The sequence below is a fragment of the Rhamphochromis sp. 'chilingali' genome, assembly GCF_963969265.1.
Source record: "Rhamphochromis sp. 'chilingali' genome assembly, chromosome: 4".
Lineage (NCBI taxonomy): Eukaryota > Metazoa > Chordata > Actinopteri > Cichliformes > Cichlidae > Rhamphochromis > Rhamphochromis sp. 'chilingali'.
This window is the reverse complement of record NC_137948.1, coordinates 35,943,397-36,087,575: the sequence shown is the minus strand read 5'-3', so window position 1 is coordinate 36,087,575 and position 144,179 is coordinate 35,943,397. Positions and strand designations below refer to the sequence as shown.

General features: G+C 37.7%; 1 protein-coding gene, 1 long non-coding RNA gene and 2 pseudogenes across 4 annotated transcripts; 1 reads left to right on the top strand and 3 right to left on the bottom strand.

The window, feature by feature from the left end:
• Window positions 1–44,510: 44,510 nt before the first annotated feature.
• LOC308394966 lies at window positions 44,511–48,101 on the bottom strand. The gene is made up of 2 exons (XR_013971326.1): window positions 47,168–48,101; window positions 44,511–47,113 (listed from the first exon to the last, which is right to left on the bottom strand). It is a non-coding gene; the product is annotated as an uncharacterized lncRNA (long non-coding RNA).
• Window positions 48,102–67,757: 19,656 nt separating this feature from the next.
• LOC308396140 (kallikrein-8-like) lies at window positions 67,758–73,304 on the bottom strand (annotated as a pseudogene). Its single transcript has 6 exons — window positions 73,256–73,304; window positions 71,905–72,073; window positions 71,567–71,744; window positions 68,437–68,489; window positions 68,013–68,170; window positions 67,758–67,913 (listed from the first exon to the last, which is right to left on the bottom strand). The product of its transcript is annotated as a kallikrein-8-like (transcript).
• Window positions 73,305–75,192: 1,888 nt separating this feature from the next.
• On the top strand, window positions 75,193–79,667 carry LOC308395635 (ras-related C3 botulinum toxin substrate 2-like; annotated as a pseudogene). The gene is made up of 6 exons: window positions 75,193–75,830; window positions 76,879–76,996; window positions 77,138–77,200; window positions 77,599–77,758; window positions 78,065–78,198; window positions 79,405–79,667. The product of its transcript is annotated as a ras-related C3 botulinum toxin substrate 2-like (transcript).
• A 23,213-nt stretch (window positions 79,668–102,880) lies between these two features.
• On the bottom strand, window positions 102,881–106,022 carry LOC308395034 (lysosomal alpha-mannosidase-like; the record flags this gene model as incomplete). The annotated part of the gene is made up of 5 exons (XM_080879687.1): window positions 102,881–103,089; window positions 103,195–103,327; window positions 103,764–103,957; window positions 104,034–104,207; window positions 105,944–106,022. 5 exons carry the CDS (start codon window positions 106,020–106,022, stop codon window positions 102,881–102,883), a joined length of 789 nt encoding a protein of 262 aa, XP_080735813.1.
• Window positions 106,023–144,179: the final 38,157 nt, after the last annotated feature.

Here is a 144,179-nt window from a genome sequence, read left to right as displayed (position 1 = left end):
GTTTTTATGTCTTATAATGTTTATATTTGTACTTATGTGTTGCATTGCTGGTAAGTAACTTTCTTGCACTGAGGTCTGTTTATTGCAAATATCTTTGACCTGTTTTTATGTCTTATAATGTTTATATTTGTACGTATGTCTTGTATTGCTGGTAAGTAACTTTCTTGCACTGAGGTCTGTTTGTTGCAAATATCTTTGACCTGTTTTTATGTCTTATAATGTTTATATTTGTACGTATGTCTTGTATTGCTGTTAAGTATCTTTCTTGCACTGAGGTCTGTTTGTTGCAAATATCTTTGACTTGCTTTTATGTCTTATAATGTTTATGTGTGTATTTATGTCTTCAATTGCTGTTAAGTATCTTTCTTGCACTGAGGTCTGTTTGTTGCAAATATCTTTGACTTGCTTTTATGTCTTATAATGTTTATGTGTGTATTTATGTCTGGTATTGCTGGTAAGTAACTTTCTTGCACTGAGGTCTGTTTGTTGCAAATATCTTTGACTTGTTTTTATGTCTTGTAATGTTTATGTGTGTATTTATATCTTGTATTGCTGGTAAGTAACTTTCTTGCACTGAGGTCTGTTTGTTGCAAATATCTTTGACTTGTTTTTATGTCTTGTAATGTTTATGTGTGTATTTATATCTTGTATTGCTGGTAAGTAACTTTCTTGCACTGAGGTCTGTTTGTTGCAAATATCTTTGACTTGTTTTTATGTCTTGTAATGTTTATGTGTGTATTTATATCTTGTATTGCTGGTAAGTAACTTTCTTGCACTTAGGTCTGTTTGTTGCAAATATCTTTGACTTGCTTTTATGTTTTATAATGTTTATGTGTGTATGTATGTCTTCAATTGCTGTTAAGTAACTTTCTTGCACTGAGGTCTGTTTGTTGCAAATATCTTTGACCTGTTTTTATGTCTTATAATGTTTATATTTGTACTTATGTCTTGGATTGCTGGTAAGTAACTTTCTTGCACTGAGGTCTGTTTATTGCAAATATCTTTGACCTGTTTTTATGTCTTATAATGTTTATATTTGTACTTATGTCTTCAATTGCTGTTAAGTAACTTTCTTGCACTGAGGTCTGTTTGTTGCAAATATCTTTGACCTGTTTTTATGTCTTATAATGTTTATGTGTGTATTTATGTCTTGTATTGCTGGTAAGTAACTTTCTTGCACTGAGGTCTGTTTATTGCAAATATCTTTGCCTCTTTTTTATGTCTTATATTGTTTATGTCTGTATGTATGTCTTGTATTGCTGGTAAGTAACTTTCTTGCACTGAGGTCTGTTTATTGCAAATATCTTTGACCTGTTTTTATGTCTTATAATGTTTATATTTGTACTTATGTCTTCAATTGCTGGTAAGTAACTTTCTTGCACTTAGGTCTGTTTATTGCAAATATCTTTGACCTGTTTTTATGTCTTATAATGTTTATGTCTGTATGTATGTCTTCAATTGCTGTTAAGTATCTTTTTTGCACTGAGGTCTGTTTATTGCAAATATCTTTGACCTGTTTTTATGTCTTATAATGTTTATATTTGTACTTATGTCTTCAATTGCTGGTAAGTAACTTTCTTGCACTTAGGTCTGTTTATTGCAAATATCTTTGACTTGTTTTTATGTCTTATAATGTTTATGTCTGTATGTATGTCTTCAATTGCTGTTAAGTAACTTTCTTGCACTGAGGTCTGTTTGTTGCAAATATCTTTGACCTGTTTTTATGTCTTATAATGTTTATGTGTGTATTTATGTCTTCAATTGCTGTTAAGTATCTTTCTTGCACTGAGGTCTGTTTGTTGCAAATATCTTTGACTTGCTTTTATGTCTTATAATGTTTATGTGTGTATTTATGTCTGGTATTGCTGGTAAGTAACTTTCTTGCACTGAGGTCTGTTTGTTGCAAATATCTTTGACCTGTTTTTATGTCTTGTAATGTTTATGTGTGTATTTATGTCTTGTAATGATTATGTGTGTATTTATGTCTTGTATTGCTGGTAAGTAACTTTCTTGCACTGAGGTCTGTTTGTTGCAAATATCTTTGACTTGTTTTTATGTCTTATAATGTTTATGTCTGTATGTATGTTTTCAATTGCTGTTAAGTAACTTTCTTGCACTGAGGTCTGTTTGTTGCAAATATCTTTGACCTGTTTTTATGTCTTATAATGTTTATATTTGTACTTATGTGTTGCATTGCTGGTAAGTAACTTTCTTGCACTTAGGTCTGTTTATTGCAAATATCTTTGACGTGTTTTTATGTCTTATAATGTTTATGTCTGTATGTATGTCTTGTATTGCTGGTAAGTAACTTTCTTGCACTTAGGTCTGTTTATTGCAAATATCTTTGCCTCTTTTTTATGTCTTATAATGTTTATGTCTGTATGTATGTCTTCAATTGCTGTTAAGTATCTTTCTTGCACTGAGGTCTGTTTGTTGCAAATATCTTTGACTTGTTTTTATGTCTTATAATGTTTATGTCTGTATGTATGTCTTGTATTGCTGGTAAGTAACTTTCTTGCACTGAGGTCTGTTTATTGCAAATATCTTTGACCTGTTTTTATGTTTTATAATGTTTATGTGTGTATTTATGTCTTATAATGTTTATATTTGTACTTATGTGTTGCATTGCTGGTAAGTAACTTTCTTGCACTGAGGTCTGTTAGTTGCAAATATCTTTGCCTCTTTTTATGTCTTATATTGTTTATGTCTGTATGTATGTCTTCAATTGCTGTTAAGTAACTTTCTTGCACTTAGGTCTGTTTATTGCAAATATCTTTGACTTGTTTTTATGTCTTATAATGTTTATATTTGTACTTATGTCTTCAATTGCTGGTAAGTAACTTTCTTGCACTGAGGTCTGTTTATTGCAAATATCTTTGACTTGTTTTTATGTCTTATAATGTTTATATTTGTACGTATGTCTTGTATTGCTGGTAAGTAACTTTCTTGCACTGAGGTCTGTTTATTGCAAATATCTTTGCCTCTTTTTTATGTCTTATATTGTTTATGTCTTGTATTGCTGGTAAGTAACTTTCTTGCACTGAGGTCTGTTTATTGCAAATATCTTTGACCTGTTTTTATGTCTTATAATGTTTATATTTGTACGTATGTCTTGTATTGCTGGTAAGTAACTTTCTTGCACTGAGGTCTGTTTATTGCAAATATCTTTGACTTGTTTTTATGTCTTATAATGTTTATGTGTGTATTTATGTCTTCAATTGCTGTTAAGTATCTTTCTTGCACTGAGGTCTGTTTGTTGCAAATATCTTTGACCTGTTTTTATGTCTTGTAATGTTTATGTGTGTATTTATGTCTTCAATTGCTGTTAAGTATCTTTCTTGCACTGAGGTCTGTTTGTTGCAAATATCTTTGACCTGTTTTTATGTCTTGTAATGTTTATGTGTGTATTTATATCTTGTATTGCTGGTAAGTAACTTTCTTGCACTGAGGTCTGTTTGTTGCAAATATCTTTGACTTGCTTTTATGTCTTATAATGTTTATGTGTGTATTTATGTCTGGTATTGCTGGTAAGTATCTTTCTTGCACTGAGGTCTGTTTGTTGCAAATATCTTTGACTTGCTTTTATGTCTTATAATGTTTATGTGTGTATTTATGTCTGGTATTGCTGGTAAGTAACTTTCTTGCACAGAGGTCTGTTTGTTGCAAATATCTTTGACCTGTTTTTATGTCTTATAATGTTTATGTCTGTATGTATGTCTTCAATTGCTGTTAAGTAACTTTCTTGCACTGAGGTCTGTTTGTTGCAAATATCTTTGACTTGTTTTTATGTCTTATAATGTTTATGTCTGTATTTATGTCTTCAATTGCTGTTAAGTATCTTTTTTGCACTGAGGTCTGTTTATTGCAAATATCTTTGACTTGCTTTTATGTTTTATAATGTTTACGTGTGTATGTATGTCTTCAATTGCTGTTAAGTATCTTTTTTGCACTGAGGTCTGTTTACTGCAAATATCTTTGACTTGCTTTTATGTTTTATAATGTTTATGTGTGTATATATCTTTGACCTGTTTTTATGTCTTATAATGTTTATATTTGTACTTATGTGTTGCATTGCTGGTAAGTAACTTTCTTGCACTGAGGTCTGTTTATTGCAAATATCTTTGACCTGTTTTTATGTCTTATAATGTTTATATTTGTACGTATGTCTTGTATTGCTGTTAAGTATCTTTCTTGCACTGAGGTCTGTTTGTTGCAAATATCTTTGACCTGTTTTTATGTCTTATAATGTTTATATTTGTACGTATGTCTTGTATTGCTGTTAAGTATCTTTCTTGCACTGAGGTCTCTTTGTTGCAAATATCTTTGACTTGCTTTTATGTCTTATAATGTTTATGTGTGTATTTATGTCTTCAATTGCTGTTAAGTATCTTTCTTGCACTGAGGTCTGTTTGTTGCAAATATCTTTGACTTGCTTTTATGTCTTATAATGTTTATGTGTGTATTTATGTCTGGTATTGCTGGTAAGTAACTTTCTTGCACTGAGGTCTGTTTGTTGCAAATATCTTTGACTTGTTTTTATGTCTTGTAATGTTTATGTGTGTATTTATATCTTGTATTGCTGGTAAGTAACTTTCTTGCACTGAGGTCTGTTTGTTGCAAATATCTTTGACTTGCTTTTATGTTTTATAATGTTTATGTGTGTATGTATGTCTTCAATTGCTGTTAAGTAACTTTCTTGCACTGAGGTCTGTTTGTTGCAAATATCTTTGACCTGTTTTTATGTCTTATAATGTTTATATTTGTACTTATGTCTTGGATTGCTGGTAAGTAACTTTCTTGCACTGAGGTCTGTTTGTTGCAAATATCTTTGACTTGTTTTTATGTCTTATAATGTTTATGTGTGTATGTATGTCTTCAATTGCTGTTAAGTAACTTTCTTGCACTGAGGTCTGTTTGTTGCAAATATCTTTGACTTGTTTTTATGTCTTGTAATGTTTATGTGTGTATTTATATCTTGTATTGCTGGTAAGTAACTTTCTTGCACTGAGGTCTGTTTGTTGCAAATATCTTTGACTTGCTTTTATGTTTTATAATGTTTATGTGTGTATGTATGTCTTCAATTGCTGTTAAGTAACTTTCTTGCACTGAGGTCTGTTTGTTGCAAATATCTTTGACCTGTTTTTATGTCTTATAATGTTTATATTTGTACTTATGTCTTGGATTGCTGGTAAGTAACTTTCTTGCACTGAGGTCTGTTTGTTGCAAATATCTTTGACCTGTTTTTATGTCTTATAATGTTTATATTTGTACTTATGTCTTGGATTGCTGGTAAGTAACTTTCTTGCACTGAGGTCTGTTTATTGCAAATATCTTTGACCTGTTTTTATGTCTTATAATGTTTATATTTGTACTTATGTCTTCAATTGCTGGTAAGTAACTTTCTTGCACTTAGGTCTGTTTATTGCAAATATCTTTGACTTGTTTTTATGTCTTATAATGTTTATGTGTGTATTTATGTCTTATAATGTTTATATTTGTACTTATGTGTTGCATTGCTGGTAAGTAACTTTCTTGCACTGAGGTCTGTTTGTTGCAAATATCTTTGCCTCTTTTTTATGTCTTATATTGTTTATGTCTGTATGTATGTCTTCAATTGCTGTTAAGTAACTTTCTTGCACTGAGGTCTGTTTATTGCAAATATCTTTGACTTGTTTTTATGTCTTATAATGTTTATATTTGTACGTATGTCTTGTATTGCTGGTAAGTAACTTTCTTTCACTGAGGTCTGTTTATTGCAAATATCTTTGCCTCTTTTTTATGTCTTATATTGTTTATGTCTTGTATTGCTGGTAAGTAACTTTCTTGCACTGAGGTCTGTTTATTGCAAATATCTTTGACCTGTTTTTATGTCTTATAATGTTTATATTTGTACGTATGTCTTGTATTGCTGGTAAGTAACTTTCTTGCACTGAGGTCTGTTTATTGCAAATATCTTTGCCTCTTTTTTATGTCTTATATTGTTTATGTCTTGTATTGCTGGTAAGTAACTTTCTTGCACTGAGGTCTGTTTATTGCAAATATCTTTGACTTGTTTTTATGTCTTATAATGTTTATGTGTGTATTTATATCTTGTATTGCTGGTAAGTAACTTTCTTGCACTGAGGTCTGTTTGTTGCAAATATCTTTGACTTGTTTTTATGTCTTGTAATGTTTATGTGTGTATTTATATCTTGTATTGCTGGTAAGTAACTTTCTTGCACTGAGGTCTGTTTGTTGCAAATATCTTTGACTTGTTTTTATGTCTTATAATGTTTATGTGTGTATTTATGTCTGGTATTGCTGGTAAGTAACTTTCTTGCACTGAGGTCTGTTTGTTGCAAATATCTTTGACTTGCTTTTATGTCTTATAATGTTTATGTGTGTATTTATGTCTGGTATTGCTGGTAAGTATCTTTCTTGCACTGAGGTCTGTTTGTTGCAAATATCTTTGACTTGCTTTTATGTCTTATAATGTTTATGTGTGTATTTATGTCTGGTATTGCTGGTAAGTAACTTTCTTGCACAGAGGTCTGTTTATTGCAAATATCTTTGACTTGTTTTTATGTCTTATATTGTTTATGTCTGTATGTATGTCTTCAATTGCTGTTAAGTAACTTTCTTGCACTGAGGTCTGTTTATTGCAAATATCTTTGACTTGTTTTTATGTCTTATAATGTTTATGTCTGTATGTATGTCTTCAATTGCTGTTAAGTAACTTTCTTGCACTTAGGTCTGTTTATTGCAAATATCTTTGACTTGTTTTTATGTCTTATAATGTTTATGTCTGTATGTATGTCTTCAATTGCTGTTAAGTAACTTTCTTGCACTTAGGTCTGTTTATTGCAAATATCTTTGACTTGTTTTTATGTCTTATAATGTTTATGTCTGTATGTATGTCTTCAATTGCTGTTAAGTAACTTTCTTGCACTTAGGTCTGTTTGTTGCAAATATCTTTGACCTGTTTTTATGTCTTATAATGTTTATATTTGTACTTATGTCTTGTATTGCTGGTAAGTAACTTTCTTGCACTGAGGTCTGTTTATTGCAAATATCTTTGACCTGTTTTTATGTCTTATAATGTTTATATTTGTACTTATGTCTTCAATTGCTGTTAAGTATCTTTCTTGCACTGAGGTCTGTTTGTTGCAAATATCTTTGACTTGCTTTTATGTCTTATAATGTTTATGTGTGTATTTATGTCTTGTATTGCTGGTAAGTAACTTTCTTGCACTGAGGTCTGTTTGTTGCAAATATCTTTGACTTGCTTTTATATCTTATAATGTTTATGTCTGTATTTATGTCTTCAATTGCTGTTAAGTATCTTTTTTGCACTGAGGTCTGTTTATTGCAAATATCTTTGACTTGCTTTTATGTTTTATAATGTTTATGTGTGTATATATCTTTGACCTGTTTTTATGTCTTATAATGTTTATATTTGTACTTATGTGTTGCATTGCTGGTAAGTAACTTTCTTGCACTGAGGTCTGTTTATTGCAAATATCTTTGACCTGTTTTTATGTCTTATAATGTTTATATTTGTACTTATGTGTTGCATTGCTGGTAAGTAACTTTCTTGCACTGAGGTCTGTTTGTTGCAAATATCTTTGACCTGTTTTTATGTCTTATAATGTTTATATTTGTACTTATGTGTTGCATTGCTGGTAAGTAACTTTCTTGCACTGAGGTCTGTTTGTTGCAAATATCTTTGACTTGTTTTTATGTCTTATAATGTTTATGTCTGTATGTATGTCTTCAATTGCTGTTAAGTAACTTTCTTGCACTGAGGTCTGTTTATTGCAAATATCTTTGACCTGTTTTTATGTCTTATAATGTTTATATTTGTACTTATGTGTTGCATTGCTGGTAAGTAACTTTCTTGCACTGAGGTCTGTTTATTGCAAATATCTTTGACCTGTTTTTATGTCTTATAATGTTTATATTTGTACGTATGTCTTGTATTGCTGGTAAGTAACTTTCTTGCACTGAGGTCTGTTTGTTGCAAATATCTTTGACCTGTTTTTATGTCTTATAATGTTTATATTTGTACGTATGTCTTGTATTGCTGTTAAGTATCTTTCTTGCACTGAGGTCTGTTTGTTGCAAATATCTTTGACTTGCTTTTATGTCTTATAATGTTTATGTGTGTATTTATGTCTTCAATTGCTGTTAAGTATCTTTCTTGCACTGAGGTCTGTTTGTTGCAAATATCTTTGACTTGCTTTTATGTCTTATAATGTTTATGTGTGTATTTATGTCTGGTATTGCTGGTAAGTAACTTTCTTGCACTGAGGTCTGTTTGTTGCAAATATCTTTGACTTGTTTTTATGTCTTGTAATGTTTATGTGTGTATTTATATCTTGTATTGCTGGTAAGTAACTTTCTTGCACTGAGGTCTGTTTGTTGCAAATATCTTTGACTTGCTTTTATGTCTTATAATGTTTATGTGTGTATTTATGTCTTGTATTGCTGGTAAGTAACTTTCTTGCACTTAGGTCTGTTTGTTGCAAATATCTTTGACTTGCTTTTATGTTTTATAATGTTTATGTGTGTATGTATGTCTTCAATTGCTGTTAAGTAACTTTCTTGCACTGAGGTCTGTTTGTTGCAAATATCTTTGACCTGTTTTTATGTCTTATAATGTTTATATTTGTACTTATGTCTTGGATTGCTGGTAAGTAACTTTCTTGCACTGAGGTCTGTTTATTGCAAATATCTTTGACCTGTTTTTATGTCTTATAATGTTTATGTCTGTATGTATGTCTTCAATTGCTGTTAAGTATCTTTTTTGCACTGAGGTCTGTTTATTGCAAATATCTTTGACCTGTTTTTATGTCTTATAATGTTTATATTTGTACTTATGTCTTCAATTGCTGGTAAGTAACTTTCTTGCACTTAGGTCTGTTTATTGCAAATATCTTTGACTTGTTTTTATGTCTTATAATGTTTATGTCTGTATGTATGTCTTCAATTGCTGTTAAGTAACTTTCTTGCACTGAGGTCTATTTGTTGCAAATATCTTTGACCTGTTTTTATGTCTTATAATGTTTATGTGTGTATTTATGTCTTCAATTGCTGTTAAGTATCTTTCTTGCACTGAGGTCTGTTTGTTGCAAATATCTTTGACTTGCTTTTATGTCTTATAATGTTTATGTGTGTATTTATGTCTGGTATTGCTGGTAAGTAACTTTCTTGCACTGAGGTCTGTTTGTTGCAAATATCTTTGACCTGTTTTTATGTCTTGTAATGTTTATGTGTGTATTTATGTCTTGTAATGATTATGTGTGTATTTATGTCTTGTATTGCTGGTAAGTAACTTTCTTGCACTGAGGTCTGTTTGTTGCAAATATCTTTGACTTGTTTTTATGTCTTATAATGTTTATGTCTGTATGTATGTTTTCAATTGCTGTTAAGTAACTTTCTTGCACTGAGGTCTGTTTGTTGCAAATATCTTTGACCTGTTTTTATGTCTTATAATGTTTATATTTGTACTTATGTGTTGCATTGCTGGTAAGTAACTTTCTTGCACTTAGGTCTGTTTATTGCAAATATCTTTGACGTGTTTTTATGTCTTATAATGTTTATGTCTGTATGTATGTCTTGTATTGCTGGTAAGTAACTTTCTTGCACTTAGGTCTGTTTATTGCAAATATCTTTGCCTCTTTTTTATGTCTTATAATGTTTATGTCTGTATGTATGTCTTCAATTGCTGTTAAGTATCTTTCTTGCACTGAGGTCTGTTTGTTGCAAATATCTTTGACTTGTTTTTATGTCTTATAATGTTTATGTCTGTATGTATGTCTTGTATTGCTGGTAAGTAACTTTCTTGCACTGAGGTCTGTTTATTGCAAATATCTTTGACCTGTTTTTATGTTTTATAATGTTTATGTGTGTATTTATGTCTTATAATGTTTATATTTGTACTTATGTGTTGCATTGCTGGTAAGTAACTTTCTTGCACTGAGGTCTGTTTGTTGCAAATATCTTTGCCTCTTTTTATGTCTTATATTGTTTATGTCTGTATGTATGTCTTCAATTGCTGTTAAGTAACTTTCTTGCACTTAGGTCTGTTTATTGCAAATATCTTTGACTTGTTTTTATGTCTTATAATGTTTATATTTGTACTTATGTCTTCAATTGCTGGTAAGTAACTTTCTTGCACTGAGGTCTGTTTATTGCAAATATCTTTGACTTGTTTTTATGTCTTATAATGTTTATATTTGTACGTATGTCTTGTATTGCTGGTAAGTAACTTTCTTGCACTGAGGTCTGTTTATTGCAAATATCTTTGCCTCTTTTTTATGTCTTATATTGTTTATGTCTTGTATTGCTGGTAAGTAACTTTCTTGCACTGAGGTCTGTTTATTGCAAATATCTTTGACCTGTTTTTATGTCTTATAATGTTTATATTTGTACGTATGTCTTGTATTGCTGGTAAGTAACTTTCTTGCACTGAGGTCTGTTTATTGCAAATATCTTTGACTTGTTTTTATGTCTTATAATGTTTATGTGTGTATTTATGTCTTCAATTGCTGTTAAGTATCTTTCTTGCACTGAGGTCTGTTTGTTGCAAATATCTTTGACCTGTTTTTATGTCTTGTAATGTTTATGTGTGTATTTATATCTTGTATTGCTGGTAAGTAACTTTCTTGCACTGAGGTCTGTTTGTTGCAAATATCTTTGACCTGTTTTTATGTCTTATAATGTTTATGTGTGTATTTATGTCTTCAATTGCTGTTAAGTATCTTTCTTGCACTGAGGTCTGTTTGTTGCAAATATCTTTGACCTGTTTTTATGTCTTGTAATGTTTATGTGTGTATTTATATCTTGTATTGCTGGTAAGTAACTTTCTTGCACTGAGGTCTGTTTGTTGCAAATATCTTTGACTTGCTTTTATGTCTTATAATGTTTATGTGTGTATTTATGTCTGGTATTGCTGGTAAGTATCTTTCTTGCACTGAGGTCTGTTTGTTGCAAATATCTTTGACTTGCTTTTATGTCTTATAATGTTTATGTGTGTATTTATGTCTGGTATTGCTGGTAAGTAACTTTCTTGCACAGAGGTCTGTTTGTTGCAAATATCTTTGACCTGTTTTTATGTCTTATAATGTTTATGTCTGTATGTATGTCTTCAATTGCTGTTAAGTAACTTTCTTGCACTGAGGTCTGTTTGTTGCAAATATCTTTGACTTGTTTTTATGTCTTATAATGTTTATGTCTGTATTTATGTCTTCAATTGCTGTTAAGTATCTTTTTTGCACTGAGGTCTGTTTATTGCAAATATCTTTGACTTGCTTTTATGTTTTATAATGTTTATGTGTGTATATATCTTTGACCTGTTTTTATGTCTTATAATGTTTATATTTGTACTTATGTGTTGCATTGCTGGTAAGTAACTTTCTTGCACTGAGGTCTGTTTATTGCAAATATCTTTGACCTGTTTTTATGTCTTATAATGTTTATATTTGTACGTATGTCTTGTATTGCTGTTAAGTATCTTTCTTGCACTGAGGTCTGTTTGTTGCAAATATCTTTGACCTGTTTTTATGTCTTATAATGTTTATATTTGTACGTATGTCTTGTATTGCTGTTAAGTATCTTTCTTGCACTGAGGTCTGTTTGTTGCAAATATCTTTGACTTGCTTTTATGTCTTATAATGTTTATGTGTGTATTTATGTCTTCAATTGCTGTTAAGTATCTTTCTTGCACTGAGGTCTGTTTGTTGCAAATATCTTTGACTTGCTTTTATGTCTTATAATGTTTATGTGTGTATTTATGTCTGGTATTGCTGGTAAGTAACTTTCTTGCACTGAGGTCTGTTTGTTGCAAATATCTTTGACTTGTTTTTATGTCTTGTAATGTTTATGTGTGTATTTATATCTTGTATTGCTGGTAAGTAACTTTCTTGCACTGAGGTCTGTTTGTTGCAAATATCTTTGACTTGCTTTTATGTTTTATAATGTTTATGTGTGTATGTATGTCTTCAATTGCTGTTAAGTAACTTTCTTGCACTGAGGTCTGTTTGTTGCAAATATCTTTGACCTGTTTTTATGTCTTATAATGTTTATATTTGTACTTATGTCTTGGATTGCTGGTAAGTAACTTTCTTGCACTGAGGTCTGTTTGTTGCAAATATCTTTGACTTGTTTTTATGTCTTATAATGTTTATGTGTGTATGTATGTCTTCAATTGCTGTTAAGTAACTTTCTTGCACTGAGGTCTGTTTGTTGCAAATATCTTTGACCTGTTTTTATGTCTTATAATGTTTATATTTGTACTTATGTCTTGGATTGCTGGTAAGTAACTTTCTTGCACTGAGGTCTGTTTGTTGCAAATATCTTTGACTTGTTTTTATGTCTTGTAATGTTTATGTGTGTATTTATATCTTGTATTGCTGGTAAGTAACTTTCTTGCACTGAGGTCTGTTTGTTGCAAATATCTTTGACTTGCTTTTATGTTTTATAATGTTTATGTGTGTATGTATGTCTTCAATTGCTGTTAAGTAACTTTCTTGCACTGAGGTCTGTTTGTTGCAAATATCTTTGACCTGTTTTTATGTCTTATAATGTTTATATTTGTACTTATGTCTTGGATTGCTGGTAAGTAACTTTCTTGCACTGAGGTCTGTTTGTTGCAAATATCTTTGACCTGTTTTTATGTCTTATAATGTTTATATTTGTACTTATGTCTTGGATTGCTGGTAAGTAACTTTCTTGCACTGAGGTCTGTTTATTGCAAATATCTTTGACCTGTTTTTATGTCTTATAATGTTTATATTTGTACTTATGTCTTCAATTGCTGGTAAGTAACTTTCTTGCACTTAGGTCTGTTTATTGCAAATATCTTTGACTTGTTTTTATGTCTTATAATGTTTATGTGTGTATTTATGTCTTCAATTGCTGTTAAGTAACTTTCTTGCACTGAGGTCTGTTTGTTGCAAATATCTTTGACCTGTTTTTATGTCTTATAATGTTTATATTTGTACTTATGTCTTGGATTGCTGGTAAGTAACTTTCTTGCACTGAGGTCTGTTTATTGCAAATATCTTTGTCCTGTTTTTATGTCTTATAATGTTTATATTTGTACTTATGTCTTCAATTGCTGGTAAGTAACTTTCTTGCACTTAGGTCTGTTTATTGCAAATATCTTTGACTTGTTTTTATGTCTTATAATGTTTATGTGTGTATTTATGTCTTATAATGTTTATATTTGTACTTATGTGTTGCATTGCTGGTAAGTAACTTTCTTGCACTGAGGTCTGTTTGTTGCAAATATCTTTGCCTCTTTTTTATGTCTTATATTGTTTATGTCTGTATGTATGTCTTCAATTGCTGTTAAGTAACTTTCTTGCACTGAGGTCTGTTTATTGCAAATATCTTTGACTTGTTTTTATGTCTTATAATGTTTATATTTGTACGTATGTCTTGTATTGCTGGTAAGTAACTTTCTTTCACTGAGGTCTGTTTATTGCAAATATCTTTGCCTCTTTTTTATGTCTTATATTGTTTATGTCTTGTATTGCTGGTAAGTAACTTTCTTGCACTGAGGTCTGTTTATTGCAAATATCTTTGACCTGTTTTTATGTCTTATAATGTTTATATTTGTACGTATGTCTTGTATTGCTGGTAAGTAACTTTCTTGCACTGAGGTCTGTTTATTGCAAATATCTTTGCCTCTTTTTTATGTCTTATATTGTTTATGTCTTGTATTGCTGGTAAGTAACTTTCTTGCACTGAGGTCTGTTTATTGCAAATATCTTTGACTTGTTTTTATGTCTTATAATGTTTATGTGTGTATTTATATCTTGTATTGCTGGTAAGTAACTTTCTTGCACTGAGGTCTGTTTGTTGCAAATATCTTTGACTTGTTTTTATGTCTTGTAATGTTTATGTGTGTATTTATATCTTGTATTGCTGGTAAGTAACTTTCTTGCACTGAGGTCTGTTTGTTGCAAATATCTTTGACTTGTTTTTATGTCTTATAATGTTTATGTGTGTATTTATGTCTGGTATTGCTGGTAAGTAACTTTCTTGCACTGAGGTCTGTTTGTTGCAAATATCTTTGACTTGCTTTTATGTCTTATAATGTTTATGTGTGTATTTATGTCTGGTATTGCTGGTAAGTATCTTTCTTGCACTGAGGTCTGTTTGTTGCAAATATCTTTGACTTGCTTTTATGTCTTATAATGTTTATGTGTGTATTTATGTCTGGTATTGCTGGTAAGTAACTTTCTTGCACAGAGGTCTGTTTGTTGCAAATATCTTTGACTTGTTTTTATGTCTTATAATGTTTATGTCTGTATGTATGTCTTCAATTGCTGTTAAGTAACTTTCTTGCACTGAGGTCTGTTTGTTACAAATATCTTTGACCTGTTTTTATGTCTTATAATGTTTATATTTGTACGTATGTCTTGTATTGCTGGTAAGTAACTTTCTTGCACTGAGGTCTGTTTATTGCAAATATCTTTGACTTGTTTTTATGTCTTATATTGTTTATGTCTGTATGTATGTCTTCAATTGCTGTTAAGTAACTTTCTTGCACTGAGGTCTGTTTATTGCAAATATCTTTGACTTGTTTTTATGTCTTATAATGTTTATGTCTGTATGTATGTCTTCAATTGCTGTTAAGTAACTTTCTTGCACTTAGGTCTGTTTATTGCAAATATCTTTGACTTGTTTTTATGTCTTATAATGTTTATGTCTGTATGTATGTCTTCAATTGCTGTTAAGTAACTTTCTTGCACTTAGGTCTGTTTATTGCAAATATCTTTGACTTGTTTTTATGTCTTATAATGTTTATGTCTGTATGTATGTCTTCAATTGCTGTTAAGTAACTTTCTTGCACTTAGGTCTGTTTGTTGCAAATATCTTTGACCTGTTTTTATGTCTTATAATGTTTATATTTGTACTTATGTCTTGTATTGCTGGTAAGTAACTTTCTTGCACTTAGGTCTGTTTGTTGCAAATATCTTTGACCTGTTTTTATGTCTTATAATGTTTATATTTGTACTTATGTCTTCAATTGCTGTTAAGTATCTTTCTTGCACTGAGGTCTGTTTGTTGCAAATATCTTTGACTTGCTTTTATGTCTTATAATGTTTATGTGTGTATTTATGTCTTGTATTGCTGGTAAGTAACTTTCTTGCACTGAGGTCTGTTTGTTGCAAATATCTTTGACTTGCTTTTATATCTTATAATGTTTATGTCTGTATTTATGTCTTCAATTGCTGTTAAGTATCTTTTTTGCACTGAGGTCTGTTTATTGCAAATATCTTTGACTTGCTTTTATGTTTTATAATGTTTATGTGTGTATATATCTTTGACCTGTTTTTATGTCTTATAATGTTTATATTTGTACTTATGTGTTGCATTGCTGGTAAGTAACTTTCTTGCACTGAGGTCTGTTTATTGCAAATATCTTTGACCTGTTTTTATGTCTTATAATGTTTATATTTGTACTTATGTGTTGCATTGCTGGTAAGTAACTTTCTTGCACTGAGGTCTGTTTGTTGCAAATATCTTTGACCTGTTTTTATGTCTTATAATGTTTATATTTGTACTTATGTGTTGCATTGCTGGTAAGTAACTTTCTTGCACTGAGGTCTGTTTGTTGCAAATATCTTTGACTTGCTTTTATGTTTTATAATGTTTATGTGTGTATGTATGTCTTCAATTGCTGTTAAGTAACTTTCTTGCACTGAGGTCTGTTTGTTGCAAATATCTTTGACTTGTTTTTATGTCTTATAATGTTTATGTCTGTATGTATGTCTTCAATTGCTGTTAAGTAACTTTCTTGCACTGAGGTCTGTTTGTTGCAAATATCTTTGACCTGTTTTTATGTCTTATAATGTTTATATTTGTACGTATGTCTTGTATTGCTGGTAAGTAACTTTCTTGCACTGAGGTCTGTTTATTGCAAATATCTTTGCCTCTTTTTTATGTCTTATATTGTTTATATTTGTACGTATGTCTTGTATTGCTGGTAAGTAACTTTCTTGCACTGAGGTCTGTTTGTTGCAAATATCTTTGACCTGTTTTTATGTCTTATAATGTTTATGTGTGTATTTATGTCTTCAATTGCTGTTAAGTATCTTTTTTGCACTGAGGTCTGTTTATTGCAAATATCTTTGACTTGCTTTTATGTTTTATAATGTTTACGTGTGTATGTATGTCTTCAATTGCTGTTAAGTATCTTTTTTGCACTGAGGTCTGTTTATTGCAAATATCTTTGACTTGCTTTTATGTTTTATAATGTTTATGGGTGTATATATCTTTGACCTGTTTTTATGTCTTATAATGTTTATATTTGTACTTATGTGTTGTATTGCTGGTAAGTAACTTTCTTGCACTGAGGTCTGTTTATTGCAAATATCTTTGACCTGTTTTTATGTCTTATAATGTTTATATTTGTACGTATGTCTTGTATTGCTGGTAAGTAACTTTCTTGCACTGAGGTCTGTTTATTGCAAATATCTTTGACCTGTTTTTATGTCTTATAATGTTTATATTTGTACGTATGTCTTGTATTGCTGGTAAGTAACTTTCTTGCACTGAGGTCTGTTTGTTGCAAATATCTTTGACTTGCTTTTATGTCTTATAATGTTTATGTGTGTATTTATGTCTTCAATTGCTGTTAAGTATCTTTCTTGCACTGAGGTCTGTTTGTTGCAAATATCTTTGACTTGCTTTTATGTCTTATAATGTTTATGTGTGTATTTATGTCTGGTATTGCTGGTAAGTAACTTTCTTACACTGAGGTCTGTTTGTTGCAAATATCTTTGACCTGTTTTTATGTCTTATAATGTTTATATTTGTACTTATGTCTTGTGTTGCTGGTAGTAACTTTCTTGCACTGAGGTCTGTTTGTTGCAAATATCTTTGACTTGTTTTTATGTCTTATAATGTTTATATTTGTACTTATGTGTTGCATTGCTGGTAAGTAACTTTCTTACACTGAGGTCTGTTTGTTGCAAATATCTTTCACTTGTTTTTTTGTCTTGGAATGTTTATGTGTGTATTTATGTCTTGTATTGCTAATTGTTAGGAACCCTAACTTTATTTATTTTTTTAATAGTAAGATGTATGTATGTGTGTGTGTGTGTGTGTGTGTGTGTGTGTGTGTGTGTGTGTGTGTGTGTGTGTGTGTGTGTGTGTGTGTGTGTATGTGTGTGTGTGTGTGTGTGTGTGTGTGTGTATATGTCTGTCTGTGTGTGTGTGTATATATGTGTGTCTGTCTGTGTGTGTGTGTGTGTGTCTGTTTATTGTCCACAGATCAGGTTTGAAGTGTCTGTGTGGTGCAGCTGGTCTGGTCTGTCTCTGTACAGTCGAGGCTGCACCCACCCATAAAACGGTGGAGGCTCACCAGGACATGCACACCTCACAAGTTCCCGGCTCTCTCGGCTCGGTTGAAGACGGGTTTCTTGGAGAAGGGGAGGGCAGTGAGGCACAGTCCCCCGTCCCCCGACGCCCCTCGCGATGCCCCTCCTTCTTCGACTAACCCTCTGCAGAGGAGCCGTGAGAGCCAGGAACTTGTGAGTTTTGTATGTCCACTCAGGCATCCTTCATACCTGGTCTGTAGGAAGTTCCTGTCAGAAGGAGGATGGACAGTGAACATTTTAAGCCCACTCGGCAGCGACAGATGGCCACCGCTTCCTGAGCCTGGTTCTGTCGGAGGTTTCTCCCTGTTAAAAGGGAGTTTTTCCTCCCCACCGTCGCCAAGTGCTTGCTCATAGGGGATTTTTTGGGCTTTTTTTCTTAAAACCAACCGCTGATAAGTTCACTGGCATCAAGTTTAGGACTCTGCAAATATTTAAATGGATAATTCGTCATCAAGTGAGGAATGATCCATTTAAATCATATTTGAGAGTCACATATATTTGTATATAAATATGATTTGTTGGACAATAAGGCAAATCACAGACTAATTTGGACAATTGGGAAAAATTAAATAAATAAAAAAAATTGGATAAAATGCATGTGTCATTGTTTCATATTGATTTCAAATAACATACCATTTGATTTCAACATATTTTTGTTACACTTGCAGTGGTGTTATTTTGTTATGATCCTGTTCCTTTTAAATATAAATATAAATCATCTAAATAGAAATGGAAAACTAGAAAGATTAAAAATATAGCTTTACTAATCTGAAAGTTATTTGTCATTGGATCCATCATTCCCACAGTGGAAACACATTATTTCATATTATGTTCAATTCAGTAGTTAAAAGCATAAAATTTAATAATGTCTATTTTTAGTTTACTTTGTTAATAAACACATTTTTTAGTATTTTAGAAACACTAACATCATACATATCCAAATATGAAGCAATGTTTTAACTCCCATTTACATACAGACCTGTGGCCAACTTTACAAACCATTTTGAATTTTTCCAGCTGAGGCGTTCAAAATAGATATACTTTTGATTGTCACAGTGTTATTTGGGCAGCTGCCTGCCTAATATAACATAACATCACCACAATATTTTACATTAAATGAGGAAATGTATCTTTGTTTCCTCAGCTAAGACTGCTTGGCTGCTGTAGCTTGTGTTTATGTTGAGAGTGACATCTGATTTAAAAGCAAGAAGCAAAAGCCACTGAGCACCATCAGTCAGCACAGAGGCAATGCTACAAATTTAAGGAACGAAGGTCAATTCTTTGTGTGTGTACATGCACAGAGCACATGTGCACACGGTTGTGCAGATTAACTCACAGATGTATATGACAACTCACGTTTGTGGCATTAACATTGTTTTCCAATCTTAAATGTAATACATACATTTCCGTCATTGGCCATAATTCTTGCAAGGAAGGGACTCAAAGGTCACAAGTTATTAAATAAAATTAATTAAACACACCATTAAAAGAAGTTCACTATTCACTCCTTAAACGTCATAGCTAGCAGCAGTTATTTATATCTATGAAAGAGAGAGCTTAATTGTTTGATTAAGCTTGATTGGAATGTCAGCTCCACACTGTGGCTGGTTGATTAAATAAGTTGGGGGAGCAAAAGTAAAATGAGCTACTTGTGGGATACTATTTAACTTGGCTTGGGTAAGCTGCTCATTTTATGCTCATTTTACTTTTCAGATGGTGTCAAGCCTGGCAGTTTGGTGTAATTGTTAGCCTAGTAATTCATAGTAATATATTTCTCACACACAACCTCAACCTCTGCCTCTCCATGTGAGCAGAGACGCAGCAGCATCTTGTTTCTACAGGAAGCTTGATTAAAATGTGAGGCATTTATACGGTGTACAAGATTAAAGAATATAAAACTGATATTACTAAACCTGATTTCCTTCCATCTATTTTCTGCTGCTTATCTGAGTCCGGTCATGATGCCCAGACGTCCCCCTCCCCAGCCACCTACTCCTGCTCTTCCTGGAGAACAGTGAGCCGCCACTCTGGTGCCTTTCGGTGTAAACGAGTAGCTTTCCAAATAACTCAGCTCTTCATCGTGTTTCTAAGGCAGAGGTCAGACATCCTTCAGAAGATGCTCATTTGTGTCAGATTTTAGTCATAGGTAAAGGTATGACTGTAGACTGACGGGTAAATCAACAGGGATCAATACCCTGCTCCTCTTTTTTCCAATACAAGTTCCTCTATCAAATCATTTTTTGACACTTGAGTCAGCAGTCCAAGCAGAGATGTCCAGAAGTTCCTTTTCCCACTTAAGTGGTATTTATGGTCACACAAATGCGTCTGACAACAGACAGGCAGCGAATACTGGGATACCACGGCGAGCCGGCCGAGATACATAATGTGTCCAGTGTGTGTTTGGTCTGCCCTTACCAGCTCGTCTAGGAGACATTCTGGAGGCCTCCTATTTCAGATGCCAGTCAAACCACCTACACTGGCTCCTTTCCTTTCTGTGAATGATCGCAGTTGAGGAGGAGAAGCTATGCTGTCCCCTGGTATGGTCTCCCCAAGGCAACTGGTTCTTGATGAGGGGCCAAACTTAAGTACAATTCAAAAGACCAAAGTTACTAGCCTGGGACCAGTACTGGGGAGGTTTCTTTGTTTTCCAGAACAGCTAATAGCTGTGCCCCATGAGTTCAGCTTAAAATATCCACACAGGTACTTCGTCCTCCCTCGGGTGGGCAGAGAGCTTTGTGGTCCAGGTTGTGGTCCAGTCCCCGGCTGCTTTAGCTGGCTTTAGAAAAAACCTGAAATTAGAATTAAAACTGTTTGTACCTTCACCTGTGTTACTTACAGTGATATGTTATGTAATTTGTTAACTGTCTCTTTAAGCTTTCAGCAGCTGGAGAGTTAAAAATAGTCTGTGTGAAAATAGGCAGGCGGTGAACTCGAGCCTGTGATACGTTTTTAATGTCAGGCTGTGACCACAAACACCAGCGTGGTCATCAGCATTCAGATCAGCTGATAGTAAACAGAAACGGCTTTATGGTCATTCTCTTAATTGTTATTGGCGTTTTCTTTTATTTGACTTGTTTAAAATAATAAAAAGCTGATTTGGGTTCATTTTATAAGCAAATCACATAACTTAATACAACAGAAATAAACTGACAGAGTAATGGAAAATAAAAAATTATAAATGTGGCCCAAAGCTACACGGATCACTGGCCACAATTCATTCAGCTGGAGGTCTTTTTTTTTTTCAAAGTTAATTTTAAATAGAAATAAATGTGGGCAAGAAATTTAAACTAAATAGGGAGCAAGCCTGAACCCTAAAGGCTTTACTAAGTGTTAATTATGCAGGTTTAGACATGGGCTGATTTGTAAGCTTGTGATAAACCTTAAATAAGTATATATGTATATTTTTGTCTGTTCCCTTGAAACGCATGCAGGTTCTGCAGGAGTTTCAACAGCAGCTGTTTGTGCAGAAGAACATGGCGTTCCAGCAAGCACCAGACTTCATGTTCCAGCCTGTCGACTCAGATACGGTAAATACTGATGTTTTTCTCTTTTTATTCATTATTAAATGCATAAAATATCACATGCGATTGCTTTTAGTGATTATTGGGGAAAATAAAATCGTATTTATTATGCATGGAATGAAATCCCCAACCTTAAAAATTTTGAACTTAACATGATTTCTCTAAAATGTTCAAGTAAAACTTGAAGAATAATTTTTGAAACTATTAAAATCCAAATCTCAAAGTGTTTGGGTTGCTTTTAATACAAATTTTGTAGCATAAAATAAGGTTCGTGTTTGACTAATTTAGTTGGCAGGAGGTGTTAATCAGTTTACCGGAAAATCAATTTCTACAGAAAAGTGAAGTGAAATGTGGATCCTTCAGGTTTCAACTGCACAGGTTGGAAACCACAGGTAAAATGCTGTAATGAACACAGATCAGAGGAGATTGTTGAGAAGTGGAACAAAGCTCAACAGATGACAGATTAATTTGTTTAGACAACAATCAATACAAAATCAGACGAGTGGAACAAGCAGCTCACGGGCATCCTGAAAGCTGAGCTGGCCGTGGCCACAAAAGCCCGGACTGGACTCGGCTCAGGACCTTGATGCTCAAAGCGGCTTTAGGCAGAGCAGATCCACCTTTTTGGTCCAGAGTTAAACATCTCAACAATACCAGATGCAGAAAAGATTTTTTTTTTTTTTAGACATTCATGATCACTGGAGTATGAAGCTTGAGAAGCTGGGTGATGACCTTTCCTCTAAATTGATACACAAGCAGGAAAAAATGTTCTAATTTTCTAAAAAATTGTAAGTAACAGACAAAGTAGCTCCATTGTTTGAGTGTCAATAATCTGTCTGCACTGAAATAAACAACTAATTTAAATAGATTTTAATCACAAAAGTGCTGCACACACATTATGGAACAGTCTGGGTAAGAAGTCAAAGCAGGAAACATAATAAGTCCTGCGTGATTGGTCTTTATCTTTGTTAGTCTGAACTATGAGCCTGAAGGCAGAACAGTGAACTTTGTACTGTACTCCTTTCCCTGCACAGGAACTTAGATTATTTCCCATTTTTAGTTTTTATTTACAGATGTGTCGTCCTGCTTCAAGTCCTCCACCATAATCCCTGTCCCCAAGAAACCTAGGATCACTGGACTAAATGACTACAGACCCGTGGCTCTGACATCTGTGGTCATGAAGTCATTTGAGCACCTAGTTCTCTCCCATCTCAAGACCCTCACGGCCCCCCTCCTGGACCCCCTGCAGTTTGCATACAGAGCCAACAGGTCTGTAGACGACGCCATCAACATGGCCCTACACTTCATCCTGCAGCATCTGGACTCCCCAGGAACCTACGCCAGGATCCTGTTTGTGGACTTCAGCTCTGCCTTCAACACCATCCTTCCAGACCATCTCCGAGGCAAGCTTTCCCAGATGAATGTGCCTGATCCCATCTGCCGGTGGATCACTGACTTCCTGACGGACAGGAAGCAGCATGTGAGGCTGGGAAAGAATGTCTCGGACTCCCGGACCATCAGCACCGGCTCCCCTCAGGGCTGTGTTCTTTCTCCTCTGCTCTTCTCCCTGTACACCAACTGCTGCACCTCCACCCACCAATCTGTCAAGCTAATCAAGTTTGCAGATGACACCACCGTTATCGGACTCATCTCGGACGGGGATGAGTCTGCCTACAGGAGGGAGGTTGAACGTCTGGTGTCCTGGTGCAGCCACAACAACCTGGTGCTGAATGCCCAGAAGACAGTGGAGATTATTGTGGACTTCAGGAAGCACACAGCTCCACTCCCCCCCATCATCCTGACTGACACCCCCATCACCTCTGTGGACTCGTTCCGCTTCCTGGGTACCACCATCACCCAGGACCTGAAGTGGGAGCCCACCATCACTTCCGTCATTAAGAAAGTCCAGCAGAGGATGTACTTCCTGAGGCAGCTGAAGAAATTCAACCTGCCAACACGGACGATGATGCAATTCTACACTGCAATCATCGAGTCCATCCTCACCTCCTCCATCACCGTGTGGTACGCTGGAGCCACTATCAGGGACAAACAGAGACTGCAGCGTGTTGTGCGCTCTGCTGAGAAGGTGATTGGCTGCAGACTCCCATCTCTGCAGGACCTGTACACCTCCAGGACACTGCGGCGTGCAGCTCGGATCTCAGCTGACCCTTCTCACCCTGGACACAGTCTGTTTGACCTGCTCCCCTCAGGCAGGAGGCTCCGGTCCATTCGCACCAAAACCTCTCGCCATAAGAACAGTTTCTTCCCCTCTGCTGTCGGACACATGAACAATAACCGTATGACTGTTCCCACCACTAACACATGACCCTACGCTGTGTTCACTGCATCATTCCATGTTTGGCACTGATCACCACCTGCACTCATGTATATATCATGTATATATCTATCCACTTAGCACTTTTAATTCTTATTCTTATTTTTATATTTTTATGACAGTATGTTTGCACTGAAGCACCGCAGCAATTTCCTAATGTTGTAAACCTGCTCAACATTTGGCAATAAAACCCTTTCTGATTCTGATTCTCATTTCCTCACCGTGGGACTATTTCCAGCTCGTGTTTGTTCCGACTTTATCAGACTGTTTATCTTCCTAAATAAATGCACAACCTCCACTTTTAATTAAATATTTGGATTGGACGTGGATCTTTAACATGTCACCAGGTGAAGGACTGGTGACATCCTTCAGAAGATGCTCATTTGTGTCAGATTTTAGTCATAGGTAAAGTTATGACTGTAGACTGACGGGTAAATCAACAGGGATCAATACCCTGCTCCTCTTTTTTCCAATACAAGTTCCTCTATCAAATCATTTTTTGACACTTGAGTCAGCAGTCCAAGCAGAGATGACCAGAAGTTCCTTTTCCCACTTAAGTGGTATTTATGGTCACACAAATGCGTCTGACAACAGACAGGCAGCGAATACTGGGATACCAGTTATAATTCTGACTTTGAAGTGAAGCCACTTTTTGTTTTGGCTGTTTTTAATCAGTTCCAGTCGTGTTTAACCCCCATTTAGATTTACTTTCCCAAACTTTGTGGCACTAATGATTCTGTGTCCAGGTTTAAAACACCTGCTCTTTGAATTTGTACAGAAATTCTAGTTTAAGTCTGAGTTTTGTGCTGCTTTGGAGTATTAGTTGTTTTATATTACCTGAGTCCTGAGTAAAGTGTGGTATAAATGCAGGCATGGTCTCAGTGTTTTCTTCAGTGTTCTGGCTGATGTTATTGAAGCCACAGTGAGCATTTTTGTCCGTTCACCAGTGTGGCGGTATTTGAAAAATATACATCACGGGTGAAATGAAGATGGTTAAACTGTTACATCGCAGCTTTAATTTGAATGAACGTGTTTGTCTGTCTGCAGGCTTCTCAGCCAGACGAGCTGACCATCGAGGAGCAGGAAATCTTGGAGGGCATCGATGATGGCGACATGGAGGACTGGGTCAAGGTACAAAAATAACACAAACACAGTTATGTAGCAGATGCACTCTCATGTTTGAGGGTTGGTTGTTTTGTGTATTAGTTCACTCTCTGGCTCTTAGACTGTTTGACAAACATTTAGTTTCAGTTTTTATAAGACCTCGCACCGGTACAGACTATCTACTGGACGTTTTAGTGTTTCTCTGGGATCAGTTGAACTGATGTGGCTTCAGGAATTAGAATAATTCAACTAAAATGCGTGCGGTGCATTGAGGCAGGTCAGGTTGGCCTGGGTGGTAGAAGCTCTGCTGAACATAAAGACAAATCAAAAAATGTACAAATACACAGTTCTCTGCTTCTTTTTTGGCCCCGCAGCCGTAAAGGGCTGATGGGAGATTCTCGTCACGCAGCCGGGCAGGCAGGTGGGCGGGCATGGCACCCAAGTTTGTGAATGCAATAATTCATGAATGAGGCAGTTTTTAAATTCATACCTTAAGTGCAGCTACTGAAAATCTGGACCAAATCCTGATTGATGGTGATCCAATCCTGCCTCAGCAGCGCTCCGGTTTGATCACAGTTTGTCAGCTTCTGCTTTTTAACAGCGGTTCGTGGACTCTTGATCAGTTTGAGATCTGCGGAGTGACCTGGTCATGGATATAAAATGTTAATTTGATGATCTCCCAGCTACTTAGTTATCATTTTCACTTTGTTTGTCACAGACTGTTACAAAGTTGCTCCTGGACCTTTGGGAGAAAATTTGAGAAGTCTTTGAGGACATTTTTCGGGTGGTCAGTGGTGTCTACTTAAATGTAGAAATGTCAGCTGTGGATGCTCCCATCATTGTGTGAAGTCATTCTTTTATAAACACCTCTGCAGAGCTGCTGGTGTGTAGTCATTGTGTACTTTGTGTGTGGTTGTTTTCAGATCATTTCCCTGAAGGAACATTGTGCATTGTTGCTGTTTTACTTTTGTTTATTGTGTAAGTCTGGCTTTCCTGTGAGCCATTGTGCAAATGTTCCACGTGTTGAGCCAATATTTTATGTATATTTACTTAGGTGATTATCTTTTCATATACAGATATAGTGTTTTAATGGGGTATTTATTTTAATGAATATAATCATACATAAAAATGTGAGCAATATCATTTATATAGATCTGTTTTAGTGCTGTGATTCCCCACAGCATGCCCCAACAGAGATCCCAATACCTCTGAGTGTTTTCAATCTGAATGAAAATAAGTAAGCAGCGGCAGGGGAGGCCACCGGTGTTCATGAAATCAAGCTTCATGAATTCAGCAGAGGCTTGTTTAGGATTTTAGATTTCTCGTTAATTCAGGAAGAGCGAACAAAAGCTCTCCTATTATTCTCTTTGTGGCTGTTATTAAATTCTGGCGACGATGCAGTGATATTGTTACAGCCCTACTCTTTACATCTGACTTTATTTTTTCTCATTAGGAGTTTTCCTGTTGAAACATTTTTGGCTGTTGTCATCGTCTGTGTGCATTGTCTGTGTTTCCAGGCCAGAAACCGTAGCGGACAGGTGGGCTACGTCCCGGAGAAATACCTGCAGCTGCCCTCCTCCAACAGCCTGCTGAGCATGCTGCAGTCGCTGGCCGCGCTGGACGCCCGATCCCATTCCTCCAGCAACTCCACCGAACCTGAAACCGAACTCCCAACCGGCTCCGTCAACGGAGACTCGAGGAGTGAGATCCGCCTCCACCAGATAATATCGGAGTTTTGATTTCCTGCTTTGTTTAATACCCTCGTTGCCACTGTCTGTGTTGCAGTTTCATTCGCAAAGGCTTTGTACGACTACGCGGGACAAACGGAAGATGAGCTGTCGTTCCCAGAAGGCGCCATCATCCCCATCCTGAGCAGAGAGACCCACGAGGACGATGGCTTCTGGGAGGGCGAGTTTAACGGCGTTGTTGGTGTAAGAGTTCAAATAATAGTTTGCAAAAGCTTGTGACTGCAAAATTGTGTCTGCCTAAGGGACAGTTTGTTCCAGGAGATAAGCGAGAGTTAGAAGATTAATAGGAAGCACCTGGCCTCCAGACGGAGAAGATGTCCTTTTAAATGTGTCAAAAGTCGTCAACAGAACATTTGTGGTTTTGAAACTTATGCCTGTGTTGTATCTGCTTGACGCATGAGGGGGCGTCATAAAAGTAAACCCTGATGGTATAAAACAACTGCTTGTGTATCATTGGGCGGAGATCGATGCTGTCTGTGGGCAGTGTTCATCTCCCCACGCACGTGTTCATTAAAAACATTGTTTGACCGAAGCTCTTCTGGACCATTATTGTTTTGTGCTCACCCTCAATATTTGAACTCGTAACAAACAGCAATAACGGCAAAACATGTAATGGACGTGCTGGTCCACTAGACAACATCATGTTGATGTAAAGCTTTGGGTCTCTTATGCAAAGTAAAGAGGCTGAAATAAGGTGTCCATGAGTATCAGTTTTCAACATTCAGTATTAAGAGACGAAGACTGTACGGGTTGGGCCAGTCGTCAAGTCCTGGAGCAAAGTGAGCCTGCAAATCAATAAGATGCAAATCAGTTTATACCTTTCATATAATGTTTGAATTTGTTTATTCTGAGTTTTATTGTTCAGTTAGTTTCCACAGTTCATATATCATGTGTAATTTTTCATTAGTTTTAGTGTTTGTTTGTATTTTATTCTATTCATGATGGTTGTGTTGACAGATTTGTCCAAATTTAAAGCTATAGATGTGAACTTTTGGTTCCTTTATTATTACCTGTATAATTAGTTTCAGTCTTTGTGAAGTGGGGAAGGAGGACCCAAAAGCAGGACTCGTGCGATGGAGAGTGCTCTTTATTTACAGTGGAGTAAATAAGACAACACAATAATCTCTTGAGCTCCCTCGACTCCTGTGTCATGTCTTCACCCAAAACTCCGTGCTCTCTGCTCCGTGGCTGCTGTCCACCTGTGCTCCACTCTCCTCCTCCTGGGAAAAAAAACAACAGAGGCAGCCGTCAGGACACCATGCCGCCTAATCAACAAAAAACAGTCCCAGTCTAAATAATCTAAAAGACCAACCACGGCTCCAGTGATGGCAACACACAGTTCTAGTGACCAACCCAGTGGGCGGCACTCGAGACAAAGCAGTTCAGGTGGCCTGCATACATTTAGTATCAGGCTTTACAAAAAAAAGTATCAACTATGTTAGGATCCATGTTCATCATGTGTGATGTGTGTTTACATTTGAAGGTGTTTGTGGATTTGTCACCTCTCTTCAAGGTGTGGTTTGTGTTTGATGCTGAAACAGATAAAGACTGCTGATTGGCTGAAGTAGGGTTCAATAAAAATTGTTTGGTTGTTGGTTTGGGCACTGCTCAGGTCCACATTAAATAAACTGCTGCTCATGTGTGTTTGTAGGTTCTCAGTCATCCAGGTCATGGTTGTCTAAGGAGCCTGGAAAGAAAGCGACTTTACTTCTTTAAGGTTCTGGATGATGTTTAACTTCTGATCCAAGAAGCTTCTTCAGTTGATGTGCTTCCTTTGCTCATTTTCCACCTCTGCACAGTTTCGTTTGATGACAGTGCAGTGCAGTTCTCCCAAACATACAACAGAGGGCGCTATGCACATTCACTGAAGTGCAGAAAAATACAAGTGGAGGAGGAAACAAACAGCAGCATCAAGAGAGAAAACTGAAGTGTTCAAAGCGAGTTACTTTAGTCTCTTATTGTAATATTAATCGACATCTAAACATCACGTTGATGCTTCATGTTTGACTTCCGTGTCCTTTTACTGCTCAGTTGGAAAATATTGATGCAATTTAAAAGAAGAGGAGAAGAGTAATTTCTCTGTACTACTTCAAAAGTAATTTGAAAGCACTGCCTCATATGGAAAATGAATCATGATGAAATCCTGAAACAAATAGTGTTTGTGAATATGAAGAGTTTAGTTTTCATTTTGGTCTTAGAAGTATAAAAATGCAGGACTGAAGACAAGATGGAAATGATGTGTTATGAGAAATAAAACACATATGTCGCTATGTACTATAATTTTATTTTGTTTATTTTTTGTTCTTGTAGGTTTTTTGCTTTAGTGTAAATTTTGAAAGCACTGCTTTTAGTTTGAAAATTGGATTCAGTGTTTAGAGTTCGGACAAAACAATGGACGGTTTCAAGAAATGTATTTTATCAACAAAACTTATTTTGATGGTTACTGTATTTATTTTAATGCCCTCAGTGCAGTGATTGAAAAAAAGTTCATCTGACACCAATGAGCCAACAGCCTCCACGTAAACATTTCTTTTTTTCTTTCTTTTTTTTTAAACAGGGTTTAATCAGCGCTGACATACAGACATTTATGCGCTGGGTATAACAGACATGCTTACCGTGTGAAAGGACCGCGGATGTCTTGGAGCAGAGAAACATGCTGTATTGTTGTTTTTCTTTATTGCATAAGCAGCGCCCGACTGTCAGAAACGCTCTGTGCGGGTAGCAAAGTCGGCTCCAACGCACCTGCAGGCATCCATTTGAAAGAAAGGTGTCGCTGCGGCTAGGCTCTCGGGATAATCAGACTTTTATTTATATTTGCGGCATTCTGGTGCGTTAAAACTAGCAGCCTCTGTGTCCCGCTTGGATCACCATTCTGAAAATTCAGATATTTAAATAAAATGATGAATCGGCGAGTGATGAGGAGCCACGTAGATCCTAAAATGAGGTTTGATTAAATTAAACTCTTATGAACAGTGATGACGCGTTCCAAACAAACGATGCTTTCTACATGGCCAAATTGTGTGCTAACTACCTCACAGCGCTGTGTCCGGGGTCCGAAAAAAAAAGTTAAAACGATATACCTTGCGAAAGTTGTGAAGTGCTGAGGAAAATACTGTGTGTCTGATGGGGTGTTTTTATATAGGTGGACTTGGTTTCAGTTGACCTCTGACATGGAGAGATGAAAAGAGCAGTTTGTAAAGAAAAAAGGTGGAAACTATGGAACTACAGTTGGGATGTGTGTGCTGGGATGCTCTTGATAAGTATGCAGCTTTTATTGTTTTATGACTTGTTTTGCTGACTGTTGGGGCCCTACCTGTAACCCCCTCTGTCTAATCATCAAGTCTTACTGTTGCAGTGCGTTTGTGTGGCTACTAGACAATTATAGGTTGTATTAAAGCAGGGGTGTCAAAATCAAATACACAGTGGGCCAAAATTCAAAACTGGAACAAAGTCGTGGGCTAACATTAATATTTATTGAAAAAAAAATCTTCCTCCAGATATAAGAATGAATATTTTCTTATGGACTCAAATAAGTTTTGCTGGAAACCTGAATATGGAACAAGCAAAGCTTAATACTAAACAATATATATATTAGCTGTATAATACCAGTAGGCCAGCTCTAATAGTAATTTGGTATGGCTTCGCGGGCCAAATGTAATTAGGCTGCGGGCCAGAGTTTGACACCTGTGTATTAAAGGAACATTGGGGGGTCGATACAGTGCTATTGTGGCTAGTTAAGAATGTGGTTTTTAGAAGTATCACAAGAAAAGTTTATTTCTAAAGGGATACATGTTGTTTGTGGTACTCTGTTTTAAAAACTATTAGCCTCTGTGTCTTTCAGAGCACAAAAGAAAAGTGAAATGCTCCTAAACTAGTTATATTACTACTGAGGTTGAGGCAGTAACAAAGTTCTTTAAATCATCAGGCAAGAAAATCCAGAAACCTTGGGTTAGCCGTGGCTATCCGGGTCATCTGAGCCCGAATAGCCTCCTTCTCCTCCTCCTGCACAGGAAATAATCCAAAGTCCGTTAAATTCAAAAGAGTCACTGAAATAAATGTCTGCTGGGTAAAACACGGTCAGGTTAAAAGCGAGCCGTTTAATGTGGCTGATAAACGAGTACAAAAACAAAAGGCAGATGCACACAAGAAAGAACCTAACTAGAAGTAAACTGGGAAAACTAAATGCAAAGAACAAAACCTTGAACGTTGCAAAAACATAAACATGGACACTCCTGGAGACATGGAACAACAGACAACCTGACAAAGAATGAACAGAAACACACAGAATAAATACACACAAGGGTGATTAGGGGGAAGTGGAAACACATGGGGAAACAGCTGACACTACTCTGACATAAGGAGACAAAGGAAGCAAAGCTGACTACACTGAAATAGGACACAGACCTTCAAAATAAAACAGGAAACATGAGACGCAGACAAGACAATATAAACTTGATAACATAAGAGGGCAAAGGGAGACTAAAACACAGGGGTAGAAGACACAAGAGGAATCTAAATAAACAAATGAGCTTAGATAACCTGATGAACTTAAAAATAAACCATAAACATCAAAAATAAACTAAAACTTAAAACGCTGGGTCAAAAGACCCAGGATCGTGACAGTGGGAGGTTGAAGCTGCCACAGGGCAAAAGCAGGACAGGCTGCCAGTTTATCACAGGGCTAACACAATATATGTGATAGAAAATCAACTGAAATGTTTGATATTTATTTATAATAATAAGAGAATAACTACTATTTATAATAATATTATAGTTGTTATTATAAATATGTGTATATTTTTTATAACACCCAACATAAAAGGCTTCTTTCCAAACCTGAGCTGTTTCAGACGCTTCTTGAAATTCTGACTTCTCTGAACTCAAATTCAAATACAAATACAAATTCAAAATACAAATACAAATTCAAATTTTATTTGTCACGTACACAGTCATACACAGTACGATATGTAGTGAAATGCTTGGACAACTGCTCGTGACCTAAAGAAAACAAAAAAAAGGAAAAGGCTATGAATAAGATAGGAAATAAATATGAAAAATTAAAAAGGGTAAATTTAACTAGGAAGGAATAGAATATAAATTAAGGTTAAAAATGAAATAACTGTACAACACAAATTAGAATGAAGGGTAAATTTAACTGGGAAGAATAAGATAAAGATAAATATATAAATTAAAGTTGAAAATAAAATAACTGTACAACAAAATACACAATATAGAACTATATAAGAATGTATGAAGAAATCTAAATATAAATAAATATATACACAATAACAGCAGCTGTACAAGTATTAACCGGAAATGAAGAATATAGTGACCAGTGTTGTGCAAAACCAAAGTCCAGAAAGTCCAGTGTGTGTGTAAGAACTGTATGTGTGGGTCAGTACTGTGTGGTGGTGTGATTGAGAGACCGTATCGCCTGCGGGAAGAAGCTCCTCCTCAGTCTCTCTGTGTTGGTCTTCAGGGAGCGGAATCGCTTTCCTGACCTCAGCAGAGAGAACAGTCTGTTGTTGGGATGGCTGAGGTCCTTCACGATCTTCCTGGCCTTGGTCCAGCACCGAACTCAGTGTAAGGTGTCTGCTCCCTCACTGTGGCTGTGCCTGGAAGTACTTCTGCTTCTTGTCTTCCCCTAATGCAGCTTTAAAGTATTAAGTATGAAGCAACAGTGCTTCTCTTTGCGCCTCTGAAATCTGTGTTCTCTCTACTGATAAACAAAAGAAACAATGTAAAATATATTAATAAATCAGTAACAAAAATATAGCGTAGAAGGTAAGTAGAGATTTTCATACCATCTTCAAGCCTAATGCTTTTAAGTCCCACACTCAATGCAGCCTGACTCAAAACCTGATTCTAAATGGTTCAGCACAGACACAGACTCGCTGACTTTTTATAGTCACTCTATAAATGCTGTCCATTTAAATCATCTCACTTGTAAACACTGCCGTATCCACCGGAGATCAGTGAGAATGGATTCTGGAGTCTTCCCATCCTCCTGTTAGTGATCCTCCATCTGAATGGATGATAACAACCTTCTGAACTGACTAGCAGGTGTAGAAAGCCCGACTAGCCCATATCTATGGGACTGATCACTGCTGATAAACCCACTAAATGGATGGATAAGAGCTCTGGTCACATTTGGAGTTGGGCCACAGCTCTGCACAGTGGCTGCCAAATGGTCGTCTTCTATTGTGAAATTCAGCACAGCAGAGAAGAAATAGCACATTATGACACAGTATGATGGAAAGGCAAATAAGAAAAGTGTGTAAATTAATAGATTCAACTCATGTTTTACTTTACATTTTGACAGCATGACTGCTCTTCCCTTCCATCAAGTACATTTTTCCACTTCTAGAATCCCTAGAAGCCAGAAACACAAAACAAGGCTACGTCCACACGTACACGGGTGTTTTTGAAAACGGAGATTTTCCGTTTTCGTTTTTTTTAAAAATCCCGTCCACACGTAAAAGCCAAAGACGAAGGAAAACGCTGCTAGGAACATGCCAAAGCAGCAGATGGCGCTATATTCCTATCCGTGTAGAAATGTTGGCCAATCAGAAGTCAGCCTGGGTGGGAAAGAGTAAACAAAGATGGCGCATAGAAGCAGAACTGAGTCCTATGTGTGGAGGGACAGTAACTGTGTAAGCATTTAAACACTGCAGAGAGTAAAATGAACAGTAATGGTATTTTGTGTAAGTCCGCCATTGTAGAAATTCACTTCACCGAAACAATAACCTGGCGCACAGTGTGACGTCAAAAAATGCGCACACCTTTGACGCTGCGTTTTCTCCGTTTTTCTCGTCCACACGTAAACGCAAAAACTGAGTTTTCAAAAATATCCACCCTGGCCGGAGTTTTTAAAAATCTCCGTTTTCAGTGACCGAAAACGCCGTTTACGTGTGGACGAAAGGTGCAAACGCATAGAAAAATCTGCGTTTTCAAAAATACCCGGGTACGTGTGGACGTAGCCCAAGATACTGCTGTTATTATTAAATAGTTTCAATTTGTTTCTTAGTTTATTTGTGATTTAAATTTTCACCTTTCATCTTTATGCTTAGTTTGTTCTGGTTACTTTGAATTTTGTAGCCTCGAGCTTATTTCTCAGACTATCTCCTTTTGTAATTTGTAAAAATAGTTCAGTGAGTTTATTTTCCTCCATTGTCCTGCGTTCTGTGTCACGTCTGTGTTTCTGTTCTTGCACACCAAGTTACTTATTGTGTTAGTCTGTTGTCTCTTGTGGTTTTTATTTAGTTTTACGTCGCTTGTCTCGTTTTCTTATTTAGGTTCAGCTGCCCTCCCAGGTGTCTCCTGTTTGTCCTGAGCTCCTTGTGTATTTACTCCCTCAGTTTGTCTTAATTGGTTGCTGTGTCCTCCCTCTCTGTATTGTTTCCTTCCTCAGTGTTTCCCTGGTTTTGCTAGTATCCAGTTTCCCTGCTGCTGCCCTGCCACTGTGTTTTTGTATTTTTTGCTACTGCATTGAAGCTGATCTTTGAGTTCATCCTTTGTCTCCTGAGTTCTGCATTTGGGTCCATATTTGAAATATATTCGAAAAACTAACTCTGTAGGTGCTCACACGCCACTGCACGCTCATGCATGTGTGGGAAAGAAAGAGAAAGAGAGAAATACTGCTACAAGCTAGTTCAGAAATCAGAAATCAGAAAGGGTTTTATTGCCAAATGTTGAGCAGGTTTACAACATTAGGAAATTGCTGCGGTGCTTCAGTGCAAACATACTGTTATAAATTACGTTTAAATAGACATGAAAATAAAAATAAGAGTAAGAATTAAAAGTGCTAAGTAGATAGATATATACATGATATATACATGAGTGCAGGTGGTGATCAGTGCCAAACATGGAATGATGCAGTGAACACAGCGTAGGGTCATGTGTTAGTGGTGGGAACAGTCATACGGTTATTGTTCATGTGTCCGACAGCAGAGGGGAAGAAACTGTTCTTATGGCGAGAGGTTTTGGTGCGAATGGACCGGAGCCTCCTGCCTGAGGGGAGCAGGTCAAACAGACTGTGTCCAGGGTGAGAAGGGTCAGCTGTGATCCGAGCTGCACGCCCCAGTGTCCTGGAGGTGTACAGGTCCTGCAGAGATGGGAGTCTGCAGCCAATCACCTTCTCAGCAGAGCGCACAACACGCTGCAGTCTCTGTTTGTCCCTGATAGTGGCTCCAGCGTACCACACAGTGATGGAGGAGGTGAGGATGGACTCGATGATTGCAGTGTAGAATTGCGTCATCGTCCGTGTTGGCAGGTTGAATTTCTTCAGCTGCCTCAGGAAGTACATCCTCTGCTGGGCTTTCTTAATGACGGAGGTGATGGTGGGCTCCCACTTCAGGTCCTGGGTGATGGTGGTGGTAGTTGTGATAAATGGTAGTTTAAATTGTGTCCAGGTAATGAACCATTAAATCTCCTCTTGCACCATCTGAATCTCTCTGCAATCACATCACATAGTATGCATATTTTAATTTATACAGCCAAATATCACAAATCTGACCTTAAGGTCTTTGCCACCTGGACACACACACACCAACCGCTCTGAAGAAGCTTAGAGTGGATTTGGAAATAGACACCTGAGGTGAAAGAATTCAATTGATTAAAGTTGTGCTATTATTAAAAAGGTAACAATATCAAGATATGATTCAGGAGGATGTGAAACAACTTCTTAGGTTATGTACTTATTGATTATCAATAATTAACAATGAATATTTTTATTTTACAACCATGCAAACATGACTGATTAACCTGCATGGGGAAAAACTGAATATTGAGTATTAACAACTAAGAGTGCAATAAGTGACCACTGAAAGAGGCCCACACAAAAAGTTTTAAGGCTGTAAGACAGCTGTATGTCACAGAACAATGAACTTCATTTTGAGCTTACTCATAATCAAATAGCATTTCATATCTTTGTTCACTAAGGCAGGAAAACAGCCTCAAGGTTTTGTACTGAGTGAATGAGACATTGTGGATTCGTTTCTGTCAAACATCGGTGTTCAATGTTGTCACTTATGGAAGTGCAATAACGATATGTACAAGACAAATAAAAGAAATTGTTATATCAAGTGAGCCAATATCACATTAACTGAACAACTGATGTTTCATGCTTTTTTTATACTGCTTTTATAAAAAGTTTGAGACAGACCCTAATGAGCTACTGAAGCAAATAAATAACTGTCACTGAGCTTTGCATCTATATCACTGAAAAAGGCAAAGAGTTTGTGAAACAGAACAATTGGGACTGCGAGTATAGTTGCTGCACAATATGTTGTTCAGGTGGTAAGCCAACCATCTGTAAGTATATTACTCTTCTCTCAGGTTTCACGGTGTGCACAGAGGTGGATTTGCACAAGAGAATCTTTCACGACCATAGCTGTGAGAAAAATGATCGTCTGTATCACGTGCACATAACTCTGACCCATGGAACACATTACCATCATCTATGTGGCGGCTCTCTGATCCACAGCCAGTGGGTTCTAACTGCAGCTCACTGCTGGAAAGATCAACCTGGATGGTGAAATATGTATTTTTCTTGTTTAGTTGGTTGGTTTTTTAAACTTCCAGGAAGAGCAAAAAAATGTAGCAACATCTGTAGTCTATGAACAAAATGACATCATGCTTCTGAAGTTACAAACCCCCATTAGTGACTGCAGAGCTTCTTTATTAACAATAATGTAACTGAGACTTGAATATTGAGCAGAGGGTTCTGGTTTTGATTTTAGGTACCTGCTTAGGAGCTACATCCATGATCTATAATAACTGACAATAAAACACGAGCATGAGGAAATGGAAGGAAATGTAATGTTTTAATAAAATGTTTGAATCTGAAAAGATTAGCTGACTTAGAGTGAACTGGAAATACTCAGCCTGCAGACATGGAGATGGAATTTTATTTATTTTTTAATTTGTAGGATGGATGTCATTCAGATTGCAGGCCATGGTGGCTATACGGTTGATGTAAACTACAACAAACGTAAGACCAGTATTGTTTTGATTATTTCACAATTTTTTAGTTTATATTATACTTTGATTTTGTCTTGTGTGCCTGTTATAGTTACTTTTTCATTTTATTTGAAAACTGTGATGACATAAAGTATTTATTTCATTTTTTTGTGGCTATACTGTCAATTTCCCTCCTTTTTAAATGCTGCTCAGCTTCTTTTAAAGAACACATTTTGTTCCAGAAACGAGGCAAAGCATGTTTCTTTCAATAGCTGATTTCCTTGCATGAAACATGCAGTAGCATTTGTTATTTTCCTTTTTTCTCTAGTCCCTGATGAACCGCCTCATCTCCAGTGTGCAAAGATGCATGTTGTTGAGTGTGAGCTTAACCTCCATCCATGTAATTCAGCATTCTTATGGCCAAATGGAAACACGATGTGTTACAAAGAACCTCGAGTGGACATATGTAAGGTGAGTTACCATGCTGCCAACATTTTATCTGTATCATTATCAGATGTTTTGGTACAAAATATTTATGTTTTCTCTCTCAGGGTGATTCTGGTGGTGGAGTGATGGCCAAAAACAACAAGATTCATGGTGTGCATGTTGGTGGTTGTGAACCTGCCTGTACCGGACCAACTATTTCTCTGAAGGTCTGCTCTTACATTGGTTGGATAAATCAAGTCATTACACGGAGTAATGGAAAATAATAAAATTAAAATAACATTCAAAATAAACAGTCCGCTCTGCAAGAAGCTGCTTCGGTGTGAATTGTTTCTACATATGAACTTTCGATTGTTAAAATATAAATATGTCATGTGTGTTTTCAATGTAGTTTCAGGCATCAAGTAGATCATTCAGTTGTTCAGAAACTGTGAAGTTTGCATGAAGGTTGTTGGGTCCTTTTTGCCAGATGATATTAAGTACAATTACTACAGTAAAGTACAAATGTAAGGAATTTGTACTTTATTTTATTTTATTTGGTCTTTCCATCACATTTGTGGCTTCTTCTCCGCTGCTTCTAAGTGGAAATTGGTACATTTAACTTCACTACAAATATCTGACATCTTTAGTTGTTATTTTACAGATGAAGATTTGTGCTCATGAAACACATGAAATAAAATTTTGTTTCTGTAGTTGATCAATCAGTTATTTGACTTGCATGAATTTAGCAACTATTATTATATGTTTAATCTTTAAAAGTACTTACTGTTGATATTATTTTCTGTAAATTGTTCAAAATCATAAATGTGTGAGAAGCACTCAATCAGGGGCGACTCCAGCATCAAACCTTTAGGAGGGCTCAGCTCAGTCTTAATGTCATGCTTTTAGTGTTGCCTTCAAAAGAAATGTAATTTTTGGATGGCCTACAGCAGTGTCTAAGAATAACAGATTTTAATATAATACATCAGCTTTACGGTGGTCACTTTAGTTTAAAACCCGATGCAATGGCACAGTCATGTTGACCAGTAAATTTCAAAAACAGTTTAAGAAAAAGCAGATCAGAGGAGAAACCTGCACGGCATTGTTTCAGTCTCTTAACCACATAGAGGCCAGTCCACCAAATCATCAAGTATTTAAAGTACCATTATACAATACAGACAGTTCAAAATCCCCCTGCGACTCCACCTGCACAAGAAGCAAACTGGTAATAGAGCTGGTTTTAAATGACAGCTTTTGAATTCATGCAAACCCAAACACTTTGTTGAGCAGACTCAGCACAGAGACTCGTGTACACCAATTCAGAGAGTGGAGAACAGATTTGTAGTCTGTCACATCAGTATAGTAGCATTCATCCTGTTCAAGTTTACAGTGATGTGAATGCTGCTAAATGCTATTATTCACATTAATAGCAGAGTGCTACTGAAAAGCACACAACGCATCCATTTAATGCATGTAGATTGTGTGAAAAATCCACCTGATCTCTGTTAGTTCCAGTCTCTCTGTCCGCGCTTCCTCTTTGTACTGACAATCACACACAAACATTTTATATTCAACTAAAACAATAACGAAAAATATATTCTTGTAATAATTATTTTAAGAGCATCGTTTGATAAGAGCATAGCACCCTGCTTAGTTATGAGCGATCACCATAGATGAATGTGGGCATATGTAATATCAGTTTGCTGCTGCTGGCGAGGGCGTTGCTAGGATCTTGAAGCATACAGGGCTTACAACAGCCCTGAAGTCTTTTGAGTTTTCACTCAATAACAGCACCTTTTAAAGTTATTTGTTTTTATTCATTTAAACATATAGTAAAATTAATATAAAGTGGTAAATGTTATGCACTACCTAAAGTGTGAAGTCACAGAATGATACTATTTAGTGCAGTTTTTAATCATTACTAGTCTTCATCTTAGAGCTTGTGCTCTTATTGTGCCATGATGTCTCCTTTTAAACTGTGTGGATGTTCACCTCTTCTTCATCCTTCCTGTTCCTTTCACCAAACTGCTCACTCTTGTTCTCCTCTGATCTCACTTCCTGTTCTGGTTATAAGAAGAATGCAGTCAGCATGTGTCAAAGACACTCCCTCCAAATATATGATTTTTGATATGATGATTAGATATTTAACATTTTATTTATCAACTATTTTATGCACTAAATCAATTATTAAACAAATATCATATTGTAGAAATGCAAATAATAATGCACTAAGCAGTTTCATGCCACAAGAGCTAAATGGTCACTTCACTGTATTTATTTCCCACAAACTACTATACCTAGGATCTTCAGGTTTCCACTATATTTCATTAATCTGCAGCGACTGTAGAACATAAAGTATATTGACCTCTATTGTTTTCTTTATGACTTGGCCTGAATACACACACATACACATCTTTGAATAGCACAACAAATGAGGTAATTTCCATGTGTTTTAATAGGTTTTAGTGATTTTTGGGTTTTATGTATGTGTGTGTATTTTGGTCTTCGGTGTAAATTTATACAAACTGTAATTTTTTCAGATGAAAGATCCGTTATTTAATGTTGCTTAATGTTGACTCTATGGAGAATAAAGCCTTACATGAGTGTTGCTATTTTTAATTGTGGAGTGGAAGACCTACTGTACTTGTTGTTTAGTCTGTGATCTGAATGATGAATTTAACCAAACTGAAAGCAAAGGTTACAGCTGGGATATTCCACACATTTGAAAGACTCATTGTGTAACTCAGATGTTTATGAGCTTTGATCACTCCAGCATAATAATTATCATGTAACTGCAAGAAGACTTAATGAAACTGAAACAATGCACCCTAACACAGGCATTTGAACTGTAGGCTAATGAGTGCATGAAGTGTACCTCTACAGCTGAAAAGAGTTTGCCTCTATAATTTCTGGATCTACTGATTTGTTTCTGATGTATCTCTTCTTTTATTTAGCCTGTATTATGAACAGAAAGATGATGAAATCCTCTTTATTTGAGAAAGTGTCCTTAAACTATTTTTCCTCCTTCTTACTGAGTTTCCGAGCTACCTCTTTGTTAAGTGAATAAACTATTTGAACAAGAAAGATATCATGGCATTTATGATGATACAGTGTGTGTGTGTGTGTGTGTGTGTGTGTGTGTACGCTCGGCAGAGGGGAGGTCAAGGCAGGAGCTGAGTTGACCTGGTACATCAAGTTTGGATTTGCCCAGTTGTTGGTAAACAAAAAAGATTTAAACTTAAAAGATTTTGAGTTCATGCACACTGGAAAAAAAATTCTCTTCATCACAATCATTTGTTTAAAAATATGGCTGTTTTACTGATCTATGGTTATTATTAAAGAGGAAGGAAAGAAGAAGAGGAAGCCTGAGCCCAGGTTCTGTCCATTTTCATAACAAGTGACAGCACAGACATCTGAGCTTTTTCGTCATAAAGATTGTGATGTGAAGCATCAGCAGGTAAAGTGTCGTTAAAGTGTCACTTCAATAATGCTGCTGGCAGAAAGAAGTGTTGACACATACTAGCTTTGAATAAAAGGCTTAAAACACAAACAGTCTAATCCTGGGTGTTGCTTTTAAGCTTAAAGAATATAATAAGTTCTAAGACAATTCAGTTTACTTCTTACTGTCCATGTTGTGTTGTGGTATTTACTTTATCATGAATGTACGTGATAGGTTTGTAGCTTGAACCCATCCGCTGGAACGTTGAAGACAATATAATTACACTGCTAAGCAAGACACAAATAGGCAAAGTTCTTCATGTTACTCGTGCACGGGAGAGACCGGACAGAGTGCCGTTCCTTCACTTGACCCCAGTTGCTCTCGTCCGTTCTCCCGTACCACTGTCCTTTTATTGAGGTTACATGAATATGCATAGGTTCATTAACATGTGACGTCTACATACACACAAAGAGTACCTTGCCTGTGTGTGTGTGTGTGTGTGTGTGTGTGTGTGTGTGTGTGCTGATCAAAGGGTCATAAAAGCACACAAGCAAACATCCTTGGTCAGGAAGAGGGTAGACCCCCCCTCATCCTAGATAACACAGTAAGGAAGTCCAGCAGTTCATTTATACACAAAAAGCACTTAGACTAGAACAGACGTAATTACGTTAATCCTACCATAAAACAATAAGAGAAGGTATGACCTCTCTCATGCTCCCAGGATGTAGGTGTGGAATGCACACCAAGCCTCTGTAGCCTGTTAAAGATCACACAACTTATCACTACACAATTGATTATACACCTCTAAGCATCTATGGTTAAATATTTCTAAGCATAAATGACAATCAACAATACAAACTCTAACATTCCCCCGTTTTTGACCTTTATGCTAGAAAGTTCCCAGTTATGAATACCTCATGTCTGACAGTTTCAATGCAAACATTTTTATACTCAGCATATGTCAAATCACCCTAAATTATTGCAAAGATACACAGTTTAATAAATGTATTAGCAGTTATCCCATTCATTGAGCTCATCTCATGGCAAACTGCATCTTACGAGCAACCAAAGAAATTGTTGATTTAATAGTGAAACTAAGAAAGTAACATTTTCAAACACATCTCAGCTTGGTGGTGCTTCCTCCAGGTGTGCACATCACATGTCTCTCTGCAGGGTGGTTTGAGTTCTGCAGGACGTCATAATGTCTCTTCCAGTTGTTTCATTGTCCATAGGACCAGAGTCCAAATGTATGTAGAATAAACATTCAAACATACCAGTTAGTGTTGTTGTTTGTCAACATGGGTCTCAGCTATTTCCAAAGCTGCAGACCTCTCAGCACCCTAGTTTTATGGCCTCCACCAACCCCCATCACCTCATTCAAGCCTTCGTCCTGTGAGGGGGATATTTATGACTCCTTAATTGTCCACGCTCTGCAGAGAAACACCTCTGTGGAAAGGGTGCAGGGTTCCGTTGTCTTACTGCTGTTATGATCCCAGCAGCCTTCAGAGTGTCATCATATGCACATAGGAAACTGCTGTCATCACCACCACAGCTTCTGGTTCCTGTGCTTTCACAGAATCATGATGTCATCCTTAGACTCCCTCTGCGCTGTCGATGGAGCTTGGCACGCTCCCCTCATCCTTCAGGTGCCCGTCTGCTGTCCACAATCTCCTCTGTTGGCCTCTGGAAAGCCCTTTTGGCACAGCTCTCATTCCAACGCAGTTTCATGGTCCTTGCTGTGGCTCCAAAGTCTGATCTCATGATGGGCCCCAACCAGCTTGACCTTTGACCTCAACCACTGCCTGGCTGTCGGCTATGCCTGGAATGGTTCACGCTTCTCACTGGGCCTCTGAAGATTTCTCAGGAGATTACTGCTGCACCTGTATTCCCTTGCTAAAAAGAAAAACTTCTATTTGGAGAGCATGTCAACAATCATCAAACCACATTCTTTAGTTCAGTGAACTTCACTTATAGGCCATCAAAGCCTCATCTGAACATGGATGCACCACTTGCATAGATTTAATACTTGTAAATAAACGGCTAATCACACAAATCACTGCAACAATAATAGTAAACCTTGTTTAATGTTAATTCCTGGACCCCTCCTCTTGACGCATGGGCACCCCCACGCGTCAACTCATCAAACCTGGATCCCTGTCTTACAGAAAAAGATTAGCTAGATCATGTCCCAGGCAACATCAGGGCATCTCCTCCGGAGTAGCTCCGTAACCCTGCAATAAAAGATGTTAGTGTGTCTTGCATATTAAGTTTGCTTAACACCTGGCTCCACCAGGAGCCTGCATACACACCATCACGGCCTGGAAAGAAAAATCTGGAAGTGAAATCAAACTTCATACCTGTAAACAATTGTATCATAAGAGTAATAAGCATTCAACATCAGCAAGACAAGTGTCATGTGCAGGTTTTCTCAGTAAACTACAATCATTTCCATAATTTGCCTCAGACATGGATCATCCCATGTACTCAGTCAACATTAATGTAATCAGTGACTGCTCTTAAGCAAGGTCACTCCACTCATATATTATTATGGGTTCAAAAGTGGCCAGCAAATGAGCCCATAATAAACTATTCCATAAATACCGTAATCTCTTATTTGTTTTACTCATGTCACTTGTCCGCTTCAGCTGAATCTACTACAGCATTCTCAAAGAAACAAACATTAGCAATACACATTGACTGTGGTCAGACGGAGGTCAGACACAGGTCAACAGATTCTAGAGGTGCCATAAAAAAGACCATAAAGTCAACCATCCCTTCTCGTGGAAAGAATGTCATTCACATATAAACCCAAAAATCCTATAGTAAAAAAAAAAAACATCAACTAATCCTCTTATAAACCACATGATCAAACACATGATTAATCATCTGCTGTAAAAAGAAATGTAAATGTTAGCGCTGCGCAGGTGTGTACACTTTCTCACAGTAATGTCTGTGAGCAACACAAGGTAGGGAATAACACCTTTGGTAAATGCACAGACACAGAAAATGGCATTTCACAAGTTAAATCATCATGCAACCTCGAATGTTGCTGTCATCTTTCTGCTCCTGTAACAAAAACACATAAATTCATCCACCTTTGTCAGGTGGGGGTTAACTTTGAGTCGTGTTACATCAGTAAAGTCTTGTCAGCTTTTACCAGTTAGTCAGTTTTTTTTCCTCTTTCACTCATACATTCATACATGCATTCTTTCTTTCTTTGCTGATAGTGGAACCTGTCGTCGCATTCAGTTTCCACTCTCAGCAAAATGACGTCATTTCAAAAAGAAAAAGAACTTCTAGATCAGATTACATCGCTGTATCCGTTTTAGGCCGGGACTTTTATTTAATATTGTCCCAATAAGTGGCTTTCTCCAGAGCCCATTTTAATGTGGAGAACTCACTTGTAACGACTTTCTCGACAGGTCGTATAGCACTTTTAATTCCCGACGTGCAGATCTGCTTAAAGAAAAGAAATCGACAAACAAAATCAGTGCCTGTTCAAAAGATAAAAATGAAAAATAACAGAGATTATCAAACCAAACTCTCAGTGCACTGTGAAAGTATCAAAATAAAAAGGCCTTGTTAAGTCATGACACAAGCTCCTCATCTCAGGAGGGTAAATCATACCATTATACTAATCGGCAAGCTCGACTTCACAACAGAAGAAAAATCATCAGCTAGATTCACTCCAAATCAACCATCAGCTGCACAACACACACATAAGCCTAATGTCTTATTAGCTATGAGTTTAATCACCAGGTCTGTGCTCTTCACTCATTTAGGCCACAGATCTATTTTATTCAGTTTTCCTGTTCCCGTCATCATAAAACATGTGACATGCTGTCATGCACTTCACAAAAAAGTTTGTTCTGACGTATTCAGAGTTGTGTATCTAGATACAGAATTCACTCGCACATCAAAACAGGAAACTCAGTGTTTTAGAGTCTCCACTCTAACAAACTCCAACACATCTCATTCACTCGTGCTAGAATTCAATCACCTTTCATTAATCTAAGAACGATCAACTAATTTGCATATCAGCTATTAACCCACTAAGTTGACAGGACAACAGAAATGCATGTTCAAAAAGTTATCACTAAAAGAGAATTTCCCTCATACAGTAAATTTATAGTAAACTTGTGCTGCATCAATCAAGCAGGAAGCTTCTCCCAATTTACTATATTAACAACTAAATTTATTGTCTGATCACTGGTTGGTCAAACCAGAATCTTTTTTCCCCACAAAAGTTAAACTGTTGTCCTGCAACCTAGAGAGTCAATTTTTTTTTTTTTGCATTGGATAAATTCAGCATTTGATAACAAGTGTCTGCTAAATTGACACTATTTTAACACTGATGAAAGATGACAAGCTAATTTTCATTGCATGTGTGTGGAGCTGCATCTCCAGCAGAGCATGTTCTTAAAGCTGCCTGTCCTACACACTTCTCTACTATTATTTGATCATTCTGTAACTAATGTGCTATGAGTCCACTGGTTTTTGCATCACACTGAGTGACTTGGACAAGATGATAAACAGACTCACACGCTTAAGATGTTGTCTAATCTTCATGAGCTCTCTTGTGTTTGTGTTAGTAGGGTTAATGCATGTTGTGCTTGTGTGTGTGATTTTGTATGTTTCTATTTTTGCAGTGTTTGAGACTCCTTCTCAATTTTCCAACTTAAGCAGTCAGTTTTCTTTTCCCCAGGTTTGCTAACCCAAATTTTGATTTCCCACATTAAATAATTCCTGTGTTCTCACCTAGTCTTCTCACTCTGTTGTCCTCTCCCACTTCAACAGTCCCGGCAGTTCTCCTTCAGCTTTGTCCTGTCTAGTGGCTGAAGTGCTGCTGCTGCCTTCTTGCGCGACTTCTTAGCAGCTGCTGCCGGTTTCTTGGCTTTGGCCGCGGCGGGCGTCTTAGCTTTGCTCTCAGTAACCTTGTTCATCTTGAAGGATCCGGAGGCCCCGGTGCCCTTGGTCTGCACCAGAGTGCCCTTCGCCACCAGACTCTTGATGGCGGTCTTGACACGGGCCTTGTTCTTGTCCACATCGTAGCCTCCGGCAGCCAGAGCCTTCTTGAGAGCGGCTGCGAACACGCCGTTGCGCTCCTTGGAAGCGGCCACGGCTTTCACAATCAGCTCGCCCACGCTGGGGCCGACCTTCTTGGGATTGGAAGTCGTCGTCTTCTTCTTCTTGGCCTGAACCTCTGCACAGGGCGCAGGGCGTGTTTATGATGGAGCCTTTCCCACCACAGCGCCGGCACGTTGAGCGCATCATGAAGGGTCCATTTCTTTCATGTAGCTATGGTCGCTAGCCAGCATGCTAGCCGCATGTGGCTTGCCCGAGTCACTCAGTCCTTTCTGAGCATTTCGACATGCTGCCGCCGCAGAACCTGGCCTCAGATCCAGCAAGCTTAGCGCGCTGATCTCCAAAAAAGTCCCGAAAGCCAGAAAGACGTCAAATAAGTGTCTCGTGCTAAGCGCTCGAACAAAAACTCTTCTTCACGCCGCCATCTTGCTCGCCCTTCCGTGGAATTCATCCAATCAGACAGGAAGATGGGTTTGCTTTTCTTCTTCTCTGATGCTTTGTTAGGTTGCTTCTGCAGCCTCTGCTCCGATACTGCCGCTGCTGATCAGGTTTTTTCAGGGACGAGTGAGAGCTTTGAGACAGATCGTGCTGTAAATAAGTCAGCCAGAAACTTGGCTTGAACGTTTCCAATTGTTAAACTATAACTTTTCTTCCGACCGCTGCATGTGGAAAATTGATTCAGGTCTGCTTTTCACCTGAAAGTGACAACTAAGACATTTTCATTATTATCATCACTGCTTAATCAACACATATCTCTCTCTCTCTCTCGCTCTGTGTTTTTGTGAACAATCCTTTCTTAAAAGCAGAAAATGAAATTATAGTTGTTTTTTTGGTTGATCAACACAAAACCTTTTTCCTATGATTATTTTTTTTCTACAATATAAATTCTCCCTCTTATTCACTCTTTTTTTTTTTTACAATAGCTGGCGACCTGCAAAATCACCGCTGTCACTCACAATCAAAGGCAATTACTTTTGCACAGTGCACAAAAACACTGTGATGTCAGACACATTCACACTCACTTTGTCACCTGCATAAATAAATCATATGGCTGGAGATATGTGCCATGGTGATCCATAGGCATGATCACATGTTTATTTAATTATTTTCAACCCAACAAAACAAATAAACAAAAACATGATGCTGATGTTATGAACACTTCACACACAAGAGTCAAGATTCAGGAAAACTGCTCATGGAAACGCTGCACACTCCAGTTATCACAGTTATCATAGCGCTGTTTCCCTCTCTTTGAGTAGTTCTCAGACAGCTCTCGATCTGATAATGTGTAGCTTGCTCATCAGCTCAGAAAAAAAAACTGCAACGCAACATCACACAGTAGTTGCTCTGCCCACAGCGGCAAAGTCTTACACTTTCATATTCAACACAGCTTCTCCATCATGTACTTTTAGATGTTTCATACAGGGTTCAGCATATTAGTTGTTTTCACAGGTGTGCTCTACATCTCAACAATGGTTCATAATAAGACGACAGTCTTCCACACAGGTCAAGTGCCTCTATGCACTTCATTAGTTTAAATATTTATCTATATCACTTCACCTCATATGTCATTGTACTGAATTTGAGCAACCACAAGCGTAATGTAGATTACTTTTAACAACTATCCACCTCAATTACGTCTATGGTCTCCACACGCTCTTCAAGGCTGGTGTGTTTTCTGAAAACTTCTAACATTTGAATCTCTTCCATTTATAAGCCTGCGATTAACCGCACGGCTCAGGTCCGCGTGAAACCCGCGTGACCGCGCTCGCGTGAACCCGCGCAGCTGTGGAGCCGTCGCTCCCTCTCTTTTTTACATAAATACTTTGTGCTGCCAGGAGCAAAGTCCAGCACAAACGTCTGTCTCCCTCCGACTCACTCTTGGTTGCTTAGAAACCCATGATAACAACAACAGTCGGTGTCACAGACCACATGTTCTGCTCCGCACACACTCACACAACAACAACAACGACGACGACAATGACAACAACACAAAATAGGCCTACTGTCCAGCACAATCTGGACCCCGCGGAACCTCTCAACGCCTCACAAAGTGGCGGAGAACTCACCTCTCGCTGCACAAAGTAGCGAGGAACCTCTTACCCCACAAAGCGGTAAGGAACCTCTTACCCCACAAAGCGGTAAGGAACCTCTTACCCCACAAAGCGGTAAGGAACCTCTTGCTGCACACAGTAGCAAGGAACCCGGGTTTCGCTCCACAAAGCAGCGAACTTCTCAACGCCTCACAAAATGGCGGAGACTGCACAACAACACGGTTATAGAGTCGGCCTCTGTAAACTTACTCGGTGTTGCTTAGCGTGTAATATAGCCTCGAATCCCGCCGATCGCCATTCATCGAGGAGAAAGACAGACCGCGAATCCACAGGAACTTCCTGGCTGACGTCAGTCTTTCAGCGTGTCCCTCCTCCCCCCGGTGAATGCCGATTCCAGGGCTCCGGCACTCGAAGGACCAATTAATGATAGGTTTGTAGCTTGAACCCATCCGCTGGAACGTTGAAGACAATATAATTACACTGCTAAGCAAGACACAAATAGGCAAAGTTCTTCATGTTACTCGTGCACGGGAGAGACCGGACAGAGTGCCGTTCCTTCACTTGACCCCAGTTGCTCTCGTCCGTTCTCCCGTACCACTGTCCTTTTATTGAGGTTACATGAATATGCATAGGTTCATTAACATGTGACGTCTACATACACACAAAGAGTACCTTGCCTGTGTGTGTGTGTGTGTGTGTGTGTGTGTGTGTGTGTGTGTGTGTGTGTGTGTGTGTGTGTGTGTGTGTGTGTGTGTGTGTGTGTGTGTCGGGTACTGCTGATCAAAGGGTCATAAAAGCACACAAGCAAACATCCTTGGTCAGGAAGAGGGTAGTCAATTGCCCAACGGCTCGTATCAGAACAAATGACCAGACATCCTCCAGCTTCTGTCTCCTGAGGGGCACCAGACAGGGATGCCCACTCTCCCCTTCACTTTTTGCAATTTTTATCGAACCTCTAGCAGCAGCATTTAGACAGGCTACAACAATTAAGGGCATAAAATGTAAGAACATAGAACATAAAATCAGTCTCTATGCGGATGATGTGTTGCTTTTTCTGCAAAACACACAAACCAACCTCTCTGAGGTAATTACTTTAATAAACTGGTTTTCAAGAGTTTCAGATTATTCAATTAACTGGCCAAAATCTACAGTTCTCCCCATTAACTGCTCCTTCCATAATTCTTCCTCTGCCCCACTGCAATCCGGAAATATTAAATATTTAGGTATTAATGTCTCTCCTAAGCTTTCAGACTTAACTAAACTAAACCACATCCCACTTCTAAAGAAAGTAGAAGGCGATCTGACTAGATGGAAATCTTTACCCATATCACTCATGGGAAGGGTCGCCACTATAAAAATGATGATCTTGCCAAAAATAAATTACTTATTTTTGATGATCCCTAACAAACCATCACAAGATTGGTTCAGATCTCTGGATTCATATATTTCCAAATTCCTTTGGAAAGATAAACCCCCGCGTATTAGCTTAAAAACGCTACAAAGAACCAAGGATAGAGGAGGATTAGATCTGCCTAATTTTCACCAATACTTCTTAGCCAACAGGCTTCAGTTCATCTCAGAATGGTTAAAACATACCTTCTTAGTTGAGCCCTGGCTAGATGTTGGACAGGCACTATGCAAGGATCTAGAGATTTCAGACCTACCATTTATTAGCTCAAACATCAAAAGACATGAATGCTTTAAAAGTATCAACATCAGCTTTTCTCTAACAGCATGGTGGGAGTTTCTAAAAATAACGGAGTCTTCATTAATCCCATGCAAACGTACACCTATTTGGAATAACCCTGACATATTACAAAACAATAATATGATTAATTTCCCAGAATGGAGTTGTAAAGGAATTAAATACTTAGAACATATATTAGAGGGAACAGAATTTATTCCATTTGACAGACTAGTTGAACAATATGGGATCAACAAGACAAGGTTTTTAGAATATCAACAAATTAAATCCATAGTAAAAAAGAAATTTAACCTCAGTCAAGTTGAATTACAAACACCACTAAGTGCGGCACATTTTCTTACTCTTAAATCCCCCAAATTATTATCTAAAATATACAGAACACTTTCTAAATTAGATGAATCAATATCCCTTCCTACTGCAAAGTGGGAAGCAGATTTATCAGTCAACCTAGACCAAAACTTCTGGTCTCAGATTTGCTTAAAAACTTTTAAACTAATTAAAAATCCCAGTCTGCAATTAATACAATACAAAATACTTCATAGAGTGCACTATACAGGTCATCGGATGTTCAAGATGGGCTTTACATCTTCCAACAACTGCTCACACTGTCAAGGCAATACACCAGACAATTACATCCACGCTCTTTGGTTCTGTCCACCAGTGCAAAAGTTTTGGCGCGAGATATGTGAAGACTTATCGAAGTGTCTGAAATGTAACATTCCAACTTCCCCCTTAGTGTGTCTACTGGGCAGCTTAGATAATGTCACTTCAGAAAAGAATATAGCCCATATGATCTTCACTGCCCTATGCATAGCCAAGAAAACAGTCCTCATGAACTGGAAAAATAAAAATAATCTTAATTCTAACCAATATAGAAATTATCTATTAGATTACATTAGTCTTGACACAGCCTCTGCCACCACATTAGATCAATTGCTCTGGGCCCCTTTTATCAGCTCCATCACCTAGTGGGGGTGGGGGGTCATAGTTTGGTCCCGCCTTCACTGTTGTGATTGGTGAGGGGGTAGGGACAGGCTTAGGGCGTCGGGGGGTTCCCCGGAGGCATCTTCCTTGGGGGGCTCAACCCGGGGTAGCGGTCACGTCCGGTTGGGGGCTCTGTTGGCTCTCAGGTGACTGTTTCCTCGCGGCTGCGTGCAGCGGGGCTAGGGGAGGGTCTGTGCTGACGGACGTGGGTTACTGACCTGGCAACCTGGCTGCCCCTGGGTGGGTCCGGGATGGGCGTGAGGTTCTGGGGGCGCTCCGTCTCTGGGCTGGGGCCCGGGCCGGGCCTCGGGGGCTTGGGTCCTGGTTGGTGTGTTGCCGGGGTTGTGGGCGGGTGGGTGCATGGGGGCCCGGCCCTGGAGCAGGGTGCCGCCGGTGCGTCGAGCCGCCTGGGGGGCTCTTCAACTGGTGGGGGGGATGGTCACATCTTGCAGGAGCTTTCTTCTCTTCAGGAACTCTCTGCAGGAGGGGGAGATACAGGAGAGGTGGAGGAAGATCTCAGCCTGGGCGTTTACCGTCTTATGTAGTCTGGAAGATGTGTGGATGGTGGGGTGGGTGCAGTTTTCTCTGTGGTGGGGTTGGGTGGACTATCCAGGGCTCTGTGGAGCCGGAGGGCGCTACTGCACTGGGCCCCGGGCTGATGGGCCTGGGCCCCCCTTCCCTGGCGGGTCGCGAAGGGTGGGAGTGCCTACTGGGGTCAGCGGGGGAGCTGGCCCCAGGGAGGGGTTACCTGCCCCTCCCTTCCTTCCCTCCCCATCTCCAGCTGCCTCCCTCTTCCCGCTCCTCCACAACCACTCACACATGCAGGGCCTTGGAGTGGGGGTATGTCACCAGGGTGCAGAGGAGGCTACCCCCCCCCCCCCCTGTCCCCTTCTGGCTGCCTCTGCCTCAATTTTATCCCACAACTTAGACATTCACATTATTCACACTCTCATTACACATACATATAGGATCTTGGGGGTGGGCACAATCACGGAGTCCAAAATACCATCAGGGTGTATACCTCACCCCTGGCGTCGTTGCCCACCTCTCAATTTTAAATACATGTAGACATTGAGGGCTAGCAGGAGGGACTATGCGCTTACCTGCTGCTCCTTGGCAGGTAGCTCCATGCCCTCCTGGGTTTTAATTGCACCTTAGAACACATATGCATCAACACTACAATGAGCGGGTGGAGGGAGGTTTGGAGTCTTCTCCCACCCCCGTTCTCTGCGGCCTGCTGGAGCGGGAGGGCTAGTAGGAGGAGTTGGCCGTCCGACTGCGGTCTGGGGTGTGGGGCCTCCCTGCTGCTGCGGAGTCGGGGTGGTCTGCCTCTCCCCACCGCAGGGAAAAGGGTAACACCACCTGGGTCTGGGTGCAATTCCCCCCTCCAGGGACAAGGGTACCTAGACCCGGTTTGTAGAGTACGCTTGGGGAGTGTGATTGTGTGTACAGCGTCTCTTTATGTCTGTCTCCACGTTGGTTGAGTGTGGAGTGAGTGCATATGAGAGCATGAGGGTGGGAATGGATGTTTGTGTCTGTGTGTGCCCGTATGTCTGTGTCTATATGTCAGGTTGGGTATCAGACGCCACCTCTCTGGGGACACCTCAGGCCCTCCAAGGTTTGGAGGCCTATCTCCACCCACCACCACTTCCCCTGCCGGTGGCGGACTCCCTCAGGTGTCGGTGTGTTGGTGGTTCTTTGTATCTGGGGGTGGGCGTCCGGGTACACACCGGCTCACTCCTTGGCGGCCGCTTGTCGGGGCCTGGGGCCTGGGGCTCGCTCGGGCCCCTTTGGAGGTGGGGTGCCCCCGGCCTCTCGGCCTGGGGCTCGGTCACTCAGGCGCAGCTGGGGGCCGGCGGAGCTCACGGGCGCGTCACTGCAACTCCCCCTGACTTCTGCTCCGCGGCTGCTGGGCGAGCCCTCATCTGGGACTCTCCTCAGCTCTTACTGGGACAGTGGCGCGGCTGCCCCTCTGTTGGTCTTCCATGGTCTCTTGTGTTCTGGGGGCCTCTGGATGTCTGGAGTTTTGATCTCCTCCATACCCACTTCACACCCTGGAGGACGGGGCTGTGGCCCCCCCACACTCCCTAGCAGATCATTACATGGAGAAACCTTTGGAATGCAAGCATGCTGATCCACACAGGTATGCACACATGGGTATTCACAGACGCGGACTAAAGCTTTCTTGGCTGCTGCCTCAAAGCACACTGTGCGCTGTCTATCTTGCGTGCTGCACAATATCGTTTATTATTTAGTAAATATTGATATCTATGACTAGCTAGTTTATTGTGATGGTGCTTTGTTTTCTCTATTATTATGTTGCTCTTTGTTGTTTGCTGTCTCCTCTGTTTGTTTTTTTTGTTTTTTTGTTTTTTTCTCCATACAGGTGACCCAGGAGTTCTTTTTTTTTTTCTCTCTCTTCCCCCCCCTTCTCACCGTCTCTTCTCCCCTTTGGTTTTCTTTCTTTCTCTCCCCCTCTTTCTCTCATTCATTCCCCCTGTCCTATTTATTTAAAAAAAAAAAAAAAAAAAAAAAAAATGACAAAGGATGAACTGAAGCTCTGCCATCACGTAATGTCGCATACTGCTGTTTCTGATGTCATTTAAAAAAAAAAAAAAAAAAAAAAAAAGGAAGAGGGTAGACCCCCCCTCATCCTAGATAACACAGTAAGGAAGTCCAGCAGTTCATTTATACACAAAAAGCACTTAGACTAGAACAGACGTAATTACGTTAATCCTACCATAAAACAATAAGAGAAGGTATGACCTCTCTCATGCTCCCAGGATGTAGGTGTGGAATGCACACCAAGCCTCTGTAGCCTGTTAAAGATCACACAACTTATCACTACACAATTGATTATACACCTCTAAGCATCTATGGTTAAATATTTCTAAGCATAAATGACAATCAACAATACAAACTCTAACAGTACGCTACTTTGTTCTAGCGACTGTAAAAAATAATTGTATTCATGAAATAAACTAGACTTTCACAGTCTGCATCTTCCACAGTTTTTATGCTTTTGTTCACTCCAAATTTGACACAAACCCACAGACAACCAGAGTTAACTATGTGAAGCAATCACAGACACTGTAATGGCTGATTTTTCTAATAAACACAATCAGGTTAACATTAAGGTTTAACATTGAAGGAGATTTGTTCCATAGTCACAGTTATACTTGTATTTCCTTTACTTACATCCAACACTACTATGTTCTGTTTCAGTCCAGGTGCTGGCAGTTTATCCTTTGTTGTTTGGACAAATAAGCTTAAAGCTAAACCTTCATGTTTTTGATGGGAAAGTTTGTTAAACCATTGCTCAACTTATGTCTGCACAGAGCAGATAATTATGATGTACTTGTAAAAAGACTTGATAAGCAGGTCACAGCTGAATCAAGGGGTAATAAAAATAAGACCACGCGGTCTCAGCACGACTACACATGCAGTGGGTTATCGCACACATTTGAAAGACTCATTGTGTAACTCAGGATGTGACCCCTTATAAAGGAGACAGAGAAGTTCTGTTGTTCAGTCAAGTAAAACCTGGTGAAAGCGCAATTCTAAGACTCTGGTCGTTGCTTAAGTGTATAGATAAAAAATCTTTTTTTCATGCATTATTTTCTTACTATATTAGTATAATCACCAAATCGATCATTTCATATTTATCCCCTGAAACGATCTACATTAACTTTTCTATCCCTAGAAATGTGTTTCCAGAGTCCCAGGTTTAGTGACTTCCTGTCCACCATCACATCAGCTGAGTAGTTGTCAAATTTGAGGGGAGCAGAGAAGATCAGACACCAGTCAGCAGGTCAGAGGCCATCTCTCATTTCACAAATCAATCACTTGATTTATAAATGGAACAAACACCCCATCAGACCAGGTAATGACCCATTATGAGACAACAGCCGTCTGAGAGGAGATGTTCTGTATCACAAAACATGGAAAACAAACAAACTCTAGGCATTCTGAAATATATAAAGCTCAACAAAAAAACAAAACCATATCAGATCCTGATGTAATTCATTTTGTTGTTGTCTTTATTAGTCATTTAAAAAGAGGTCTAGAAAAAGTGTCCAGGAAGAGATTCTACTATTTATGCAGCACTGCCCCCGTGTGGCCACAAAGACACACAACAGCTTCATTTCTCAGCCTGTTGCCTTCTTTTTCCTTCATGATGTAAACAGTGAATGAACTGAAAGAAGTCAACCCATAAACTGTTAAACTGATACAACAGTCATGATGATTATGTAACAAGTTGTAGTTGACTTTCTGGTGGTGGTTTTGGTATACAATTTAAAAGCCATTTTCTTTTATAAATACACCATACACTTTGTTCTTGACCATTTCTTTTCCTCATATCCTTAATGGACAGTGGAGGAACACTACATCTAGCTTCTGTTTAACATTTATCCAGGCGCCCCCTCACTGTACCTCTACAGAAACCAAGGGAGAGAGACAGACACACAAAGATTTCCACTTGAATCTTGATCTCAAAATAGAAAAAGTTTTATCACAAAATAATTACAAGAGCTCAGCCAGGTGAGATATAGCAGAACCATCAATTCAGAGTCTGACAGTAAGGGTGACGACGAGCCTGACTGTTGGTCTGCTCCAAAACAAGCCCATAAGCAAGCTTTGAAATAATATGTTACAAAATTGTGAAACTGCGACATGAAATTTGATTTGAAAATGAAATTCATCCTGATCAGGAGCTGTTATGATCTAAATGGTGTTCTAGATCCAGTAAGCATTCATTCAACTTGTCTGCAGCAAAATTAAAAATAAGTTACCACATGTTGTTTTTTAAATTGGTAAATAATTGATAAAATGTTAAAAGTACTGGTTGTGTTTGACCTCATCACCAGGATGAGTTGGAAATACTTCAAATTCCCTCAGGTGGCCTTTTGCTGGTTGGATTGCCACTACAGTCTGTAAACTGTGGAGGTAATTTTGTGAGCTCATTGGATGAGCAGTTTCTGAAATACTCAGACCAGCCCATCTGGCACCAACAACCACGCAATCTCTTTCCCCCATTCTGATACTTGCTTTGACCTTCAGCAGGTCATCATGAACATGTCTGTATGCTTAAATACTTTAATTTGCTGACGTCTGATTGGTTCACTAGACATTTGTGTTTAACGAGCAGGTGAACAGGTGTACCTGGCAAAGTGTGTGTAACCCTCAGTGTTACTGACATGTTCCACACTGATGCACAACAATACTCTGTGCCCCACACTGTTTTATTAAGTATGTCTAATCACTGTAGACATTACATGTACCTTCTTGAAGGAGAGGTCAAAGGTCAGTTACCTTTATAGGTTCCTGCTATATGTTGTGACATATACACAGCACAGTTGTAGGAATGATAGTTTCTAGATTAAGTTGATAAAGTTGACCTTGAAGACCACAAGTTTGAATGGATTGTTAACATGACCCCACTCTACAGCACTGCAACATTTTAACATGAGTTATTTAAGACTTTCCAGGTATCCTGGTTACAGAAAAAGATTGATTAGCAGAAAAAAAAAGAAACAAACTTTAATTGTTTCTGATTAGAAGCTGTACAATCCGGACTGACTTTAACAAATGTGCTATAGGCTCAGCTGGAAAATAGTGAGCTTTACAAGACTGATTTTGTTCCAAAGGCTTTCACAGACCTCAACCAATCCTAAGGCTAATTAGCACGGCTAGAATTTTAAAAACATTTGTTAAATGTTGTCATTGCTAACATATACCTGTTTTAGAGCATGGTGAGTAGCGAGAATGCAAAGTTATTGTTATCTCTAAAAAAAAAAGTGAAGATGTGATATTAGCATGTACGGAGCCCCTCTGATGACATGGTCCAAAAAATAAATAAATTGTGGCCACAAAATACTACTTCGTGGCCACGAAATGGGTATAACGTGCGCACGAAATGCTTATTTGTGAGCACGAAACACTTGACCAATAACCGTGATCCTTCCCAGGCCCTTGCAGTTGGTTGACAATAGAATCTATCCCAACGTCCGGGTCGTACTTACGTCTGCAATGCAACTGGGCTCTTAATATCCTGTTTAAATGTCTCCCCATAATAATGGTTCCTTTCAGTGCCAGGCTTTTCAAAATGCATGTGTAGCTCATTCCCAGCCTAAAATTGTCAGGGATCTGGGTCTGAGGGACATAGACCTATTATTGTGTATTGTTTACTCCACTGTAAATAAACGCATTTTGGGTCCTCCTTCCCCACACACCCAAGGTCTGCCACGCAGACCATGACAAAAATAAAACTCAATCATACTGTCTCTGGCCATGTTGTACAGGTTTAGCCTACTCTTATGCTTATGTCTCTACACAGCTGTCCAATGTATCAATATGATGTGCGCACGTCATCTATTTGTTGCCACAAATGCGTAATTCGTTGCCACGTTATACCCAATTCGTGCCCACAAATTAGCATTTCGTGCGCACGTTATTTCGTGCCCTCGAAATAGTATTTTGTGGCCACAAATAAGTATTTCGTGGGCACTTATACTATTTCGAGGGCAGGAAGTAGTATTTTGTCACCACAATCTATTAATTTTTTGGAGGATGTCATCAGAGGGGCTCCGTAAGCATGAGCTATATAGTATCTCCAAGAGAAAAGCGATCAGCTGATCATTGATCAGTTTCATGATTTAAGTAGCAACAGGAGAGAGAGGGAGAGAGAATGGGAGAAGAAGAGGCAGCTGGCCACGTAAAGACACAGAAGAACTCCAGCTTTGTGTATTTGTTTTTCATTCAAGCTGAAGTCCGGGACAAATCGGGTTCCTTTTCAATACGAGACGCGGCCGGTCCGCGGGTCTCTCCTCCTCCTTCCTCCCCTTTCCCTCATCCACCTGCTGTACTCAAAATTTGTACTCAAGTACAAGTACTGTTACACTGGTTAAATTGTACTCAATTACAAGTAAAAGTACTGGTGTTAAAAAAATACTTGAGTAAAAGTACAAAGTACTCTTCTCAAAAACTACTCAGAGTATTAATTACTTTTTAACAGACTGATGTTTTATTCTGTCGTCAATAGCAGGCATTCAACTCGATTCACCAGTATAAATATTTATGTTCAAAGCACATTTCTCAGATGAACAAGGTATAGAAAGGTAACTTGTTTTGTAAATAAATGTAGATATAAAAGAAGGAATTTTGTTTGTTAAAACAATGACAAATATGTTTCTGAACATGCGTAGAACCATTTAAACTTTTCCCCATACACTGAACAACAGGCAGGTGAGTGTCTTAAACTCTTAGCATTTCTGTCACACTTGAACCTTTTGTTCAGTTTCAGCAAGAGCTGGTTTTCTAAATTAACAGAGGCAATCCAACTTGGTTTGGCTGTGAAGAGTAGACCAGCACAGCTAAAAAGTCGTTCACACGCAGCAGAAGCAGGCAGAGCTGTGTTCAGTTTAAGAGAGAGGTTTTTGATACCTGAGAAGGAGTGCAGCAGCTCCATGGTGTCTGTGGCACAAGCAAGGTAACCATCAAGCTCAACTGCACTTTGCAGCCTTCTGGAGATTGGTCTGGAGAAGAATTCATCTTCATCAGATGACTCTCTTTGCTGATCCTCACTCTCATGCTCTGTCGTTTCAAGATGTTGTTTGATGTATGTCAAGGCTGTAATTGCAAGTAGATAACACAATTTTGTTATTTAAATTTCAGTGATTATTCCTGAACACAAATTTAAAAACGGCAAATTCTCAAAAAGGATTGTTTAGTATTCAGGACAGACCATCAATAGCTTACAATGTATTAGGTGAAATACTCATGTGTTCTTTGTTAAGTCTTTGTTGTGGAGTCTGACAGCAGTGGGGAGGAAAGACCTGCGAAATCTCTCCGTCCCACACCGTGGGTGCCGCAGTCTCCCACTGAAGGAGCTGCTCAGTGCTGTCACAGTCTCCTGCATGGGGTGGGAGACGTTGTCCAACAGGGATGACAGCTTAGCCGCCATTCTCCTGTCACTCACCACCTCCACTGGGTCCAGAGGGCATCCTAGAACAGAGCTGGCCCTTCGGATCACCCTGATGAGTGGCACACATGTCTTGCTTGATGTCTCCAGCCTGCTAAGTTTGGACAGTAGTTGTTGGATTACTGGCAGGAGCCATCCCATAAAGGAAGTGGACTCAGACTGAAGAATGTTTGAAGCTTTCACCAGTGGCTTCATGGTGGTACAGTACTCCCTAAGGAATGCAACTTCTGCAGGACTCAACCTGTAAGACACAACAACAAAACCCACCATGACTATAATAGGGATCTTCTGATTTAATATTAAGAGTCTGCTCACGTTTTTAACCATCCATTAAGGAAAATTCACAAAATTTGCAACCATATTGGTAGGTGTCCAATTTTACTCACATTTTCACCTTGAACTCCTCACAAATGCTCCTGATGTCATTTTCCCCCTTCTCATCAATGATGCGTATTATCCTTTCAATGGCAAGGTAGGTTGAATTCCATTGTGTTGCATTGGGACGAATGATCTGTAGTTCACACTTGTCCTCTACCACTTCATTAGCCAAATGAGTTTTGTTCCAAATGGCCTGGCATTTTGCAAAGCTTGCACGGGAGAGCCTCTTGTAGGTTTCATTCATGCTCTCTGCTAGGGCAGCATCAGATGTTGCCACAAGGTTTAGCAGGTGACATGCACATCGCTGATGAGGCGGGAGTTGATACTCCAAACCAGAGTCTTCATCAAGAATTGCACTTGCCTCATGGTAGTCAATATGGTCAGTCAGGTCAATAGTTTCTGGGTCTGCTTCATCTTCAGCTTCATCTGCATCATTTTGTGCCCCAAACATGTGGAAGGCCTTGACAAAGTTGGATCCACTATCAGTTGTGGTTCTTACAACTTTGCCTCTAATCTTGTATTGGCAATGGATATCATCAAGCGCACCAGCAAGCATGTCAAATGTGTGAGACCCTCTCAATCTTTTGCATGCTGGTGCTGCAGATCTTCTTTCCAGGGACTCTTCCTCCAATGGCATGTGACTCCAAGGTAATTTTTCTGATGAGCTGACCAACAATCAGTAGTGGTAGCAACCAATTTGACTTTATCCAATGCTGCAACCAAAGTCATCTTCATGTGATCAGCAGCTTCACAGATTCTGGCACGGACAGTGGGTCTGGAGATGACTTTGGCTTGAGGTTGTAATGTGGTAACCAATTCTTTGAAAGATGGCTGTTCTACCACTGCAAATGGCTGTAGACCCTCACATGTGAAATTGATGACAAGCATGTCAACAGTTGCTTGTGGAACATGTTTGTTTGCAGCTCTCAACATCAGGTCTGGTAACTTGGCTTGTGTATTTGCTGAGAGCTTGTTTGGTGTGGCTGTGGTCTTTCGCTGACGAGATGTTGATGCCACAGTGATATTGTACTGCTCAATCTTCGATGGATGTTTCCTCTGTAGAGATAAATATTATCATACGTCAGGTTCATACATTACTTCATAACATCACTGTGATTAACACTACAGGAAAACACATTTTTAAAACATCATTCAACTAGACATGAGCTAATCTTTGATTGTTTAGCATAGTATAAAAGAGTGGTGAATTTGGTCAAATCTTGCAGATATATTGCTGTATTTATTTACAAATGTAAACCAATTTTGAACGATCATTGCAAAAAACATGAATTTCTGTATACATTCTAAGTTCTGTAATCTGTATACTATCTGTAAAAAGAGTATCGACCAATGTATCAGTATCTAAATTTTTAACTCCTTTTTATCAGTATCACCCTAAAGTTTTCAATATTAGTCGGGTTCTAAAAATACTAAGAGAGCAAAATATGTGTATATAGCAAATGTAATTTAAGAAAAGGGATCACATACACAAAAATGCTGCCCATACAGCTAACAAATAAAAACAATCCACATTATGTTCTTTAAAAAAAAAAAATCATATTGGGAAACATATAACCCTACTGATTAAGAGCCATGTCACTATGATAGACCTATATCAGGCCAATGATCCTGATCAACTGATCCATCGGGCTCTGATACATGTCAGCTGAGAGCTGGAAGATTCATTTGAGATGCAGCTCAGCACTGTGTTCAAATTTTGTTTTTGTTTTTTATATAGGCCAGCTGATTGTAGGCCCGTGAGTTTTAAATGACTACAAATTTAATTTATTGTAATGACGGTGGTTATCCAAATAATAGGCTAAAACATTCCTACGAATTTAGCTCAATTATGCACACACACGCACATTAGCTAGCTCCGTCTTATTTTAATATCAGGCTAACCAATGGCGGTGACAATATCTTAGCCAAACTAATAACCTTAACACACATGAAAAATAAGAAGGCAATATTGTACACGTATAGTTGTAAAACCTCTTACCTCAATGTGTTTTTTTAAGATTAGACGCTGAAGTCTTGTAAGCTGAAATGACTGTAGAGGTCAAACAAAGTTTGCACTGCATCTGGACGCTGTCTCCTTTTCTCCCTCTGCACATGAAAAATTCCTCCAGGTATGGCCACGGGCACGCGTCCTCCGTCTTTTCTACGTCGTTTTCATGGTTGACAGTGTTGTCCTCTGTCTCCATTTTGGCTTCTTTGTCTCCAAATCTTCCGTCTATAAAGTAGTTTGTACTCCACCATGTAGCACCTCCAGACACCTGTGCCTGCTGCTGCAGCAGAGTTTATCTTTGCTTATGTCTTAAATTGGCCGGTCGGGATTGCACGGCCTTATTGGCTGCAAAAATGCAGACGAAAGGTTTGAATATTAATTCAAATTGTGGGCGTACTCAGTAGTACTCAGTAGATTACATGGTGTAAGTTGTACTCAAGTATGAGTAAAATTACACACTTGAAAAATTACTCATAAAAGTACAAGTACCCAAAAAAATCTACTTAATTACAGTAACGTGAGTATTTGTAATTCATTACTTCCACCCTGACAGTAAATGACCATAAATTAACTGTAATTACACTGTGGTGAGCTCCATTCCTATAGTTCTATCACGTGCACCTGTACACGTTGACAACCGTAACCATGGCCGCCGAGGGTATATAAATGCTGCACAAGGTTCCAAACGTCTGTTTACACTTGCTCGTGGACTTGTTTCGACCTGCTCCAACCTCAGCCTGTGGAAAGCTAAGTTTTGCAAACCATTTTACTAAAAGCGGATATAACTTGAACGCATAACAAGTACTTCATCTGTGGATCGTTTGTACTTGTTTTTGTTTTTCAAGTTTGAAGATGGCTCGCCGTGGACCCGGACTCCCCGACTGTCACCTGGACTTCGCTGCAGGTACGTTTGAAAATTTCTTTAAATGTAAATTACTGTAATAATTTAACAAGTTCCAGTGTGAATATCAAGTTTTAACGTGATCAAATATGTGTATTCAAGATTGTTTCCCGTAAATTGTTTGTATGTTTTAAATTTTCCGGGAGAGGTGTAGAAATTATTAACGACTGGTGTATGAATATGAAAAAAAGGTGTTACTTTGATTTGAAGGCTTCAAATTTGACACTTTTCTTTAAAATGAAATGGTTAAAAATAGCTTAATGGACTAAAATTTGTAAAATGCCCAAAAATCAGTTTCTGTGGTAACGGCATCTTCAAGATGTCATGGCCTCAGAACACGCAGGCGTAAACACACATATCCAGGTCCCCTCCTGACATCATTCTCTTCTCCGGATCAAAGACTTTATTGACATAAACTATATTTTTTCTCTGCTGCAAAACACAAAGATAAAAAAATACAAATAAAATAATATCAAAAGAATATGAAAACAGTAGTAATAATGGCATTAAGACCTATCTTCTGTTACGGTAATGCTTTTAACCTTATTAGATAGCAGAGAGAGATATTGTACACAGGGATATTTACACAGTGATAGCATGTTTACCACAGATTAGATGTATCTGTCCTTATGGCAGATACAGTCCTTGTGCACATTTCTAAAAATGTGGATTCTGAGTTAAGAGTTTCTGTTTGTTTGTTTGTTTGTTTGCTTGTTTGTTTGTTTGTTTTTCACTTGACCATCATTTTCAGACATACCTGCAGAGCTTTGTGTGTGCAATTCTTGCCAACTCTTGCCAAGAAGGTTGTGTTTTTATTTAAAAAAAAAAAATATATATATATATATATATATATATATATATATATATATATATATATATATATATATATATATATATATATATATATATATATATATATATATATATTTAGGACATGCAATTGGTACATGTGGTCTAAATGTTACATTATGGTTTGCATCCACATATTTAACCTATGAGCTTTTTTCAAAATGTGTGACATCGTGAATTGTAAATAAAACAGGAGAATGAGCTGCATGGTTAGTTATAAATGTACTGTAGTATATTTATATAATAAGTTACTCATGTCCGGCTATTTACAAATCAATACCTATTATCCATTACCTATTCCAACATAGTGTTTGCATAAAGGCTTACAAGGAACAAATAAAACAAATTGAATGTACACAAAATACAGTGACATATATAGTGTCAATATAGTGTCACCTTAAAAGTACACAGAGTGAGCTGCCTTGGTGGAGGTTTGGTGGTCTTCTATTAAAAAACTTGACTTAAAGATTGAACAAGTAGAAGTGTCATTCAGTCTGACATAAAATGCTTTTCTCTCATCCTCTGCTCAAACTAACAGATGTAGGTCTGTTGCTTTAACACTGGGTGTCTATTACATTCCTAATGTTATTTTAAAAATTGTTTCCTCACAGGGCGTCTTGACTATGTGGTTGAACGCCCTGCAGAAGAAGGCCTTCCTGAAGTCATCAGGATCCTGGATGACAGTCTCCAGAGCACCACCTCTTCTGGTGAAGCTCAGGACACTGATACCCAGCGTATCAGCGAAGGTGAGTATGGTGAGTATTTTATCCCTCTCTCACCCTCACCCTCTTCTGATGAAGCACCAGATGCTGATGACGGTGAACAGCAAGGTGAGTATGGTAGGTATTTTATCCCTCTCTCACCCTCACCCTCTTCTGATGAAGCACCAGATGCTGATGTCGGTGAACAGCAAGGTGAGTATGGTGAGTACCCCCCCTACCTACCTGTAGACGATGAAGAGTTTAGTGAACAGACTGACAATTCATCTGACTGGAACGACTCAGAAGAGTGGGGGGATTGGCTTAGCGATGACTCTGGGTATGACACCATGGATGAGAGAGATGATTCCCCTCTCATCCGGGAGCACCCTCCAGAGCCGTTTTGGCACGATTGGCAACGTCCTATCGCTCCAGGTGCTGCCCCCATCGCCATGCCGCCTTTCGGCCAGGCCAATGCCCCATTCTTCCCTCGAGTTGTTGCCCCAGTTGGTGATCCGCCAGCTGCTCCTCCCTCAGCTGCTCCCTCAGCTGCTCCCTCTGCTGCTCCCTCTGCTGCTCCCTCTGCTGCTCCTCCCTCAGCTGCTCCCTCTGCTGCTCCTTCCTCAGCTGCTCCCTCTGCTGCTTCTTCCTCAGCTGCTCCTTCCTCAGTTGCTCTCTCTGCTGCTCCCTCTGCTGCTCCTTCCTCAGCTGCTCCCTCTGCTGCTCCTTCTTCAGCTGCTCCCTCTGCTGCTCCTTCCTCAGCTGCTCCCTCTGCTGCTCCTTCTTCAGCTGCTCCCTCTGCTGCTTCTTCCTCAGCTGCTCCCTCTGCTGCTTCTTCCTCAGCTGCTCTCTCTGCTGCTTCTTCCTCAGCTGCTCCTCCCTCAGCTGCTCCCTCTGCTGCTTCTTCCTCAGCTGCTCTCTCTGCTGCTCCTTCCTCAGAAAAGAGAAGCAGAGAAGACATCTGCACCGAAGAGGTAAGTGCAAAGAGGTGCAAGGTGAGTGACCAGTTTGATGCCCCTTCAACATCCTCAGGTAGTTTTGGAGTCAGACGTTTCTGGGAGAGGCCTTTTAGCCTTTCCATGGATGACAGTGACTCTGATTAGTTTATGTTAGAATGTGTTTTTAAACTTTGTTTTTACAGATATAAGAACATGTGACTCGCACATGTGAAATGTATTGCTTTTTTTGTTGATATGTGACATTAATATTAATATTACATTGTGAATTAAAGGTCGTTTTTTAGTTGTTATTACTTCCAGTTACGTCCAAGATGGAGCAAACACCCCACCCAGAAGACAGCCTTACCCCAACCAACCCGATGAGAAGGATGGATGACCAAGTGAAAAACGGGAGAGTGGTGCTGTGTTCCAACTATGTAAGTTATCACCTCACATTGACAACAAACTGTATTGAAGACAAAATTCTTCCAATAGTTGGTATAAATCATCATCCTATGTCAGCAGCACTGTAGGTTTAGCTTTATTTATATTTTTCATGTGTATACGTTGGGTTTAAAATTGCTTTTTAACAACATACTGCAGTTACCAACAATGAAAATGCTGTTTTGTGTTAAAATGACGTTTTTCTTGTGTTATTACTTTGCAGGGCAGCTGAGAGTGGACAGAGCTGCACAGAGGACCAAAGATCCACTCTCAGCACTTCATACCTGACTGGCCACAGCACCAACCCTCCTCACCCTAGGTGAGGAGGGTCCTGACCCCGCCTGCACAGAGGGAGTTGTGAACATGCACTTCTGTGTTGGTGGGTTTAGGATCCTCCTCACACTCACACTGATGAAGACTGTCACTGGAAGATGTCTCCATTGCATCAGCAGGACGTAAGCATTTGTAAAATATTACAGTTTGTGATGTTTTATACATATTTTTATTGCATCATTTAAAACTATGAGATATAAAATAAACCAATTTTCATAAAATTTTCTGTGTATTTAGTTGTTTTCTTAATAAGTTATTTGGAACGTCATTGCAACCTGTCAGCTTTTTATTGAGGATTTAGAAAGTTGCTGGTGGCCCGAGTGTGTAGAGTGGGGTGTTGTTTTTGTCACATGGTGAAAGTGACCTCATGGGGAGCAAAGAGAACAACTGAACAATTTGGGGATTCACAGACTTTCGTAATCGCTAAAAACAATTAATAAAAATTGTTCTGTGTGAACTAAAAGCTCAAATATAAACCATCCTGACACTGACACAAATGATCTGCTGTTTATAAGCAGGACAGTGTTTTCATGAGCCTGGATGAAGCTAATTTGCATGAGTTTAACCTGCTGGTCAAAAACTTGCATGACTCTGATATCACTCTAACTTTCTTCTGTTTATTTATTCATTTTTGCTAATTGTAGTAGATTAATATGTTCACCAACTGATTGTTGGCCTGAATGTTTGAATGTTTGCAGTTTCAGGTCCTACTGATCAGTTTTAAGTACTGTAGAAAGTGAGCAGCAATTTAATCAAGTCCTGGGATGAAATGGGACAAAAGGGTAATGTGACAGCCACATTAGTTCCCTTCCCTCGTTTAACAATGTGTAAGCAGACTGCTTTAACCTGCAATTTACTGCATGTTGTTAGGCTGCATGGTACAACCACAGTCTGCTAACCACCCGTGGTGATCGAAGGTTTTGAGGTCTTGCTTGAGCTACTGATGAAGTTTTATCAAAGCTTGTTAAGTTTCCCAACCACATTTTATCCTGATGGTCCAAGGCTTACATCTTTATGCTCACAGACGTACTTCTGTAATTAATCAGTGACCGATTTATTACTTTAAGTTACAGTGTGAGGGGCATTAATGAACATAAATCAGATTTAACTGGATTATGTGTTTAGGTCAAGAGACACAGACCTTCATCTTTAAGAGGCTCTTCTTGAATATCTAATCACGATGTTTGCCATGCAAGTACACTGGGCGGTTGTTTTTAACACAATCATTTGAAGATTCTGATGAAATGAAGTATTGTTTCAATGAGTTGTGGCACCATTCTTGCTTTAGCAGTGAAAGGAGTCAGGTAGGGCTCCATCAGGAAGAGGGCCCCAGAGGTCCTATCCCCCCGCCCACTTCCCTGGGGCTTGAACATCAGTGGATTTCCACTTAAGCAAAGCCTCATCAAGTTCCTGCAAACAGCACCACACACACACTATCATGTACAGAGTGTGGATGCTGTGTCTAAGACCACGATCATTGTGTTCCCACCATCTGGTGCAAGCTTCATCTGTCTCACTGTGTTCTCCTAAAGGCCAAGACAGCAGGACAGTGAAATCAATCTCACTTATAGGTGCCAGAAATCAGAGGATGTGAGATGGTGGTAATCAGGTTATGCATTTGTTGTCTTCTCAGCAGGTGGGAAACATCTCTCTTTATTTGTTTATGTACATGTGTATCAGAAATCTATTTTCCTGTACAGCTCAGGATTAAGGAACAATGTTGATCTAATCTAATGAAGATCAGTGCCTTTTTAGAGTCAGTGAAAATACTGACATTAGTGACGTTAACCCTTGACTAAGAGTTTCTTAGTCAATTGTTAATGGGAAACACATTTCCACACCACCATCTTCTAAGCTGTGATGCTACATGTGCAGCAGCAAACGTCCAATTAGTACCGATCAGAAGGTTGGAGGTTCGATCGCAGCCTGATCTGATCTGTATCTCAAAGTATCCTTGGACACGATACTGAACCCCAAACTGCTCTTTCATGTGTCCATCAGAGTATGAATGTTAGATAGAAAGAACTTAGGTACAGAAAAGTGCTTGTATGAATGGGTGAATGAGGTGTATAAAGTACTTTGAGTGCTTGAGTAGAAAAGTGCTATTTAAGAACAAGGATGTGCAAGAATTTGCTAGACACGCTCTTCTTTTTCCAAAACTAAAAATGTTATTTCAAATTTGGCAGCCTGTGTGTCAAAGAGACTGAAGAGTAACTAAAGGGCAAAGTCCAGGAATACAGCCAAACTCAGGAGACCAGTTAGGAGCACAACTGAGCAAAGGTGATTCAAAAAAATGGAGAGAAACTCTGCCATGCAGTGCCATGCTGAGCAGACTGGTTTACAGCCACAAGAGAGACTCAGCGTTCACAGATCATAAAATCTTCAGGGAGCAAAGCTCTCAGAGAAGCTATAATGCAATCCACAGATAGAATACAGTCAATAAGCTCCAAGTGAAATGTTAAACAGTGCATGGATAGCTTTTTGTTCAGCTTTTTCGTCGTATCCTTTTTCCCCCTTTCTAAAGTCTCTTCAGAGGCTTTGCAGTTTGTCAAACAGCAGCTGGTAAAAAGGCTTTTGCAGTGAGGCAGGGAGCCTGTTCAAACCAGATTATGCTTGATTTGATGACTGCAGAGAACTTGGGGCTGACAGCTCAGATTAGGATCGGTTCTCCCTTGAAAAGGCATTAGTGTGTTCTGTCATGGCAGGATTTCTGTTCAATGTGCAGGTAGATTGAAATCAAAGGGCACCAAAGACACCCAAACCTGAGGGATCATTACGTGACACCCAAAGCATCTGAGCAGTCTTATTCCTTCATCTGTACCAAATTACTCAGATTCACAGACGTCGTGCACAGCAGACCTGCAATACAACAATGAATAACAGGAGTTACGCCTGCGTTTGACAGGTCAAAATGTCACAGGGAGCAGTTCAGTTAAGTTTCATTCCCCTCCAGAAATCACTTCATGCATGATTATCAGGAACCTTTGAGTAATGACAGCACTTAAATGAGTGTTTCCTTACCATATTCCACTTTGTCACCAAGTTTTAGGATGAGAATGTTTTTTTTCTACTTTATTTTTTTTTATATCGTTGTTATTATTTCTGTTGTAATTTGTGTTTGTTTTTTGTTTGTTTGTTCAGTTTTTCAGCCCTGTTGCATTTTTTTCTATTTCCGTTGTGTTTTATTCAACTTCTGTTACATTTTGCAGGATTTTGCAGCTTTTTCTATTGACGGGTGTTTTCTTCAGGGCCACCATATTATCATTATCTTTAAAACTGCATTTGAAACTTAATGCTGAGTTTTTACTTTCTGCAGTTGAAGTTATCTAAAGAAACTGTGTGTTGGTGCAGCTGAAAAAACGTCTTTTGGCAAATAACACAGAAATTCTGAAATCCTCTACTGCTTATATCAAAGAGAATAAAAGAAACCAAAGCTAAACTCTAAAAGATTATTTATTTCAGCTTGTTTACAGTTATCCACACCTCACAGCTTTTTATGGGTTGATAGTTTTCCTGATCCAATCTGCATACTCAGGATCACAGAGGTCCATGAAGGCAGCCGGTGCTCTGCATACAAAGTCTGGATCTCCCACAAAAGAAGAGACACCATAAATCCTGCCATTATGAACCACTCCTCCACCAGAGTCTCCCTGCAAGACAGAAATACAGTTTCCCAGTTTTATAAAATCTTTCTGTATTTTGAATGTTTAATAAATGCAGCTGTGAGCTGAGGGATCATGCAAACTCACTCGACATATATCTTTCCCAGGACTTTGTCCACAGAACCAGTGCTGATAGCTCCTGACTCGGTGGACCTCGGGGAATTATTTCTGTAAAATATCATTGAGCTCTGTACAGCTGACAACCTCAGTCTCTGCACAGTGAAGAGAGGGTGATTCACCAGGTTCTAGAAATAAAGGGACAATTAGTTCAGCTTAAAGCACTTTTTTAGAAAATGATGCAGATTTGTATTTTATGCAGAAATGCAGCAGAAAGAAATAAAATGGTCTGAGCTCACAGGAAAAGCTTGTTTTTGCTTTGAACACATTAGAAATGAAGAAAAATACAATTTCAGTACAAATATCTGCAACATCTCTTTACTAATAAAGTAACAGTTTGGATGGTTTGTTTTCTTTTTTCTTAATACAACAAATTTGTTAAAAATCATCTTCCTTCTTTTCTCATTAGCTAGTCCAGTGGTGGCACCATAACCTGCGACCTCAACTCTGGAATGACACAAGAAGTGTTTGGACGCTTTTCTCTCCTTTTTTTGTCAGTTACATACAAATACATATATTGATTGTTTTGCACGTTAACTTTGAAATGTTGCCCTGAGGCCTGTACTATGAAGCAGGATCTCATCTCTCCAGGTAACTTCAGAGTTCTATATGAAGGATTTTGACTTCTTACCAGAGAAAATTGTAAGAGTAACCCTGACCTGCTGTTATATTAGTTATGTCCTTTATAGAGTTTTAGTCACCACTTTATCATCACGCACCACACCTGGCTAGCATGCTTGCACTGTGCTTGCTCAGCGCATTGGGACACCATTCAAGCTCACTGCAGCACATGCTACTTCCTGTTTTAAAGGGCTTTGTAGCAGCCCTTGTTACATGCGTGGGCACGGAGCGTGAAGCAGAAAGCACAGCTTAAAAGAGAAGTTGATATACCCGGCGGCGTGACACTGACTGGTGTTTTACGTTTTCTCAAGCCAGCTAACGCAAAGTAAGCCAAGCCTTGTTGAATTTTCTTTGTACTATATCCCTCTGGTTAAGTTCAAGCTTAGAGATCATTTGTCCAGAAAAGCAGCATCACCATTCCTGGAAGATCCCTTGAAACTTTCAACTTTAGACCCTCCTACTGTACTACATGGACAGTGGGAGGGGCTAAAATTCTTCAATAGCATTTTTTCGTAGACATTTTTCAGTTTGCAGCCTATGTTTAAATTCTGTTGTTATATTAAGTTTTATTTTCTCTTAAACTAATAAACAGCAGAAAGTTTGCAGCTGACAGAATAAAAGCTGAAACTGTCTTTCAAACATTAATTAAATGAAATACTTGATTAATGATCCATCAGATTCTCCTGTGTAATGATAGGTCGTGATGTCAGTCAGGATTTTTGCTGTCTTTTTTTTTTTTTTTTTTTTTTGCCTGTCCCATTTGGTTCTTTAACCATCAGAATTGTTGTCTGAAGACCAACAAGGATACCCAATGGATTTACTTTGCCAAATGGATCATCGTGGCATTGCCGTATTGGTCCATTTGGTCGATCTTTGTTTTTATTATTTATTATATTTTATTTTCAGATTTTACAGACGGGACAGACATGAGTGAGGGATAGGAAAGGAAGAAAGAAAGAGGAAGGAAAGGAGAAACAGAAGGGGAGAGGGACAGTGAGAAAGAGGGGGGAGAAAAAAAATCTCCTGGATCACCTGTTGAGAGAAAAATAGAAAACAAGCAAAAAAAACAAAGCAACATACTAAACACAACACCATCGCATTAATCTAGCTAAGTGTAAACAGCAGTAAATACTAAATATTCAATGTTGTTGTGCAGCACGCAGGACAGATGTGCTTCGAAGTAGCGGCCAAGAAAGGTGTAATTTGGGTCTACGAGCAGTGAACACCCGTGTACATACCTGTGTGGATCAGCGCGCTTGTATTCCAAAGGTTTCTCCATGTAACGATCTGCTAGGGAGTGTGTGGGGGGGCCACAGCCCCGTCCTCCAGGGTGTGAAGCGGGTATGGAGGAGGTCAAAACTCCAGACATCCAGAGGCCCCCAGAACACAAGAGACCATGGAAAACCAACAGAGGGGCAGCCGCGCCACTGTTCCAGTAAGAGCTGAGGAGAGTCCCAGATGAGGGTTCACTCAGCAGCCGCGGAGCAGAAGCCAGGGGGAGTTGCAGTGACGCGCCCGTGAGCTCCGCCGGCCCCCAGCTGCGCCTGAGTGACCGAGCCCCAGGCCGAGAGGCCGGGGGCACCCCACCTCCGAAGGGGCCCGAGCGAGCCCCAGGCTCCAGGCCCCGATAAGCGGCCACCAAGGAGTGAGCCGGTGTGTACCTGGACACCCACCCCCAGACACAAAGAACCACCAACGCACCGACACCTGAGGGAGTCCGCCACCGGCAGGGGAAGTGGTGGTGGGTGGAGATAGGCCTCCAAATCTTGGAGGGCCTGAGGTGTCCCCAGAGAGGTGGCGTCTGATACCCAACCTGATATATAGACACAGACATACAGGCACACACAGACACAAACATCCATTCCCACCCTCATGCTCTCATGTGCACTTACTCCACACTCAACCAACGTGGAGACAGACATAAAGAGACGCTGTACACACGATCACACTCCCCAAGCGTACTCTACAAACCGGGTCTAGGTACCCTTGCCCCTGGAGGGGGGAATTGCACCCAGACCCAGGTGGTGTTACCCTTTTCCCTGCGGTGGGGAGAGGCAGACCACCCCGACTCCGTAGCAGCAGGGAGGCCCCACACCCCAGACCGCAGTCGGACGGCCAACTTCTCCTAGCCCTCCCGCTCCAGCAGGCCGCAGAGAACGGGGGTGGGAGAAGACTCCAAACCTCCCTCCACCCGCTCATTGTAGTGTTGATGCATGTGTGTTCTAAGGTGCAATTAAAACCCAGGAGGGCATAGAGCTACCTGCCAAGGAGCAGCAGGTAAGCGCATAGTCCCTCCTGATAGTCTTATTGAACAAAGCATCTGAAGTTCTTGCACATTCATATAGTGCTTTTACTACTAAGCAATTTTCCACACACACACACACACACACACACACACACACACACACACACACACACACACACACACACACACACACACACACACACACACACACACACACACACACACACAACACTGATTTTTCTGCAGCAGCTGTTACCTTCAGTCTGTATTATGCATTTAAACCCTTGATATTTTTCTAATATTACAGTTTTATCTTCCTTTTTAAAACCTGCACTGCCAGTATAGTTTATCCACATCCATTAGGATTGAAAGCCCTGGTTAACTTGATAACCAGGGCTTTCAATTGATAAGCAGCTTCCTGTGAGTACTTATCCTGATTCCCACTGTTGGGATAAGATAAAGGAAATATATTCTACATATGCTGAACTCACTTCACAGCACAGAGCTCAGGTCAAGAAGAAACTTTAAGAAAAAAAAACTTCAAAGCAAGAAACTTTGAGCCACAGGAACATCAAAGTATCATTTGAATCTAAAACTGAAGTTAGCACGACGTGTCAGTATCTGTCAGAACACATGAACCTGAAGCAGAAACATCCACAACTCACAGTCAGGTAGTTTTATAGGTTGGACATCAGAGCTGCTAGTAGCTGCAGCAGCATGATGTCATGAACTCTGCCTGTGCTGGTGTCTTTGTCTGTATAGATCTCAGCTTCTGCTGTTATCTGCACTTCTTGTTCGGACCCCCTTGATGCACACTTAGATTTGCAAACATGGTCCTGCATGTGCACAGCAAACATAAAACATGATTACTGATGGTCACCATATTCTATTTCTCATCTTGTCTGAATGTATTTTACTTTTTACTGAATAGCAAAAACACGGCTACTAGACATTCCTTGGGTTAACAAGTTTTAGTTGCTGCTCTGGTCTCCTCACCCTCCTGGCTTCAGCTGCAGAATCCAGCGGTCGCTGATCAAAGAGCCTCCACACAAGCTGGAAGGTCCATGTGGATAAACTGCTCTGAGCTGTACATGATACTGTCGCTCACATTCATCACCTCCAATGACTCTCTTTTGCAGAGCGACCTCTGTGTTCGCCGTCACACCTGAAAGAGGAATCCCCCGCCCACCAGGTCACTGCCAGTTTTTCTTTGTACCTGTAAAATATCTGCTCTCAGAAGTAAGGCAGAAACACACAGTGAGGACCAGAGCCATTAAATATAGATACTGTAGCTGAACACTCGCTGATACACAGAGAAAAGAGAAGAGGCACCACACATAGTGTTGCTGCCATTCACTCTCTAATGACTGCATTTCAGTTTGAATATTGGACACTGCATAGTCACATAGTGTCATTATGAAGCTTTATGAACTGCAAAGCTGCAAAGCTCCACACATTTATGCAAAGTTACTTATCGTCTCTTTTTGCTTTTGGCTTTCATAAAGTGACAGAAGGGAAATGAAGGTAAAATATTTCTATAGAGAAAGTGCTTCACAATAATAATCAATAAAAATAAATACAAACATTAAAAGACAATAATAATATCCACTACCTAAAATTAAGCCTGTACAAATAAGTAGAGCTGCTCTTTCAAATGTTCAGACCGCAGAGATCAAATGTAATATTAGTGCATTCCATAGATTATCAGCCAACAGCCTTGAAGACACACTTAGTCTCTTTTGGTTTTCAGCCTAGAACGAGGAACCACCAGCAGGTTTCTGTCAGAAGACCTCAGTGACCTGCACCTTATAGATGGAAGCAAATGAAGTTTGATCTCAGCTTCATGCTCTTGTTCTGCTCGTGCTCTGATTTGAATTACATGTTCTACACACTTCACTGTATCTCACTGTCAGTTTGTCAATTTGTGACATTAATTCAGAGGAATGTGGTGTAAACCAATGATTTATAAACCTAAAACAGCTCATGATCACTAACCAATGCTAACTTTGAGAAGCAATGCAGAACATATTGTGCCCTCTGTGTGGCTAATGGAGCTCTTAAGAGTAGAAGAGCAAAACAAAAGAAAAAAAAAACCTCGCTCACGAGTCTGCGACTGCGTGCTGACAGAGAGCGAGTGGGTTACCTCTGTGTGACTTCAAGCTGCAGAGGGTAAGGCTCTGACTGTGGTCTGCATATATGTGCCGAGCAGCAATTCAGAATACCCACCGTGCACAGTTTCTGTGAGGTTTGGCATAACTCGATGCATTGAATCATTTTCATATTATACAGACAGAATTATGCAGTAAGAACCAGCAGTTAAATATAGAAACTGTTGTTGAATACTCACTGATACACAGAGGCAAGAGAAGAGGCAGCAGACACAGTGTTCCTGCCATTCACCCTCTAACAACTGCCTTTCAGTTGAGCAAACACTTTGGCGACAGTGGGAAGGAAAAACTCCCTTTTAACAGGAAGAAACCTCCAGCAGAACCAGGCTCAGGGAGGGGCGGGGCCATCTGCTGGGACCGGTTGGGGTGAGAGAAGGAAGACAGGATAAAGACATGCTGTGGAAGAGAGACAGATTAATAACAAGTATGATTCAGTGCAGAGAGGTCTATTAACACATAGTGAGTGAGAAAGGTGACTGAAGAAGAAATACTCAGTGCATCATGGGAATCCCCCAGCAGCCCACCGCATTGCAGCATAACTAAGGAAGGATTCAGGGTCACCTGGTCCAGCCCTAATTATATATTTTGGAAAGTTTTAAGCCTAATCTTAAAAGTAGAGATAGTGTCTGTCCAAACAGGAAGCTGGTTCCACAGAAGAGGGGCCTGAAAATTGAAGGCTGTCCCTCGTATTCTACTTCTAAATACTCTAGGAACAACAAGTAAGCCTGCAGTGTGAGAGTGAAGTGCTCTAATAGGGTGATATGGTACTACAAGGCTTTTCAGGGAGTTTTTAGGACATCCTGATAATAATGAATTACAGTAGTCCAACCTGGAAGTAATAACTGCAGCTTCACTCTGAGACAGGATATTTCTAATTTTAGAGATGTTGCTCAAATCGAGGAAAGCAGTCTTACATAGTTGTTTAATATGTGCATTGAAGGACATGTCCTCGTCAAAAATCACTCCAAGGTTCCTCACAGTGTTACTGGAGGCCAAGGTAACGCCATCCAGAGTAAGAATCTGGTTAGATGCCATATTTCTAAGATTTTAAGGGCCGAGTACAATAACCTCAGTTTTATCTGAATTTAAAAGCAGAAATTAGAGGTCATCCAGGTCTTTATGGCTTTGAGACATTCATGTAGTTTAACTAATTGGTCTGTGTTATTTGGCTTAGCTAAGCTAAGGTAGCAAATTCCTAAAAATACAGGGAGTGAATACAAGAGAGTGTGCTTCGGATGAAGCAAGTGAAGATTAAACTATGAAATAAGAAGTTATCTATAAGTTTTTAGTTATTTCGGCTATCCAGATAAGCTACACAAAAACACAACCATGTGTTGGAACAGGAAGTGATAGGAGGTGAGAAAAATAACCTTAGGACAGGTGAGATTGGTCAATGGTAGAGCTATTTTTCTGAAATTACACACGTTAGTAACGTGTGTAATTTCAGAAAAATAAAATAAAAATAAAAATAAATAAAATAAAAATAAAAAATAAATAAAAATAGGAAGACACAGTGCTGGTTCAACAAGACAAAGTGGACAAGTTTACAACACCATTCAACGCAACACCACACAAAGTTGTAAGCAGAACTGGAAACCAAGTCATTATTGAATCACCAACAGGAGCTCGCTATCACCGGAATACCACACATGTGAAGAAATACGAGACAAATGAGACCAGAGAAGGACACTATGACACAATACCTGAAAGGGAGGAAGGTGAAACACCCACAAAGACTGACACCTTCACTCCAACACCACAAGAGGGCTCCCAGGGGCCAGAGAGACCAAGTAGATCACAGAGGGCTAAAAAGATACCCGAGAGGTTTCGTGATTTTGTGGTGAAATGAACTATAATATGTTAAGGTGAAGAGGTAACTTACATTTGGCAAGTTTCAAGTTCATATGTGTATTTCGACATGTATATATTGAAAAAAGAAAGGTACATGTGTGGTGAGACATTTAGATTATATAATTGTTAGAAAGTAAGACAAGAAGAATGTTCAATGTTGGGGGAAAAAAAGGCATCAAAGTTATTACAACTAAAGTTTGAATCTAAGGAAAAGGGGGGTGTCATGTATTGATATGGCTATGTCTTAATGTGATGACCTTTGAACCGGATGTGGTTGTCCGAAGGAAGCCCCGTTAAGTGGCTAGTTGTAAGATGGACAGTGTTCAATAAAGCAACATAAAGACCGTGCTTTATGTCCTGATTCAATTCAGAGTGCTCTGCCTAATTTAGTAATAAGGTGGGCACACAACAAGTGGGCTTGACTTTTGCGCCTATTGGCTGATCGTTTACTATCGACTAGTTTTCCTGGATACCTGCTCCGCGGACGGCTGCCACAGGTAGCAAAAACGTGCTAGGTCAAAGGTCAGGGAGGATGGCGGACTGGTGTGAACTTCAGTCAATTCTGCTCATTTTAGCAGATCAGATAGAGAGGGATCATTTACCTGTAGATACTGTTTTGAGTCGTTTAGATGATGTTTCTGAAATGCTTGGGATGATAATTGCTCTTCAAGATGTTAGCATCGATGACAGCATTGTCGAAAGTTTAAGATCAATTCAGCACCGTGTTCGTTTGGAATACGCCGAGGAAGAACAGTCTTCAAATGTTGGTCGTCCACGTCTTGAAATCCCGGCTGCAGCACTCAGGACTTTAGTGCTGTCCTGGATAACCATCGGGGTAATTGCCGATATGTTTTCTGTGTCTCCGAGCACAATTAGGAGGAGAATGACGGAGGAAGGTCTAAGGTAAGTTTATGCTGTAATTTAACACCTGTGTGAGTCTGTACACAGCATTATTTAGATGTTGACCTTAATTATGACGTTTGATATTGAAATATTATCGCTTACTTTTTTATTGTGAATGTCTAAAATAAGCGGGGCAGCTACGGCTAGTATAATAACTATACTAACTATATTATATATGTCAAAAAATACACTCTGTTAATATCACTAATGGCACAGGAGGATGAGTGTACTTAAGTAGTATTTGCACAGACCTAATGGAAAAGCAGAGTGTGCCATGGTTAGCAGGTGTTTCTACATTTTGGGAGAAAAACAGCAATCAGACTGCGTGAATGTTGTTCTTCCAGCAATCTGAACTCTTAACTCTATAAATATGTTTAAACAACAAACAGAATCACGTATATCCTCCCTAACCACCAGCAGGATCTCAGATAGTGTTGACTGTTTGTCATAGTTGTTCTATGTTTGACAGTTAACGTTATTTCAGTGACTTTTCTATTTCAGGAAATCCATCCATCTTTTTAACTACTGGGTCATTAAGGAGGCTGAAGCCCATCCCAGCTGTCATTAGGCAAAGGGCGGGGTAGACCTCGGACAGGCCATAAAACAGGATTAATCTGGTACACTAGTCTCTTTCTTTCTGTAAAAAAAACATCTGTGTCTGCAAACATTTGTGTTATCAGTTTCATTTGAGCCTGAATACATTTGAATATGAATATGAAATTTCTCAAGTTTTTAAAAATGAGAAATTAAACTGTTATTCTACTATGAGACCACACGGGGGCAGCCCTGCCTTATTATGTATTATTCTCTCTTACTAGACATGGTTAGGATGGCTTTTGTGTCAAACTAACCAAAGTAATGTTGTTGGTTAATGTTTTTGTGAACAGTGGTATTTCAAGTATGGTCCTGTTTTTTTCTCCATTACAGGAGTTTCACTGGTTAAACAATCAGTGAATTGAAAGATTGTTGAATGAATGAATAACCAATGAAATGAAAGGTTGCCTATGACTTGTTGGCTGATCGCTGACCTTCTCTACTCTCCCCACAGATTCGACAAATATTCAGCTAATGTGATGGTGGACAGCAAGCCGGTCAACCTGGGCCTCTGGGATACAGCTGGACAGGAAGATTATGACAGGCTCCGCCCACTGTCCTAGCCACAGACGGTACAGAATCACACATACTCACACAGGCACACACAGTAACTAATGGACATAAAGTTACAGAGACAGAACTTATATAACATGTCAGCTAATTAAAACTGCAGCAGCTATTCTAATTCTTTGTCTCCTTGTCTCTCCATCCAGGATGTTTTCCTAATCTGCTTCTCCCTGGTTAGCCCGGCATCCTATGAGAACGTCAGAGCTAAGGTGAGTTTTGGCTGTTTTTTATGAGGCCTGTCTCTCAGCTGCCGAGGAACAAAATGTAAAAAAGAACAAACGGAACAAAAGCAGTAATTTATTATAGAGAAAAAAAATAGGTACTTGGATTACAAAATGGAGAAAAAGCCTAAACAGGTCTAATAATTGATGTGAATGAATGATTGATGCTGTGGGTGAAAGTTGGATGATGTATTTCTCTCATCTTTAATAGCTACAGCATATCATTTGTTTTTCATGCCTTCATCCACCTTTCTGTAACACCTGGCATCAGAGCTTCATCTCCCTCCACCTTTGATTCTGTTTTTTGCCTCTAACACGTTCCTTGATTTTGCGTGTTCCCCTTTCTTGCCTCTTATTTAGTTTTCCTTTACTCTGTATTCTGCCAGTGGTACCCTGAGGTCCGTCACCACTGCCCCTCCACGCCCATCATCCTGGTTGGCACTAAGCTGGATCTGAGGGATGAAAAGGATACCATTGAGAAACTGAAGGACAAGAAGCTGGCGCCTATCACCTATCCACAGGGCCTAGCTCTGGCTAAGGAGATAGGTCAGTCACTCTTACTTTATTTGCTTGAAAAGCACTTTAAGATTTGAAGCTCTCCTCACCAGTGAAGATATGAAACTAGCAGATGAAGATGCTAGAGAACTTTGTAGCCTGACTGCCTCTGCAAATTTTTGTTATTCCCCTCATTTCCTGGCATCACAGTAAAAGTATAGTAGCTGTAGTTGACTATAGTGTTCTTTGAAAGTTGAACTTATTCTTCTCCACTACCAGCAAACCTTTCTTCTCTTACTTTGTCTTTGTAGTTCTTTCTCTTCTTTTATTAACATATATGTGTCTTCGCATGTATAGATGCAGTCAAATACCTGGAGTGCTCAGCCTTGACCCAGCGTGGTCTGAAGACTGTGTTTGATGAGGCCATTCGTGCCGTCCTCTGCCCTCAGCCCGCCAAGGTCAAGAAGAAGCCCTGCTCGCTGCTGTAAACGGTACGACTGAATAAAACACAGAGGAAGAGGAGGAAGAGAGATTAGACGTTTGAGAGAAGAGAGAAACAAAGTGAACTCGCTCATTAAATCAACACATAAAGTAGAGTAGAGGTTTGAGGGCTTCTTTTCTTTTCTTTGAACATAAGTCTGAAGCTATTCAATCAAGCCTTTTATTTGTCACATGCAATGTTTACATCTGCAGTGAAATTGGACCCCCCGAACATACATACGTATCAGCTCCAGCCTTGAGACCACAGCTGACACCGATACGGTAGCTGCATGAAATGATGGTGGTTTTCCTTTAGTGCGAACAACTGCATGTCAATTTCACAGTTGGTCTAACAGTCCGTCACTGGTCTCTCAGTCTCCCGTTGGAGAGCTTCTCTGAGATGTTATCAATCTTGTGCTCAGAGAGCAGAGACTGCCGTGAGCTTCTCCAAGATCTTATCCGTGCTGTGTTCAATGAGCCCATTTTGAGAAGTCACGACCCGTCCCATCATTTCCATCACAGCGGGCAGCCTTGTGGGGTTTTGGAAAGCCAATTCCGCCTTCCTTGATAAGCCAGGGCCAAGCCAACTCCGAACAGCAAGAACCCTGTTATCATGGTTCCGAAAAGGTAGATGTCTACAATGTCCTCGATTGACAGTCCCGCCAGGCACACGACCCTCCAGTTCCTCCACCCGTCCATTGTGTATCCAGAGGGGAACGTCCCTCTAGGACACTCGGACTTACTCAAGCCCAGGCTTCTCGTTGAGAAGAGCGTGTCAATTGCATTCAGGGACCAGTTGTTCAAATCCATAATTCCTCTTTTAGGTTGTAACAGACCGTGAGAGTCATCCAGGGCAAAAGTAGAAAAGTAGACGAGACTAGACAAGGACATTGAGAAGCCAAGCAGGAAAGAGAAGGAAGAGGGAGAGGAGAAAAGTGCGACTGCCTTCGTCCAGAGCCAAACGAGAAAGGAAACTGTAGACACTTATCACTAAGAGGTGATTCAGAAGTTTGTTCTTGCACATATAATGGACAGAAACATTAAAGAGAAAAGAAAAGACATAAATGAACACAACACAAGACAGAAAAGTTTCACATGCTTTGTACTCAATTTCATTTTTTTGCAGAGGAAAAATAAATTTGTCCTGAATATTGTTGGAGTAATTTTGTCCCACAGGCATCAATTTAACCCCATGATTTATGTGACCTTTGTTTTAGATTCTCACAGGAGCACAGAAGAAGAGAAAAGGACTGCAGACCCTGAAGAATATATGCAAATCTGCCATGTCTCTAATGTATATCTACAACTTTAAACAAAACAAAAAACCAAACAATGTATGGTGTGCAGGTTTGCTATTGTTTTAGAAATGCCAACGAGCTCTTAAGTCCAAATCCAGACGCTGCCCAGACAGGATTTCTTTGTAGCATATATCAGTTTAGAGATTATAGACCCTTTGAGTTTAAGTGTAAGTCTGAGAGCAGCATGCTGCCTTCATCTAAAGTACTGCCAACAATATATATGTGTTTCATGAATCCTAAAATAAAAATAACTTTTGTAACTGAAATAAACACAGTGTTTCAGTATGATTTGTTCACTGTGCTGTTTTCAGGGTGATGAATGTAAGGAGCAGAAATGGTCGTTTGTGAGGAAGCAAGCAACAAGCAAACTTGTGTCTGAATAAGATTTATTAACAAATGTATTATTTGTTGTGCTATTAAAATAAAAATAAAACATTTGATTGCACAAAAGATTCACATTATTTCTCCACAACATGTGACCTTTTGGAGTGAATGCCTATACTCAACTATGGGGGATATAAAATTCTCATTTTGATCCAGCTGCTGATATCGCCTATACTCTATCCTTATTTACATATTGTGGAGAACAGCATCTTTTTCTGGTGGTGAGTTGAAAATGTTCAGACTCAAACAGCACTTTCAGTTTTGCAGTTTAATGTTTGACCAGCTTTTTTTGCCAAAACACCTTCATGTCTGTGAAGGTTCTCAGTCATCCAGGTCATTGTAGTCAAAGGAGCTTGCAAAGAAAAGCGTCTGGACTTCTTTACAGTTTTTTACAGACGCTAGGACACATGTCTCAATACTTAGGTCACTTTTGCAAAACTCTTCACACAATTCTCCTAACTGACCCTCAGCGTGGCAAAGCAGTTCATTTCACATTCAAAATGCACTACAACTACCAAAACACTTCATTCAGGTCTCAAATAAACTCATTCTTCCAGAACACTAGCAAAGGTTGACAGCCGACAAACACACTTTGTCACCCACAAAACAATGACCTAAAAAACACTAACAACATGTAGCATTACACAGTGTTTTCCTGTGTAAAACAAGGACACATCTCTGTTTATAATTTCAATATATGTTACTGGAATGAATCAGACATCATGCAGAATTCATTAATATTTGTTTATGTATTTTTATTTTTCTGCACTAAGTAATCCCAAAATACAAGAATTTGTATACACACCATCCACTGATACTCATACAATAGTAATGCTAATCTACTCGGTCTTCTCCATTTGGCCACAGGTTCTCATCCACATCACATCTTATGTCATCTAGGGCAATACACCTAGGAAAGAATCTTCTGGCTGCCAGAATTGAAGGAGTTGAAAAATTGAAGGAGTAACACCTGTGTAGATGTTCATCTACAATGAGAATAAGCTGTGGCTGGTTAAACTGCATTTTTAGATTTAAAATATGTGTCAATAAAATATTGCTGTTGGATTTTGCTGTCTTTTCAAGTTTTGCATTGTGTTATTGTTTTGGCCATAAGTTTAACAGTTTTGAAAACAGTATGTAAGCACATGCAAAATGTCCTGCACGTACAAAGGTTTTTGGCAGTTGTTGTGTCTGAGTGAGAAGATAATTCATGAAATTTGAGAGATGTAGTCATTGAATGCATTTTGTGCCAAAACAATGATAACTGGTCCTCAGTTTAGCCCACATAGACTTTTGTTGTGCTCACTGTGTGAGGAGTTTTGCAAACGTGACCTAAGTATTGAGAAATGTGTCCTAGGTCTGTAAAAAACTGTAAGTTACTTGAAGACGTTTCACCTCTCATCCGAGAAGCTTCTTTAGTTCTAAGGTCAAATGGTGGAGAGTCCCAGATATAAACCTAGTGGGAGTAACCCCCCACAGAGGGACAAAAGGACCCCCTGATGATCCTCTAATCGCCTGAGCCAAGGTGTGAAACTGGGTGTGGGTCCCAATCAGCCAGAGTTTCGGGTGAGTTCATTGTGAAACCTGGCCCCACCTTATCATGCGAATTCCTGAGATCAGATGGCCCAGGATGTGAGTGGGCGTTAAGGCGTCTGGGGAGGGAACTCGAAACTGGATTATAGATGGCAGAGAGTTGGTGTCGTAAACCCCCGCCTCTGTTCAAAGATGGTCGCTCACAGTGGACATAGATGGCTTCTTTCACTCCTCTTTCAAACCATCTGTCCTCTCTGTCCAAAATGTGAACATTGGCATCCTCGAAAGAGTGTCCTTTATCCTTAAGATGCAGATGGACTGCTGAGTCTTGTCCTGTGGAGGTGGCTCTTCTGTGTTGTGCCATGCACTTGTGAAGTGGCTGTTTGGTCTCTCCAATGTAGAGGTCTGGGCATTCCTCGCTGCACTGTACAGCATACACCACATTGTTAAGTCTGTGTTTTGGCGTTTTATCTTTCGGGTGAACCAGTTTCACTGGGGGACAGAAACGCGTCTTACAGAAGACGTTACAGGTCTGTGAGAGCCAGAGATTTTCCATGTTTGAGGTGACCAAATACTTATTTTCCACCCTGATTTACGAATAAATTCTTTACAAATCCTACCATGTGAATTCATGGATTTTTTTTTCACATTCTGTCTCTCACAGTTGAAGAGTTGAAGTGTACCTCTGGTGCAAATTACTGACCTCTGTCATCATTTTAGGTGGGGGAACTTGCACAATCGGTGGCTGACTAAATACTTTTTTGCCCCACTGTATGTAGCCAGGTGGAAGGTCTTTATTATTGGACATGTCGCTGACTTTGACTTCATGTCCACTCTTACCTGTTTCTTATGTGTGCTGTGTTCCTCCATCTTTCTCCCTTTTCCTCCCCAGCCCTGAAGTCTTTTGAATTTTCACTCAATAACAGCACCTTTTAAAGTTATTTGTTTTTATTTATTTAAACATATAGTAAAATTAATATAAAGTGGTAAATGTTATGCACTACCTAAAGTGTGAAGTCACAGAATGATACTATTTAGTGCAGTTTTTAATCATTACCAGTATTCATCTTAGAGCTTGTGCTCTTATTGTGCCATAATGTCTCCTTTTAAACTGTGTGGATGTTCACCTCTTCTTCATCCTTCCTGTTCCTTTCACCAAACTGCTCACTCTTGTTCTCCTCTGATCTCACTTCCTGTTCTGGTTATAAGAAGAATGCAGTCAGCATGTGTCAAAGACACTCCCTTAGATTAGATATTTGACATTTTATTTATCAACTATTTTATGCACTAAATTAATCAATTATTAAACAAATATCATATTGTAGAAATGCAAATAATAATGCACTAAGCAGTTTCATGCCACAAGAGCTAAATGGTCACGTCACTGTATTTATTTCCCACAAACTACTATACCTAGGATCTTCAGGTTTCCACTATATTTCATTAATCTGCAGCGACTGTAGAACATAAAGTATATTGACCTCTATTGTTTTCTTTATGACTTGGCCTGAATACACACACATACACATCTTTGAATAGCACAACAAATGAGGTAATTTTCCATGTGTTTTAATAGGTTTTAGTGATTTATGGGTTTTATGTATGTGTGTGTATTTTGGTCTTCAGTGTAAATTTATACAAACTGTAATTATTTCAGATGAAAGATCCGTTATTTAATGTTGCTTTATGTTGTGTGTGTGTGTGTGTGTGTGTGTGTGTGTGTGTGTGTGTGTGTGTGTGTGTGTGTGTGTGTGTGTGTGTACGCTCAGCAGAGGGGAGGTCAAGGCAGGAGCTGAGTTGACCTGGTACATCAAGTTTGGATTTGCCCAGTTGTTGGTAAACAAAAAAGATTTAAACTTAAAAGATTTTGAGTTCATGCACACTGGAAAAAAAATTCTCTTCATCACAATCATTTGTTTAAAAATATGGCTATTTTACTGATCTATGGTTATTATTAAAGAGGAAGGAAAGAAGAAGAGGAAGCCTGAGCCCAGGTTCTGTCCATTTTCATAACAAGTGACAGCACAGACATCTGAGCTTTTTCGTCATAAAGATTGTGATGTGAAGCATCAGCAGGTAAAGTGTCGTTAAAGTGTCACTTCAATAATGCTGCTGGCAGAAAGAAGTGTTGACACATACTAGCTTTGAATAAAAGGCTTAAAACACAAACAGTCTAATACTGGGTGTTGCTTTTAAGCTTAAAGAATATAATAAGTTCTAAGACAATTCAGTTTACTTCTTACTGTCCATGTTGTGTTGTGGTATTTACTTTATCATGAATGTACGCTACTTTGTTCTAGCGACTGTAAAAAATAATTGTATTCATGAAATAAACTAGACTTTCACAGTCTGCATCTTCCACAGTTTTTATGCTTTTGTTCACTCCAAGTTTGACACAAACCCACAGACAACCAGAGTTAACTATGTGAAGCAATCACAGACACTGTAATGGCTGATTTTTCTAATAAACACAATCAGGTTAACATTAAGGTTTAACATTGAAGGAGATTTGTTCCATAGTCACAGTTATACTTGTATTTCCTTTACTTACATCCAACACTACTATGTTCTGTTTCAGTCCAGGTGCTGGCAGTTTATCCTTTGTTGTTTGGACAAATAAGCTTAAAGCTAAACCTTCATGTTTTTGATGGGAAAGTTTGTTAAACCATTGCTCAACTTATGTCTGCACAGAGCAGATAATTATGATGTACTTGTAAAAAGACTTGATAAGCAGGTCACAGCTGAATCAAGGGGTAATAAAAGTAAGACCACGCGGTCTCAGCACGACTACACATGCAGTGGGTTATCGCACACATTTGAAAGACTCATTGTGTAACTCAGGATGTGACCCCTTATAAAGGAGACAGAGAAGTTCTGTTGTTCAGTCAAGTAAAACCTGGTGAAAGTGCAATTCTAAGACTCTGGTCGTTGCTTAAGTGTATAGATAAAAAATCTTTTTTTCATGCATTATTTTCTTACTATATTAGTATAATCACCAAATCGATCATTTCATATTTATCTCCTGAAACGATCTACATTAACTTTTTATCCCTAGAAATGTGTTTCCAGAGTCCCAGGTTTAGTTACTTCCTGTCCACCATCACATTAGCTGAGTAGTTGTCAAATTTGAGGGGAGCAGAGAAGATCAGACACCAGTCAGCAGGTCAGAGGCCATCTCTCATTTCACAAATCAATCACTTGATTTATAAATGGAACAAACACCCCATCAGACCAGGTAATGACCCATTATGAGACAACAGCCGTCTGAGAGGAGATGTTCTGTATCACAAAACATGGGAAACAAACAAACTCTAGGCATTCTGAAATATATAAAGCTCAACAAAAAAACAAAACCATATCAGATCCTGATGTAATTCATTTTGTTGTTGTCTTTATTAGTCATTTAAAAAGAGGTCTAGAAAAAGTGTCCAGGAAGAGATTCTACTATTTATGCAGCACTGCCCCCGTGTGGCCACAAAGACACACAACAGCTTCATTTCTCAGCCTGTTGCCTTGTTTTCCCTTCATGATGTAAACAGTGAATGAACTGAAAGAAGTCAACCCATAAACTGTTAAACTGATACAACAGTCATGATGATTATGTAACAAGTTGTAGTTGACTTTCTGGTGGTGGTTTTGGTATACAATTTAAAAGCCATTTTCTTTTATAAATACACCATACACTTTGTTCTTGACCATTTCTTTTCCTCATATCCTTAATGGACAGTGGAGGAACACTACATCTAGCTTCTGTTTAACATTTATCCAGGCGCCCCCTCACTGTACCTCTACAGAAACCAAGGGAGAGAGACAGACACACAAAGATTTCCACTTGAATCTTGATCTCAAAATAGAAAAAGTTTTATCACAAAATAATTACAAGAGCACAAATAAAAACCAAAGACAAATGAAATAAAAGGCAAGGCCCTGCGACTGAACACAGCACATCTTGCACCTTTAAAATTCACAAATTTCACTTTTCTTTGTCAGTCTGTGGTATTAAAAAAATCTCAACATGATGACCAATGTTTGACCTTTCACCTCTAGCATGGTTTTCTCTGGATTTCAATCTGGCCACTCCTGAAATGACATTTATCAGTGTATGTACAGCATCCATTTTTGGTTTAGACAGTCTGACACAGACCGTCTCCATGGCAACCTCCAAGACTCTTCTTTTCCTAAAAAAAAAAAAAAAGTCTCTATATGACCACCAACAAACCTGTTACACCATATTTTTTCACCAGCTCACCTTTGCTGAAGGTTCTCATACAAATCTAAACATCTTTTGAGAAAGTCCACATCACTCTGATCTGTAATGAAAACAGAAAAACAATGACAACACCAGCAGAGGCCTCCGACATAAACCTGGCAACATAAATCCAGATAACTTTGCTTATTTATCTCTTAAAACATTCAACAAAGATTACATTTCTAACAAATATACCAATATCAATATATATTCCAGAAACAGGACATTCCAGTTAGATCCTCTCCAAACTTACACTGGGCAGCTCAGCCCATCATCCACTTTTACAAAACAGAAAGCCGCCTGATACAACAGCCCCAAAAGTGACAAAAATCCACCTCCAAAAAGCAAAACTTCTCATAATGGAAAAACAAAAAAGATTGTCAGTCCTATCAAACATTTTCTCTTAATCTAAAGAAATTATTCCAACATCAAACTGTACAATTTACAAATAACTACCAAGTCTCTCATGAGAAAACTCTTGTTCACATTAGAGCTGTGTGGTACACAGTACGACTGATCTCTGTGAGTGATTCATTTCACAAAGTGTTTCGGCCTGGTGGCCAGTACCTTTGAAGGAAGTTAGTAATCTGTGCATAACAGAGCCACGTCTCCATTTCTAAGCAGAGACAAATCTCTGTTTTTTAGGGAGAAGAGAGAGCCCCACACGATGACTCGATGCCAGTAACAGTCTTTTACAGAAGTCTGCAGGCAGCCCACCCTGTGCAGGAGCCAGCTGACCAGCAGCAGCACTAATCTCCTCCAAAGAAAAGTTAGCATCCAGGACAGCTCTGTCCTCAGAGCTCAGCTGAGGAAGCCCCTGCAGCAGCTTCTCCACGCAAGCTTTGTTACTTTACTCCATCCCTAACATGGTGGTGTAAAAGTCCACGGCATACTGACCTGCTCTGCATCCAGGAAAAACCACTAACGCCACATAAACTACACTAACAACACCATACACAATTACACTAACTCATCATCAGCCTCACAACACGCCACACATAAAAAAAACACAACTTTCAGCCAGACAAACCACACAGTCCACCAAACTTCCATCATTCACCAGAGAGAGGGAGAGATATAGAACGAGAGAGTTTAGTGGATGTGTGTTTGTGTGTGTGATACACACAATTTATGAATGTACTCTCCAATAAAGGTTATGTAGTTGATGAAAAGTGGGTTAGATTAAATGTTTACATTTCTTGTGCATGAAGTAAACTATAATATTTATATGTAAAATTCCACACCTACACCTGTGCGCCCTCACACTGCAGCACATTTTACTCCCCTGGTTGCAGAAACCGTTCTATATTTTGTCACAGCTGCAAAAGAAGCTCCACTCAAAGAAACTCAAAGATGATGGAGAGGAAGAGATTTCAGAACATGAGGCAGGAAGGTGGGGAGAGAGTGAGGCGGTATGGCACACAGGAAACGGTCGAGGGCAGACTCAAACCCAAGCTCCTGCAGTGGGAACTCTAACCTTTAGTACATGTGTCCCCACTCAGCCAGGTGAGATATAGCAGAACCATCAATTCAGAGTCTGACAGTAAGGGTGAAGACGAGCCTGACTGTTGGTCTGCTCCAAAACAAGCCCATAAGCAAGCTTTGAAATAATATGTTACAAAATTGTGAAACTGCGACATGAAATTTGATTTGAAAATGAAATTCATCCTGATCAGGAGCTGTTATGATCTAAATGGTGTTCTAGATCCAGTAAGCATTCATTCAACTTGTCTGCAGCAAAATTAAAAAATAAGTTACCACAAGTTGTTTTTTAATTTGGTAAATAATTGATAAAGTGTTGAAAGTACTGTTTGTGTTTGACCTCATCACCAGGATGAGTTGGAAATACTTCAAATTCCCTCAGGTGGCCTTTTGCTGGTTGGATTGCCACTACAGTCTGTAAACTGTGGAGGTAATTTTGTGAGCTCATTGGATGAGCAGTTTCTGAAATACTCAGACCAGCCCATCTGGCACCAACAACCACGCAATCTCTTTCCCCCATTCTGATACTTGCTTTGACCTTCAGCAGGTCATCATGAACATGTCTGTATGCTAAAATACTTTAATTTGCTGACGTCTGATTGGTTCACTAGACATTTGTGTTTAACGAGCAGGTGAACAGGTGTACCTGGCAAAGTGTGTGTAACCCTCAGTGTTACTGACATGTTCCACACTGATGCACAACAATACTCTGTGCCCCACACTGTTTTATTAAGTATGTCTAATCACTGTGGACATTACATGTACCTTCTTAAAGGAGAGGTCAAAGGTCAGTTACCTTTATAGGTTCCTGCTATATGTTGTGACATATACACAGCACAGTTGTAGGAATGATAGTTTCTAAGTTCTAAAGCTTTTTGTCAATTTTCAACCAATAAATCTTAAAGTTGACCTCGAAGACCACAAGTTTGAATGGATTGTTAACATGACCCCACTCTACAGCACTGCAACATTTTAACATGAGTTATTTAAGACTTTCCAGGTATCCTGGTTACAGAAAAAGATTGATGAGCAGAAAAAAAAAGAAACAAACTTTAATTGTTTCTGATTAGAAGCTGTACAATCCGGACTGACTTTAACAAATGTGCTATAGGCTCAGCTGGAAAATAGTGAGCTTTACAAGACTGATTTTGTTCCAAAGGCTTTCACAGACCTCAACCAATCCTAAGGCTAATTAGCACGGCTAGAATTTTAAAAACATTTGTTAAATGTTGTCATTGCTAACATATACCTGTTTTAGAGCATGGTGAGTAGCGAGAATGCAAAGTTATTGTTACCTCTAAAAAGAAAAATGTGAAGATGTGATGTTAGCATGAGCTATATAGTATCTCCAAAAGTTGATTCTGTTCATCTGGACTTTACGTTTTGTGGGAAAAACGTTTCGTCACTCATCCAATTGACTTCTTCAGTCTCAGCTGACTGCAGGTTTCCCCAATCTTACAGGGAGTGCAGAATTATTAGGCAAATGAGTATTTTGTCCACATCATCCTCTTCATGCATGTTGTCTTACTCCAAGCTGTATAGGCTCGAAAGCCTACTACCAATTAAGCATATTAGGTGATGTGCATCTCTGTAATGAGAAGGGGTGTGGTCTAATGACATCAACACCCTATATCAGGTGTGCATAATTATTAGGCAACGTCCTTTCCTTTGGCAAAATGGGTCAAAAGAAGGACTTGACAGGCTCAGAAAAGTCAAAAATGGTGAGATATCTTGCAGAGGGATGCAGCAGTCTCAAAATTGCAAAGCTTCTGAAGCGTGATCATCGAACAATAAAGCGTTTCATTCAAAATAGTCAACAGGGTCGCAAGAAGCGTGTGGAAAAACCAAGGCGCAAAATAACTGCCCATGAACTGAGAAAAGTCAAGCGTGCAGCTGCCAAGATGCCACTTGCCACCAGTTTGGCCATATTTCAGAGCTGCAACATCACTGGAGTGCCCAAAAGCACAAGGTGTGCAATACTCAGAGACATGGCCAAGGTAAGAAAGGCTGAAAGACGACCACCACTGAACAAGACACACAAGCTGAAACGTCAAGACTGGGCCAAGAAATATCTCAAGACTGGTTTTTCTAAGGTTTTATGGACTGATGAAATGAGAGTGAGTCTTGATGGGCCAGATGGATGGGCCCGTGGCTGGATTGGTAAAGGGCAGAGAGCTCCAGTCCGACTCAGACGCCAGCAAGGTGGAGGTGGAGTACTGATTTGGGCTGGTATCATCAAAGATGAGCTTGTGGGGCCTTTTCGGGTTGAGGATGGAGTCAAGCTCAACTCCCAGTCCTACTGCCAGTTTCTGGAAGACACCTTCTTCAAGCAGTGGTACAGGAAGAAGTCTGCATCCTTCAAGAAAAACATGATTTTCATGCAGGACAATGCTCCATCACACGCGTCCAAGTACTCCGCAGCGTGGCTGGCAAGAAAGGGTATAAAAGAAGAAAAACTAATGACATGGCCACCTTGTTCACCTGATCTGAACCCCATTGAGAACCTGTGGTCCATCATCAAATGTGAGATTTACAAGGAGGGAAAACAGTACACCTCTCTGAACAGTGTCTGGGAGGCTGTGGTTGCTGCTGCACGCAATGTTGATGGTGAACAGATCAAAACACTGACAGAATCCATGGATGGCAGGCTTTTGAGTGTCCTTGCAAAGAAAGGTGGCTATATTGGTCGCTGATTTGTTTTTGTTTTTGAATGTCAGAAATGTATATTTGTGAATGTGGAAATGTTATATTGGTGTCACTGGTAAAAATAAATAATTGAAATGGGTATATATTTGTTTTTTGTTAAGTTGCCTAATAATTATGCACAGTAATAGTCACCTGCACACACAGATATCCCCCTAAAATAGCTAAAACTAAAAACTACTTCCAAAAACATTCAGCTTTGATATTAATGAGTTTTTTGGGTTCATTGAGAACATGGTTGTTGTTCAATAATAAAATTATTCCTCAAAAATACAACTTGCCTAATAATTCTGCACTCCCTGTATGAACAGTGCATGTATATGGTTACCTGTCCCCTTGCAAAACTTTGCTAGACCCGTCCCTGCACAGTTACCAGCTGTCAGTAGAAAAGGATCCTGATGTTATTTGTCTCTTAGAAACAGTTCATAACTTCCATTCAACTCATCCATGTCACCTAAAAGGTAAACCTGTTTCTCCATCACCTGTTCAGCTCTGATGATTCAGTAAGGACATCTGCTGGTTTCATCTTCACGTTTCCCTCTCACCACATATCCAAACCAATATCATGACCAGCAGCTGTTACAGCTGTGGCTCCAGCCAACATCAGCTGATACTAGAAAGCAATATTAAATTAATTCTAACAGCAGCTGATCAAGCTTTAACCTGCTGTTGTTGTTTAGAGCGACCACCGCTGGTTTCCTCTTTCTGGCTCGAAATGTGTGATAAACAAACAAGAGAGAAGCAGGCAGAGCTGTGTTCAGTTTAAGAGAGAGGTTTTTGATACCTGAGAAGGAGTGCAGCAGCTCCATGGTGTCTGTGGCACAAGCAAGGTAACCATCAAGCTCAACTGCACTTTGGAGCCTTCTGGAGATTGGTCTGGAGAAGAATTCATCTTCATCAGATGACTCTCTTTGCTGATCCTCACTCTCATGCTCTGTTGTTTAGTATTCAGGACAGACCATCAATAACTTACAATGTATTAGGTGAAATACTCACTTAAGCATCTGTTCAAATGTAAAAATACACAAAAATGGGATCACATGAATCCTTACCAGCCTCTGTTACATCTGCTCTGTCAGTCCAGGAAGTCTTGAACTTGGATAAGAGGACTGCAGCTGCAGCCAACTCTGGATCCTCCATCATCGCTCCAAAACGCTTTTGAAGGCCATTTTGCAGGGCTCTGATGAGTGGCACGCATGTCTTGCTTGATGTCTCCAGCCTGCTAAGTTTGGACAGTAGTTGTTGGATTACTGGCAGGAGCCATCCCATAAAGGAAGTGGACTCAGACTGAAGAATGTTTGAAGCTTTCACCAGTGGCTTCATGGTGGTACAGTACTCCCTAAGGAATGCAACTTCTGCAGGACTCAACCTGTAAGACACAACAACAAAACCCACCATGACTATAATAGGGATCTTCTGATTTAATATTAAGAGTCTGCTCACGTTTTTAACCATCCATTAAGGAAAATTCACAAAATTTGCAACCATATTGGTAGGTGTCCAATTTTACTCACACTTTCACCTTGAACTCCTCACAAATGCTCCTGATGGCATTTTCCCCCTTCTCATCAATGATGCGTATTATCCTTTCAATGGCAAGGTTGGCTGAATTCCACTTTGTTGCATTGGGACGAATGATCTGTAGTTCACACTTGTCCTCTACCACTTCATTAGCCAAATGAGTTTTGTTCCAAATGGCCTGGCATTTTGCAAAGGTTGCACGGGAGAGCCTCTTGTAGGTTTCATTCATGCTCTCTGCTAGGGCAGCATCAGATGTTGCCACAAGGTTTAGCAGGTGACATGCACATCGCTGATGAGGCGGGAGTTGATACTCCAAACCAGAGTCTTCATCAAGAATTGCACTTGCCTCATGGTAGTCAATATGGTCAGTCAGGTCAATAGTTTCTGGGTCTGCTTCATCTTCAGCTTCATCTGCATCATTTTGTGCCCCAAACATGTGGAAGGCCTTGACAAAGTTGGATCCACTATCAGTTGTGGTTCTTACAACTTTGCCTCTAATCTTGTATTGGCAATGGATATCATCAAGCGCACCAGCAAGCATGTCAAATGTGTGAGACCCTCTCAATCTTTTGCATGCTGGTGCTGCAGATCTTCTTTCCAGGGACTCTTCCTCCAATGGCATGTGACTCCAAGGTAATTTTTCTGATGAGCTGACCAACAATCAGTAGTGGTAGCAACCAATTTGACTTTATCCAATGCTGCAACCAAAGTCATCTTCATGTGATCAGCAGCTTCACAGATTCTGGCACGGACAGTGGGTCTGGAGATGACTTTGGCTTGAGGTTGTAATGTGGTAACCAATTCTTTGAAAGATGGCTGTTCTAGCACTGCAAATGGCTGTAGACCCTCACATGTGAAATTGATGACAAGCATGTCAACAGTTGCTTGTGGAACATGTTTGTTTGCAGCTCTCAACATCAGGTCTGGTAACTTGGCTTGTGTATTTGCTGAGAGCTTGTTTGGTGTGGCTGTGGTCTTTCGCTGACGAGATGTTGATGCCACAGTGATATTGTACTGCTCAATCTTCGATGGATGTTTCCTCTGTAGAGATAAATATTATCATACGTCAGGTTCATACATTACTTCATAACATCACTGTGATTAACACTACAGGAAAACACATTTTTAAAACATCATTCAACTAGACATGAGCTAATCTTTGATTGTTTAGCATAGTATAAAAGAGTGGTGAATTTGGTCAAATCTTGCAGATATATTGCTGTATTTATTTACAAATGTAAACCAATTTTGAACGATCATTGCAAAAAACATGAATTTCTGTATACATTCTAAGTTCTGTAATCTGTATACTATCTGTAAAAAGAGTATCGACCAATGTATCAGTATCTAAATTTTTAACTCCTTTTTATCAGTATCACCCTAAAGTTTTCAGTATTAGTCAGGTTCTAAAAATACTAAGAGAGCAAAATATGTGTATATAGCAAATGTAATTTAAGAAAAGGGATCACATACACAAAAATGCTGCCCATACAGCTAACAAATAAAAACAATCCACATTATGTTCTTTAAAAAAATATATCATATCGGGAAATATATAACCCTACTGATTAAGAGCCACGTCACTATGATAGACCTATATCAGGCCAATGATCCTGATCAACTGATCCATCAATTGGGCTCTGATACATGTCAGCTGAGAGCTGGAAGATTAATTTGAGATGCAGCTCAGCACTGTGTTCAAATTTTGTTTTTGTTTTTTATATAGGCCAGCTGATTGTAGGCCTGTGAGTTTTAAATGACTACAAATTTAATTTATTGTAATGACGGTGGTTATCCAAATAATAAGCTAAAACATTCCTACGAATTTAGCTGTTCAGTGGTGACGCACGAATCCTACTTCCGGGTCTAAAGTAGTCTGCGTTTAATATGGCTTTTGTATTGTTAACATGTTTAATGTTATGTATTTTCTTCTATTTGATCTCAAAAAGCTCCTAAAACAGTCAGTGATCACTGTTGACCTCCCTCGGCTTTTATTACCGCTAATCATTTATTTAAGCTCAGTTTTTAAAACCTTAGTATGTAACTACAGCCCAGCCCATGCAGCAGTATATGAATGACTAACCTCGTATTGTGGATGGATTATCTCAGCATCCTGCCATGCGATTACATTTGTTCCTGATCACCGAGAACACTCACATTAACGTTTATGGAGTGGAAAAAAGTTAGCTTGTTTATATTATGCTAACATAGCTGTGTCGCTAGCGGTCACGTAGCACATCATTATATACCAGCTAGCCAAACTTCAGTAACCCTACAAACGTCACTGCTGTTTAGTTTTCTGTCTTCATTTATGCTGGAAGTGATAGCAGAGCTGTACGTTTGAATTTGTTTCCAAAACCCTGCAGTCAGGACATGCTATATTGTATTTAGATAGAAGCTAGCGAGCTAACGCCCTGCTAACTTCTAACTCTGTTAAATGTCATAAATTCCGTTTTCATGGATGCCTGGATGTTAAACTCAATTGTTACACCTGGTAGAGCAGAACGCTGATCATTTTATTAAAAATGAAAGACTTTAGACAGTTTTTCAACTCTCAGTAATGCCATAGTGATCGTTTGATATATGGACCTGCAGCGGAGTTTAGGTCCAGACACGGCTAGTGAGGTCAGACTGAACAACCGGATAGTTCTATCACGTGCACGTGTACACGTTGACAACCGTAACCATGGCCGCCGAGGGTATATAAATGCTGCACAAGGTTCCAAACGTCTGTTTACACTTGCTCGTGGACTTGTTTCGACCTGCTCCAACCTCAGCCTGTGGAAAGCTAAGTTTTGCAAAACATTTTACTGGAAGCGGATATAACTTGAACGCATAACAAGTACTTCATCTGTCGATCGTTTGTACTTGTTTTTGTTTTTCAAGTTTGAAGATGGCTCGCCGTGGACCCGGACTCCCCGACTGTCACCTGGACTTCGCTGCAGGTACGTTTGAAAATTTCTTTAAATGTAAATTACTGTAATAATTTAACAAGTTCCAGTGTGAATATCAAGTTTTAACGTGATCAAATATGTGTATTCAAGATTGTTTCCCGTAAATTGTTTGTATGTTTTAAATTTTCCGGGAGAGGTGTAGAAATTATTAACGACTGATGTATGAATATGAAAAAAAGGTGTTACTTTGACTTGAAGGCTTCAAATTTGACACTTTTCTTTAAAATGAAATGGTTAAAAATAGCTTAATGGACTAAAATTTGTAAAATGCCCAAAAATCAGTTTCTGTGGTAACGGCATCTTCAAGATGTCATGGCCTCAGAACACGCAGGCGTAAACACACAGATCCAGGTCCCCTCCTGACATCCTTTTCTTCTCCGGATCAAAGGCTTTATTGACATAAACTATATTTTTTCTCTGCTGCAAAACACAAAGATAAAAAAATACAAATAAAATAATATCAAAAGAATATGAAAACAGTAGTAATAATGGCATTAAGACCCATCTTCTGTTACGGTAATGCTTTTAACCTTATTAGATAGCAGAGAGAGATATTGTACACGGGGATATTTACACAGGGATAGCATGTTTACCACAGATTAGATGTATCTGTCCTCACGGCACATTTCTAAATATGTGGATTCTGAGTTAAGAGTTTCTGTTTGTTTGTTTGTTTGTTTGTTTGTTTGTTTGTTTGTTTGTTTGTTTGTTTGTTTTTGACTTGACCATCATTTTCAGACATACCTGCAGAGCTTTGTGTGTGCAATTCTTACTCTTGCCAAGGAGGTTGTGTTTTTATTTTAAAAAATAAATAAATAAATAAATAAATAAATAAATAAATATATATATATATATATATATATATATATATTATAGCTTATGTATATATATATATATTATAGCTTATGTATATATATATATATTATAGCTTATGTATATATATATATATTATAGCTTATGTATATATATATATATATATAGCTTTGTGTGTATATATATATATATACATACATAAGCTATAATATATATATATATATATATATATATATATATATATATATATATATATATATATATATATATATATATATATATATACATAAGCTATTATATATATATATATATATATATATATATATATATACATAAGCTATTATATATATATATATATATATGTGTGTGTGTGTGTGTGTGTGTGTGTGTGTGTGTGTGTGTATATATATATATATTACATTCCTAATGTTATTTTAAAATTGTTTCCTCACAGGGCGTCTTGACTATGTGGTTGAACGCCCTGCAGAAGCTCAGGACACTGATACCCAGCGTATCAGCGAAGGTGAGTATGGTGAGTATTTTATCCCTCTCTCACCCTCACCTTCTTCTCATGAAGCATCAGATGCAGATGTCGGTGAACAGCAAGGTGAGTATGGTGAGTACCGCCCCTACTTACCTGTAGATGATGAAGAGGTGAGTGAACAGACTGACAGTTCATCTGACTGGAACGACTCAGAAGAGTGGGGGGATTGGCTTAGCGATGACTCTGGGTATGACACCATGGATGAGAGAGATGATTCCCCTCTCATCCGGGAGCACCCTCCAGAGCCGTTTTGGCACGATTGGCAACGTCCTATTGCTCCAGGTGCTGCCCCCATCGCCATGCCGCCTTTCGGCCAGGCCAATGCCCCACTCTTCCCTCGAGTTGTTGCCCCAGTTGGTGATCCGCCAGCTGCTCCTCCCTCAGCTGCTCCCTCTGCTGCTCCCTCTGCTGCTCCCTCTGCTGCTTCTTCCTCAGCTGCTCTCTCTGCTGCTCTCTCTGCTGCTCCCTCTGCTGCTTCTTCCTCTTCTGCTCCCTCTGCTGCTCCTTCCTCTTCTGCTCCCTCTGCTGCTTCTTCCTCAGCTGCTCCCTCTGCTGCTCCTTCCTCTTCTGCTCCCTCTGCTGCTCCTTCCTCAGAAAAGAGAAGCAGAGAAGACATCTGCACCGAAGAGGTAAGTGCAAAGAGGTGCAAGGTGAGTGACCAGTTTGATGCCCCTTCAACATCCTCAGGTAGTTTTGGAGTCAGATGTTTCTGGGAGAGGCTTTTTAACCTTTCCCTTGATGACAGTGACTCTGATTAGTTTATGTTAGAATTTGTTTTTAAACTTTGCCTTTGTGTTTTTACAGATATAAGAACATCTGACTTGCACATGTGAAATGTATTGTTTTTTTCTTGAATAATATATGTTTTTCCCAAGCCCTAATTCACCATGCAGGACAAAGGTAAGTCTGTACTTAATCTCAACACAAATAAGTAGAAAAGGTTTAAAAATGATGCAGTGAACTGACTGTAGTCTCTTGTTTTTACATAAGATATAGCCTGTGGCTAAGAATTCAACACTTCAGACACTCAACATCCAAGATGGAGCAAACACCCCACCCAGAAGACAGCCTTACCCCGACCAACCCGATGAGAAGGATGGATGACCAAGTGAAAAACGGGAGAGTGGTGCTGTGTTCCAACTATGTAAGTTATCACCTCACATTGACAACAAACTGTATTGAAGACAAAATTCTTCCAATAGTTGGTATAAATCATCATCCTATGTCAGCAGCACTGTAGGTTTAGCTTTATTTATATTTTTCATGTGTATACGTTGGGTTTAAAATTGCTTTTTAACAACATACTGCAGCTACCAACAATGAAAATGCTGTTTTGTGTTAAAATGACGTCTTTCTTGTGTTATTGCTTTGCAGGGCAGCTGAGAGTGGACAGAGCTGCACAGAGGACCAAAGATCCACTCTCAGCACTTCATACCTGACTGGCCACAGCACCAACCCTCCTCACCCTGGGTGAGGAGGGTCCTGACCCCGCCTGCACAGAGGGAGTTGTGAACATGCACTTCTGTGTCGGTGGGTTTAGGATCCTCCTCACACTCACACTGATGAAGACTGTCACTGGAAGATGTCTCCATTGCATCAGCAGGACGTAAGCATTTGTAAAATATTACAGTTTGTGATGTTTTATACATATTTTTATTGCATCATTTAAAACTATGAGATATAAAATAAACCAATTTTCATAACATTTTCTGTGTATTTAGTTGTTTTCTTAATAGGTTATTTGGAACATCATTGCAACCTGTCAGCTTTTTATTGAGGATTTAGAAAGTTGCTGGTGGCCCGAGTGTGTAGAGTGGGGTGTTGTTTTTGTCACATGGTGAAAGTGACCTCATGGGGAGCAAAGAGAACAACTGAACAATTTGGGGATTCACAGACTTTCGTAATCGCTAAAAACAATTAATAAAAATTGTTCTGTGTGAACTAAAAGCTCAAATATAAACCATCCTGACACTGACACAAATGATCTGCTGTTTATAAGCAGGACAGTGTTTTCATGAGCCTGGATGAAGCTAATTTGCATGAGTTTAACCTCCTGGTCAAAAACTTGCATGACTCTGATATCACTCTAACTTTCTTCTGTTTATTTATTCATTTTTGCTAATTGTAGTAGATTAATATGTTCACCAACTGATTGTTGGCCTGAATGTTTGAATGTTTGCAGTTTCAGGTCCTACTGATCAGTTTTAAGTATTGTAGAAAGTGAGCAGCAATTTAATCAAGTCCTGGGATGAAATGGGACAAAAGGGTAATGTGACAGCCACATTAGTTCCCTTCCCTCGTTTAACAATGTGTAAGCAGACTGCTTTAACCTGCAATTTACTGCATGTTGTTAGGCTGCATGGTACAACCACAGTCTGCTAACCACCCGTGGTGATCGAAGGTTTTGAGGTCTTGCTTGAGCTACTGATGAAGTTTTATCAAAGCTTGTTAAGTTTCCCAACCACATTTTATCCTGATGGTCCAAGGCTTAAATCTTTATGCTCACAGACGTACTTCTGTAATTAATCAGTGACCGATTTATTACTTTAAGTTACAGTGTGAGGGGCATTAATGAACATAAATCAGATTTAACTCAACTTTTGCCTCTGTCAGTGCGCCCCAGGGCAGCTGTGGCTACAATGTAGCTTGCCATCACCAGTGTGTGAATGGGTGAATGACTGAATGTAGTGTGAAGCGCTTTGGGGTCCTTAGGGACTGATCTGATCTGTATCTCAAAGTATCCTTGGACACGATACTGAACCCCAAACTGCTCTTTCATGTGTCCATCAGAGTATGAATGTTAGATAGAAAGAACTTAGGTACAGAAAAGTGCTTGTATGAATGGGTGAATGAGGTGTATAAAGTACTTTGAGTGCTTGAGTAGAAAAGTGCTATTTAAGAACAAGGATGTGCAAGAATTTGCTAGACACGCTCTTCTTTTTCCAAAACTAAAAATGTTATTTCAAATTTGGCAGCCTGTGTGTCAAAGAGACTGAAGAGTAACGAAAGGGCAAAGTCCAGGAATACAGCCAAACTCAGGAGATCAGTTAGGAGCACAACTGAGCAAAGGTGATTCAAAAAAATGGAGAGAAACTCTGCCATGCAGTGCCATGCTGAGCAGACTGGTTTACAGCCACAAGAGAGACTCAGTGTTCACAGATCATAAAATCTTCAGGGAGCAAAGCTCTCAGAGAAGCTATAATGCAATCCACAGATAGAATACAGTCAATAAGCTCCAAGTGAAATGTTAAACAGTGCATGGATAGCTTTTTGTTCAGCTTTTTCTTCGTATCCTTTTTCCCCCTTTCTAAAGTCTCAGAATCAGAATCAGAATACTTTATTGATCCCTGGGGGAAATTATTTTTTGTTACAGTGCTCCATTTTAAACCAACAACCAACCTCTTCAGAGGCTTTGCAATTTGTCAAACAGCAGCTGGTAAAAAGGCTTTTGCAGTGAGGCAGGGAGCCTGTTCAAACCAGATTATGCTTGATTTGATGACTGCAGAGAACTTGGGGCTGACAGCTCAGATTAGGATCGGTTCTCCCTTGAAAAGGCATTAGTGTGTTCTGTCATGGCAGGATTTCTGTTCAATGTGCAGGTAGATTGAAATCAAAGGGCACCAAAGACACCCAAACCTGAGGGATCATTACGTGACACCCAAAGCATCTGAGCAGTCTTATTCCTTCATCTGTACCAAATTACTCAGATTCACAGACGTCGTGCACAGCAGACCTGCAATACAACGATGAATAACAGGAGTTACGCCTGCGTTTGACAGGTCAAAATGTCACAGGGAGCAGTTCAGTTAAGTTTCATTCCCCTCCAGAAATCACTTCATGCATGATTATCAGGAACCTTTGAGTAATGACAGCACTTAAATGAGTGTTTCCTTACCATATTCCACTTTGTCACCAAGTTTTAGGATGAGAACGTTTTTTTTCTACTTTATTTTTTTTTTATATCGTTGTTATTATTTCTGTTGTAATTTGTGTTTGTTTTTTGTTTGTTTGTTCAGTTTTTCAGCCTTGTTGCATTTTTTTCTATTTCCGTTGTGTTTTATTCAACTTCTGTTACATTTTGCAGGATTTTGCAGCTTTTTCTATTGACGGGTGTTTTCTTCAGGGCCACCATATTATCATTATCTTTAAAACTGCATTTGAAACTTAATGCTGAGTTTTTACTTTCTGCAGTTGAAGTTATCTAAAGAAACTGTGTGTGGGTGCAGCTGAAAAAACGTCTTTTGGCAAATAACACAGAAATTCTGAAATCCTCTACTGCTTATATCAAAGAGAATAAAAGAAACCAAAGCTAAACTCTAAAAGATTATTTATTTCAGCTTGTTTACAGTTATCCACACCTCACAGCTTTTTATGGGTTGATAGTTTTCCTGATCCAATCTGCATACTCAGGATCACAGAGGTCCATGAAGGCAGCCGGTGCTCTGCATACAAAGTCCAGATCTCCCACAAAAGAAGAGACCCCATAAATCCTGCCATTATGAACCACTCCTCCACCAGAGTCTCCCTGCAAGACAGAAATACAGTTTCCCAGTTTTATAAAATCTTTCTGTATTTTGAATGTTTAATAAATGCAGCTGTGAGCTGAGGGATCATGCAAACTCACTCGACATATATCTTTCCCAGGACTTTGTCCACAGAACCAGTGCTGATAGCTCCTGACTCGGTGGACCTCGGGGAATTATTTCTGTAAAATATCATTGAGCTCTGTACAGCTGACAACCTCAGTCTCTGCACAGTGAAGAGAGGGTGATTCACCAGGTTCTAGAAAAAAGGGACAATTAGTTCAGCTTAAAGCACTTTTTTAAAAAATGATGCAGATTTGTATTTTATGCAGAAATGCAGCAGAAAGAAATAAAATGGTCTGAGCTCACAGGAAAAGCTTGTTTTTACTTTGAACACATTAGAAATGAAGAAAAATACAATTTCAGTACAAATATCTGCAACATCTCTTTACTAATAAAGTAACAGTTTGGATGGTTTGTTTTCTTTTTTCTTAATACAACAAATTTGTTAAAAATCATCTTCCTTCTTTTCTCATTAGCTAGTCCAGTGGTGGCACCATAACCTGCGACCTCAACTCTGGAATGACACAAGAAGTGTTTGGACGCTTTTCTCTCCTTTTTTTGTCAGTTACATACAAATACATATATTGATTGTTTTGCACGTTAACTTTGAAATGTTGCCCTGAGGCCTGTACTATGAAGCAGGATCTCATCTCTCCAGGTAACTTCAGAGTTCTATATGAAGGATTTTGACTTCTTACCAGAGAAAATTGTAAGAGTAACCCTGACCTGCTGTTATATTAGTTATGTCCTTTATAGAGTTTTAGTCACCACTTTATCATCACGCACCACACCTGGCTAGCATGCTTGCACTGTGCTTGCTCAGCGCATTGGGACACCATTCAAGCTCACTGCAGCACATGCTACTTCCTGTTTTAAAGGGCTTTGTAGCAGCCCTTGTTACATGCGTGGGCACGGAGCATGAAGCAGAAAGCACAGCTTAAAAGAGAAGTTGATATACCCGGCGGCGTGACACTGACTGGTGTTTTACACCCTTTTTGGCTCCTACCTCAAAGCACACTGTGCGCTGTCGATCTTACGTGCTGCACAGTAATGTTTAATATTTAGTATTTACAGTTATATTCCCATATATCATTGTGATGTTGTTTATTCTATTGCTCTCGTTTTCTTCTGCTTGTTTTCTTTTTTCATTCTCAGCAGGTGAAATTAAAAAAGTATCTATTGTTAGCTAGTTTATTGTTTATTTATTGTGTCATTCTTTCTCCCTGTCCTATCCCCCAGTCATGTCTGTCCCGTCTTTAAAAAACAAAAATAAAATAAATACATAATTATAATAAAGGTCAATCAAATGGACTAATATGGCAAGGCCATGATGATCCACTTGGTAAAGTAAATCCACTTGGCATCTTTCTTGGCCTTCAGACAACAATTCTGATTGCTAAAGATCCAAACCGGACAACAAAAAAAACAAACAAAAACAAAACAAAACATTTCTATGAAAAAAAACAAAACAAAAAAACACAGAAAACCGTACATTTGCACTCAATGCTTGAACTTAACGCTGCTACTGTATTTGTTTTTGTCCCTGTTAGCCTTTATGAGCAGTGGCTCAGGAGGCACAGACCATCTCCACGTGTTGAGCCAATATTTTATGTATATTTACTTAGGTGATTATCTTTTCATATACAGATATAGTGTTTTAATGGGGTATTTATTTTAATGAATATAATCATACATAAAAATGTGAGCAATATCATTTATATAGATCTGTTTTAGTGCTGTGATTCCCCACAGCATGCCCCAACAGAGATCCCAATACCTCTGAGTGTTTTCAATCTGAATGAAAATAAGTAAGCAGCGGAAGGGGAGGCCACCGGTGTTCATGAAATCAAGCTTCATGAATTCAGCAGAGGCTTGTTTAGGATTTTAGATTTCTCGTTAATTCAGGAAGAGAGAACAAAAGCTCTCCTATTATTCTCTTTGTGGCTGTTATTAAATTCTGGCGACGATGCAGTGATATTGTTACAGCCCTACTCTTTACATCTGATTTTATTTTTTCTCATTAGGAGTTTTCCTGTTGAAACATTTTTGGCTGTTGTCATCGTCTGTGTGCATTGTCTGTGTTTCCAGGCCAGAAACCGTAGCGGACAGGTGGGCTACGTCCCGGAGAAATACCTGCAGCTGCCCTCCTCCAACAGCCTGCTGAGCATGCTGCAGTCGCTGGCCGCGCTGGACGCCCGATCCCAGTCCTCCAGCAACTCCACCGAACCTGAAACCGAACTCCCAACCGGCTCCGTCACCTCACACTATTCAAAGCACATTTATATGATGGCTAAAGTGGTGAATGTGGATTATTAAAGGAGGACATTGCATTACACTATCTGTAGATGTCTTTATTATTGTGATCATGACAGGTTCATAAAATAAAACCAGACAGGTTGAGAAAAAAATTATGGGGACCTGCATGAAGATATGCTGACATTACTTGAAACAAGAGGTTCCTACTGAAATTTTACATGTCATGTTAGCTAGTCACAGCTGTATATGGGCTGGGATAAAAAGCACAGCATCCCTTCTGCTTCCTCTTTTTCTAAATCAGAAAGCGTTGTTTGATGTCTTTTGATTTAACATGAGCATTTTTTTCGTAGTGTTAGTTAAACATGCGGTGTTAAGAACACCACGTGACTGATAAATCAGTGTCTCTGTGCGCCAGTGTGGAGTTGTGTCCAACCTGACTGTTGGCGATGACGAGGAAGCGTCCCACCACATCATCAACATTATAGTCTTCAAGATCAGGATCGTCTCTGATAGGTGGGTCACTGCAGAGCTGGTCCCAGCAGAAGCCCTCAGGAGGGTTGTAGCCATTAGGAAGGATCCCTGTTGGTTAACGGGGGCAAGCGGTTAAAAAATAATGTGACACCGTCCTGTTGCTGAGTCCAGAAGTCATTAACATAAAGGGATGAAGAAAGAAACTTTGCATACCAGTAAAGAGGTCAGCCATTGGAGGAGTGAGGCTGTCGGAGGCTCTCCATAGAAGCTCCTGCTCCTTATTCCTCATCCTGCGAGCCCGGTCTTGATAGTCTAGACGACCAAAGAAGAAGCCATCGAATCCCATCTGCAGCAAAAGACAGACAGTTAATGGTTAAAGGAAAGTCAAATGGAAAGCCAGTGAACTAAAGTGTGCCTTCATGTAATAATGCAGCATTCTGGAAATAAGCCCATTTGATTCATTGCAGAGCAGCAAATCTGATAATGACGATACAGCCAAAAATTTGTAATGAGAAAACGGAGAGTCTTTCTCGACGTGAGTGCTACCTTCTAACTCTAATTAGCCTCAACTCTCTTCTTTAACTGATAAATTCTCCCATTTTAAGTCTCACTAGAAATCAGGCCTTCCTTAAGGTGACCAATTATGCTCATCCTTCTATTCTGCCCTATACTGCTGATATTAAACATGGCCAACGTTTGAAAGTGTGACAGTGAATGAGCTGAGCAATTCTGAAGTGTGACTCGTGCAAAACTCGAAGAATAAACATAAAGAGCTATGCTACCTGTGCAAACATGGAGGCGTGTTCCCGGGCGTGGCCAAGGGGGTCGATGTGCCAGGCGACGCGGGGACGGCCACAGGCTCCAAAAGTCTCATTAAGGAACCTCAGACCAATGGTCATCTGGTCTATGACGGCGCTGTAGTGTGTGGCAGCCTCGTCGCTCATACACCAACCACCATTCACAAATTCCAGACGGCCTGCGGGAGGAGCAGCTTTTGGTAAGGATGCACTGAAACACTTAACGCAGCTGTATAGTACTGAATGGGTATTTACCTTCATTAACCAGCTGTTTGACTGTCTGCTGCATGCTGGAGCTCTGACTCTTCCACCAGTGGTAGAAAAAGGCCGTCTCCACATAGATGAACCTCCTGTCTGGATTCTTCCACCACTGATCCACAACTGAGTCCAGGATGTACTGAACACCAGCGTGCTGGATGTCATTACGATCTACGCGCACAAATGTGCACAGATTTAGGACAAAAGAGACGTTATTTTGTCAATGCTTCAAGAAGTGGTCAGAATTTAGTTGCTGTGTGTCACAGTTTGAAAAATATTTATTTACACTAACGTATCTTAACAGCAAGAAAGTATATGTGCTCATCTGCATTCATGCATATGCCCAAACAAACCACCCTCATTGCAGATGAGTTCTGCTTACATATTAACCCAGACTGGAAATCAATATCAGATGACGGTCACCTGCACAACACCTGGCCTTACAACTTACTATAAACAACATGTGACATTAAAATATGCAAGCTCGACAATCAATTGCACTAAAAGCATAAAACTCTAAAGCAATGAAGAAGTAAACTGTTGCAGTAAACAGTACATTATGAGGCAGTGTGAAATACACGACAGAGTATAAAATGAAACGAAGGTGTTTTAATATCGTCTTCTGGTACATTTCGACAGTGGCTCGGGCCACTTCGGGGGTGGGGTGCCCTCGGCCTCTCGGCCTGGGGCTCGGTCACTCTGGCGCAGCTGGCTGCCGGCGGAGCTCACGGGCAGGTCACTGCAAACCCCCCTGGCTTCTGCTCCACAGCTGCTGAGTGACCCCTCATCTGGGGCTCTCCTCAGCTCTTTCTGGGATAGTGGCACAGCTGCCCCTCTGTTGGTCTTCCTTGGTCTCTTGTGCTCTGAGGGCCTCTGGATGTCTGGAGTCTTGATCTCCTCCATACCTGCTTCATGCCCTGGAGGACGGGGCTGTGGCTCCCCACACCCTCTAGCAGATCATTACATGAAGGAACCTTTTAAAAACAAGCGCGCTCATGCTCACAGGTGTACACACGAGTGCTCACACACACAAACTACACCCTTTTTGGCTCCTACCTTAAAGCACACTGTGTGCTGTCGATCTTACGTGCTGCACAAAAATTGTTTAACATTTAGTATTTACTGTTATATTCCCATAGATCATCGTGATGTTGTTTATTCTATTGCTCTAGTCTTCTTCTGCTTGTTTTCTTTTTTCTTTCTCAACAGGTGATCCAGGAAAAGAAAAAGAGAAAAAAAAGGTGATGAAGCAGATTTTCATTGTCTTTTCTCTCTATCTCTTTTCTCCTTTTTCTTTCCCTCTCCTTCTGTTAACTTTCTTCTGAACTTTTCTTCTTGTTTTTCTTTCCCATCCCCGAGTCCAGTCTGGCCTGATTACAATATCTTAGAATAAAAATAACTAATAAAGATCAAATAAACTATGACAATCAAGTGGGCCAGTATAGCAAAAGGCCCACTTGGGAAAGTAAATCTGTTGGGCATTTTTCTTGGCCTTCAGACAATAATTCTGATTGCTACAGTGCCAGACAGGACACAAAAAAAAAGAAAAAAAAAGATACATTTCCACATTTCGCACAGCCCCAACAACAGACAGTAGTTCGAACATGAGTGATGGCTGTCACTCCAGTTCACATTCAAATCAAATCCAGAGATCATGTGAATGAACCACCATTAAAACACATCATAGGGCTTTAAAGCAGGAGGATAACGCTGCTGGTCACAAGACCCACAATCACTTGTAGCAGCAATCAGGAAGATATTTAGTACCAGTCAATAGAGCAGATTAACTTGCATCAGCAGAACTACTAGAGTAAATAGAAACATATGCAAACATTTGACAGAGTAAACACAGAGCAGGAGGTTGGCTAATAGCTTCACAGTGTTTTTTCTGTATGTGTCACACTGACCTCCATAGAAGTACTGGTCCACAGTCTTGAGCCAGCCAACGTCATCATGTGTGTGCGGGACCAGGTGGACATTCAACATGCCCGGCTTGGTGGCATGACATGACTGCACACAGACACACACTCTATGAATACAGCTGTACTGCTCTGTCGGAAGAGTCATAATGTCGACAAATATTCACTCCAAAAAGTGATCGTCTGCCAAAAATATTTTCTTTCTTTCTTTCTTTTTAAATTATAAATATGTATTTATTTGATTTGATTTTCGGTTGTTACAGACGGGACAGACATGACTGGGGGATAAGACAGGGAGAAAGAATGAAAGAAAGAGAGGGGGAGAAAGAAAAATAGAGGGGAGAAGAGATGGTGAGAAAGGTACGCAAGATCGACAGCGCACAATGTGCTTTGAGGTAGCAGCCAAGAAAGGTGTAGTTTGTGTCTGTGAAAACCCGTGTGTCCGCCTGTGTGCACACCTGTGTGGATCAGCATGCTTGTATTCAAAAGGTTTCTCCATGTAACGATCTGCTAGGGAGTGTGGGGAGCCCCCAGACATTCAGAGGCCCCAGAATACGAGGACCCAAGGAGGACCACCAGGGGTGCAACCGTGCCACCCTCCTGGGAAGAGCTGAGGAGAGCCCTAAACGAGAGGTCACCCAGCAGCCACAGAGCAGAGGCCAGAGGGAGTTGCAGTGGCGTGCCCGCGGGATCTGCCGGCAGCCAGCTGTGCCAGAGAGAATTGGGCCTCAGGCCCAGAGGCTAGAGGCCTGAGTGCACCCCACCTCCCGGAAGGGGCCCAGCCGGGCCACGGGCACCAGGCCCTGCCAGTTGGCCACCAGGAGTGAGTCGGCACATACATGAGCGCTCAGCCCCAGACACCAAGAACCACCAACACACCAACGTCTGAGGGCATCAGCCACTGGCAGGGAGTGCAGTGAGGGGAGATAGGCCTCCAAACCTCGGAGAGCCTGAGATGTTCCCAGAGAGGTGGAGTCTAAGACCCAAGCTGACATATAAACACAGACGGTGCATTCCCACCCCCATATACACAAACTCACCCGACGTGGAGACAGACACAAAGAGTCTAACTCTATATCTCAGGTCCAGGTACCCCCGCCCTCAGAGGGGCAAACCGGACCCGGACCCAGGAGATGTAACCCTTCTCTCTGGGGTGGAGGAAAGCAAACCGCCTCCTTATCTGCAGCAGCAGGGAGGCCCCGCATCCCAGACCCCAATCTGACGGCCAGCACCTCCTCCCAGTCCCCCTGCCCAGACGGTTAACAGAACGGGGGTGAGTGAAGACCCCAAACCTCCCTCCACCCGCTCATATGTAGTGTTGCTGCGTCCTGTTCTTAAGTGCATTTAATTATTACTGTCTGTAATTTTAAAAAGCAAAGTTTTCAAGAAATCAACATCCAGGTTTGCAGTTAAAGCCACAAACTCAATCTTCTACCAGTTAATTGTATAACAAACAACCTCACCAGATCTAATAGTACAGGAACAGATCGCTCAGGATTTGACAGGACCAAAACAACATCATCTGCATATATATTCCACAATCACATAGGGATGGGGGTGGGGGGTGGGGCTCGTGTTTAGAATTAGAATTAGAATTAGAATTCAACTTTATTGTCATTGCACATGCACAGGTACAGGGCAACGAAATGCAGTTTGCATCCATCCAGAAGTGCTTTAGTGATATAGATATATTACAATATATAATAGCAATAATATAGATATGTGGCTACAATGTAGCTTGCCATCACCAGTGTGTGAATGTGTGTGTGAATGGGTAAAAAAAAAAAAGAGGCAGCACGGTGGCACGGTGGTTAGCACTGTTGCCGCACAGCAAGAAGGTCCTGAGTTCAATTCCAACATCAGGCCGGGGTCTTTCTGTGTGGAGTTTGCATGTTCTCCCCGTGTTTGCGTGGGTTCTCTCCGGGTACTCCGGCTTCCTCCCACTGTCCAAAGACATGCAGCTTGTGGGGATAGGTTAATTGGATAATTCAAATTGCCACTAGGTGTGAATGGTTGTCTGTCCCTGTGTGTTGGCCCTGCGACAGACTGGCGACCTGTCCAGGTTTTACCCCGCCTTTCGCCCTATGACAGCTGGGATAGGCTCCAGCGCCTCCCGCGACCCTGAAAAGGATAAGCGAATGGATGGATGGATAGATATGTAAGTATATTACAGAAATGGGTCTATTATGGTATGTTATAATGTACACGGTATGAAGTATGTTGTGAATATTCTATAACTATAAGTATGTACAGGCTGTAGTGAGTACAAGCTATGAACAGGATATAAATATGAAAAACTATACAGAATATGAAATAATGATACTGATGTTTGTTGCATTTGAAATTATCTGACAGTTAAAATGTTTTATTATTTGTATTGCTCAAAATGACAGCGTGTAATCTGTTATCAGACTCAACTGGCTTCTCTCAAAAAGTAAAATAAGCCCCCCCACCACTTTAATCACACTCTAGATCTTGTTTTAACATACGACATAGAAACGGAACATTTAACAGATAACTCGTAAGCTGGAGATGAAATGGTGTGCAAAAATGTAGTAGATCATCATTTAGCCTGCTTTATTAAAAAAGCCCTCCATAAAGCTAGAACATCTTACTATTCATTACTGATTGAAGAAAATAAGAACAGCTTCTTCCCATGTGCTGTCAGAACTCTTAATGCAAACTAAAAGTATGAACTGACTTCCCCAGTTCATCCACTGTGATGCTGCTATTGATTAGCTATGTGCAATATCTCAGTCTTTCCATGTTTTGTGCAATATTTTAGGCTCATGTGCCATATCTCTAGTGTGTGCAATATTTATGGTCCTGTGCAATATTTTGGTCTCAGTGGTATCTCAGTGGTATTACCACCCTAAACAACCATAGCCCCTCCATCCAGCCAGCGATCGTGGCTCAAGAGTTGGGAGGTCGCCTTGTAATCGGAAGGTTGCCGGTTCGAGACCTGGCTTAGACAGGCTCGGTCGTCGTGTCCTTGGGCAAGACACTTCACCTGTTGCCTACTGGTGGTGGTCAGAAGGCCCGGTGGCGCCAGTGTCCGGCAGCCTCGCCTCTGTCAGTGCGTCCCAGGGTGGCTGTGGCTACAATGTAGCTTGCCATCACCAGTGTGTGAATGGGTGGATGACTGGATGTATAGTGTTTTGGGGTCCTTAGGGACTAGAAAAGCGCTATACAAATACAGACCATTTACCATTTCACCCCTATTTATTTTATTATATAACTGCCCTTGTATACACCCACAATGTTTCTGTTTCAATGTTTCTTACGCATACACCATGTATATAGTTGGTTATTTTTTTCCCTCGTTGTACATTGTTTTCTCTTCTTTACTTTCATTGCATCTCCAGCCCAGTACAGCTTAAGGGAAGTTGGGACAATGTAAAAGACTTTCTTTAGGCAATTGCATTTGAATTACCTAAATTCATGACAGGCATTCAAGCAGTAATGCCTGGACTGAGAAACAAACACACCAAGCTTCTGTGTTGTTTGAGCCAGAGACTGCACTTGTGGATGAACAATACAAACATTTTATGTTTATTATGTCAGTAATGTAACTTGCAATAAAAAGTTATGGGAAGCTTAGACTTAGTTTCAGAATAATTACATCTGATACTTTGTTTTATTGAAAAGGTTATTAAAGTTTTAAATTGTATGACAAATAAAATAATAAATTACTAAAAAACACCAGCTACAATATTCGTAATATGTGTGTTGTTCAGCAGAACAGTGTCCAGTATGTTAGTTGATATACTTTATTTACATTTGAAAACAAAAGTTGGCATTACAAGGAGCGTTTTTAATTCTTAATTTTTAAATAAACATACAGTGTTTATATTAAGTGTTGAATTAGAAAAAGATTCAAGGATATTATGTCAGACAATGGCAGTAAGAAACATAGTGTTAAAATAGCTGTATATAGCATTATCTCTTTGACCTGAAGATTAATCTTGAGAAGAGGTCAAAGGTCAGTTATCGTTATGGGGTCTTGCTATATGCTATGACACAAACATAGCAGAGTTGTAAGTATCATAGTTTCTAGGCTCTAAGGCTTTTTGTCAGTTTAATAGTGAGCTTTACAAGATTGATGTTCGTGCTCAAGGTTGGCACAGGCCTAAGTTCGCTTATGACCACTAGAGCTGAAAACAAGACCTCAAGCAATCCTAAGGCTAATTAGCGCGGCTAGCATTTTAATATCTGTTAAATGTTGTCATTGCTAACATATACCTGTTTTACAGCATGGTGAGTAGCGAGAACGCTAAGTTATTGTTAGCTTCGATAAGAAAAATGTGAAGATGTAATATTACCATGAGCTATATGCTAATGTTATTCACTCAAGCAAACATCTCAGTTACGGATTTGCTGCTTTCTAATATCTATGTTTATTTCTGGATATACCTATACCTACGTGCTTATATTACATCCCACATAAAGGGTGAAAAGGCAGTAACTATAAATGACCATAAATTAACTGTAAATTACATTGCAGTGAGCTCCATTCTTATAGTTTTATTACGTGCACACGCAGTTGGCAACCGTAACCAAGGCGAGTGTTTAAATGCACTTCCACAACGTTCCATTCGTTCTTTTGTGCTGGCTCGTGAACTTGTCTTGACCTGCTCCAAACTCAGCTTGTGGAAAGATAACTTTTGGAGAATATTTCTACAGAAAGCGGAATTTACTAGAAAGCGACAGTACAAACGACTTCTGAGTCGTTTGTACTTGTGTTTCGTCATAACAGCAAAGCTGGCTGGCTCATCATGGATCCGGACTCATTGAAAGTCACCTGGCTGGTACGTTTCAAAGATTCTTCAATTATTTTAAGAGTCACTAGACAACTATAATAATTTAACAAGTTCCAGTGTGAATATCAAATTTTTAATGTGATCAAAATATGTGTATTCCAAGATTTTTCCCGGTAAATAGTTTGTATGCTTTAAATTTTGCGGGACAGCTGTAGAATTTATTACCGACTGGCCTATGAATGTGAAAAAAGGTGTTACTTTGATTGAAGGCTTCAAATTTGACACTGCCCCCCAATAAAATGGTTAAACTAGCTTAATGGACAAAGATTAGTAAAATACTCCCCAAAAAAAGAATAAAAATAAAATCAGTTTCTATGGTAACAGCATTTTGTCACAATGATAGAACATGCAGGTGAACACACCAGATCCCCTGTAGCTCCTGACATCATTTTCTTCTCTGGATCAAAAGCTTCATTAGGTAAACTATAACGTTTTTTCCCAGCTACATAACGCAGTGATAAAAAAAATAATCAAAACAAAATAATATAAAAATAATATTGAAAACATTAAGCATAGTCAAAATAATCATGAAGTCAAACCTTTATGTGTGTGTTTTATTTTGTGTTTTATTTTAAAAAATATGTGCTTGGAGTTCCACTGCCTTTGTTTGTATTGGGAACATTTAGGACATGAAATTGGTACATTAAACCTCTGATGCTGTTTCAAAATGTGTTACATTGTTAATGAAAGAATTGTAATAAATAAATAAATAAATAAGAGAATGAGCTGCCTAGTTAGTTATACATTTCCTGTAGTATATTTATGTAACAAGCTATTTATGTCCAGTTATTTACAAATGAGTACCTATTATCCATTACCTACTCCAACGTAGTGTTTGCATAAAGGTTTAAAAAGGACAAATAAAACAAAATGAATGTATACAAAATAAAATAGTGTTACCATAAAAGTGTAGTGTGCACAGAGTGAGCTGCCTTGGTGGAGGTTTGGTGCTCTTCTATTAAAAATGGATGCTTCACTTAATGATGTGAACTTAGTTGACATCTTTTGATCTCACATGAAAAAGTCGAAGTGTCACTCAGTCTGACATAAATGTAGCCTAAAATGCTCTTCTGTCATCATCTGCTCAAACTAATAAATGTAGGTCTGTTGCTTTAGCACTGGCTGTTTATTACATTCCTAATGTTATTTTAAACTTGTTTCCTTACAGACTGTCTTGACTATGTGGTTGAGCGTCCTGCAGAAGAAGGCCTTCCTCAAGTCATCAGGATCCTGGATGACAGTCTCCCGAACGCCATCTCTTCTGATGAAGCACAGGAAACTGATGCCCAGCGTGTCGGTGACGGTGAGTATATCCCTCCCTCAGTCTTCCCCTTTTCTCATAAAGAACTGGATGCTGATGCGTGTCAGCGAAGTGCAAGATGAAAAAACCCTCCCTGAAAATGAGGAATCAATGCTGGAAAGTCATTTTATTGCTTTGAGGTCTGTTTATTGCAAATATCTTTGACTTGTTTTTATGCCTTGTAATGTTTATGTGTGTATTTATGTCTTATAATGTTTATATGTGTATTTATGTCTTGTACTGCTGGTAAGTAACTTTCTTGCACTGAGGTCTGTTTATTGCAGATATCTTTGCCTTGTTTTTATGTCTTATAATGTTTATATGTGTATTTATGTCTTGTATTGCTGTTAAATGTGTATGTATGTCTTCAATTGCTGGTAAGTAACTTTCTTGCACTGAGGTCTGTTTGTCGCAAATATTTTTTGCCTTGTTTTTATGTCTTGTAATGTTTATGTGTGTATTTATGTCTTGTATTGCTGTTAAATGTGTATGTATGTCTTCAATTGCTGGTAAGTAACTTTCTTGCACTGAGGTCTGTTTGTCGCAAATATTTTTTGCCTTGTTTTTATGTCTTGTAATGTTTATGTGTGTATTTATGTCTTGTATTGCTGGTAAGTAACTTTCTTGCACTGAGGTCTGTTTGTTGCAAATATCTTTGACCTGTTTTTATGTCTTGTAATGTTTATGTGTGTATTTATGTCTTGTATTGCTGTTAAATGTGTATGTATGTCTTCAATTGCTGGTAAGTAACTTTCTTGCACTGAGGTCTGTTTGTCGCAAATATTTTTTGCCTTGTTTTTATGTCTTGTAATGTTTATGTGTGTATTTATGTCTTGTATTGCTGGTAAGTAACTTTCTTGCACTGAGGTCTGTTTGTTGCAAATATCTTTGACCTGTTTTTATGTCTTATAATGTTTATGTGTGTATTTATGTCTTCAATTGCTGGTAAGTAACTTTCTTGCACTGAGGTCTGTTTATTGCAAATATCTTTGACTTGTTTTTATGTCTTATAATGTTTATGTGTGTATTTATGTCTTCAATTGCTGGTAAGTAACTTTCTTGCACTGAGGTCTGTTTGTTGCAAATATCTTTGACTTGTTTTTATGTCTTATAATGTTTATGTGTGTATTTATGTCTTGTATTGCTGTTAAATGTGTATTTATGTCTTGTATTGCTGTTAAATGTGTATTTATGTCTTGTATTGCTGGTAATTAACTTTCTTGCACTGAGGTCTGTTTGTCGCAAATATCTTTGCCTTGTTTTTATGTCTTGTAATGTTTATGTGTGTATTTATGTCTTCAATTGCTGGTAAGTAACTTTCTTGCACTGAGGTCTGTTTATTGCAAATATCTTTGACTTGTTTTTATGTCTTATAATGTTTATATTTGTACTTATGTGTTGCATTGCTCGTGAGTAACTTTCTTGCACTGAGGTCTGTTTATTGTAAATATCTTTGACCTGTTTTTATGTCTTATAATGTTTATGTGTGTATTTATGTCTTGTAATGATTATGTGTGTATGTATGTCTTGTATTGCTGGTAAGTAACTTTCTTGCACTGAGGTCTGTTTATTGCAAATATCTTTGACTTGTTTTTATGTCTTGTAATGTTTATGTGTGTATTTATGTCTTGTATTGCTGTTAAATGTGTATGTATGTCTTCAATTGCTGGTAAGTAACTTTCTTGCACTGAGGTCTGTTTGTCGCAAATATCTTTGCCTTGTTTTTATGTCTTGTAATGTTTATGTGTGTATTTATGTCTTGTATTGCTGTTAAATGTGTATGTATGTCTTCAATTGCTGGTAAGTAACTTTCTTGCACTGAGGTCTGTTTATTGCAAATATCTTTGACTTGTTTTTATGTCTTATAATGTTTATGTGTGTATTTATGTCTTGTATTGCTGTTAAATGTGTATTTATGTCTTGTATTGCTGGTAATTAACTTTCTTGCACTGAGGTCTGTTTGTCGCAAATATCTTTGCCTTGTTTTTATGTCTTGTAATGTTTATGTGTGTATTTATGTCTTCAATTGCTGGTAAGTAACTTTCTTGCACTGAGGTCTGTTTATTGCAAATATCTTTGACTTGTTTTTATGTCTTATAATGTTTATGTGTGTATTTATGTCTTCAATTGCTGGTAAGTAACTTTCTTGCACTGAGGTCTGTTTGTCGCAAATATCTTTGCCTTGTTTTTATGTCTTATAATGTTTATGTGTGTATTTATGTCTTCAATTGCTGGTAAGTAACTTTCTTGCACTGAGGTCTGTTTGTTGCAAATATCTTTGCCTTGTTTTTATGTCTTATAATGTTTATGTGTGTATTTATGTCTTCAATTGCTGGTAAGTAACTTTCTTGCACTGAGGTCTGTTTATTGCAAATATCTTTGACTTGTTTTTATGTCTTATAATGTTTATGTGTGTATTTATGTCTTCAATTGCTGGTAAGTAACTTTCTTGCACTGAGGTCTGTTTGTCGCAAATATCTTTGCCTTGTTTTTATGTCTTATAATGTTTATGTCTGTATGTATTTCTTTAATTGCTGTTAAGTAACTTTCTTGCACTGAGGTCTGTTTGTTGCAAATATCTTTGACCTGTTTTTATGTCTTATAATGTTTATGTCTGTATGTATTTCTTCAATTGCTGTTAAGTAGCTTTCTTGCACTGAGGTCTGTTTGTTGCAAATATCTTTGACTTGATTTTATGTCTTATAATGTTTATATTTGTACTTATGTGTTGCATTGCTCGTGAGTAACTTTCTTGCACTGAGGTCTGTTTGTTGCAAATATCTTTGACCTGTTTTTATGTCTTATAATGTTTATGTCTGTATGTATGTCTTCAATTGCTCTTAAGTAACTTTCTTGCACTGAGGTCTGTTTGTTGCAAATATCTTTGACCTGTTTTTATGTCTTATAATGTTTATATTTGTACTTATGTGTTGTGTTGCTGGTAAGTAACTTTCTTGCACTGAGGTCTGTTTATTGCAAATATCTTTGACCTGTTTTTATGTCTTATAATGTTTATATTTGTACTTATATCTTGTATTGCTGGTAAGTAACTTTCTTGCACTGAGGTCTGTTTGTTGCAAATATCTTTGACTTGTTTTTATGTCTTCTAATGTTTATGTGTGTATTTATGTCTTGTAATGATTACGTGTGTATGTATGTCTTGGATTGCTGGTAAGTAACTTTCTTGCACTGAGGTCTGTGTATTGCAAATATCTTTGACTTGTTTTTATGTCTTCTAATGTTTATGTGTGTATTTATGTCTTGTAATGATTATGTGTGTATGTATGTCTTGTATTGCTGGTAAGTAACTTTCTTGCGCTGAGGTCTGTTTGTTGGAAATATCTTTGACTTGCTTTTATGTCTTATAATGTTTATATTTGTACTTATGTGTTGCATTGCTGGTAAGTAACTTTCTTGCACTGAGGTCTGTTTGTTGCAAATATCTTTGACTTGTTTTTATGTCTTCTAATGTTTATGTGTGTATTTATGTCTTGTAATGATTACGTGTGTATGTATGTCTTGGATTGCTGGTAAGTAACTTTCTTGCACTGAGGTCTGTGTATTGCAAATATCTTTGACTTGTTTTTATGTCTTCTAATGTTTATGTGTGTATTTATGTCTTGTAATGATTATGTGTGTATGTATGTCTTGTATTGCTGGTAAGTAACTTTCTTGCACTGAGGTCTGTTTGTTGCAAATATCTTTGACCTTTTTTTATGTCTTCTAATGTTTATGTGTGTATTTATGTCTTCTAATGATTATGTGTGTATTTATGTCTTGGATTGCTGGTAAGTAACTTTCTTGCACTGAGGTCTGTTTGTTGCAAATATCTTTGACCTGTTTTTATGTCTTATAATGTTTATATTTGTACTTATGTGTTGCATTGCTGGTAAGTAACTTTCTTGCACTGAGGTCTGTTTATTGCAAATATCTTTGACCTGTTTTTATGTCTTATAATGTTTATATTTGTACTTATGTCTTGTATTGCTGGTAAGTAACTTTCTTGCACTGAGGTCTGTTTATTGCGAATATCTTTGACTTGTTTTTATGTCTTTTAATGTTTATGTGTGTATGTATGTCTTCAATTGCTCTTAAGTAACTGTCTTGCACTGAGGTCTGTCTGTTGCAAATATCTTTGACTTGCTTTTATGTCTTATAATGTTTATGTGTGTATTTATGTCTGGTATTGCTGTTAAATGTGTATTTATGTCTTGTATTGCTGGTAAGTAACTTTCTTGCACTGAGGTCTGTTTATTGCGAATATCTTTGACTTGTTTTTATGTCTTTTAATGTTTATGTGTGTATGTATGTCTTCAATTGCTCTTAAGTAACTGTCTTGCACTGAGGTCTGTTTGTTGCAAATATCTTTGACTTGCTTTTATGTCTTATAATGTTTATGTGTGTATTTATGTCTGGTATTGCTGTTAAATGTGTATTTATGTCTTTATTGCTGGTAAGTAACTTTCTTGCACTGAGGTCTGTTTGTTGCAAATATCTTTGACCTGTTTTTATGTCTTATAATGTTTATATTTGTACTTATGTCTTGTATTGCTGGTAAGTAACTTTCTTGCGCTGAGGTCTGTTTATTGCAAATATCTTTGACCTGTTTTTATGTCTTATAATGTTTATATTTGTACTTATGTCTTCAATTGCTGTTAAGTAACTTTCTTGCACTGAGGTCTGTTTATTGCGAATATCTTTGACTTGTTTTTATGTCTTTCAATGTTTATGTGTGTATGTATGTCTTCAATTGCTGGTAAGTAACTTTCTTGCACTGAGGTCTGTTTGTTGCAAATATCTTTGACTTGATTTTATGTCTTATAATGTTTATATTTGTACTTATGTGTTGCATTGCTCGTGAGTAACTTTCTTGCACTGAGGTCTGTTTATTGTAAATATCTTTGACCTGTTTTTATGTCTTATAATGTTTATGTCTGTATGTATTTCTTCAATTGCTGTTAAGTAACTTTCTTGCACTGAGGTCTGTTTGTTGCAAATATCTTTGACCTGTTTTTATGTCTTATAATGTTTATGTGTGTATTTATGTCTTGTAATGATTATGTGTGTATGTATGTCTTGTATTGCTGGTAAGTAACTTTCTTGCACTGAGGTCTGTTTATTGCAAATATCTTTGACTTGTTTTTATGTCTTGTAATGTTTATGTGTGTATTTCTGTCTTGTATTGCTGTTAAATGTGTATGTATGTCTTCAATTGCTGGTAAGTAACTTTCTTGCACTGAGGTCTGTTTGTCGCAAATATCTTTGCCTTGTTTTTATGTCTTGTAATGTTTATGTGTGTATTTATGTCTTGTATTGCTGTTAAATGTGTATGTATGTCTTCAATTGCTGGTAAGTAACTTTCTTGCACTGAGGTCTGTTTGTCACAAATATCTTTGACTTGTTTTTATGTCTTATAATGTTTATGTGTGTATTTATGTCTTGTATTGCTGTTAAATGTGTATTTATGTCTTGTATTGCTGGTAATTAACTTTCTTGCACTGAGGTCTGTTTGTCGCAAATATCTTTGCCTTGTTTTTATGTCTTGTAATGTTTATGTGTGTATTTATGTCTTGTATTGCTGGTAAGTAACTTTCTTGCACTGAGGTCTGTTTATTGCAAATATCTTTGCCTTGTTTTTATGTCTTGTAATGTTTATGTGTGTATTTATGTCTTGTATTGCTGTTAAGTAACTTTCTTGCACTGAGGTCTGTTTGTTGCAAATATCTTTGACCTGTTTTTATGTCTTATAATATTTATGTGTGTATTTATGTCTTCAATTGCTGGTAAGTAACTTTCTTGCACTGAGGTCTGTTTATTGCAAATATCTTTGACTTGTTTTTATGTCTTATAATGTTTATGTGTGTATTTATGTCTTCAATTGCTGGTAAGTAACTTTCTTGCACTGAGGTCTGTTTATTGCAAATATCTTTGACTTGTTTTTATGTCTTATAATGTTTATGTGTGTATTTATGTCTTGTATTGCTGGTAAGTAACTTTCTTGCACTGAGGTCTGTTTGTCGCAAATATCTTTGCCTTGTTTTTATGTCTTGTAATGTTTATGTGTGTATTTATGTCTTCAATTGCTGGTAAGTAACTTTCTTGCACTGAGGTCTGTTTATTGCAAATATCTTTGACTTGTTTTTATGTCTTATAATGTTTATGTGTGTATTTATGTCTTCAATTGCTGGTAAGTAACTTTCTTGCACTGAGGTCTGTTTGTCGCAAATATCTTTGCCTTGTTTTTATGTCTTATAATGTTTATGTGTGTATTTATGTCTTCAATTGCTGGTAAGTAACTTTCTTGCACTGAGGTCTGTTTGTTGCAAATATCTTTGCCTTGTTTTTATGTCTTATAATGTTTATGTGTGTATTTATGTCTTCAATTGCTGGTAAGTAACTTTCTTGCACTGAGGTCTGTTTATTGCAAATATCTTTGACTTGTTTTTATGTCTTATAATGTTTATGTGTGTATTTATGTCTTCAATTGCTGGTAAGTAACTTTCTTGCACTGAGGTCTGTTTGTTGCAAATATCTTTGCCTTGTTTTTATGTCTTATAATGTTTATGTGTGTATTTATGTCTTCAATTGCTGGTAAGTAACTTTCTTGCACTGAGGTCTGTTTGTCGCAAATATCTTTGACCTGTTTTTATGTCTTATAATGTTTATGTCTGTATGTATTTCTTCAATTGCTGTTAAGTAACTTTCTTGCACTGAGGTCTGTTTGTTGCAAATATCTTTGACCTGTTTTTATGTCTTATAATGTTTATGTCTGTATGTATTTCTTCAATTGCTGTTAAGTAACTTTCTTGCACTGAGGTCTGTTTGTTGCAAATATCTTTGACCTGTTTTTATGTCTTATAATGTTTATGTCTGTATGTATTTCTTCAATTGCTGTTAAGTAACTTTCTTGCACTGAGGTCTGTTTGTTGCAAATATCTTTGACCTGTTTTTATGTCTTATAATGTTTATGTCTGTATGTATTTCTTCAATTGCTGTTAAGTAACTTTCTTGCACTGAGGTCTGTTTGTTGCAAATATCTTTGACTTGTTTTTATGTCTTATAATGTTTATGTCTGTATGTATTTCTTCAATTGCTGTTAAGTAACTTTCTTGCACTGAGGTCTGTTTGTTGCAAATATCTTTGACCTGTTTTTATGTCTTATAATGTTTATGTCTGTATGTATTTCTTCAATTGCTGTTAAGTAGCTTTCTTGCACTGAGGTCTGTTTGTTGCAAATATCTTTGACCTGTTTTTATGTCTTATAATGTTTATGTGTGTATTTATGTCTTGTAATGATTATGTGTGTATGTATGTCTTGTATTGCTGTTAAGTAACTTTCTTGCACTGAGGTCTGTTTGTTGCAAATATCTTTGACCTGTTTTTATGTCTTATAATGTTTATATTTGTACTTATGTCTTGTATTGCTGGTAAGTAACTTTCTTGCACTGAGGTCTGTTTATTGCAAATATCTTTGACTTGTTTTTATGTCTTCTAATGTTTATGTGTGTATTTATGTCTTGTAATGATTACGTGTGTATGTATGTCTTGGATTGCTGGTAAGTAACTTTCTTGCACTGAGGTCTGTTTGTTGGAAATATCTTTGACTTGCTTTTATGTCTTATAATGTTTATATTTGTACTTATGTGTTGCATTGCTGGTAAGTAACTTTCTTGCACTGAGGTCTGTTTGTTGCAAATATCTTTGACCTTTTTTTATGTCTTCTAATGTTTATGTGTGTATTTATGTCTTCTAATGATTATGTGTGTATTTATGTCTTGTATTGCTGGTAAGTAACTTTCTTGCACTGAGGTCTGTTTGTTGCAAATATCTTTGACCTGTTTTTATGTCTTATAATGTTTATATTTGTACTTATGTGTTGCATTGCTGGTAAGTAACTTTCTTGCACTGAGGTCTGTTTATTGCAAATATCTTTGACCTGTTTTTATGTCTTATAATGTTTATATTTGTACTTATGTCTTGTATTGCTGGTAAGTAACTTTCTTGCACTGAGGTCTGTTTATTGCGAATATCTTTGACTTGTTTTTATGTCTTTCAATGTTTATGTGTGTATGTATGTCTTCAATTGCTCTTAAGTAACTTTCTTGCACTGAGGTCTGTTTGTTGCAAATATCTTTGACTTGCTTTTATGTCTTATAATGTTTATGTGTGTATTTATGTCTGGTATTGCTGTTAAATGTGTATTTATGTCTTTATTGCTGGTAAGTAACTTTCTTGCACTGAGGTCTGTTTGTTGCAAATATCTTTGACCTGTTTTTATGTCTTATAATGTTTATATTTGTACTTATGTCTTGTATTGCTGGTAAGTAACTTTCTTCCACTGAGGTCTGTTTGTTGCAAATATCTTTGACCTGTTTTTATGTCTTATAATGTTTATATTTGTACTTATGTCTTCAATTGCTGTTAAGTAACTTTCTTGCACTGAGGTCTGTTTATTGCGAATATCTTTGACTTGTTTTTATGTCTTTCAATGTTTATGTGTGTATGTATGTCTTCAATTGCTGTTAAGTAACTTTCTTGCACTAAGGTCTGTTTATTGCAAATATCTTTGACCTGTTTTTTTGTCTTATAATGTTTATGTGTGTATTTATGTCTTGTATTGCTGTTAAATGTGTATTTATGTCTTGTATTGCTGTTAAATGTGTATTTATGTCTTGTATTGCTGTTAAATGTGTATTTATGTCTTGTATTGCTGGTAATTAACTTTCTTGCACTGAGGTCTGTTTGTTGCAAATATCTTTGACCTGTTTTTATGTCTTATAATGTTTATGTGTGTATTTATGTCTTCAATTGCTGGTAAGTAACTTTCTTGCACTGAGGTCTGTTTGTTGCAAATATCTTTGACCTGTTTTTATGTCTTATAATGTTTATATTTGTACTTATGTGTTGTGTTGCTGGTAAGTAACTTTCTTGCACTGAGGTCTGTTTATTGCAAATATCTTTGACCTGTTTTTATGTCTTATAATGTTTATATTTGTACTTATATCTTGTATTGCTGGTAAGTAACTTTCTTGCACTGAGGTCTGTTTGTTGCAAATATCTTTGACTTGTTTTTATGTCTTCTAATGTTTATGTGTGTATTTATGTCTTGTAATGATTACGTGTGTATGTATGTCTTGGATTGCTGGTAAGTAACTTTCTTGCACTGAGGTCTGTGTATTGCAAATATCTTTGACTTGTTTTTATGTCTTCTAATGTTTATGTGTGTATTTATGTCTTGTAATGATTATGTGTGTATGTATGTCTTGTATTGCTGGTAAGTAACTTTCTTGCGCTGAGGTCTGTTTGTTGGAAATATCTTTGACTTGCTTTTATGTCTTATAATGTTTATATTTGTACTTATGTGTTGCATTGCTGGTAAGTAACTTTCTTGCACTGAGGTCTGTTTGTTGCAAATATCTTTGACTTGTTTTTATGTCTTCTAATGTTTATGTGTGTATTTATGTCTTGTAATGATTATGTGTGTATGTATGTCTTGTATTGCTGGTAAGTAACTTTCTTGCACTGAGGTCTGTTTGTTGCAAATATCTTTGACCTTTTTTTATGTCTTCTAATGTTTATGTGTGTATTTATGTCTTCTAATGATTATGTGTGTATTTATGTCTTGGATTGCTGGTAAGTAACTTTCTTGCACTGAGGTCTGTTTGTTGCAAATATCTTTGACCTGTTTTTATGTCTTATAATGTTTATATTTGTACTTATGTGTTGCATTGCTGGTAAGTAACTTTCTTGCACTGAGGTCTGTTTATTGCAAATATCTTTGACCTGTTTTTATGTCTTATAATGTTTATATTTGTACTTATGTCTTGTATTGCTGGTAAGTAACTTTCTTGCACTGAGGTCTGTTTATTGCGAATATCTTTGACTTGTTTTTATGTCTTTTAATGTTTATGTGTGTATGTATGTCTTCAATTGCTCTTAAGTAACTGTCTTGCACTGAGGTCTGTCTGTTGCAAATATCTTTGACTTGCTTTTATGTCTTATAATGTTTATGTGTGTATTTATGTCTGGTATTGCTGTTAAATGTGTATTTATGTCTTGTATTGCTGGTAAGTAACTTTCTTGCACTGAGGTCTGTTTGTTGCAAATATCTTTGACTTGTTTTTATGTCTTATAATGTTTATGTCTGTATGTATGTCTTCAATTGCTGTTAAGTAACTTTCTTGCACTGAGGTCTGTTTGTTGCAAATATCTTTGACTTGCTTTTATGTCTTATAATGTTTATGTGTGTATTTATGTCTGGTATTGCTGTTAAATGTGTATTTATGTCTTTATTGCTGGTAAGTAACTTTCTTGCACTGAGGTCTGTTTGTTGCAAATATCTTTGACCTGTTTTTATGTCTTATAATGTTTATATTTGTACTTATGTCTTGTATTGCTGGTAAGTAACTTTCTTGCGCTGAGGTCTGTTTATTGCAAATATCTTTGACCTGTTTTTATGTCTTATAATGTTTATATTTGTACTTATGTCTTGTATTGCTGGTAAGTAACTTTCTTGCGCTGAGGTCTGTTTATTGCAAATATCTTTGACCTGTTTTTATGTCTTTCAATGTTTATGTGTGTATGTATGTCTTCAATTGCTGGTAAGTAACTTTCTTGCACTGAGGTCTGTTTGTTGCAAATATCTTTGACTTGATTTTATGTCTTATAATGTTTATATTTGTACTTATGTGTTGCATTGCTCGTGAGTAACTTTCTTGCACTGAGGTCTGTTTATTGTAAATATCTTTGACCTGTTTTTATGTCTTATAATGTTTATGTCTGTATGTATTTCTTCAATTGCTGTTAAGTAACTTTCTTGCACTGAGGTCTGTTTGTTGCAAATATCTTTGACCTGTTTTTATGTCTTATAATGTTTATGTGTGTATTTATGTCTTGTAATGATTATGTGTGTATGTATGTCTTGTATTGCTGGTAAGTAACTTTCTTGCACTGAGGTCTGTTTATTGCAAATATCTTTGACTTGTTTTTATGTCTTGTAATGTTTATGTGTGTATTTCTGTCTTGTATTGCTGTTAAATGTGTATGTATGTCTTCAATTGCTGGTAAGTAACTTTCTTGCACTGAGGTCTGTTTGTCGCAAATATCTTTGCCTTGTTTTTATGTCTTGTAATGTTTATGTGTGTATTTATGTCTTGTATTGCTGTTAAATGTGTATTTATGTCTTGTATTGCTGGTAATTAACTTTCTTGCACTGAGGTCTGTTTGTCGCAAATATCTTTGCCTTGTTTTTATGTCTTGTAATGTTTATGTGTGTATTTATGTCTTGTATTGCTGGTAAGTAACTTTCTTGCACTGAGGTCTGTTTATTGCAAATATCTTTGCCTTGTTTTTATGTCTTGTAATGTTTATGTGTGTATTTATGTCTTGTATTGCTGTTAAATGTGTATTTATGTCTTGCATTGCTGGTAATTAACTTTCTTGCACTGAGGTCTGTTTGTCGCAAATATCTTTGCCTTGTTTTTATGTCTTGTAATGTTTATGTGTGTATTTATGTCTTGTATTGCTGGTAAGTAACTTTCTTGCACTGAGGTCTGTTTATTGCAAATATCTTTGCCTTGTTTTTATGTCTTGTAATGTTTATGTGTGTATTTATGTCTTGTATTGCTGTTAAGTAACTTTCTTGCACTGAGGTCTGTTTGTTGCAAATATCTTTGACCTGTTTTTATGTCTTATAATATTTATGTGTGTATTTATGTCTTCAATTGCTGGTAAGTAACTTTCTTGCACTGAGGTCTGTTTATTGCAAATATCTTTGACTTGTTTTTATGTCTTATAATGTTTATGTGTGTATTTATGTCTTCAATTGCTGGTAAGTAACTTTCTTGCACTGAGGTCTGTTTATTGCAAATATCTTTGACTTGTTTTTATGTCTTATAATGTTTATGTGTGTATTTATGTCTTGTATTGCTGGTAATTAACTTTCTTGCACTGAGGTCTGTTTGTCGCAAATATCTTTGCCTTGTTTTTATGTCTTGTAATGTTTATGTGTGTATTTATGTCTTCAATTGCTGGTAAGTAACTTTCTTGCACTGAGGTCTGTTTATTGCAAATATCTTTGACTTGTTTTTATGTCTTATAATGTTTATGTGTGTATTTATGTCTTCAATTGCTGGTAAGTAACTTTCTTGCACTGAGGTCTGTTTGTCGCAAATATCTTTGCCTTGTTTTTATGTCTTATAATGTTTATGTGTGTATTTATGTCTTCAATTGCTGGTAAGTAACTTTCTTGCACTGAGGTCTGTTTGTTGCAAATATCTTTGCCTTGTTTTTATGTCTTATAATGTTTATGTGTGTATTTATGTCTTCAATTGCTGGTAAGTAACTTTCTTGCACTGAGGTCTGTTTATTGCAAATATCTTTGACTTGTTTTTATGTCTTATAATGTTTATGTGTGTATTTATGTCTTCAATTGCTGGTAAGTAACTTTCTTGCACTGAGGTCTGTTTGTTGCAAATATCTTTGCCTTGTTTTTATGTCTTATAATGTTTATGTGTGTATTTATGTCTTCAATTGCTGGTAAGTAACTTTCTTGCACTGAGGTCTGTTTGTCGCAAATATCTTTGCCTTGTTTTTATGTCTTATAATGTTTATGTCTGTATGTATTTCTTCAATTGCTGTTAAGTAACTTTCTTGCACTGAGGTCTGTTTGTTGCAAATATCTTTGACCTGTTTTTATGTCTTATAATGTTTATGTCTGTATGTATTTCTTCAATTGCTGTTAAGTAGCTTTCTTGCACTGAGGTCTGTTTGTTGCAAATATCTTTGACTTGATTTTATGTCTTATAATGTTTATATTTGTACTTATGTGTTGCATTGCTCGTGAGTAACTTTCTTGCACTGAGGTCTGTTTGTTGCAAATATCTTTGACCTGTTTTTATGTCTTATAATGTTTATGTGTGTATTTATGTCTTGTAATGATTATGTGTGTATGTATGTCTTGTATTGCTGTTAAGTAACTTTCTTGCACTGAGGTCTGTTTGTTGCAAATATCTTTGACCTGTTTTTATGTCTTATAATGTTTATATTTGTACTTATGTCTTGTATTGCTGGTAAGTAACTTTCTTGCACTGAGGTCTGTTTATTGCAAATATCTTTGACTTGTTTTTATGTCTTCTAATGTTTATGTGTGTATTTATGTCTTGTAATGATTACGTGTGTATGTATGTCTTGGATTGCTGGTAAGTAACTTTCTTGCACTGAGGTCTGTGTATTGCAAATATCTTTGACTTATTTTTATGTCTTCTAATGTTTATGTGTGTATTTATGTCTTGTAATGATTATGTGTGTATGTATGTCTTGTATTGCTGGTAAGTAACTTTCTTGCGCTGAGGTCTGTTTGTTGGAAATATCTTTGACTTGCTTTTATGTCTTATAATGTTTATATTTGTACTTATGTGTTGCATTGCTGGTAAGTAACTTTCTTGCACTGAGGTCTGTTTGTTGCAAATATCTTTGACCTTTTTTTATGTCTTCTAATGTTTATGTGTGTATTTATGTCTTCTAATGATTATGTGTGTATTTATGTCTTGTATTGCTGGTAAGTAACTTTCTTGCACTGAGGTCTGTTTGTTGCAAATATCTTTGACCTGTTTTTATGTCTTATAATGTTTATATTTGTACTTATGTGTTGCATTGCTGGTAAGTAACTTTCTTGCACTGAGGTCTGTTTATTGCAAATATCTTTGACCTGTTTTTATGTCTTATAATGTTTATATTTGTACTTATGTCTTGTATTGCTGGTAAGTAACTTTCTTGCACTGAGGTCTGTTTATTGCGAATATCTTTGACTTGTTTTTATGTCTTTCAATGTTTATGTGTGTATGTATGTCTTCAATTGCTCTTAAGTAACTTTCTTGCACTGAGGTCTGTTTGTTGCAAATATCTTTGACTTGCTTTTATGTCTTATAATGTTTATGTGTGTATTTATGTCTGGTATTGCTGTTAAATGTGTATTTATGTCTTTATTGCTGGTAAGTAACTTTCTTGCACTGAGGTCTGTTTGTTGCAAATATCTTTGACCTGTTTTTATGTCTTATAATGTTTATATTTGTACTTATGTCTTGTATTGCTGGTAAGTAACTTTCTTCCACTGAGGTCTGTTTGTTGCAAATATCTTTGACCTGTTTTTATGTCTTATAATGTTTATATTTGTACTTATGTCTTCAATTGCTGTTAAGTAACTTTCTTGCACTGAGGTCTGTTTATTGCGAATATCTTTGACTTGTTTTTATGTCTTTCAATGTTTATGTGTGTATGTATGTCTTCAATTGCTGTTAAGTAACTTTCTTGCACTAAGGTCTGTTTATTGCAAATATCTTTGACCTGTTTTTTTGTCTTATAATGTTTATGTGTGTATTTATGTCTTGTATTGCTGTTAAATGTGTATTTATGTCTTGTATTGCTGTTAAATGTGTATTTATGTCTTGTATTGCTGTTAAATGTGTATTTATGTCTTGTATTGCTGGTAATTAACTTTCTTGCACTGAGGTCTGTTTGTTGCAAATATCTTTGACCTGTTTTTATGTCTTATAATGTTTATGTGTGTATTTATGTCTTCAATTGCTGGTAAGTAACTTTCTTGCACTGAGGTCTGTTTGTTGCAAATATCTTTGACTTGCTTTTATGTCTTATAATGTTTATATTTGTACTTATGTGTTGCATTGCTCGTGAGTAACTTTCTTGCACTGAGGTCTGTTTATTGCAAATATCTTTGACCCTTTTTTTATGTCTTATAATGTTTATATTTGTACTCATGTCTTGTATTGCTGGTAAGTAACTTTCTTGCACTTAGGTCTGTTTATTGCAAATATCTTTGACCTGTTTTTATGTCTTATAATGTTTATATTTGTACTTATATCTTGTATTGCTGGTAAGTAACTTTCTTGCACTGAGGTCTGTTTGTTGCAAATATCTTTGACTTGTTTTTATGTCTTCTAATGTTTATGTGTGTATTTATGTCTTGTAATGATTATGTGTGTATTTATGTCTTGTATTGCTGGTAAGTAACTTTCTTGCACTGAGGTCTGTTTATTGCAAATATCTTTGACCTGTTTTTATGTCTTGTAATGTTTATGTGTGTATTTATGTCTTGTATTGCTGGTAAGTAACTTTCTTGCACTGAGGTCTGTTTATTGCAAATATCTTTGACCTGTTTTTATGTCTTGTAATGTTTATGTGTGTATTTATGTCTTGTATTGCTGGTAAGTAACTTTCTTGCACTGAGGTCTGTTTATTGCAAATATCTTTGACCCTTTTTTTATGTCTTATAATGTTTATATTTGTACTTATGTCTTGTATTGCTGGTAAGTAACTTTCTTGCACTGAGGTCTGTTTATTGCAAATATCTTTGACCTGTTTTTATGTCTTGTAATGTTTATATTTGTACTTATGTGTTGCATTGCTGGTAAGTAACTTTCTTGCACTGAGGTCTGTTTGTTGCAAATATCTTTGACTTCTTTTTATGTCTTCTAATGTTTATGTGTGTATTTATGTCTTGTAATGATTATGTGTGTATGTATGTCTTGTATTGCTGGTAAGTAACTTTCTTGCACTGAGGTCTGTTTGTTGCAAATATCTTTGACCTGTTTTTATGTCTTGTAATGTTTATGTGTGTATTTATGTCTTGTATTGCTGGTAAGTAACTTTCTTGCACTGAGGTCTGTTTATTGCAAATATCTTTGACCTGTTTTTATGTCTTGTAATGTTTATGTGTGTATTTATGTCTTGTATTGCTGGTAAGTAACTTTCTTGCACTGAGGTCTGTTTATTGCAAATATCTTTGACCTGTTTTTATGTCTTGTAATGTTTATATTTGTACTTATGTGTTGCATTGCTGGTAAGTAACTTTCTTGCACTGAGGTCTGTTTGTTGCAAATATCTTTGACTTCTTTTTATGTCTTCTAATGTTTATGTGTGTATTTATGTCTTGTAATGATTATGTGTGTATGTATGTCTTGTATTGCTGGTAAGTAACTTTCTTGCACTGAGGTCTGTTTGTTGCAAATATCTCTGACCTGTTTTTATGTCTTATAATGTTTATATTTGTACTTATGTCTTCAATTGCTGTTAAGTAACTTTCTTGCACTGAGGTCTGTTTGTTGCAAATATCTTTGACTTGCTTTTATGTCTGATAATGTTTATGTGTGTATTTATGTCTGGTATTGCTGTTAAATGTGTATTTATGTCTTGTATTGCTGGTAAGTAACTTTCTTGCACTGAGGTCTGTTTGTTGCAAATATTTTTGACCTGTTTTTATGTCTTATAATGTTTATATTTGTACTTATGTCTTGTATTGCTGGTAAGTAACTTTCTTGCACTTAGGTCTGTTTATTGCAAATATCTTTGACCTGTTTTTATGTCTTGTAATGTTTATGTGTGTATTTATGTCTTGTATTGCTGGTAAGTAACTTTCTTGCTCTTAGGTCTGTTTATTGCAAATATCTTTGACCTGTTTTTTTGTCTTATAATGTTTATGTGTGTATTTATGTCTTGTAATGATTATGTGTGTATGTATGTCTTGGATTGCTGTTAAATGTGTATTTATGTCTTGTATTGCTGTTAAATGTGTATTTATGTCTTGTATTGCTGGTAATTAACTTTCTTGCACTGAGGTCTGTTTGTTGCAAATATCTTTGCCTTGTTTTTATGTCTTGTAATGTTTATGTGTGTATTTATGTCTTGTATTGCTGGTAAGTAACTTTCTTGCACTGAGGTCTGTTTGTTGCAAATATCTTTGACTTGCTTTTATGTCTTATAATGTTTATATTTGTACTTATGTGTTGCATTGCTCGTGAGTAACTTTCTTGCACTGAGGTCTGTTTATTGCAAATATCTTTGACCCTTTTTTTTATGTCTTATAATGTTTATATTTGTACTCATGTCTTGTATTGCTGGTAAGTAACTTTCTTACACTGAGGTCTGTTTGTTGCAAATATCTTTGACCTGTTTTTATGTCTTATAATGTTTATGTCTGTATGTATTTCTTCAATTGCTGTTAAGTAACTTTCTTGCACTGAGGTCTGTTTGTTGCAAATATCTTTGACCTGTTTTTATGTCTTATAATGTTTATATTTGTACTCATGTCTTGTATTGCTGGTAAGTAACTTTCTTACACTGAGGTCTGTTTGTTGCAAATATCTTTGACCTGTTTTTATGTCTTATAATGTTTATGTCTGTATGTATTTCTTCAATTGCTGTTAAGTAAATTTCTTACACTGAGGTCTGTTTGTTGCAAATATCTTTGACTTCTTTTTATGTCTTCTAATGTTTATGTGTGTATTTATGTCTTGTAATGATTATGTGTGTATGTATGTCTTGTATTGCTGGTAAGTAACTTTCTTGCACTGAGGTCTGTTTGTTGCAAATATCTTTGACCTGTTTTTATGTCTTATAATGTTTATATTTGTAGTTATGTCTTCAATTGCTGTTAAGTAACTTTCTTGCACTGAGGTCTGTTTGTTGCAAATATCTTTGACTTGCTTTTATGTCTGATAATGTTTATGTGTGTATTTATGTCTGGTATTGCTCTTAAATGTGTATTTATGTCTTGTATTGCTGGTAAGTAACTTTCTTGCACTGAGGTCTGTTTATTGCGAATATCTTTGACTTGTTTTTATGTCTTTCAATGTTTATGTGTGTATTTATGTCTTGTATTGCTGGTAAGTAACTTTCTTGCACTGAGGTCTGTTTGTTGCAAATATTTTTGACCTGTTTTTATGTCTTATAATGTTTATATTTGTACTTATGTCTTGTATTGCTGGTAAGTAACTTTCTTGCACTTAGGTCTGTTTATTGCAAATATCTTTGACCCCTTTTTTTATGTCTTGTAATGTTTATGTGTGTATTTATGTCTTGTATTGCTGGTAAGTAACTTTCTTGCACTGAGGTCTGTTTATTGCAAATATCTTTGACCTGTTTTTATGTCTTGTAATGTTTATGTGTGTATTTATGTCTTGTATTGCTGGTAAGTAACTTTCTTGCACTGAGGTCTGTTTATTGCAAATATCTTTGACCTGTTTTTATGTCTTGTAATGTTTATGTGTGTATTTATGTCTTCAATTGCTGTTAAGTAACTTTCTTGCACTGAGGTCTGTTTGTTGCAAATATCTTTGACCTGTTTTTATGTCTTGTAATGTTTATGTTTGTATTTATGTCTTGTATTGCTGGTAAGTAACTTTCTTACACTGAGGTCTGTTTGTTGCAAATATCTTTGACTTCTTTTTATGTCTTCTAATGTTTATGTGTGTATGTATGTCTTGTATTGCTGGTAAGTAACTTTCTTGCACTGAGGTCTGTTTGTTGCAAATATCTTTGACTTGCTTTTATGTCTTATAATGTTTATGTGTGTATTTATGTCTGGTATTGCTGTTAAATGTGTATTTATGTCTTGTATTGCTGGTAAGTAACTTTCTTGCACTGAGGTCTGTTTGTTGCAAATATCTTTGACCTGTTTTTATGTCTTATAATATTTATGTCTGTATGTATGTCTTCATTTGCTTTTAAGTAACTTTCTTGCACAGAGGTCTGTTTGTTGCAAATATCTTTGACCTGTTTTTATGTCTTATAATGTTTATATTTGTACTTATATCTTGTATTGCTGGTAAGTAACTTTCTTGCACTGAGGTCTGTTTGTTGCAAATATCTTTGACTTGTTTTTATGTCTTCTAATGTTTATGTGTGTATTTATGTCTTGTAATGATTATGTGTGTATGTATGTCTTGGATTGCTGGTAAGTAACTTTCTTGCACTGAGGTCTGTGTATTGCAAATATCTTTGACCTGTTTTTATGTCTTGTAATGTTTATGTGTGTATTTATGTCTTGTATTGCTGGTAAGTAACTTTCTTGCACTGAGGTCTGTTTATTGCAAATATCTTTGACCTGTTTTTATGTCTTGTAATGTTTATATTTGTACTTATGTGTTGCATTGCTGGTAAGTAACTTTCTTGCACTGAGGTCTGTTTATTGCAAATATCTTTGACCCTTTTTTTATGTCTTATAATGTTTATATTTGTACTTATGTGTTGCATTGCTGGTAAGTAACTTTCTTGCACTGAGGTCTGTTTGTTGCAAATATCTTTGACTTCTTTTTATGTCTTGTAATGTTTATGTGTGTATTTATGTCTTGTAATGATTATGTGTGTATGTATGTCTTGGATTGCTGGTAAGTAACTTTCTTGCACTGAGGTCTGTTTGTTGCAAATATCTTTGACCTGTTTTTATGTCTTATAATGTTTATATTTGTACTTATGTCTTGTATTGCTGGTAAGTAACTTTCTTGCACTGAGGTCTGTTTGTTGCAAATATCTTTGACCTGTTTTTATGTCTTATAATGTTTATATTTGTACTTATGTCTTGTATTGCTGGTAAGTAACTTTCTTGCACTGAGGTCTGTTTGTTGCAAATATCTTTGACCTGTTTTTATGTCTTATAATGTTTATATTTGTACTTATGTCTTGTATTGCTGGTAAGTAACTTTCTTGCACTGAGGTCTGTTTATTGCAAATATCTTTGACTTGTTTTTATGTCTTTTAATGTTTATGTGTGTATGTATGTCTTCAATTGCTCTTAAGTAACTTTCTTGCACTGAGGTCTGTTTATTGCAAATATCTTTGACTTGTTTTTATGTCTTATAATGTTTATATTTGTACTTATGTCTTCAATTGCTGTTAAGTAACTTTCTTGCACTGAGGTCTGTTTGTTGCAAATATCTTTGACTTGCTTTTATGTCTTATAATGTTTATGTGTGTATTTATGTCTGGTATTGCTGTTAAATGTGTATTTATGTCTTGTATTGCTGGTAAGTAACTTTCTTGCACTGAGGTCTGTTTATTGCGAATATCTTTGACTTGTTTTTATGTCTTTCAATGTTTATGTGTGTATGTATGTCTTCAATTGCTCTTAAGTAACTTTCTTGCACTGAGGTCTGTTTGTTGCAAATATCTTTGACTTGTTTTTATGTCTTATAATGTTTATGTCTGTTTGTATGTCTTCAATTGCTGTTAAGTAACTTTCTTGCACTGAGGTCTGTTTGTTGCAAATATTTTTGACCTGTTTTTATGTCTTATAATGTTTATATTTGTACTTATGTCTTGTATTGCTGGTAAGTAACTTTCTTGCACTGAGGTCTGTTTGTTGCAAATATCTTTGACTTGTTTTTATGTCTTATAATGTTTATGTCTGTATGTATGTCTTGTATTGCTGGTAAGTAACTTTCTTGCACTTAGGTCTGTTTATTGCAAATATCTTTGACCTGTTTTTATGTCTTATAATGTTTATATTTGTACTTATGTGTTGTATTGCTGGTAAGTAACTTTCTTGCACTGAGGTCTGTTTGTTGCAAATATCTTTGACTTGTTTTTATCTCTTATAATATTTATGTCTGTATGTATGTCTTCAATTGCTGTTAAGTAACTTTCTTGCACTGAGGTCTGTTTGTTGCAAATATCTTTGACTTGTTTTTATGTCTTATAATGTTTATGTCTGTATGTATGTCTTCAATTGCTGTTAAGTAACTTTCTTGCACTGAGGTCTGTTTGTTGCAAATATCTTTGACTTGTTTTTATCTCTTATAATGTTTATATTTGTACTTATGTCTTGTATTGCTGGTAAGTAACTTTCTTGCACTTAGGTCTGTTTATTGCAAATATCTTTGACCTGTTTTTATGTCTTATAATGTTTATATTTGTACTTATATCTTGTATTGCTGGTAAGTAACTTTCTTGCACTGAGGTCTGTTTGTTGCAAATATCTTTGACTTGTTTTTATGTCTTATAATGTTTATGTCTGTATGTATGTCTTGTATTGCTGGTAAGTAACTTTCTTGCACTGAGGTCTGTTTGTTGCAAATATCTTTGACTTGTTTTTATCTCTTATAATATTTATGTCTGTATGTATGTCTTCAATTGCTGTTAAGTAACTTTCTTGCACTGAGGTCTGTTTGTTGCAAATATCTTTGACTTGTTTTTATGTCTTATAATGTTTATGTCTGTATGTATGTCTTCAATTGCTGTTAAGTAACTTTCTTGCACTGAGGTCTGTTTGTTGCAAATATCTTTGACTTGTTTTTATCTCTTATAATGTTTATATTTGTACTTATGTCTTGTATTGCTGGTAAGTAACTTTCTTGCACTTAGGTCTGTTTATTGCAAATATCTTTGACCTGTTTTTATGTCTTATAATGTTTATATTTGTACTTATATCTTGTATTGCTGGTAAGTAACTTTCTTGCACTGAGGTCTGTTTGTTGCAAATATCTTTGACTTGTTTTTATGTCTTCTAATGTTTATGTGTGTATTTATGTCTTGTAATGATTATGTGTGTATGTATGTCTTGGATTGCTGGTAAGTAACTTTCTTGCACTGAGGTCTGTTTGTTGCAAATATCTTTGACTTGTTTTTATGTCTTATAATGTTTATGTCTGTATGTATGTCTTGTATTGCTGGTAAGTAACTTTCTTGCACTTAGGTCTGTTTATTGCAAATATCTTTGACCTGTTTTTATGTCTTATAATGTTTATATTTGTACTTATGTGTTGTATTGCTGGTAAGTAACTTTCTTGCACTGAGGTCTGTTTGTTGCAAATATCTTTGACTTGTTTTTATGTCTTATAATGTTTATGTCTGTATGTATGTCTTGTATTGCTGGTAAGTAACTTTCTTGCACTGAGGTCTGTTTGTTGCAAATATCTTTGACTTGTTTTTATCTCTTATAATATTTATGTCTGTATGTATGTCTTCAATTGCTGTTAAGTAACTTTCTTGCACTGAGGTCTGTTTGTTGCAAATATCTTTGACTTGTTTTTATGTCTTATAATGTTTATGTCTGTATGTATGTCTTCAATTGCTGTTAAGTAACTTTCTTGCACTGAGGTCTGTTTGTTGCAAATATCTTTGACTTGTTTTTATCTCTTATAATGTTTATATTTGTACTTATGTCTTGTATTGCTGGTAAGTAACTTTCTTGCACTTAGGTCTGTTTATTGCAAATATCTTTGACCTGTTTTTATGTCTTATAATGTTTATATTTGTACTTATATCTTGTATTGCTGGTAAGTAACTTTCTTGCACTGAGGTCTGTTTGTTGCAAATATCTTTGACTTGTTTTTATGTCTTCTAATGTTTATGTGTGTATTTATGTCTTGTAATGATTATGTGTGTATGTATGTCTTGGATTGCTGGTAAGTAACTTTCTTGCACTGAGGTCTGTGTATTGCAAATATCTTTGACCTGTTTTTATGTCTTGTAATGTTTATGTGTGTATTTATGTCTTGTATTGCTGGTAAGTAACTTTCTTGCACTGAGGTCTGTTTATTGCAAATATCTTTGACCTGTTTTTATGTCTTGTAATGTTTATATTTGTACTTATGTGTTGCATTGCTGGTAAGTAACTTTCTTGCACTGAGGTCTGTTTATTGCAAATATCTTTGACCCTTTTTTTATGTCTTATAATGTTTATATTTGTACTTATGTGTTGCATTGCTGGTAAGTAACTTTCTTGCACTGAGGTCTGTTTGTTGCAAATATCTTTGACCTGTTTTTATGTCTTGTAATGTTTATGTGTGTATTTATGTCTTGTATTGCTGGTAAGTAACTTTCTTACACTGAGGTCTGTTTGTTGCAAATATCTTTGACCTGTTTTTATGTCTTATAATGTTTATATTTGTACTCATGTCTTGTATTGCTGGTAAGTAAATTTCTTACACTGAGGTCTGTTTGTTGCAAATATCTTTGACTTCTTTTTATGTCTTGTAATGTTTATGTGTGTATTTATGTCTTGTAATGATTATGTGTGTATGTATGTCTTGGATTGCTGGTAAGTAACTTTCTTGCACTGAGGTCTGTTTGTTGCAAATATCTTTGACCTGTTTTTATGTCTTATAATGTTTATATTTGTACTTATGTCTTGTATTGCTGGTAAGTAACTTTCTTGCACTGAGGTCTGTTTATTGCAAATATCTTTGACTTGTTTTTATGTCTTTTAATGTTTATGTCTGTATGTATGTCTTCAATTGCTCTTAAGTAACTTTCTTGCACTGAGGTCTGTTTGTTGCAAATATCTTTGACCTGTTTTTATGTCTTATAATGTTTATATTTGTACTTATGTCTTCAATTGCTGTTAAGTAACTTTCTTGCACTGAGGTCTGTTTGTTGCAAATATCTTTGACTTGCTTTTATGTCTTATAATGTTTATGTGTGTATTTATGTCTGGTATTGCTGTTAAATGTGTATTTATGTCTTGTATTGCTGGTAAGTAACTTTCTTGCACTGAGGTCTGTTTATTGCGAATATCTTTGACTTGTTTTTATGTCTTTCAATGTTTATGTGTGTATGTATGTCTTCAATTGCTCTTAAGTAACTTTCTTGCACTGAGGTCTGTTTGTTGCAAATATCTTTGACTTGTTTTTATGTCTTATAATGTTTATGTCTGTTTGTATGTCTTCAATTGCTGTTAAGTAACTTTCTTGCACTGAGGTCTGTTTGTTGCAAATATTTTTGACCTGTTTTTATGTCTTATAATGTTTATATTTGTACTTATGTCTTGTATTGCTGGTAAGTAACTTTCTTGCACTGAGGTCTGTTTGTTGCAAATATCTTTGACTTGTTTTTATCTCTTATAATATTTATGTCTGTATGTATGTCTTCAATTGCTGTTAAGTAACTTTCTTGCACTGAGGTCTGTTTGTTGCAAATATCTTTGACTTGTTTTTATGTCTTATAATGTTTATGTCTGTATGTATGTCTTCAATTGCTGGTAAGTAACTCTCTTGCACTGAGGTCTGTTTGTTGCAAATATCTTTGACTTGTTTTTATCTCTTATAATGTTTATGTCTGTATGTATGTCTTCAATTGCTGTTAAGTAACTTTCTTGCACTGAGGTCTGTTTGTTGCAAATATCTTTGACCTGTTTTTATGTCTTGTAATGTTTATGTGTGTATTTATGTCTTCAATTGCTGTTAAGTAACTTTCTTGCACTGAGGTCTGTTTGTTGCAAATATCTTTGACCCTTTTTTTATCTCTTATAATGTTTATGTCTGTATGTATGTCTTCAATTGCTGTTAAGTAACTTTCTTGCACTGAGGTCTGTTTGTTGCAAATATCTTTGACCTGTTTTTATGTCTTGTAATGTTTATGTGTGTATTTATGTCTTGTATTGCTGGTAAGTAACTTTCTTGCACTGAGGTCTGTTTATTGCAAATATCTTTGACCTGTTTTTATGTCTTGTAATGTTTATGTGTGTATTTATGTCTTCAATTGCTGTTAAGTAACTTTCTTGCACTGAGGTCTGTTTGTTGCAAATATCTTTGACCTGTTTTTATGTCTTGTAATGTTTATGTGTGTATTTATGTCTTGTATTGCTGGTAAGTAACTTTCTTGCACTGAGGTCTGTTTATTGCAAATATCTTTGACCTGTTTTTATGTCTTGTAATGTTTATGTGTGTATTTATGTCTTCAATTGCTGGTAAGTAACTTTCTTGCACTGAGGTCTGTTTGTTGCAAATATCTTTGACCTGTTTTTATGTCTTGTAATGTTTATGTGTGTATTTATGTCTTGTATTGCTGGTAAGTAACTTTCTTGCACTGAGGTCTGTTTATTGCAAATATCTTTGACCTGTTTTTATGTCTTGTAATGTTTATGTGTGTATTTATGTCTTCAATTGCTGGTAAGTAACTTTCTTGCACTGAGGTCTGTTTGTTGCAAATATCTTTGACTTGTTTTTATGTCTTCTAATGTTTATGTGTGTATTTATGTCTTGTAATGATTATGTGTGTATTTATGTCTTATATTGCTGGTAAGTAACTTTCTTGCACTGAGGTCTGTTTGTTGCAAATATCTTTGACCTGTTTTTATGTCTTATAATGTTTATATTTGTACTTATGTGTTGCATTGCTGGTAAGTAACTCTCTTGCACTGAGGTCTGTTTGTTGCAAATATCTTTGACTTGTTTTTATGTCTTATAATGTTTATGTCTGTATGTATGTCTTGTATTGCTGGTAAGTAACTTTCTTGCACTGAGGTCTGTTTGTTGCAAATATCTTTGACTTGTTTTTATCTCTTATAATATTTATGTCTGTATGTATGTCTTCAATTGCTGTTAAGTAACTTTCTTGCACTGAGGTCTGTTTGTTGCAAATATCTTTGACTTGTTTTTATCTCTTATAATGTTTATATTTGTACTTATGTCTTGTATTGCTGGTAAGTAACTTTCTTGCACTGAGGTCTGTTTGTTGCAAATATCTTTGACCTGTTTTTATGTCTTATAATGTTTATATTTGTACTTATATCTTGTATTGCTGGTAAGTAACTTTCTTGCACTGAGGTCTGTTTGTTGCAAATATCTTTGACTTGTTTTTATGTCTTCTAATGTTTATGTGTGTATTTATGTCTTGTAATGATTATGTGTGTATGTATGTCTTGGATTGCTGGTAAGTAACTTTCTTGCACTGAGGTCTGTGTATTGCAAATATCTTTGACCTGTTTTTATGTCTTGTAATGTTTATGTGTGTATTTATGTCTTGTATTGCTGGTAAGTAACTTTCTTGCACTGAGGTCTGTTTATTGCAAATATCTTTGACCTGTTTTTATGTCTTGTAATGTTTATATTTGTACTTATGTGTTGCATTGCTGGTAAGTAACTTTCTTGCACTGAGGTCTGTTTATTGCAAATATCTTTGACCCTTTTTTTATGTCTTATAATGTTTATATTTGTACTTATGTGTTGCATTGCTGGTAAGTAACTTTCTTGCACTGAGGTCTGTTTGTTGCAAATATCTTTGACCTGTTTTTATGTCTTGTAATGTTTATGTGTGTATTTATGTCTTGTATTGCTGGTAAGTAACTTTCTTACACTGAGGTCTGTTTGTTGCAAATATCTTTGACCTGTTTTTATGTCTTATAATGTTTATATTTGTACTCATGTCTTGTATTGCTGGTAAGTAAATTTCTTACACTGAGGTCTGTTTGTTGCAAATATCTTTGACTTCTTTTTATGTCTTGTAATGTTTATGTGTGTATTTATGTCTTGTAATGATTATGTGTGTATGTATGTCTTGGATTGCTGGTAAGTAACTTTCTTGCACTGAGGTCTGTTTGTTGCAAATATCTTTGACCTGTTTTTATGTCTTGTAATGTTTATATTTGTACTTATGTGTTGCATTGCTGGTAAGTAACTTTCTTGCACTGAGGTCTGTTTATTGCAAATATCTTTGACCCTTTTTTTATGTCTTATAATGTTTATATTTGTACTTATGTGTTGCATTGCTGGTAAGTAACTTTCTTGCACTGAGGTCTGTTTGTTGCAAATATCTTTGACCTGTTTTTATGTCTTGTAATGTTTATGTGTGTATTTATGTCTTGTATTGCTGGTAAGTAACTTTCTTACACTGAGGTCTGTTTGTTGCAAATTCAAATTCAAATTCAAATTTTATTTGTCACGTACACAGTCATACACAGTACGATATGTAGTGAAATGCTTGGACAACTGCTCGTGACCTAAAGAAAACAAAAAAAGGAAAAGGCTATGAATAAGATAGGAAATAAATATGAAAAATTAAAAAGGGTAAATTTAACTAGGAAGGAATAGAATATAAATTAAGGTTAAAAATGAAATAACTGTACAACACAAATTAGAATGAAGGGTAAATTTAACTGGGAAGAATAAGATAAAGATAAATATATAAATTAAAGTTGAAAATAAAATAACTGTACAACAAAATACACAATACACAATATAGAACTATATAAGAATGTATGAAGGAATCTAAATATAAATAAATATATACACAATAACAGCAGCTGTACAAGTATTAACCGGAAATGAAGAATATAGTGACCAGTGTTGTGCAAAACCAAAGTCCAGAAAGTCCAGTGTGTGTGTAAGAACTGTATGTGTGGGTCAGTACTGTGTGGTGGTGTGATTGAGAGACCGTATCGCCTGCGGGAAGAAGCTCCTCCTCAGTCTCTCTGTGTTGGTCTTCAGGGAGCGGAATCGCTTTCCTGACCTCAACAGAGAGAACAGTCTGTTGTTGGGATGGCTGAGGTCCTTCACGATCTTCCTGGCCTTGGTCCAGCACCGCCTGCTGTAGATTGAGTGCAGGTCAGGGAGCTCGGAGCGGATGGTGCGCTCAGCTGACCGCACAACCCTCTGTAGAGCTCGTCTGTCCTGCATGGTGCTGTTCCCGAACCAGGTTAAGATGTTTCCCGCCAGGATGCTCTCTATGGTGCACGAGTAAAAGTTCCTGAGCACCTTGGAGGGCAGTTGGAAGTCTCTCAAGCGTCTGAGGTGGTAGAGACGCTGTCGGGCCTTTTTCACCACGGTGTTGATGTGACAGGACCATGACAGGTCCTGCGTGATGTGAACTCCGAGGTATTTGAAGCTGTCCACTCTCTCCACTGGGCACTCGTTGATGACGGGGGTCTGGTAGTTCCTCTCCTGCTTAGTGCTGAAGTCCACTATCAGCTCCTTTGTCTTACTGACGTTTAGAAGGAGGTTGTTCCTCTGGCACCAGTTCTCCAGATTCCTAATCTCCTTCAGGTAGGCCGTCTCGTTGTTATCAGAGATCAGGCCCACCACGACGGTGTCGTCAGCAAACTTGATGATGGTGGTGGAGCTGGTAGTGGCCACACAGTCATATGTGTACAAAGAGTACAGCAGGGGGCTCAGAACACACCCCTGGGGGGCTCCAGTGCTGAGAGTGGTGGAGGCTAAATCTTGCAAATATCTTTGACCTGTTTTTATGTCTTATAATGTTTATATTTGTACTCATGTCTTGTATTGCTGGTAAGTAAATTTCTTACACTGAGGTCTGTTTGTTGCAAATATCTTTGACTTCTTTTTATGTCTTGTAATGTTTATGTGTGTATTTATGTCTTGTAATGATTATGTGTGTATGTATGTCTTGTATTGCTGGTAAGTAACTTTCTTGCACTGAGGTCTGTTTGTTGCAAATATCTTTGACTTGTTTTTATGTCTTATAATGTTTATGTCTGTATGTATGTCTTGTATTGCTGGTAAGTAACTTTCTTGCACTGAGGTCTGTTTGTTGCAAATATCTTTGACTTGTTTTTATCTCTTATAATATTTATGTCTGTATGTATGTCTTCAATTGCTGTTAAGTAACTTTCTTGCACTGAGGTCTGTTTGTTGCAAATATCTTTGACTTGTTTTTATCTCTTATAATATTTATGTCTGTATGTATGTCTTCAATTGCTGTTAAGTAACTTTCTTGCACTGAGGTCTGTTTGTTGCAAATATCTTTGACTTGTTTTTATCTCTTATAATGTTTATGTCTGTATGTATGTCTTCAATTGCTGTTAAGTAACTTTCTTGCACTGAGGTCTGTTTGTTGCAAATATCTTTGACCTGTTTTTATGTCTTGTAATGTTTATGTGTGTATTTATGTCTTCAATTGCTGTTAAGTAACTTTCTTGCACTGAGGTCTGTTTGTTGCAAATATCTTTGACCTGTTTTTATCTCTTATAATGTTTATGTCTGTATGTATGTCTTCAATTGCTGTTAAGTAACTTTCTTGCACTGAGGTCTGTTTGTTGCAAATATCTTTGACTTGTTTTTATCTCTTATAATGTTTATGTCTGTATGTATGTCTTCAATTGCTGTTAAGTAACTTTCTTGCACTGAGGTCTGTTTGTTGCAAATATCTTTGACCTGTTTTTATGTCTTGTAATGTTTATGTGTGTATTTATGTCTTGTATTGCTGGTAAGTAACTTTCTTGCACTGAGGTCTGTTTATTGCAAATATCTTTGACCTGTTTTTATGTCTTGTAATGTTTATGTGTGTATTTATGTCTTCAATTGCTGTTAAGTAACTTTCTTGCACTGAGGTCTGTTTGTTGCAAATATCTTTGACCTGTTTTTATGTCTTATAATGTTTATATTTGTACTTATGTGTTGCATTGCTGGTAAGTAACTCTCTTGCACTGAGGTCTGTTTGTTGCAAATATCTTTGACTTGTTTTTATGTCTTATAATGTTTATGTCTGTATGTATGTCTTCAATTGCTGTTAAGTAACTTTCTTGCACTGAGGTCTGTTTGTTGCAAATATCTTTGACTTGTTTTTATGTCTTATAATGTTTATGTCTGTATGTATGTCTTCAATTGCTGTTAAGTAACTTTCTTGCACTGAGGTCTGTTTGTTGCAAATATCTTTGACTTGCTTTTATGTCTTATAATGTTTATGTGTGTATTTATGTCTGGTATTGCTGGTAAGTAACTTTCTTGCACAGAGGTCTGTTTGTTGCAAATATCTTTGACTTGCTTTTATGTCTTATAATGTTTATGTGTGTATTTATGTCTGGTATTGCTGTTAAATGTGTATTTATGTCTTGTATTGCTGGTAAGTAACTTTCTTGCACTGAGGTCTGTTTGTTGCAAATATCTTTGACTTGCTTTTATGTCTTATAATGTTTATGTGTGTATTTATGTCTGGTATTGCTGTTAAATGTGTATTTATGTCTTGTATTGCTGGTAAGTAACTTTCTTGCACTGAGGTCTGTTTGTTGCAAATATCTTTGACTTGCTTTTATGTCTTATAATGTTTATGTCTGTATGTATGTCTTCATTTGCTTTTAAGTAACTTTCTTGCACTGAGGTCTGTTTGTTGCAAATATCTTTGACTTGTTTTTATGTCTTATAATGTTTATGTCTGTATGTATGTCTTCATTTGCTTTTAAGTAACTTTCTTGCACTGAGGTCTGTTTGTTGCAAATATCTTTGACTTGTTTTTATGTCTTATAATGTTTATGTCTGTATGTATGTCTTCATTTGCTTTTAAGTAACTTTCTTGCACTGAGGTCTGTTTGTTGCAAATATCTTTGACTTGTTTTTATGTCTTCTAATGTTTATGTGTGTATTTATGTCTGGTATTGCTGTTAAATGTGTATTTATGTCTTGTATTGCTGGTAAGTAACTTTCTTGCACTGAGGTCTGTTTATTGCGAATATCTTTGACTTGTTTTTATGTCTTATAATGTTTATGTCTGTATGTATGTCTTCATTTGCTTTTAAGTAACTTTCTTGCACTGAGGTCTGTTTGTTGCAAATATCTTTGACTTGTTTTTATGTCTTATAATGTTTATGTCTGTATGTATGTCTTCATTTGCTTTTAAGTAACTTTCTTGCACTGAGGTCTGTTTGTTGCAAATATCTTTGACTTGTTTTTATGTCTTCTAATGTTTATGTGTGTATTTATGTCTTGTAATGATTATGTGTGTATTTATGTCTTGGATTGCTGGTAAGTAACTTTCTTGCACTGAGGTCTGTGTATTGCAAATATCTTTGACCTGTTTTTATGTCTTATAATGTTTATATTTGTACTTATGTGTTGTATTGCTGGTACGTAACTTTCTTGCACTGAGGTCTGTTTGTTGCAAATATCTTTGTCCTGTTTTTATGTCTTATAATGTTTATATTTGTACTTATGTCTTGTATTGCTGGTACGTAACTTTCTTGCACTGAGGTCTGTTTGTTGCAAACATCTTTGACTTGTTTTTATGTCTTATAATGTTTATGTCTGTATGTATGTCTTGTATTGCTGGTAAGTAACTTTCTTGCACTTAGGTCTGTTTATTGCAAATATCTTTGACCTGTTTTTATGTCTTGTAATGTTTATGTCTGTATGTATGTCTTCAATTGCTGTTAAGTAACTTTCTTGCACTGAGGTCTGTTTGTTGCAAATATCTTTGACTTGTTTTTATGTCTTATAATGTTTATGTCTGTATGTATGTCTTGTATTGCTGGTAAGTAACTTTCTTGCACTTAGGTCTGTTTATTGCAAATATCTTTGCCTCTTTTTTATGTCTTATAATGTTTATGTCTGTATGTATGTCTTCAATTGCTGTTAAGTAACTTTCTTGCACTGAGGTCTGTTTGTTGCAAATATCTTTGACCTGTTTTTATGTCTTATAATGTTTATATTTGTACTTATGTCTTGTATTGCTGGTAAGTAACTTTCTTGCACTGAGGTCTGTTTATTGCAAATATCTTTGACTTGCTTTTATGTTTTATAATGTTTATGTGTGTATTTATGTCTTGTATTGCTGGTAAGTAACTTTCTTGCACTGAGGTCTGTTTGTTGCAAATATCTTTGACTTGTTTTTATGTCTTATAATGTTTATGTCTGTATGTATGTCTTGTATTGCTGGTAAGTAACTTTCTTGCACTGAGGTCTGTTTATTGCAAATATCTTTGACTTGCTTTTATGTTTTATAATGTTTATGTGTGTATTTATGTCTTGTATTGCTGGTAAGTAACTTTCTTGCACTGAGGTCTGTTTGTTGCAAATATCTTTGACTTGTTTTTATGTCTTCTAATGTTTATGTGTGTATTTATGTCTTGTAATGATTATGTGTGTATTTATGTCTTGTATTGCTGGTAAGTAACTTTCTTGCACTGAGGTCTGTTTATTGCAAATATCTTTGACCTGTTTTTATGTCTTGTAATGTTTATGTGTGTATTTATGTCTTCAATTGCTGTTAAGTAACTTTCTTGCACTGAGGTCTGTTTGTTGCAAATATCTTTGACCTGTTTTTATGTCTTATAATGTTTATATTTGTACTTATGTGTTGCATTGCTGGTAAGTAACTTTCTTGCACTGAGGTCTGTTTGTTGCAAATATCTTTGACTTGTTTTTATGTCTTATAATGTTTATGTCTGTATGTATGTCTTCAATTGCTGTTAAGTAACTTTCTTGCACTGAGGTCTGTTTGTTGCAAATATCTTTGACCTGTTTTTATGTCTTATAATGTTTATGTCTGTATGTATGTCTTGTATTGCTGGTAAGTAACTTTCTTGCACTTAGGTCTGTTTATTGCAAATATCTTTGACCTGTTTTTATGTCTTATAATGTTTATGTCTGTATGTATGTCTTGTATTGCTGGTAAGTAACTTTCTTGCACTTAGGTCTGTTTGTTGCAAATATCTTTGACCTGTTTTTATGTCTTATAATGTTTATGTCTGTATTTATGTCTTGTATTGCTGGTAAGTAACTTTCTTGCACTGAGGTCTGTTTGTTGCAAATATCTTTGACTTGTTTTTATCTCTTATAATGTTTATGTCTGTATGTATGTCTTC